This window comes from Oncorhynchus kisutch, linkage group LG4 (genome assembly GCF_002021735.2).
Source record: "Oncorhynchus kisutch isolate 150728-3 linkage group LG4, Okis_V2, whole genome shotgun sequence".
Taxonomy (NCBI): Eukaryota; Metazoa; Chordata; class Actinopteri; order Salmoniformes; family Salmonidae; genus Oncorhynchus; species Oncorhynchus kisutch.
Window position 1 is genome coordinate 42,543,952 of NC_034177.2, and position 144,179 is coordinate 42,688,130.

General features: G+C 42.4%; 2 protein-coding genes across 11 annotated transcripts; one reads left to right on the forward strand and one right to left on the reverse strand.

Moving 5' to 3' along the window:
- Positions 1-48,434: 48,434 nt before the first annotated feature.
- On the forward strand, positions 48,435-88,174 carry LOC109888697 (protein arginine N-methyltransferase 8-B). The gene is made up of 10 exons (XM_031822988.1): positions 48,435-49,415; positions 51,212-51,445; positions 54,466-54,621; positions 60,474-60,537; positions 66,897-67,039; positions 67,324-67,411; positions 68,881-68,996; positions 77,173-77,323; positions 81,818-81,939; positions 83,455-88,174. The coding sequence occupies exons 1-10, from the start codon at positions 49,347-49,349 to the stop codon at positions 83,536-83,538; spliced, it is 1,227 nt and encodes a 408-aa protein (XP_031678848.1). The 5' UTR covers positions 48,435-49,346; the 3' UTR covers positions 83,539-88,174.
- cracr2aa (calcium release activated channel regulator 2Aa) lies at positions 87,143-110,864 on the reverse strand. 10 transcript variants are annotated; one of them, XM_020481050.2, is made up of 19 exons: positions 110,760-110,864; positions 110,262-110,401; positions 105,442-105,727; positions 101,468-101,579; positions 101,034-101,235; positions 99,675-99,821; positions 98,404-98,494; positions 98,188-98,283; positions 96,985-97,172; positions 96,796-96,867; positions 96,487-96,535; positions 96,237-96,325; positions 95,447-95,804; positions 92,014-92,143; positions 90,914-90,995; positions 90,490-90,604; positions 89,985-90,086; positions 89,403-89,479; positions 87,143-88,844 (listed from the first exon to the last, which is right to left on the reverse strand). In XM_020481050.2, exons 3-19 carry the CDS (start codon positions 105,655-105,657, stop codon positions 88,757-88,759), a joined length of 2,214 nt encoding a protein of 737 aa, XP_020336639.1. In that variant the 5' UTR covers positions 105,658-105,727; positions 110,262-110,401; positions 110,760-110,864; the 3' UTR covers positions 87,143-88,756. The 10 variants fall into 10 exon arrangements, with proteins under 10 accessions (XP_020336639.1, XP_031678845.1, XP_020336633.1 ...); XM_031822985.1 differs by having other exon boundaries at positions 105,442-105,862; positions 110,760-110,821; XM_020481044.2 differs by having other exon boundaries at positions 98,188-98,494; positions 110,760-110,822.
- Positions 110,865-144,179: the final 33,315 nt, after the last annotated feature.

Genomic DNA, 144,179 nt, shown 5'->3' on the forward strand with positions numbered 1-144,179 from the left:
AATTCTGGTAAATTAGTTCGCAACGAGCCAGGCGGCCCAAACTGTTGCATATACCCTGACACTGCGTGCAATGAACGCAAGAGAAGTGGCACAATTTCCCCAGTTTAATATTGCCTGCTAACCTGGATTTCTTTGAACTAAATATGCATGTTTAATAAAATATACTTCTGTGTATTGATTTTAAGAAAGGCATTGATGTTTATGGTTAGGTACATTCGTGCAACGATTGTGCTTTTTTCGCAAATGCGCTTTTGTTAAATCATCCCCCGTTTGGCGAAGTTGGCTGTTTTTGTTAGGAATAAATAGTCTTCACACAGTTCGCAACAAGCCAGATGGCCCAAACTGCTGCATATACTGTGTCACAGAACGCAAGAGAAGTGACACAATGTCCCTAGTTCAAATAAATTCATGTGGCAATATTAACTGAATATGCAGGTTTAAAAATATATACTTGTGTATTGATTTTAAATTAGGACCGATTTCAAGTTTTCATAACAATCGGTAATCGGATTTTTGGGCACCGATCATGGCCGATTACATTGCACTCCACGAGGAGATTGCGTGGCAGGCTGACTGCCTGTTATGCGAGTGCAGCAAGGAGCCACAGTAAGGTGCTACGGTGACGAGCTTCTTCTGTTGGCACTCCAATATGTCCCATAAACATCACAAATGGTCCTTTTGTTCGATTAATTCCGTCCATATATATCCAAAATGTCCATTTATTTGGTGTGTTTGATCCAGAAAAACACTGGTTCCAACTTGCGCAACGTGACTACAAAATATCTCAAAAGTTACCTGTAAACTTTGCCAAAACATTTCAAACTACTTTTGTAATACATTTTTTGATATTTTTTAAAGTAAATAATCGATAAAATTGAAGACGGGATGATCTGTGTTCAATACAGGAAGAAAACAAACTGAAGCATGCTTTCTGGTCATGCGCCTCTATCAAACAGTACACATCAAGTGACCCTCGTTCAAGATGGCCGTACTTCTTCATTACACAAAGGAATAACCTCAACCAATTTCTAAAGAATGGTGAAATCCAGTGGAAGTGGTAGGAACTGCAAGCAAGTCCCTTAGAAATCTGGATTCCCAATGAAAAAACATTGAAAAGAGGGTGACCTCAAAAAAGAATGAGTAGCAAGCAGTTGAATTTGGGCATGCTTTTCATCCAAAATTCCAAAGGCTGCCCCCTATCCTAGATACGTTTTAAATTGAAGAACCAAAACCACCCGGTACCATTCATAAGTCCTACCCAGTCATAAGTTCTACCCAGTCATCTTGGCTGAGTACAGGGGTGGAGGAGCAGAGCAGACCAGAGAAGAGGGTGGTAGATCAGGGAGTGATAGCCAGTCTAGGTGATATGATGCAGGTGACCCAGGCAGTGGCGGTTCTAGCTTGTATGGCTCCCTGGGCGAACCCCCACCCCCAACAAATAAAAAATAACCACTCTGCACGAACTGTAATTTTTATTCAGACATTTGGAACTACATAAATGAATAATCGTAACATTTAAAACTATATACATCTAAATATATATACAAAAATAAGGTATAAATTGGGTATAAGGATGAACTGGCAGACGAGCAGCTTGGTAGTTTCACTTCCTCATCACCGTCACTGACAGGTAGACATTCTCACTGTATGTGTACTGTTGCATTTATTAACATTGTCTAACCAGCTGTGAGATGATAGAGATGACTGAATGGATATTGGATATGTATTGGATATGCCAACAGCAAAACTAAGAAAACAACAGCATATAAATCAACCATGCACATATAGAAACAAGACATTTCACTCTTCTGATATGCAAAGAACATTTAGGCCTGTTATTCATATCCCAGGCAGTCATATTTTATCCATGAAGATTGTGTCACCCTAGTGTCGAGAGAAACAGTTCTAGTTTCACTGCAATGCAAAAAAGGGAGAGGATGAAAGATGATAGTGCCCCCCCGGCCAAACACAGATCATAACAAGGATGATCAGGTGGGATGTTACGGTGAGGCACACAGGTGTCCTATTCTCAGGCCCAATCTGAACACCGCAAAATGATTAATGACTGTATGCACCTGGCCAGATAAGGGCTAGTGTCTGCCTCTGCAAATGATCAAAACTCAGTAATGACAAAAATGGATTTCGGGGACTCGCATAAGAAATCCCTTTCTCTTTCAATAGATAAGACAGTCCCGCTAGACTTTGCTGATAGTTTTCTGAGACACATTAGAAGATTTGCCTGTCTGTTTAGCAGTCAGTACAATCGCTCTAGCCTGTATTCAACTGTGAATAGTCCCAGCTTGTCAGAAGGTTGTCATGGTAGCACCACAAAACATTGCTATTATAAAGACAATTCAACAGAAAACAAACTGAAGCATGCTTTCTGTCGAAAGTGTTTTACAGGTCATATCTTTTCCAAATAGGAGAATGGAACGACAAGAAGTTGCTAGAAGCTGGTATTTGCTTTAAATAAGTGTTTGCTATATAACTCCTATTCTAACCCTGAAGGAGAATATTGGCTAAAGGTACACACAACAAAACTATACATTCATAGAATGTAGCTGAACACAGACAACCAACTTCATCCTCAAGAAGTTTGGTGACATTGACCTGCCTTTGACATTGACCTGCCTTATTTAAAAAGTGTACCAGAAAAATGCTGTACTCTCTGATGCTTTGAGGGGCTGCTCTGTACTCACAGATAATGCCCAACATTGTCATCATATTACCCTCTCAGTAGCGAGCGAAGCACATCCCTTTTCCTAGTTGACCAGGAAGCCCTTAAAATGTCACGAGAGGAAATATTAGAAGTGCTGATATTTAGCCATTGGAGGCCAGGCGGCCTTGATGCTGCTTCAGCCACTGCAGCTGATTGTTGGGGTGTGGGTGAATTTTATTTTATGAGACTGCTAGATGGGGGGAGTCTTAGCTGAGTGAGATGTTTATCATTGGGGCCCAGATTGCACAAGATCAGGTTTATGGGCTCTAACCTTCCGAAGAAGCACCCTAATGCCCCTTGATGGATGATAACGTCAGAGAAAGTTACTGCTGTCTGAGAGAAGTGCTGTCTGAGAGAAGAAAGATGGAGACAGGGAGACAGACAGTATTACTGCAATAGCTGTACGGTATTCTGATAGTGTGCACTTTCTCATTCAATTCATTAACTTTTAACGATATAATGCCTAGTATAGATCATCATCAAATGAACGAAAGGGGGCCAGAATGTTGAAATAGCACACATAAAGCAAACTTAATTCCTTTAAATAATATTTATCCTGGACCTTCTATCAATATTTCAATTGATTGAAACACTAACAGTGAGCTACAGGGTGAAGTTATGCAGATAAGCCAGCCTTTTTTATTGCACAGAGACTGTTTTCCTTTCCATCCCTGGTATAAGTCTTAGACAGCCAGACAGACCCTCTCAATCCCCTCAGTGGCCCTCCTGGGATGGCTCTTAATTTGTTTGATCTGAATTTCAATTCCTAATCCCCCCCCCCCATCATCCCCTGTCATCTCCACCCACCAAACCCCATAGGTTACCTAGCCTAGTTCCTTATCTCTCAGAGCCACCGTTCAGCTTAAGACGTCCCCTTCATCCTGCTCCACAGACACACACACGCCGACAATCCCATCAATATGCACATCAGTGGTGCCGTCTCGCTCCTGAATGTAAAGTCTTAAGCGTTATAGACCTGACTTTCATGTCCTGGAATATGTCCTGGAATATAGCCTAGACAGGACTTGGAGTTTTAGTTTGTTACCTTTACACTACATTCAGAGTCGTTATAGGTGCTGCGTTTGAATAACTAGCATCAATACCCTCTATACTGAATCTCTACTTCGAGTAATTGGGAGAGTGGTATCAGCTTTTATTTTCTGAGGGCTAATGAAACAGCACCCCCTCTGGCTCAGTATTTGTAGCCCATCTGTCTGGTCGAAAAGAGTATGACACTATTGTCGCTCGTAGAATTCAATGCAAGGGAAGTCAGCAAGCGTTTGGCCTCCTATGATAAAACAAGTATAAAATAATAGCCAATCAGCATTGAGTTAAACTAAGTGAGCTTTGGTCCTGTCGCAACAAATAAAAGTGTCTAGATGTTGATGGCTAATTTCAACTAGCTTGCCTGGCACATCGTTGCCCATCAACATGTTTTTGAGTCAATATGTTTTTGAGTCAACATGTTTTTTCTACTTGCACACACACACACACGTACACACACGTACACACACACACACACGTACACACACGTACACACACGTACACACACGTACACACGCACACACACACACACACACACACACACACACACACACACACACACACGCAATGTTGAAATTAAACTGGTACTGGAATAGTGGAGGCAGCGCCTGTTTTCTTTGCGACTTGTGGTAACTTCCATGGATCTAAGTCAATAGTTGTTTATTAGAGCAGAAAAGTCGGCGACATTCATTTTCCTGACCATGCTGGAGGTCATGTAACTATTTGTTACATGCAATATGTTTTGTGGACTTCACCAGACAGATGTTGCTCTCCAGTTCTGTGATGAAACAAAGGTGTGGTTGAATTTATTCTGCTACTATGTCTTCTTCTTGTCTCGGCCTTAAGGCGTCAGCATGCTTCAGTTTGGGTGGCGCCTAGTCGAACTCAGCTAGTCGAACCGAACGATTGTGCTCGCATAATCCCTTAAAATACCTAGTACTGTTTGTTCATTTTGAGACACCGTAACCAGTATACAGTGCCTTGCAAAAGTATTAGGCCCCCTTGAACTTTGCGACCTTTTGCCACATTTCAGGCTTCAAACATAAAGATATAAAACTGTATTTTTTTGTGAAGAATCAACAACAAGTGGGACACAATCATGAAGTGGAACGACATTTATTGGATATTTCAAACTTTTTTAACAAATCAAAAACTGAAAAATTGGGCGTGCAAAATTATTCAGCCCCTTTACTTTCAGTGCAGCAAACTCTCTCCAGAAGTTCAGTGAGGATCTCTGAATGATCCAATGTTGACCTAAATGACTAATGATGATAAATACAATCCACCTGTGTGTAATCAAGTCTCCGTATAAATGCACCTGCACTGTGATAGTCTCAGAGGTCCGTTAAAAGCGCAGAGAGCATCATGAAGAACAAGGAACACACCAGGCAGGTCCGAGATACTGTTGTGAAGAAGTTTAAAGCCGGATTTGGATACAAAAAGATTTCCCAAGCTTTAAACATCCCAAGGAGCACTGTGCAAGCGATAATATTGAAATGGAAGGAGTATCAGACCACTACAAATCTACCAAGACCTGGCCGTCCCTCTAAACTTTCAGCTCATACAAGGAGAGAGAGAGATGCAGCCAAGAGGCCCATGATCACTCTGGATGAACTGCAGAGATCTACAGCTGAGGTGGGAGACTCTGTCCATAGGACAACAATCAGTCGTATATTGCACAAATCTGGCCTTTATGGAAGAGTGGCAAGAAGAAAGCCATTTCTTAAAGATATCCATAAAAAGTGTTGTTTAAAGTTTGCCACAAGCCACCTGGGAGACACACCAAACATGTGGAAGAAGGTGCTCTGGTCAGATGAAACCAAAATTGAACTTTTTGGCAACAATGCAAAACGTTATGTTTGGCGTAAAAGCAACACAACTCATCACCCTGAACACAACATCCCCACTGTCAAACATGGTGGTGGCAGCATCATGGTTTGGGCCTGCTTTTCTTCAGCAGGGACAGGGAAGATGGTTAAAATTGATGGGAAGATGGATGGAGCCAAATACCGGACCATTCTGGAAGAAAACCTGATGGAGTCTGCAAAAGACCTGAGACTGGGACGGAGATTTGTCTTCCAACAAGACAATGATCCAAAACATAAAGCAAAATCTACAATGGAATGGTTCAAAAATAAACATATCCAGGTGTTAGAATGGCCAAGTCAACGTCCAGACCTGAAACCAATCGAGAATCTGTGGAAAGAACTCACTGAACCCGAGCTGTTTTGCAAGGGGAATGGGAAAAAATGGGGAAAAATGGGAAAAAATGTCAGTCTCTCGGTGTGCAAAACTGATAGAGACATACCCCAAGCGACTTACAGCTGTAATCGCAGCAAAAGGTGGCGCTACAAAGAATTAACTTAAGGGGGCTGAATAATTTTGCACGCCCAATTTTTCAGTTTTTGATTTGTTAAAAAAGTTTGAAATATCCAATAAATGTCGTTCCACTTCATGATTGTGTCCCACTTGTTGTTGATTCTTCACAAAAATATACAGTTTTATATCTTTATGTTTGAAGCCTGAAATGTGGCAAAAGGTCGCAAAGTTCAAGGGGGCCGAATACTTTCGCAAGGCACTGTACACTTCCTCAAAATAGTTAGAATTAATCTCAGATAACTCATACATTTTTTGTTTTTTTCCCTTGGAGATCTTAGTCGCACAATTTTACATCTAACTAAGATGTTTGGTGCAGTATTTCTCAATGGAAAAAAAATGCATGATAACGAGTCGTTTTTCATTGAATGACAACAAAGACTTTATTGAAGAATCCTTACTTTTGACCAATTCCCTACGAAGAGGCATAGACTTCGGCTACCGACTTCGGCTTTCGGCTACCGACTTCGACTACCGACTTCGGCTTGCCTTGAGAAAAGGCACAAAAAAAAAATTGTTTGCCCGAACAGCCGACAAAACCCTTACGGAAGTCCAAAATGAACAAAAAAGTCACAAAATGTCATCATAATATACAGCATGCACAAACTCTTCCAAACTGTTTTGTCTGGGAAGCATGCGGACGCCTTTAGGCCTATATATCACACATGCACTAACAGGCTACTGATAGTATTTGAAATAACTTCAAGTAGCATTTGAACCCAGGCCTGCTATGGACGAATGTGCTTGCTGACGCCCGTTCTCATCCTCACCCCGTTCTTACTCTGATCCCCAGCAGTTGGTGCTCTGCTCTAGAGATCACATTGAGAATTCATTAATTAAGTCACATAGGAATGCAATCACCCCGATGGGAACTTGACAAATGGCAAAACACGGGTCTGCATGTTTTGTTCGAAATGTAATGGAAATGAATTAAGATTTCAGCTTCATTCCAAGGTGTCTGACTAGAAATGAGCAGTTTTCCAGGCTTTTCATCGCAGCATAGACCCACCTACTGGACCATCATCTCAGGTTGAATGTTCATACTGACCTGGATCTTTTCATTCTACTATGTGTTGACACAGGCAGCCCAATTCTGATATTTTTTTCACTAATTGATATTTTGATCTGCTTGAAAAGATCTGATATGATTGGACAAAATACCAATTAGTGGAAAAAAGATCAGCATTGGTCTGCCTGTGTGTAAAACCCTAAACTTCCGGCAAAATCCAATCAGAATAACTTAGAAATTAATAGTCAAAGCTACACATGGCATGGCCAGTACTGATGACATTCTGACTGTCTAAATTTGTGTTGGTGAATTTAACCTTGAAACAAACATGAAGGGGCCCAGGACATGAATTGGCCTGTTTGAAATAATTATAAATGTTACATGACTCTATAGTGAGTCATAGCAAACACGGGGAGTGCCTGGAGCCCAGTCAAGCTCTGGTGAACATGTGATTTCAGTTTCACTGAGTGGTTTGGATTGTTAAGGGGGTTATACCAACGGAAAGTGCCACCATTCTTCTTATATAATGGCATTACTTCCAAAAAACAAAGCCCCCTTCCCTAATGTTGTGTTAGGACTCATTGGATCCTTCTCCCATGTCTCACGACCAACAATGGTTACTGGCAGGCTAGGAATGTTTTTTCCCCCCACCGGGTAGTTCCAGTACTCTGACTTTCCCAGAGACTTTGTATTAAGATCTTTGTTAGACATCTCAATTGTACATCTCACCTCCAAGATGGCAGCCGGAAAGCTTGGCTTATTGGCAAGCGTTTTTTAAATCTACGCTTTTATATGAACGTTTATAAATACTAGCCCTTTTTGTACATGAAGTCGATGTCCTTTTGACAAAGTATGCGGTTTTAACCAGAAGACCACAGGAAATACACCCTATTTAACATGTTTGTATATTCCAGCAGCCACTGTCCCTCCAAAAGGGCGTTTATGGTCGGGGGAAAAACGCCAAATAGAGGGTGGAAACCTAATATTTACACTATGCCTGTTGCTGTCTGGAGATGTCCATTAGTGCCCCGTTCTGTTTTCTAGCGATAAATCCATTTGCTATAATAGAGGGTCAGAAGGGAAGGAGCAACGACCATCTCTTTCAAATGTCAACGTGAATTCTGTATGGAGCTTCATTGAGGCGATTGGACTGCATGGAGTCAACCATCATCTCAAGTGAACAATTTCAGCTGACAGTTCCAACAGAGACCTTGACTCTAAAAAAGGTTTTCCAAGTCTTACATAAACACAAACACAAAAGGCGGGGAGTTTGTGTTTATGAAAGATCAGATATTGGATTCAACTATAGATCAGATTTAAACCATGACGCAATTAAAGCTGTGTGGTTGGACATTTTTAAAATGTAAACCTACTATAGTTGGAACCTGTTATAGACCACCAGATCAGTACAAGTTTTATGAGTTGTTGGGAGGAGACTTGTTCCAACTGTACAGACTTTGGTAAATCAGAGGTTATTGTTATTGGCCATGTTATTTTTTAAAGCTCTTTAGAATTGAACAAATATTTTTTGTTAATAGCAGCTGATTAATGAACCCACCAGGGTCTGTCCTTCTACCCAAACCATCACTGACCTTGTGTTGGTGTCGGATAGATCAAGGATATCAAACAGTGGGGTTGTAAACTATGGGCCCAGTGATCATTCCATCATGTTCTGTAGTAGGAAGGTTCAGAAAACAGTTTTTAATTGTCATAACTTGCTAAAAAATTAGGGCTATGAAGAATTATAGTGCAGATATTTTTGTTAATTGTTTGAGCAAATTGGCTGGTCTGCTGTACTGAAATGCAATGAGGTGGAGAATGCCTGGGGCCATTTTAAGTCATTGTTTTTACATGCTGTAGAAAAGCAGGCTCCAGTAAAATTTTAAAGGCAATTAAGTGTAGAAATAAATGCTTTCTGGAGTTTACGAAATACAGGGCAGATAATATATTTATAGACTATAAGAAATTAAGAAATGAGGTCAACAGGATGATACAGAAGGCAAAGAAATAATATTTTAATGACTAAATAAACTCAAAAAGAAATGTCCCTTTTTCGGGACCCTGTTTTAAGATAATTCGTAAAAATTCAAATAACTTCATAGATCTTTATTGTAAAGGGTTTAAACACTGTTTCCCATGCTTGTTCAATGAACCATAAACAATTAATGAACATGCACCTGTGGAACGGTCGCTAAGACACTAACAGCTTACAGACGGTAGGCAATTAAGGTCACAGTTATAAAAACGTAGGACACTTAAGAGGCATTTCTACTGACTCTGAAAAAAACTAAACAAAGATGCCCAGGGTTCCTGCTCATCTGCGTGAACATGCCTTAGGCATGCTGCAAGGAGGCATGAGGACTGCAGGTGTGGCCAGGGCAATAAATTGCAATGTCCGTACTTTGAGACGCCTAAGAAAGAGCTACAGGGAGACATGACGGACAGCTGATCGTCCTCGCAGTGGCAGACCACGTATAACAACACCTGCACAGGAACGGTACATCAGATTATCACACCTGCGGGACAGGTACAGGATGGCAACAACTGCCAAAGTTACACCAGGAATATAAAATCCCTCCATTAGTGCTCAGACTGTCCACAATAGGCTGAGAGAGGCTGGACTGAGGGCTTGTAGGCCTGTTGTAAGGCAGGTCCTCACCAGAAATCACCGGCAACAACTTTGCCTATGGGCACAAACCCACTGTTGCAGGACCAGACAGGACTGGCAAAAAGTGTTCTTCACTGATGAGTCGCAGTTTTGTCTCACCAGGGGTGATGGTCTGATTCGCATTTATCGTCGAAGGAATGAGCGTTACACCGAGGCCTGTACTCTGGAGCAGGATCGATTTCGAGGTGGAGGGTCCGTCATGGTATGGGGCGGTGTGTCACAGCATCATCGGACTGAGCTTGTTGTCATTGCAGGCAATCTCAATGCTGTGCGCTATAGGGAAGACATCCTCCTCCCTCATGTGGTACCCTTCCTGTAGGCTCATCCTGACATGGCCCTCCATCATGTCAATGCCACCAGCCATACTGCTGGTACTGTGCGGGATTTACTGCAAGACAGGAATGTCAGTGTTCTGCCATGGCCAGCGAAGAGCCCTTATCTCAATCCCATTGAGCACATCTGGGACCTGTTGGATCAGAGGGTGAGGGCCATTCTCCCCAGAAATGTCAGGGAACTTGCAGGTGCCTTGGTGGAAGAATGGGGTAACATTTCACAGCAAGAACTGGCACATCTGGTGCAGTCCATTAGGAGGAGATGCACTGCAGTACTTAATGCAGCTGGTGGCCACACCAGATACTGACGGTTGATTTTGACCCCACATTTGTTCAGGTACACATTATTCAATTTCTGTTAGTCACATGTCTGTGGAACTTGTTCAGTTTATGTCTCAGTTGTTGAATCTTCTTATGTTCATACAAATATTTACACATGTTAAGTTTGATGAAAATAAATGCAGTTGACAGTGAGAGGACATTTATTTTTTTGCTGAGTTTAGTTGAAAAATAGGAACAATCCGAGTCAATTATGGAAGTGTCTGAAGCTGTTAGGTTACAGTAACAGATTAAAGACCAAAGCTCTCAAGCTCAGCTTGGATATTGGAGGAAAGGTTACATCAGACAAGACCATGGTTGCAGATAGTCTGAGTAGCTATTTTACAACTATAGCTAATACATTAGTTAGCAAGTTACCTTATCAATCAGTTTGCTATGGGGAGAGTCATTTCCAGCAGTTTTACTCACAGCAGGGTATTCAAGTAGATGATTTTTCATTTGAAAGAGTCAACTATGCGAGAGAGGCTGAAAGAACTTGATCATTCCAAAGCAACTGGTCTTGACAACATTCCTGACAGATCTCTAAAGGATGCTGCGGTAATAATCACCCCCTGTGTAACTCACATTGTGAATCTGTCTATTGAACTAGTGAATTAACTAGTTCAATTAATTAACTAGTTTTACCAGTGAATTAAAACTTGCAAGGGTCATTCCTTTATATAAAAAAGGGAATAAGTTAGGTCATGGAAACTTTCGACCTGTGTCAATCCTGTGTGCTTTATCGAAGGTCACGGAATAGATTATATTCAAGCAGATTGACAGTTCTATTTCCTTACATAACCTATTATATGAGCTCCAATCTGGCTTCACGAAATACCATTCCACTAACACCTGCCTACTGTATATGACTGATCACATAAGGAAGGAAGTAGACGGAGGGAAATTTTGTGGTATGGTTATGTTAGATCTCCAAAAGGCGTTTAATACAGTGGATCTGTCACGACTTCTGCTGATTTCGGCTCCTCTCCTTGTTCGGGCGGTGTTCGGCGATCGACGTCACCGGCTTTCTAGCCATCGCCGCTCCATTTGTCATGTCCATTTGTTTTGTCTTGTCCCATACACACCTGGTTTTGATTCCCCAATCAATCTACATGTATTTAGCCCTCTGTTCCCCATCATGTCTTTGTGTGTAATTGTTTAACGTTATGTGGTTGGTCTGGCACATTACTTTAGTTATTTCCTTGGTTTTGGCACTTGTATGTCTTTATTGTGTTGTCATTTGGAACGGAATTAAAGTGCACCTGTTTGCTACACTCTGCTCTCCTGAACCTGACTTTGCCTCCGCTACACACGCTTAACAGAATTACACACCAAACCATGGAGTCAGTATGAGCAGGTACCCCGGTTAGAGGAGTCGAGGAGCGCATCCAAGAACATTCGGCAATGTTAAATCAACTTGGTGCCATGATGTATTGCGTTGTTCAAACCATGGACCGCTGGGAGAGACGTCTCTCCAGCGCCTCGACCAGCACAACCGGGGTTACCTCCACCCGTCCCGTCCGGAGAGAATTCCAGTGGGATGCATCTCTCCCTTCCCAGGGAGTATGATGGGATGGCAGCACAGTGCCAGGGATTCCTGTTACAACTGGACCTCTACCTGGCCACTGTGCACCCAGCTCCCTCGGGAAGGGAGAGAGTGGCCGCCCTTGTCTCCTGTCTCACAGGAAGAGCGCTGGAGTGGGCAAACGTCATGTGGAGAGAGGGAGACACGGCGTTGGACCACTTCGAGGAGTTCACCCGTCGCTTCCGGGCCGTCTTCGACCATCCACCCAAAGGTAGAGCGGCGGGGGACGAGGAGCGTCCAGGAATTCGTCCTGGAATTCAGGACCTTGGCCTCCGGAGCAGGCTGGAACGACAGGGCCCTCATCGACCATTTTTTATTTATTTTACCTTTATTTAACCAGGCAAGTCAGTTAAGAACATATTCTTATTTTCAATGACGGCCTGGGAACAGTGGGTTAACTGCCTGTTCAGGGGCAGAACGACAGATTTGTACCTTGTCAGCTCGGGGGTTTGAACTCGCAACCTTCCGGTTACTAGTCCAACGCTCTAACCACTAGGCTACGCTGCCGCAGCCTACGAGAGGACGTCCGACGTGAGCTGGCCTGCAGGGATGCCACCATCTCCTTTGACCAACTGGTGGATTTGTCCATTGGATAACCTGCTTGTCACCCGAGGATGTCCAAAGGGGGCTCTGTCGGTGCCATCTTCTAGCACCCCTGCTCCGGTGCCCATGGAGTTAGGAGGGGCTGCTCATAGGGAGACTGGAGGAGGAGCCATCACGTGTACCATCTGTGGCCGCAGAGGACACACTGCCGGTCGGTGTTGGTTCCTCTGGGAGTCGAGGCAACAGGCAGGGCACTCTGGCGTAACCCCAGGTGAGTTCGCACCACACTCATCCAGAGTCCTCTGTTGATCAGCTGTTTGTGCCTGTTTGTTTCAACGGTTTGTGCCTGGGTCTGCTCCTCATTCCCAGCATAAGGCGCTCGTCGATTCAGGCGTAGCTGGGAATTTTAGTCTACCACTAGGGTCCGGGCTAATCAGGGAGGCCACCATCTCCTTGGCCATGGTTTTGCAGGGGGATCATGAGGAGAGAATCAGCCTCTTCCTCATTGACTGTCCTGCTTTTCCTGTGGTACTAGGCCTTCCCTGGTTGGCTCTGCATAACCCCACTATTTCCTGGCAACAGAGGCCTCTCACGGAGTGCTCAGGGAGGTGTGTAGGGTTTGCCGTTGGTAGGTCTCCACCGTGCACATCCCCCCAGAATATGCTGATTTGGCTCTTGCCTTCTGTAAAAAGAAGGTGACTCAACTACCACCTCATCGACGGGTGGATTGTGCGATAAATCTCCTTGCAGATGCTGCACTTCCCAGGAGTCACGTGTATCCCCTGTCGCAAGCGGAGACGGTGGCTATGGATACATATGTCTCTGAATCCCTGCGTCATGGGTACATTTGGGCCTCTACTTCACTTGCCTCCTCGAGTTTCTTTTTTGTGAAGAAGAAGGATGGAGGTTTACACCCGTACATTGACTATAGAGGTCTCAATCAAATTACGGTGAGGTACAGTTACCCGCTACCTCTTATCGCCACGGCGATTGAGTCAATGCATGGGGCGCGCTTCTCCATGAAACTGGATCTCAGGAGTGCATATAACCTGGTGCGTATCTGGGAAGGAGATGAGTGGAAGACAGCATTTAGTACCACCACAGGGCATTATAAGTACCTCATCATGCCGTACGGGTTGATGAATGCACCATCAGTTTTCCAATCCTTTGTAGACAAGATTTTTTTGCATGGGCAGGGTGTAGTGGTGTATATTGATGATATTCTGATATACTCCACTACACGTGCCGAGCATGTGTCCTTGGTGCGCAAGGTACTTGGGCGACTGTTGGAGCATGACCTGTGTGTCAAGGCTGAGAAATGCCTGTTCTTTTCAGCAGGCCGTCTCCTTCCTAGGGTATCGCATTTCCACATCAGGGGTGGAGATGGAGAGTGACAGCATTGCAACCATGCGTAATTGGCCGACTCCCACCACGGTAAAGGAGGTGCAGCGCTTTTTAGGGTTTACCAATTACTACCGGAAATTTATCCAGGGTTTTGGCCAGGTTGCTGCTCCCATTACCTCACTGCTGAAGGGGGGTCCTGTACGGTTGCAGTGGTCGGCTCAGGCGGACAGTGCTTTTGGGCAGCTAAGAGCTCTGTTTACTTTGGCTCCCGTGCTGGCCCATCCGGATCCCTCTTTGGCATTCATAGTGGAGGTGGACGTGTCCGAGGCTGGGATAGGAGCCATGCTCTCTCAGCGCTCGGGTACGCCACTGAAACTACGACCCTGTGCTGGTAACTATGATATGGGGGACCGGGAGTTGTTGGCTGTGGTTAAAGTGTTGAAGGCGTGTAGACATTGGCAGTTAAACCACTGTTCCTAGGCCGTCATTGAAAATAAGAATTTGTTCTTAACTGACTTGCCTAGTAAAATAAAGGTAAAAAAAATAAAATGGGCTTGAGGGGGCTAAACACCCTTTCCTCATCTGGACTGATCATCGCAACCTGGAGACGAAGACACTGAATCCTCGTCAGGCAAGGTGGGCCATGTTCTTTACCCGTTTTGTATTTACCTTATCCTGCTGCGACTCTAGGGGCAGTATTTTCATTTTTGGATAAAAAACATTCCCGTTTTAAACAAGATATTTTGTCACGAAAAGATGCTCGACTATGCATATAATTGACAGGTTTGGATAGAAAACACTGACGTTTCCAAAACTGCAAAGATATTGTCTGTGAGTGCAACAGAACTGATGTTACAGGCGAAACCCAGATAAAAATCCAATCAGGAAGTGCCGCATTTTTTGAAACCGCCTCATGCCAATGACTCCTTATATGGCTGTGAATGAGCTATGAATGAGCTTATGTTTTCTACGTATTCCCCAAGGTGTCTACAGCATTGTGACGTCTTTTTACGCATTTATGTTGAAGAATAGCCGTAAGGGACCACATTTGGCAAGTGGTCAGATGATGGCTCCCGCAGAAAATCTTGCGTAAAGTACACAAGTAGCCATTTTTCCAATCGCTTCTTATGAGAAACCAATTGTCCCGACGGATATATTATCGAATAGATATGTGAAAAACACCTTGAGGATTGATTCTAAACAACGTTTGCCATGTTTCTGTCGATATTATGGAGTTAATTTGGAAAGAAGTTTGCCGTTGTAGTGACTGCACTTTCTGGTCGATTTCTCAGCCAAATGTGAAGAACAAACGGAGCTATTTCGCCTACAAAAATAATATTTTTGGAAAAAAGGAACATTTGCTATCTAACTGGGAGTCTCCTGAGTGAAAACATCCAAAGTTGTTCAAAGGTAAATGATTTAATTTGATTGCTTTTCTTATTATCGCGAAAATGTTGCCTGCTGGTAGCAGAGCCTAGCCATAGCATTATGCCACGATACATTTACACAAATGCTTGTCTAGCGTTGGCTGTTAAGCATATTTTGAAAATCTGAGATGACAGTGTGATTAACAAAAGGCTTATCTGTGACTCAATATATTTAATTTGTGATTTTCATGACTAGGAAGATTTTCTAGGAAGATTTATGTCCGCTGCGTTATGCTAATTAGTTTGAGGCTATGGTTACGCTCCCGCATGCGGGTTTGAGAGTCATGAGAAGTTATCCTACAGACCAGGTTCCCAGAATAAGAAGGCAGACTTAAAAACAAATTCAGCAAGCTTTGACACAGAGATGCTGCCAGATGCTGGGTCTGCGGTTTGTGGGGCGCATTACTTTTGTTATTTCTGTGGTTTTGGCAATTGTATGTTTTTATTGTGCTGTCATTTGGAACGGAATTAAAGTGCGCCTGTTAGCTACACTCTGCTCTCCTGCACCTGACTTCGCATCTGCTACACACGCTTAACAGGATCATGAGATTATGTTAATCAAACTAAGAGCCATGGTCATTAACAATTTAGCAGTAAAATGGGTAAGCTCTTACCTGCAAGGAAGAAAACAGATGTTGGATGTGGATGGAACCCTGTCTAAACCCAAAATCTTGAACTGTGGGATACCCCAAGGGAGTGTGCTGGGTCCACTTTTATTTATATTGTATATAAATGATCTGAAATCTGCCTGTACATGTGACATTTTCCTATATACAGATGATTCTGCACTGTTGGTTTCCCACAAAGACAAAAATGTGTTTGAGAAATCCGTCAGTGATGAACTAAGCTGTCGCTTCACCTTGGAAAAATAGAGTCCATCTTGTTAGGGTCCAAAGTGAAACTGAGGAAATACCCAGATTTTAAGGTGGTGTAGGTGACATAGTAGTCGCAGCAAAACAAGTATCTTAAGTATCTTGGATGTGTGCTAGATAATCATCTGACAGGGGAGAGCATAGCACAAAATGTTATTGCCAAAGTGAACCATAAAATTAGGTTCCTGGCTAAAACCTCCAAATATTTGGATAAGAATGCAATGGGGAGATTGACAGGGGCTCCTGTTCAGTGCCACTTCAACTATGCATGCTCTTCCTGGTACAATAGTGCCCCCAAGATATAAAAAATTAATTGCAGACATCTCAGAACAAATTAGTCAGGATTATTCTTAAACTTCCTGCACTTACGCATCTTGACTACTCCCACTTTGAAAGCCTTAGATGGCTAAAAGTGGAGGAGAGAGTTGCTCAGATAAAATTGTGTTTTGTACATAAGATTGTCCACAGTATGGTCCCCAGGTACTTAGGTAACTACTTTAACTTAGTAAGGGATAACCATAACTATTCAACTGGAAGGAGTGAAACTGACATTGTTCTTTTTAGATATAAAAGTGATATAGGGAAAAAAATGTATACTCGGCTGCCATTCTTTGGAATAATCTTCCAAAGAATTTGAAACTTAAAACCTCCATAGGTAGTTTCAAGTTCTCACTGAAAAAAATGCTTAATAATAGTATGTCTCAAAAGTGAGTGGTAAGATTAAAGTAGGTGGCAGAGAGGGACATGCCCAGGATAGCCTTTTGGTTGCCTGTTGTTTATTATCTTGTGACTGTCTTGCGTGTGTGTGTGTGTGTGTGTGTGTGTGTGTGTGTGTGTGTGTGTGTGTGTGTGTGTGTGTGTGTGTGTGTGTGTGTGTGTGTGTGTGTGTGTGTGTGTGTGTGTGTGTGTGTGTGTGTGTGTATATATATATATATAGACAGTTGAAGTTTACATACACCTTAGCCAAATACATTTAAACTCAAGTTCTGACATTTATTCCCAGTAAAAATGCCTCGTCTTAGGTCAGTTAGGATCACCACTTTATTTTATGAATGTGAAATGTCAGAATAATAGTAGAGAGAATTATTTATTTCAGCTTTTATTTCAGCTTTTCACATTCCCATTGGGTCAGAAGTTTACATATACTCAATTAGTATTTGGCAGCATTGCCTTTAAAATGTTTAACTTGGGTGAAACGTTTCGGGTAGCCTTCCACAAGCTTCCCACCATAAGTTGGGTGAATTTTGACCCAATCCTCCTGACAGAGCTAGTGTAACTGAGTCAGGTTTGTAGGCCTCCTTGCTAGCACACGCTTTTTCAGTTCTGCCCACAAATGTTTTATAGGATTGAGGTCAAGGCTTTGTGATGGCCACTCCAATACCTTGACTTTGTTGTCGTTAAGCCATTTTGCCACAACTTTGGAAGTATGCTTGGGGTCATTGTCCATTTGGAAGGCCTATTTGCGACCAAGTTTTAACCTCCTGGCTGATGTCTTGAGGTGTTGCTTCAATATATCCACATAATGTTACATCCTCCTGATGCCATCTATTTTGTGAAGTGTACAAGTCCCTCCTGCAGAAATGCACCCCCACAACATGATGCTGCCACCCCCGTGCTTCACGGTTGGGATGGTGTTCTTCGGCTTGCAAGCCTCCCCCTTTTTCCTCCAAACATAACGATGGTCATTATGGCCAAACAGTTCTATTTTTTTTTCATCAGACCAGAGGATATTTCTCCAAAGAGAAAGATATTTGTCCACATGTGCAGTTGCAAACTCTAGTCTGGCTTTGTTATGGCGGTGGCTTCTTCCTTGCTGAGCGGCCTTTCAGGTTATGTCGATATAGGACTCGTTTAACTGTGGATATAGATACTTTTGTACCTGTTTCCTCCAGCATCTTCACAAAGTCCTTTGCTGTTGTTCTGGGATTTGTTTGCACTTTTCGCACCAAAGTATGTTCATCTTGTCACACCCTGACCATAGTTTGCTTTGTATATTCTATGTTTTGTTTGATCAGGGTGTGATCTGAGTGGGCATTCTATGTGGGATGTCTGTCTGTTTCTGTGTTTGGGCCTGATATGGTTCTCAATCAGAGGCAGGTGTTAGTCATTGTCTCTGATTGGGAACCATATTTAGGTAGCCTGTTTTGTGTTGGGTTTTGTGGGTGATTGTCTATGTTGATTGCTTGTGTCATCACAGTTCTCATTTAGCTTCACGGTCGTTATTTGTTTATTGTTTTTGTATTCAGTGTTCAGTACTTTCTTTAATTAAATATCAAGATGAACACAAACCACGCCGCGTTTTGGTCCGCCTCTCCTTCATCGAAAGAAACCGTGACACATCTCTAGCAGAGAACGCGTCTCCTTCCTGAGCGGTATGACGGCTGCATGGTCCCATGGTGTTTATACTTGCGTACTATTGTTTGTACAGATAAACATTGTACCTTCGGGTGTTTGGAAATTGCTCCCAAGGATGAACCAGACTTATGGAGGTCCACAATTTTTTCTCTGAGGTCTTGGCTGATTTATTTTGATATTCCCATGATGTCAAGCAAAGAGGCACTGAATTTGAAGATAGGCCTTGAAATACATCCACAGGTACACCTCCAATTGACTCAAATGATGTCAATTAGCCTATCAGAAGCTTCTAAATCCATGACATCATTTTTTGGAATTTTCCAAGCTGTTTACAGGCACAGTCAACTTAGTGTATGTAAACTTCTGACCCACTGGAATTGTGCTATAAGTGAATTATAAGTTAAATAATCTGTCTGTAAACAATTGTTGGAAAAATTACTTGTGTCATGCACAAAGTAGATGTCCTAACCGACTTGCCAAAACTATAGTTTGTTAACAAGAAATGTGTGGAGTGGTTGAAAAACGAGTTTTAATGACTCCAACCTAAGTGTATGTAAACTTCTGACTTCAACTGTATTAGCGATTGATTGTTTATATATTAAGAGTATGTGGAGAAGGAAGATGTACCTGTCCATAGTTGTTTATTAGGAACAGAAATTGTATTAATTATCGGATGTTGTGAATCAAACAACAATTGTCTGTTGTCATTACAATCGCCGACTAACCTTGTTTTATTCCACCTTTCCCTCTTCAAAAGGATCACAGTGGAAATAAGCTGTTAAGCTTTATTGTGTTATCCTTGATGATTTTCTTAAATTGTATGTGGAGGCGTCAACAGCTGGAGGGGCCTTATGTATGGATTTCCAAATTGTCAGATAAATTCAAACAAACCTTCTCACTATTTATATTTAGTAGCCGTGGCTCTTAAAAACTTGTGTATATCTAAAGACCACTCTATAGAAATATAGAGCAGCCAAAGTGCCTTGTTAGATGCTTTTTATGCCATTCCGCGCCACTTTATTCAAATAAGATCTTTGCTGTACACATATAATCAAAATGTTTAGGCTATCTTTCTGACTGTGGCCGCCGAGAACTTCAGAATGAAGTTGACTACAAATACAAAGTTGCCAAAGTATTTGCAATTGTTACAAACAAGTGAAGGATAAAATGATGCTTCAGATGAAAACCGAGATGACTGCAATTAAAAGATACATAGGCAATTTCAATCATATTGCAATCAATTATATGTTCAATCTATTGAGTTCGATTTTGCACATACGATACTATCTGTAATTTTTTGCCTCATATGTGTTTCATGATGTGTGACATGATGTAATGCATTATTATTGTGTAAGTATGATAAGCCGCCTCAAAAGACTATTTGCTGCCATAGGTGGTAATATCGCTCTAGGCGCTGATCCGCAACTGGGAAACAAGGCCCTGGTCAGTTTAGGATAGATTGACTTCATTCATTGGGGCATCCTGTTTATGAGTTCACCTCCCAAACTGTCTGTGTCTGAACTCAATCCACACTGTGGGCCTGCTGATACCGGTAACACTGTACTTGAAGAGGGTATACAACAGTAATTAATATGAAACCATTCATAACGCTTTTATGAGTGTTGCAATCATTCATTCAGTATTATTTGTATTTTTACAGCCACAGTACCCAATGTAGTTACCCTAAGAACACAAGAACACATGTACACTGAGTTTACAAAATATTAGTAACCTTTTTTGATGTCACTTGTTAAATCCACTTCAATTAGTGTAGATGAAGAGGAGGAGACCGGTTAAAGAAGGGAGACCGGTTAAAGAAGGATTTTCAAGCCTGGATGAGAATTGAGACATGGATTGTGCATTTGTACCATTCAGAGGGTGAATGGGCAAGACAAACTATTTAAGTGCCTTTGAACGAGGTATGGTTATAGGTGTCAGGCGCACCCGTTTTGTTTGTCAAGAATTGCAACGCTGTTGGGTTTTTCAAGCTCAACATTTTCCCATGTGTATCAAAAATGGTCCACCACCCAAACGACATCCAGCCAACTTGACACAATTGTGGGAAGCATTGGAGTCAACATGGACCAGCATCCCTGTGGAACGCTTGACACCTTGTAACGTCCATTCCCCAATTTATTGAGGCTGCTCTGAGGGCAAAAAGGGGTGCAACTCAATATCACACTCAGTGTAAGAGTTCAGAATTGAATAAGATTGTCTAAGTCATGATCTTTCCTAAGACTGTTCAACCAGTGGCTTCCCCGACACATTGAAAGATCACAAGAGGGAACAGAACACTCAATGTTCTTTGACACAAAAAATGTAAGTGTCTGTTCAAAATGTTAGTTTTGCACATTCTGCTTCTATGAGCCGTCTTATTCCCTGGTTGAAGTGACAAATACACGATATATATACAAAAGTATGTGGACAACCCTTCAAATTAGTAGATTTGGCTATTTCAGCCACACCCGTTGCTGACAGGTGTATAAAATCGAGCACACAGCCATGCAATCTCCATAGACAAACATTGGCAGTAGAAGTCAGTTCGTCAAATTTCTGCTCAGCCACGAGGTGGTAGGCCACACAAGCTCACAGAACGGGATCGCAGAGTGCTGAAGAGAGTAGCGTGTAAAAATCAAATTTGTCATAATTCTCAGTTATTTGATTGAATGGGATAAATACTCTCGCCGCCCTTCAAAACAACAGGTTTGTGATCTGCGTGTCTATGGGACCAATGCAGCATACGGTAAGAGAGCACTGTTGACAAATGTTGACATTTTCAGTGGGTGCTGCACTATTTTCTTATCATGAGCTCTCTCTCTGACACAGATTCGGCTGGTGGTTTCAGTGTAGGTACAAATAGGTCACGTGACGACTGCAAAAGTTAATTTTTTTAATAAAAGCATTGGTTTGTATGTTTAAGGTAGATCTGTATCCCAATTCAGAGGGACTGAAGCACAATGCACCTCAGAAACTATAATTGTAGTGGGAGTGTGTAAATGTGGCTGTGAACACCTTCAGACAAACTGATGAGCCTGGCTATGGGACTCTCATACAAAATAATCCAAAGGTCAACAACAACAAAAAGTTCAGTCTTCAGCTAAGCTAGAGAAGGGAGCTGATGGGTGACTGTCAAACGGAAGGTAAGTCAGACTGTTCAGACGTGGTAGGAAACATTGTTCTCCATTTTGCACTCGAGGACTCTACCTTTAAAAAAAAGTTATGCTATCTAGCTCCCCTCCTTTGTGTCCCTGTGGAAATAGAGCTGCATTATTAATACAACTCAGCATAGCTCCTCTGTAAGTTGTAGCATTAAAGGAACCAGTGGTGGGTTTATGCCCAGATTTGTTCTACTACAGCGGCCCATTTCCACGCATGCAGCTGGTTCATGAAATATGGATAGGGAGATAGGGAGGGCTAAAGAACTGCAAGGGAAGCACTAACTGGGAGGGCTAAAGAACTGCAAGGGAAACACTAACTGGGAGGGCTAAAGAACTGCAAGGGAAGTACTAACTGGGAGGGCTACATAACTGCAAGGGAAACACTAACTGGGAGGGCTAAAGAACTGCAAGGGAAACACTAACTGGGAGGGCTAAAGAACTGCAAGGGAAACACTAACTGGGAGGGCTAAAGAACTGCAAGGGAAACACTAACTGGGAGGGCTAAAGAACTGCAAGGGAAACACTAACTGGGAGGGCTAAAGAACTGCAAGGGAAACACTAACTGGGAGGGCTAAAGAACTGCAAGGGAAACACTAACTGGGAGGGCTACAGAACTGCAAGGGAAACACTAACTGGGAGGGATAAAGAACTGCAAGGGAAGTACTAACTGTTAAGGGAATTTTTATCAATGATGACTAATTATGTATACATTTCAATCAGGACTGACTAGTCCAAATGCTATTATGTACTGTACATATATGAATTTTCTCTCTTGCTCCCATTCCCAATTGTATATAATATAGTCAGGAGTTTAGAACAGTGCCTTGGTACAAATGAATGAACTATCTCCAGATGGCAGGGACGGACTATCTCTAGACTGTCTAGAATGCTATCTACACTGATGAATTGACCTTGGCTACAGGCGAGGAGGGAAGGCTCGAGAACTATAGGGCCTCTCTACCGGTGTCATGAAGAGATAGATCATTTAGAAAATGCTGATGTCATTTTCAGTTTATAACCTGTGGAAAAAATGTGTATATACCAGTACTCTCTTGAATTAAACGCTGTTACCTGACTTTTAAGACCGGGTCTCTGTCCATTTCTTATAAAAATATTGGGTCTTACAATCCCATAGAATGCATTGACAGAGTATTTAATTCTGATTGGGAAAAATACAGAGGAATTTAGAATTCCTCTAACACTAACTGGGAGCGCTAAAGAACTGCAAGGGAAACACTAACTGGGAGGGCTAAAGAACTGCAAGGGAAAAACTAACTGGGAGGGCTAAAGAACTGCAAGGGAAACACTATTTGGGAGGGCTACAGAACTGCAAGGGAAACACTAACTGGGAGGGCTAAAGAACTGCAAGGGAAACACTAACTGGGAGGGCTAAAGAACTGCAAGGGAAACACTAACTGGGAGGGCTAAAGAACTGCAAGGGAAACACTAACTGGGAGCGCTAAAGAACTGCAAGGGAAACACTAACTGGGAGGGCTAAAGAACTGCAAGGGAAACACTAACTGGGAGGGCTAAAGAACTGCAAGGGAAACACTAACTGGGAGGGCTAAAGAACTGCAAGGGAAACACTAACTGGGAGGGCTAAAGAACTGCAAGGGAAACACTAACTGGGAGGGCTAAAGAACTGCAAGGGAAGCACTAACTGGGAGGGCTAAAGAACTGCAAGGGAAACACTAACTGGGAGGGCTAAAGAACTGCAAGGGAAGTACTAACTGGGAGGGCTAAAGAACTGCAAGGGAAACACTAACTGGGAGGGCTAAAGAACTGCAAGGGAAACACTAACTGGGAGGGCTAAAGAACTGCAAGGGAAACACTAACTGGGAGGGCGTGTGTGTGTGTGTGTGTGTGTGTGTGTGTGTGTGTGTGTGTGTGTGTATGTGTGTGTGTGTGTGTGTGTGTGTGTGTGTGTGTGTGTGTGTGTGTGTGTGTGTGTGAGTGTGAGTGTGTGAGTGAGCGAGTGAGAGGGCACACTTGTGTGCGTTTCTGTGAATGTCTGTATGCATGCGTTTCCATGACTACTGTATATGGTGTGTGTTTGTGTGTGTCACAGGTGGGATGAATGCCCTAATTACTGTGCCTGCTTTGGCCCAGGTTCCTAATTGAGTGTTTAAAATCAGCGATTCATTGAAATATGTGATTGGCCGTCTGTGTTTTCTTGCCCCTTTATAACCCTTTTTAAAAGAAAATGTTGTTTGAGGTGCAGCCGCCCTGAAGGGTTTGTGTCTGTTCAGCCAGCAGTCATTTGCTGACATGCTTACGTTAGTCGACATAGTGATGACAGGTGTGTGAACAGTGGTGTAGGCTGATTGGTGGTGCTCATGCTTCCTATCACTCAGAAGTGATGTAGCAAGCTAAGATGACACCACTGTCATGGACGTTTCCCAGTTGTTTTATATATTCAAAATCATAGTATCAGAACACCGTTAAAGCCTCAATGGATAACCACAGCAGTCAACTAGCTAGCTGTTCAGCTTTCTAGCACATTCACTCATTTGTTTGTGAAAAACAAGCTATTTAGCTAACACGTGTTCTTGTCAAAACTGTTGACAGAGAAGCTAGCAAGCAACAAGTTATGACAAAAGTCTAAAAACCACTTGAGGGCAAATAAATCAGATTTGACCATTCAGACATGTCACATGGCCAGGAATCAGATTTGAAGGTGGTTTGAAATGTGCCTTAAAATATCTGATTCCATGTTCAGACTGCAGGAAAAATAAGATTTCAATCGGATATGCAATAAAAAAAATACGATTTCAGTCACATTAAACTGACAATGTGAACACTGCTTAAGGTCCCCCAGTCAAGTCTTAATTTTAAGCACTGATTCAACTGCAAAGACCAGGGAGCTTTTAGGAAGCTTCATCAAGGGCAGTGATTGGTAGATTGGTATCAATAATAAATCAGACATTGAATATCTCTTTAAGCATGGTTAATAATTATGTTACGGGTGATGTATTAAACCACCCAAACACATTATGTAGTCCTTTTGAACTGCGCTACAGGACAGGAAGGAAACTGCTCAGGCATGTCACCATTGGTGATTTTAAAACATCTACGGAGTTCAATGGCTAAGATGGGAGAAAACTGAGGATGGCTCAACAACATTCAGTAGTGTAAAAAATACTTTAACGTACTATTTATATTTTTGACAATTCTTACTTTACTACATTCCTAAATAAAATATAGGACTTTTTATTCTATGCATTTTCCCTGACAACCAAAAGTACTCATTACATTTTTGAATGCTTAGCTGGACAGTATATACATATGAGATGAGTAATGTAGGCTATGTAAACATTATATTAAGTGGCATTGTTTAAAGGCTAGTGATACATTTTTTCATTCATTTTTCCATTAGTTAAGTTAAGTTGCCTATGGTACAGTAGAACCTGTGTTGCCTATGGTACAGTAGAACCTGTGTTGCCTATGGTACAGTAGAACCTGTGTTGCCTATGGTACAGTAGAACCTGTGTTGCCTATGGTACAGTAGAAGTGTTATTCAGATCTCCCTATGGTCTAGGGTGTGTGTAGTCAGATCTATGGTACTGAATTAAGTTTAGTCACAGCCCTCTCGGCCAGGGTGTGACATTTGACTTTGTAGGCAGGGTTTGGGTACATACACATGGAATGGATACATCCACTTGGGCTCCCTAGTGTCGCAGCAGTCTAAGGCACTGCATCTCAGTGTCAGAGGTGTCACTACAGTCCCTGTTTCAAATCCAGGCTTTATCACATCCAGCCATGATTGGGAGTCCCATAGGGCAGAGCACAATGGGCCCAGTGTTGTTTGGGTTTGGCTGGGGTAGGCCGTCATTGTAAATACGTTCTTTTTCTTAACTGACTTGCCTAGTTAAATAAAGATTAAATTAACATATGCCTGGTAGATATGCCCAGATTTCACCTATACAGAGCTGATTATTTCCTTGAACTCATTTAATGATGTCACAACTTTTGAAATCATGTTCTTTCGATCTGGAATCCGTTTTCATCAACTGCAAGTCCTTCTATCCACCACAGGAATTTGCCTCCGTCATCCTGGCGAGTGTTTACATCCCGCCCAGCGCATGCGAACACACAGCATGACGGCTACTTGCTGACCAGATCACAGAGGGGGAAGGGAAATACCCGCATTCAGCTCTTACCATCCTGGGCGATTTTAATCGTACCTTTTTGAGAGACAAGCTGCGCAGATACAAACAGCTGGTGAAATGCCACACTTGAGAGCAGAATACCTTGGATAGTGTATACAGCACAATCAATGGAGCATAACATGCTGCCCCCCACGCGCCCCTGGGGATCTCTGACCATGTGATGCTCCAACTCATCCCCACAAAGAGAGGCTGAAAACCGCCATGCCTGTTAAGAAAACAGTGAGGAAATGGACTAGTTAGGCCATAGGGGAGTTAAAGTACTGCCTGTACTCAACTGATTGGGACATACTCTATTTATAAACCCTGGTTCACTGCTGAATTCGGAGCTCTGAGCTCAGCTAAAGAGGTGAAACATATGAGCAACAACAAAGAGGACTATAGAACTATCACAAAGGGCCCTCAGCCATCAAGATTCTCCTCAGCCATCTTGCCCCTCAGCTGGCAACACCCTCAGCCATCAGGTCGCCACCTCCCCTGCTGCCACCCTGCCCCAATCCCATCTACTTCTTATTTCCCCTCTCCCTTCCACCTCCCCTGCTGCCACCCTGCCCCAATCCCATCTACTTCTTATTTCCCCTCCCTCTTCCACCTCCCCTGCTGCCACCCTGCCCCAATCCCATCTACTTCTTATTTCCCCTCTCCCTTCCACCTCCCCTGCTGCCACCCTGCCCCAATCCCATCTACTTCTTATTTCCCCTCCCTCTTCCACCTCTCCTGCTGCCACCCTGCCCCAATCCCATCTACTTCTTATTTCCCCTCTCCCTTCCACCTCCCCTGCTGCCACCCTGCCCCAATCCCATCTACTTCTTATTTCCCCTCTCCCTTCTACCTCCCCTGCTGCCACCCTGCCCCAATCCCATCTACTTCTTATTTCCCCTCTCCCTTCCACCTCCCCTGCTGCCACCCTGCCCCAATCCCATCTACTTCTTATTTCCCCTCTCCCTTCCACCTCCCCTGCTGCCACCCTGCCCCAATCCCATCTACTTCTTATTTCCCCTCTCCCTTCCACCTCCCCTGCTGCCACCCTGCCCCAATCCCATCTACTTCTTATTTCCCCTCCCTCTTCCACCTCCCCTTCCCACGTCATCACAGAACATGAGGTGAACAAGCTCTTCAAGAGGAAAAACTGAAGGAAGGCTGCAGGCCCGGACCGGGTCAACTCACCCACACTAAAGCACTGCACTGTCCAGCCTTCCCCTTTTTCACTGTCATAATCAAGTCTCTGGAACTATAAACTGTACCAGACTGGTTCAAATCCTCCACTGTCATCCCCATCCCGAAGAAACAAAAGGTGACCGTCCTGAACGACTACAGACCTGTAGCACTCACCTGATGAAAACCTTTGCGCACATGGTCATGACCCATCTCAAAACCACCACAGGCACCCTCCTTGACCCCATGCAGTTCACCTATAGAGCCAATAGGTCAGCTGACGATGCTGTCAACATGGGCCTTCATTACATCCTCCAAAACTTTGACAACCCAAGCCTTCAACAAAACCTGCTACAGCACAAACTCCCAACATCTTTCAGACTCCTTATCACTAGAGCTAGACAGGCTACTGCCTGGGAAGGTCTCTCATTCAGAAATACGAGATGGGGAGAGGGGCGGGGTCGGTGGACCTCAGGTCTCCCCACTGGAAGCCCGACGTAGGGGGAGTGGGGTGAATCTATCAAATAGCGCACCTCTAACTTTGTACAGTACTAATGCAATTAGTAATGCAATTAGTTGTGCAATTTAGTTTGTGTGTTTCTTGTTTGAAGTGCTATAGTGTAATAATCAGGTTCTCTTCTTTATAAGTGTGTTATTCTATTTGTGTATTTGTGTGATATAGGATTTGTGCAATTTAGACTTATTTGTGTTTTTTGTTAGCAATAGGGTAATAGTGTAATAATTTGATTCTCTTTTTATTTGTATATATATACGACAATTTGCTTCTATTTGTCTTTGTTACTTCTTTTTGATATTTATGAGTCTTAATTTTGGATATATATTTTGATTTATATAGTTTTAAATGTTATGATTATTTATTTGTGCCCAGGGAGCCATACATGCTAGAACCACCACTGCTCTCCCCCCTCCTCTACTCACTTTACAGCGTTGGAGGAGCAAACATTTTCAAACAACTCAAGTTTGCTGATGACACCACTATGGTCTGTCTCATCTCCGACTGCGACAGGTCCAAGCCATTCAAATTCCTGGGGACCATAAATCTCTTACAACCACAGGTGGGAGAACAACATGACAGCACGTCAATCCCCACCTCTTTTATCACCGTCTGGTTTGGGTCTGCGTCTGCCCACTGCAAGGGCAAACTGCAGCTCATCATCTGGTCTGCGGAGAAGGTCCTCGGCTGTCACCTGCCCTCGATCAAGGACCTGTATGCCTCCAGGACAAGGAAGAGTGCAGGTAAGATCATTGCCGACCCTGTCCACTCCGGACATTTCCGCTCTGGCTGATGGTTCAGGTCAATTATGAACCATAACCACCCGCCAGCTGAACAGTTTCTTTCCCCATGCTGTGACCCTCATAAACAGGCCATCGAGCTACTAGGGTTTAAGTGACTTCGCATTGGACCCGTTACGGCACGTTGTCATCAATGACCTCAAACACTAATCTGCACAACGGGGTATATGCTCTGTATATACAGTATTTACCAAGGCAGAATCCCTCCCTCTGCTTATATAGATACATTCCCTCTGTAGATTGTATATGCCTACTGTAATCAGCCTATACTTCAGAGTTTTATGGTTACTGTTCCGATATTGTATATTCTGTATGTGAACTCCTGTATGTTCAGCGTCGTAACTGACTTCAGTGGGTAAATGCTCACCTTCGATGGCCACTAGGATGCTGGTGAAGTGTGTTCTTCACTGGGTGAATCCCGGTTTCAACTGTACTGGGCACATGGCAGACAGCGTATATGACGTCGTGTGGGCGAGCGGGTTTGCTGGTGTCAACATTGTAAACAGAGTGCCCTATGGTGGCAGTGGGGTTATGGTTTGGGCAGGCATAAGTACGAGCACAATTGCATTTAAGAGATGATCATTTGAATGCACAGAGATACCGTGACGAGATCCTGAGGCCCATTGTCGTACCATTCATCCGCTGCCATCATCTCATGTTTCAGCATGATAATGCATGGCCCCATGTCACAAAGATCTGTACTAAAAATGTTTCAATTTCTTACTTGGCCTGCATACTCACCAGACATGTCAACTATTGATCACGTTTGGGATGCTCTGGATCGACGTGTATGATAGCATGTTCCAGTTGCAGCCAATATCCAGCAACTCAGCACAGTCATTGAAAAGGAGTGGGACAACGTTACACATGCCATAATCAATGTGTCGCGCTGCATGAGGCAAACGGTGGTCACACCAGATACTGACTGATGTTCTGATCCACGGCCCTACTTGGACATTTACTTTAACTTTGTGGATATAATGGGAATGACTTGTGTCAGTGTGAAAATGGAACTGAACGAGGCCTTGGGAATGCATCTCCAACAACTGTGGGCCTGCTGTGTGCATGCAGAATAAAACAATGGACATGGGTTCTGCTGTCACCAAGAGGTTCACCAGACGAATAGACTTAATTTACAAGTAAAGGTAGGCCTAAATGGATTTTCCTTTGTAAGCCTACTGTCGAATCATTCCAATAGACAATATACCTTTGAATGCATTTGATTTATCAAGCTCGAATTTCATTTTGATTGGACTTTTTTGACCTTTTGAACTGCAGTTTTTAGTCATTTAGATTGTTGGTATGGCCTTTTTTTTACTTGATTTATTGTGTGTGTAATATTTCACATATTATTATTTGTGTGTTTGCGAGCGTCGCGCTTTGGAAGAATGCAAGTTATTCAGATTAAATGTGTCCACAATTATTTTTTTTGTGCTACTTATCAGTGTATATGGATGCTACATTGGTCTATGGCTGAGCTGAGTTGAGCAGTGTATCATTTTGTTGGATGAAATATGCCATCATCGGAGGCTTTGCATCTTGGCTACATTGATATTTACATTTGGTGATTTGTTGTTGTTGTCAATTTCAGTTAATAGCCTATTGCTGTTGTATGGTGAAATCGGGCTTCATCAAGATTTATTTGAGTAAATCTGGCTTTGATAATAGCCCGTGCTTACCCAGACACTAACCTCATCACAGGTCACTGCCACCTGCACTGAAACCTGTATTTGTTTGATTTAATTGTTTGTATTGTTTGCTGTATCCTCTCTCCATTTTGTGTTGAGCTAAACATGTGGTTCATGGAAACCGAGACTGGGAGAAAATGATCGGAAGTTGTGAACTATGACCTGTCTACGACCCTCCTTCTATGTTCTTCCACTGTCTTGCCAATGGCAACTGTTACTCAGAGCTACCTATGCTCTTGGTTTGAACCTAAGGTGGTGTAGTCGGAGCTATGGTACTGAATTGAGTTTAGTTACAACCGCTCTCTGGCAGGGTGTGAAGTGTGTGTGTGTGTCTTAGGAAGGGGCTTCTCATGCTAGCTCCATGTCTCTGCTGCTCTTGGGCACCAGGCCATGTAGCCTATGGTTACTGTTACTTTAGCTCAACAAGCAGATGCGGCCCGGGCTTGGGGAGGGTTTGAGTCCCTTCAGCTCTGTGTCCATTCTCAGAGCTGAAACTTGCTATTACTCTACAAGACATACAGGTTCCCACAAAATCTATCAAATAGACAAACTGAACCGTTAGTTTACTGCCTCCCCCAGTGGATAAATAGAAAGCAGTAAACAGACGGACGTTTCATGTCTCTGTGGGCATGACAGGTGTCTGTGTGTGTGTGTGTGTGTGTGTGTGTGTGTGTGTGTGTGTGTGTGTGTGTGTGTGTGTGTGTGTGTGTGTGTGTGTGTGTGTGTGTGTGTGTGTGTGTGTGTGTGTGTGTGTGTGTGTGTGTGTGTGTGTGTCTGTGTGTGGGTTCAAAGTCAAATAACACATTCAAGGAGTCAATTAAAAACACAAGTAGTCTGATCTGGCTCCACAGCGGTGACATGTCCCCTCAGAGTGTACTGCTTACTACACAAACACATAATGAGCTAGGCACATCAAAATGTTACTTTTTAATTGCACGAGGTCAAATTTACAGAACTGACAGGAAATATGACATTGTTTGTAACTTGTTTGTAACTTTAAGCCTCATTAGGAGTGCTGCAATGTCACACCTTTATGAGTGAAATCATACACTTTTTCAACAGAACAAAAGCACTGAAATTCAAGTGTTATGGGACACACTCATTGCAAGTGAAACACCCAATGTGAATTCCTCATGGACTTACTCATGTAATAATTTGAGTGTGGTGCTTTGGGTCAGTGAAATATGCAGTGACTTCAGTCTTTCCATCCTCATCAGTGGCATGGTGACAGAGCAGCATACATTTTGGGCTGGGCTGTAATAATCTACATAGTGCTGTGGATAGTCTGGCCATTCTTTTGGACCGTGCCATTTATCTCAGCAGTGACTCCACAAGGACCTAATTCTGGGAACTTAGGAGGCTACTAATAATTTGCCTTTTCAATTAATGCTCCCAAAGAAACCAGACTAGTTTACATCAACAGGAGATGAAACCCACATTATTTTAAGAGTATGCAATGATATGTGCTTCTAGGGCAACTACAACATCCGTTGCTGTGAAAGCCAACATCACGTTGACACATTTTAATGGCGAAGCACACACACTTTATCATTAATTCTAATCAGAGATATTGGACGGATGCCAGTCCATGCCTGCAGGCAACAACTGTAGCTAAAAACAGACCTGTAATTAAAAATGTCCATGTATCCACAACACACAATGAAATCTCCAGACAACTACTTTGATCTGTCAAGCTCAGCTCTCCTCCAGTGGGACTGAATGACAGCTCAATCCAGTTTTAGCTAGCTACAGTCTACACTGAAGAACACTGTACTCACTTTAACAACAACAAATGACCACAGGGATATACCAGAGTCCCAAAACTCAGAGGAGGATGGGGAGGATCATCCTACTCAGTGAATTTCATAAGAAGTGTATAACATTAATGTTATCCTTTTCAGATAACACTATACTGAATATATTCACATCACCAAATAACTGATTAAAACACACTGTTTTGAAATGGTCTGCAGTAGCATCAACAGTGCCCTTTAGGGTATCGCCATGGTGTACCCGGAGGACAGCTGTGTTCCGTCCTCCTGTGGGTACATTCTTCAATACAAAACCCAGGAGGTTCATGGTTCTCACCCCCTTCCATAGACTTACACAGTAATTGTGATGACTTCCGAAGGATGTCCTCCAACCTATCAGAGCTCTTGCAGTATGAACTAACATCTTGTCCATCCAATCAAAGGATCAGAGAATGAATCTAGTACTGAAAGCATAAACTACCGCTAGCTAGCACTGCAGTGCATAAAGTGTGGACAGTTTTGAACAAATTATTTTCTTCCAAAATTAAGGTTCAGCAGAGAGAGAGCCCAGCTATTTTTCATTGTATTTTTTTCTTAGTTTACCTTTCACTTACTTGTCTAATGCAGCTTATTTAGCCTACTCAACAACCTAATTCAAATAGTGAGAAATACTCTTTATGTTAGCTAACAGGCTAAGGCTATTTAACACTGCATCTGTTCCAAGTGAAGGTAAGTGTTCGGTTTTATTAATTTACTGCAACCGGGGCCCGCTGGTGTAATTGCTAAACTGCACTGCATAATTGTACTCATGGATTGGATTCTAGATTTACTAATGGGTTAGTTCTAGTTTGTTGACCATAGCGTTAATATGATATTAATATGATGTAAGCTGTGTAGCAGTTTGGGCTGTCGTGATGACCGTATTATAGTCCTTGGTTCACTCCAGACCTGTCTGCCCTTGACCAGCACAAAAAACATCCTGTGGCGTTCTGCATTAGCATCGATTAGCCCCCGTGATATGCAACTTTTCAGGGAAGTTAGGAACCAATATACACAGGCAGTTAGGAAAGCTAAGGCTAGCTTTTTCAAAAAAGAAAGTTGCATCCTGTAGTACTAACTCAAAAAAGTTCTGGGACACTGTAAAGTCCATGGAGAATAAGAGCACCTCCTCCCAGCTGCCCACTGCTCTGGAAACTAGGAAACACTGTCACCACCGATAAATCTACTATAATTGAGAATTTCAATAAGTATTTCTCTACGGCTGGCCATGCTTTCCACCTAGCTACCACCTGGACCCCTACAACCCCTTCCACCTGGACCCCTACAAATCAGCCGGGCTAGACAATCTGGATCCTATCTTTCTAAAATGATCTGCCGAAATTGTTGCTACCCCTATTACTAGCCTGTTCAACCTCTCTTTTGTATCGTCTAAGATTCTCAAAGATTGGAAAACTGCCGCGGTCATCCCCCTCTTCAAAGGGGGTGACACTCTAGACCGAAACTGCTACAGACCTATATCTATCCTACCCTGTCTTTCTAAGGTTTTCAAAAGCCAAGTTAACAAACAGATTACCGACCATTTCGAATCCCATCGTACCTTCTCCGCTATGCAATCTGGTTTCAGAGCTGGTCATGGGTGCACCTCAGCCACGCTCAAGGTCCTGAACGATATCATAACCGCCATCGATAAGAGACATTACTGTGCAGCCGTATTCATCGACCTGGCTAAGGCTTTTGACTCTGTCAATCACAACATTCTTATTGGCAGACTCGACAGCCTTGGTTTCTCAAATGATTGCCTCGCCTGGTTTACCAACTACTTCTCTGATAGAGTTCAGTGTGTAAAACCCGAGTGAGTGCCTGTTGTCTGGACATCTGGTAGTCTCTATGGGGGTGCCACATGGTTCCATCCTCGGGCCGACTCTCTTCTTTGTATACATCAATGATGTTTCTCTTGCTGCTGGTGATTCTCTGGTACACCTCTACGCAGACGACACCATTCTGTATACTTCTGGCCCCTCTTTGGACACTGTGTTAACTAACCTCCAGACGAGCTTCAATGCCATACAACTCTACTTCTGTGGCCTCCAACTGCTCTTAAACGCAGGGGAAACTAAATGCAAGCTATTCAACCGATCACTGTTCGCCCGTCCAGCATCACTACTCTGGACGGCTCTGATTTAGAATATGTGGACAACTACAAATACCTAGGTCGTTGGTTAGACTGTAAACTCTCCTTCCAGACTCACATTAAGCATCTCCAATCCAAAATCCAATCTAGAATTGTCTTCCTATATCGCAACAAAGCATCCTTCACTCATGCTGCCAAACATACCCTCGTAAAACTGACCATCCTACCGATCCTCGACTTCGGCGATGTCATCTATAAATAGCCTCCAACACTCTACTCAACAAACTGGATGCAGTCTATCACAGTGCCATCCGTTTTGTCACCAAAGCCCCATATACTACCCACCATTGCGACCTGTACGGTTTAGTTGGTTGGCCCTCGCTTCATACTCATCGCCAAACCCACTGGCTACAGGTTATCTACAAGTCTCTGCTAGGTAAAGCTCTGCCTTATCTTAGCTCACTGGTCACCATAGCAGCACCCACTCGTAGCACGCGCTCCAGCAGGTATATCTCACTGGTCACCCCCAAAGCCAATTCCTCCTTTGGTCATCTTTCCTTCCAGTTATCTGCTGCCAATGACTGGAACAAACTGCAAAAATCACTGAAGCTGGAGACTCATATCTCCCTCACTAGCTTTAAGCACCAGCTGTCAGAGCTGCTCACAGATCACTGCACCTGAACATAGCCCATCTGTAAACAGCCCATCTATCTACCTACCTCATCCCCATACAGTATTTATTTATTTATCTTGCTGCTTTGCACCCCAGTATCTCTACTTGCACATTAATCTTCTGCACATCTACCATTCCGGTGTTTAATTGCTATATTGTAATTACTTCGCCACCATGTCCTATTTATTGCCTTAACTCCCTTATCTTACCTCATTTGCACTCACTGTATATAGACTTTTTGTTTTCTTTTGTTCTACTGTATTATTGACTATGTTTTGTTTATTCCATGTGTAACTCTGCGTTGTTGTATGTGTCGAATTGCTATGCTTTAGCTTGGCCAGGTCGCAGTTGCAAATGAGAACTCGTTCTCAACTAGCCTACCTGGTTAAATAAAGGTGAAATAAAAATAAATAAAATAAGTAAATTATTGCCACACCAGCAGTCATGAGTCTTGACCGCAGTCAAATTCTATGTGACCATTAAGCCACGGTAATATCCTTTTATGCCCTCTGGACATGCGTTGGTAGTACCCAACTAGCTAATGACCAAAATGAAACTAATTCTAGTTATCACCTTTGAGTGTGGACTGTATTATTATGCATACTAGATGGACTGCTTATCTTATGCTCCAAACGTTCTAGTCTGGGAGAGAACGTATAGGCCTAGGCGATGCTGTTGGTTCATTGATTGTGTAAGGCGGCTTACAGAGTTAGCCTACCTTGATAAGGAATTTATATTTGATTTTGAATAGCCTAGTAATAGGGAATTAAAAATATATATATTCATAATTAATAGGCTGACACATTACATTTAGCGACAGAATATCTCACAACCGTGCATTTCCATCTCCTCTTTTTCCTTTCATTCCTTTCTCAAGCATGCAGAGATGAGGGTTGTGAATTAAATATGTTTTGTTGTGAAAACATGTTACTGTCGATGTTCCTGAACAGATTTCACTTGGTTTCCAAAATTAAGCACTAGGTAGGAACATGGTTCGAGAGCCCATTGCATACGGAGTTTGTGCCGAATATCACCTGTCGCACAGCGAGAGTCTGCATGCTCCTCAAACGGTGGTTGATGCATGAAGTGAAATAAGTGTTGTTATAAGCCCAGACATTTCTATATGCATTCCCGAGTGAAAGCAGAGTTTTGATGGTTGCCACTAAAAAGAAGAGGATCCCAGCAGCTACAATAGTTCTCAGCTGCTCTGCTATAGACCAGAGTAGCCTCCCGGCATGATTTAAACTGCATACGGATTACATTTAGTTTTCCCCTGCCCCTGTTCCTACCCATTCTAAATTGAAACAAATTTGACATATTAGTAAAGACAAGACTCAATTGAGAAGAGTCTGATGGGTGAAAATATGATCACTTGATGAGAGAACTGAGTGTGCAGCCTGATGCAAGGAACAGAGCGCCAGCTTTTTTTGCGAAATGATCTAATAGTCAATAGCCTATAGTCTCATCATGCATTCTTGATTTTCTAAGTCATTCTAAGGTTTGTATCATTCACAACTAAATTTGTCAAATAACTCAATCTAGTGTTTCAACTCATCACTTTTACACTCAACATAGCCACTTCATATGCACATTCGCGCCGGGATGGGAATAATATATATTTTCTTTATTTTATTATCTTTATTTTTTTTAAATCCCTTTTTCGTGATATTCAATTGGTAGTTACAGTTTTATCTCATCGTTGCAACTACTGTGCAGACTCGGGAGAGGCGAAGGTCGAGAGCCATGCGTCCTCCGAAACACGACCCTGCCAAGCCGCACTGCTTCTTGACACACTGCTCGCTAAAGCCAGTTGCACCAATGTGTCGGAGGAAACACTGTACAACTGGCGACCGAAGTCAGCGTGCATGCGCCCGGCCCGCTAAAAGGAGTCGCTAGAGCACAATGACATCCCAACCAGCCAAACCCAATTGTGTGCTGCCTCATCAGTCTCCCGGTCACAACCGGCTGTGACACCGCCTGGGATTGAACCCGGGTCTGTGGTGATGCCTCAAGCACTGCGATGCAGTGCTTTAGACTGCTGCACCACTTGGGAGGCCCCCCTTTCTATTTGATTCATTTAACTTAAATTATATTATTGTTAATAAATTCATATCATATAAATTAATGGCACTGGACATATTCTTGTCAGTTAATTGAACTAGCCTAGAGCCTATTAATGGCGCATAGCCAGATAACCTACAGTAGGAAATCAATTTTCTTCATATCATAATATTTCTTTAGACCTGCATAAAATAATTAATGGATTTATTACGATGTTGTATATTGAATGGATTTATTAGCCTTTTTAAATACAGTTGTTTGCATCAGTGGCTTGTATGAGTGGAGGCCTGGAGATGCAAAACATGTTTATATGAATTAACCGTCAATTACTGTGAGACCGGTAGTCGTTTGCATGACAATAACTAGCTGACAAAATGTTATGACCGCCACAGCCCTAGTAGTGGTTAGCGATTATGGTATGAAGGTTTGGCTTGGAGAGATCTTTGCCCCACAGACAGCTGTTGTGTTGTGCACTGAAGTCCACTAGAAAAGGGAAAAGGTGAGAGGAGAGCACGTAGATGCGAGAAGGAATTATTGACTACAATGAGCAAAGTGATGATGCTGTTTGTGGCTGCTACGAAAGTGAACTACGTGTGCGGTTGACACATTCCACCACTTTTGTTGCAAAACGTTTCTTAAATGGAAGCAAACAGAATGAAACTGGGAGGGACCTACCTGCACTCATTTTAGATGCAATATGAAACGTTTAGCAACTGTTTGACTAATGATTACACCTCAGTTGTCACCTTGACAACTCAAATTTGTGCATCTATGTTATAAATTTTAATTTGTATGCTAGGTTGTAGCAACCTCATGATAGGTAAAGGGAAAATGTGAGTATCATGTAATAGCCTAAACCTGTCAATTGTGGAGTTAGGTGAATAGAATATAAATGACAGTCATCCAATATGCTGTAATAGAAATAAGGCCATGCTCATTAAAAAAAATCATCCTTCCTAAATCTTGAACGGCACGAACCGCTACTGGTGTGTGAGCATTTTAAACTAAAGCTAGCTTCATCCTTTTGGGAAGGGTAGCTCTCATTGTAGACTTGTCCATGCAAGATGAGTGAGCCATGTAAGAAAAGCTATAGAAAAAACAATAACTATCTGTTCAACTGTATTCCACTGACAAACAACAACAAGGACCAGTAATGAGCACCATCTGAAGAACCAAACTCTCATGACTCCTGCTCTCTCTCCTTTTTAATATGGAACACCTCTGCAGCTGTCAAACAGTGCAGGGCTCGCTCCCCAGTGATTGACATGGCTGAGTGAGGACACATGGAGAACTAACTCTCACAGAGAGTACTCATGAATAACAACACTGTTGAGGCCCTTTCCGTTTCACCCTTTGACCCGCCACATAATGTCCAAGTTAGCAAACTTGCCCCTCTGTGTAATACACAAGTTAGACCAGTATCGGTTTATCAGGAAGTACCCCAGAGGGCTTGAAGGCCGGTGCTAGCAGGTATTCCAAGGAGGAGCGAAGTTTGCAGGCTTTCTGTACTGTATGTACTGTAGGTCTTCTCATCTGGAGTTGTGGTTATAGTGCTAGAAATTTGAAGATTATAACTGGAGATCATATGTCACCACAAAATACATAACCAGATTACTTTATTACAAGAATGTTCTAAGACAAAATATAAAAATACGTATCCCCCCCCCACCCCCCACTGAGCAACAGATGAAGTGAAGCCTAACCACACTGACGTGACAGCATAGCGTAGCTAGCGTTGCATATCATCGGCGAAGAGCTGCTATTTCAAACCTGACAAACACACAAAAGACTTATCACTTTATGAAGGTCCAATCTTTCATTGGGATTGATACTGACCACCACTTTCTGTCCATTGTAAATGGATGGTTCCTGATTGATGTGTAAAATAACAAGTGGAGCGCAAACCTATGGCAAGAGTGAGTGAGAGAGACATGAGTGACGTAACAATTGGTTCCAAGCCAACCGTTGCTTGGTACCAGATGGCAACGCCTACTGTATCTGTTGGTCAGCAGTGTGTGCGTGTGTTTCTGCGCGAGTGTGTATGTGTACTTGATGCAGGACGGGGGATGGCACCCTTAATCACAATATAAGCTCTCTTTTTGTAAAGGCAGATCATCAAGTGTATTTATTAGCCTTGAAAAAGACAATGGAATAAGTTGGAAAGAAAAGCTTATGTGTGAGACTGGTTTGATAATGATTTGATATGTAGGCAGGAAACAACAAATGTGTATATGATCAGTTGTTCACAAAGAAAAAAAAAGAAAAAAAACCTGCAGTATATGTGCTTCCAGACATCTCCTATGCACCCTGGGATGCCAAGTTTAAAAAACGGTTCGAACTAAACTAGTCTAATGTCTCTAATTTGCTCATATTTTCTGTCTTTGTATGCGGCAGTCACACACCACTCTGTGCTATTGATCTTGAGTCATTTAAACAAACAAGCCATACACCTCAACCTAGAGTTTAGCAGTCATATCTTTGTATCAAGAATGTCATGGTCGAGGTTAGGCATATGTAGGTAAGGTACTGATCACAGATTTGGCACATCATTGTGCACCTGTTGTTAAACCATGACATATTGTTGAGGCAGAAATTACAACCAGTAGCCTACAATTAGCTAAATAAAAACTAAATTGATTGAACGTTACATTTATTTCGAAATTAATGAAATACATATGCCTATGTAGACTATATCCTAAGTTTACATACACCTTAGCCAAATACATTTAAACTCAGTTGTTCACAATTCCGGACATTTAATCCTAGTAAAAATTCCGTTTTAGGTCAGTTCGGATCACCACTTTATTTTAAGAATGTGAAATGTCAGAATAATAGAATAATATTATTTATTTCAGCTTTTATTTCTTTCATCACATTACCAGTGGGTCAGAAGTTTACATACAGTCAATTAGTATTTGGTAGCATTGCCTTTAAATTGTTTAACTTGGGTCAAAAGTTTCAGGTAGCCTTCCACAAGCTGGTGTAACTGAGTCAGGTTTGTAGGCCTCCTTGCTCACACACGCTTTTTCAGTTCTGCCCACAAATGTTCTATAGGATTGAGGTCAGGGCTTTGTGTTGGCCACTCCAATACCTTGAGTTTGTTGTCCTTAAGCCATTTTGCCACAACTTTGGAAGTATGCTTGGAGTCATTGTCCATTTGGAAGACCCATTTGCGACCAAGCTTTAACTTCCTGAGTGATGTCTTGAGATGTTGCTTCAATATATCCACAGAATTTTCCTCCCTTGTGATGCCATCTATATTGTGAAGTTCACCAGTCCCTCCTGCAGCAAAGCACCCCCACAACATGATGCTGCCACCCCCGTGCTTCACAGTTGAGATGGTGTTCTTCGGCTTGCAAGCCTCCCCCTTCTTCCTTCAAACATAGCGATGGTCATTATGGTCAAACAGTTCTATTTTTGTTTCATCAGACCACAGGACATTTCTCCAAAAAGTATGATCTTTGTCCCCCCCATGTGCAGTTGCAAACCATAGTCTGTTTTTTATGGCAGTTTTGGAGCAGTGGCTTCTTCCTTGCTGAGAGTCCTTTCAGGTTATGTCGATATAGGGCTTGTTTTACTGTGGATATAGATCATTTTGTACCTGTTTCCTCCAGCATCTTCACAAGGTCCTTTGCTGTTCTTCTGGGACTGATTTGCACTTAATCGCACCAAAGTACGTTAATCTCTAGGAGACAGAACGCATCTCCTTCCTGAACGGTATGACAGCTGCGTGGTCCCATGCTGCTTATACTTGCGTACTATTGTTTGTCCAGATGAACATGGTACCTCCAGGAGTTTGGAAATGGCTCCCTAGGATGAACTAGACCTTGTAGACCTTGTGGAGGTCTACAATTTTTTCTCTGAGGTCTTGGCTGATGTATTTGGATTTTCCCATGATGCCAAGCAAAAAGGCACTGAGTTTGAAGGTAGGCCTTGAAATACATCCACAGGTACAACTCCAATTGACTCAAATTATGTCAATTAGCCTGTCAATTAGATGTCAATCAGAAGCTTCTAAAGCCATTACATCATTTTCTGGATTTTTCCAAGCTGTTTAAAGGCACAGTCAATTTAGTGTATGCAAACCGCTGACCCACTGGAATTGTGATACAGTGAATTATAAGTGAAATAATCTGTCTGTAAACAGTTGTTGGAAAAATTACTTGTGTCATGTACAAAGTAGATGTCCTAACTGACTTGCCAAAACTATAGTTTGTACACAATAAATTTGTGGAGTGGTTGAAAAACGAGTTTTAATGTCTCCAACCTAAGTGTATGTAAAATCAAATCAAATCAAATGTATCTGTCACATGCACATGGTTAGCAGGTGTTAATGCAAGTGTAGCGAAATGCTTGTGCTTCTAGTTCCGACCATGCAGTAATATCTAACAAGTAATATAACCTAACAATTTCACAACAACTACCTTATGCACACAAGTGTAAAGGAATGAATATGAATATGTACATAAAAATATATAAATGAGTGATGGCCGAATGGCATTGGCAAGATGCAGTAGATGGTATAGAGTACAGTATATATTTATACAGTATATATATGAGATGAGTAATGTAGGGTATGAAAACATATAAAGCGGCATTGTTTAAGTGGCTAGTGATACATTTAATTACATCAAGATGGCAAGATGCAGTAGATGGTATAGCGTACAGTATTAACATAAGAGATGAGTAATGAGGGGTAAGTAAACATTCTATAATATAAAGTGGCTAGTGATAAATTGATTACATGAATTTCCATTATTAAAGTGGCTGGAGTTGAGTCAGTATGTTGGCAGCAACCACTCAATGTTAGTGATGGCTGTTTAACAGTCTGATGGCCTTGAGATAGAAGCTGCTTTTCAGTCTCTTGGTCCCTGCTTTGATATACCTGTACTGACCTCGCCCTCTGAGTGATGGCGGGGTGAACAGGAAGTGGCTCAGGTTGTCCTTGATGATCTTTTTGGCCTTCCTGTGACATCAGGTGGTGTAGGTGTCCTGGAGGGCAGGTAGTTTGCACCCGGTGATGCGTTGTGCAGACCTCACTACACTCTGGAGAGCCTTCCGGTTATGGGTGGAGCAGCTGCCATACCAGGCGGTGATACAGCCAGACAGGATGATCTCGATTGTGCATCTGTAGAAGTTTGTGAGTGTTGTTGGTGACAAGCCAAATTTCTTCAGCCTTCTGAGGTTGAAGAGGCGCTGCTGCGCCTTCTTCACCACGCTGTCTGTGTGGGTGGACCATTTCAGTTTGTCCGTGATGTGTACGCCGAGGAACTTGAAACTCTCCACCCTGTCCACTACGGCCAGGGATGCCTGCAGCCTTGCGAGGGTTAACACGTTTAAATGTTTTACTCACGTTGGCTACAGTGAAGGAGAGCCCGCGGGTTTTGGTGGAGGGCCGTGTCAGTGGCACGGTGGTCGTGTCCTCAAAGCGAGCAAAAAAGTTGTTTAGTCTGTCTGGGAGCAAAGCATCGTGATCCGCGACGGGGCTGGTGTTTCTTTTGTAGTCCGTGATTGACTGATTGACTGATACCTCTAGCGTCTGAGCCGTTGAATTGCGACTCCACTTTGTCTCTGTACTGACACTTAGCTTGTTTGATTGCCTTGCGGAGGGAATAGCTACACTGTTTGTATTCGGTCATGTTTCTGGTCACCTTTCCCTGATTAAAAGCAGTGGTTTGCGCATTCAGTTTTGTGCGAATGCTGCCATCAATCCACGGTTTCTGGTTGGGGAATGTTTAAATAGACGCTGTGGGTACAACATCACCGATGCAATTGTTAATAAACTCGCACACCAAATCAGCGTATTCGGCAATGTTGTTGTTTGCCGTAATGCGGAACATATCCCAGTCCACATGATCAAAGCAATCTTGAAACGTGGAATCCGATTGGTCGGACCAGCGTTGAACAGACCTGAACGCGGGAGCTTCCTGTTTAAGTTTTTGTCTATAGGCTGGGAGCAACAAAATGGAGTCGTGGTCAGCTTTTCCGAAGGGAGGGCGGGGGAGGGCCATATATGCATCGCGGAAGTTAGAATAACAATGGTCTAGGGTTTTGCCAGCCCTGGTAGCACAATCGATATGCTGATAGAATTCGGGGAGCCTTGTTTTCAAATTAGCCTTGTTAAAATCCCTGGCTACAATAAATGCAGCCTCAGGATATGTGGTTTCCAGTTTACATAGTCCAATGAAGTTCTTTCAGGGCCGTCAATGTGTCTGCTTAGGGGGGAATATACACGATTGTGATTATGATCTAAGAGAATTCTCTTGGTAGATAATGCATTTGATTGTGAGGAATTCTAAGTCAGGTGAACAAAAGGACTTAAGTTCCTGTCTGTTGTTATGATCACACCACGTCTCGTTAATCATAAGGCATACACCCCGCCCTTCTTTTTACCAGAGAGATGCTTTTACCTTGCGCGATGCGTGAAGAAACCAGGTGGCTGTTCCGACTCAGTCTTGAGTGAGCCGTGTTTCCGTGAAACAAAGAACATTACAGTCTCGGATGTCTCTCTGGAATGCTACCCTTGCTCGGATTTCGTCTATCTTGATGTCAAGAGAATGGACATTGGACATTGGAGTAGTATACTCGGGAGCGGTGCGCGATGTGCCCGTCTACGGAGCCTGACCAGAAGACCGCTCCGTCTGCCGCTTCTTCTACAGCATCATTGTTTTGGGTCGCCGGCTGGAATCTGATCCATTGTCCTGGGTGGTAGGCCAAGCAGAGGATCCGCTTCGGGAAAGTCGTATTCCTGGTCGTAATGTTGGTGAATTAACGTTTCTCTTATATCCAATAGTTCCTCCCGACTGTATGTAATAAAACCTAAGATTTCCTGGGGTAACAATGTAAGAAATAACACATAAAAAAACCAAAATACTGCATTCTTTCCTAGGAACTCGAAGCGAGGCGGCCATCTCTGTCGGCGCCGGAAGTAACTTCCGACTTCAACTGTATCTTTTAATGCAGTCGTCTCGGTTATCATTTACTTGTTTGTAACAATTTCAATGACATTGGCAATTTTGTTCTGAAGTTATCAATAAATATCTTGATTCTATATTTAGCGGCTATCTTCTGGAAAGGGCAAAAAAAAACATCTAATGCACACACAGCTGTTCTAGAGTGGTCTGAGGCAGTCTAAATCAAATCAAATCAAATACATTTGTATTTGTCACATACACATGGTTAGCAGATGTTAATGTGAGTGTAGCGAAATGCTTGTGCTTCTAGTTCCGACCATGCAGTAATATCTAACAAGTAATCTAACAATTTCACAACAACTACCTTATTCACACAAGTGTAAAGGAAACTTAGGTAACGATGGTTTTGGGAAGCAGCTCTGACATTTAATGATGCTCCTACAAAGGTTCTAACGATGAACATAGCCTTAAGATGCTTTTGGGAAACCGGGCTCAGATAGCTACGTAGCAAGTAAACAGTAATAGTCTTTACACAGGAATCGTATTTCTCTTTCTTTGCCAGAGGTAGCCTACTCAAGGCTTTACCAATCACTAAGAGTTCTATCTGTATCATTAAAGCCAGGTTTCAATCCATTTCAATTGAATTTCCCAATTGAGCCAACATCTGCTGCGTTTTACCGTGAATGCAAACTCCTTGAACATGGTAACATTAAAAGCTGTATTTCTAACAACCCCTGACCGGATTGAATCCTGGCCTTACACTGGCTGCTATAAATGGCTAGGCAATGCTTGACACCGGAACTAGATAAGTGTTTGCTCTCAGTAAAGCTAGCCATCTAGGACATGACAAAACAAAAGCTTGTATGAAAACTTAGCTAGCTACCAAATGAAACTGGATTCTGCGGGCAGGTAAGCATACATGGCTACAATAGCCAGGACAACTGTATACTGTAGACTATATGCACGTTTCTTTTGTGAAACTATTACTGTATGCGAAATGGCCCCTAGCCTCTCTCGGGACTGTTTTCCACTGAGGTATAATAACAACTGGACACTGCGTCCAAGATGTCTGCCCGTTGTTTTCAAGGTCATCTACTCACGTTCACAATGGAGATTGATTCATGGACTGTCTACAGTGCCTTCGGAAAGTTTTCAGACCCTTGACGTTTTCCACAATTTGTGACGTTACAACCGTATTCTAAAACTGCTTAAATTATTTTTCCTCTTCATCAATCTACACACAACACCACATAATGACAAAGGGAAAACATGTTTTTCAATTTGTCTTTTTTTTGCAAATGTATTAAAAATAAACAGAAAAAACGTATTTACATGATATTTCAGACCCTTCGCTATGAGACTCAAAGTCGAGCTCAGGTGCATCATGTTTCCATTGATCATCCTTGAGATGTTTCTACAACTTGATTGAAGTCCACCAGCGGTAAATTCAATTGATTGGACATGATTTGGAAAGGCACACACCTGTCTATATAAGGTCCCACAGTTGACAGTGCATGACAGAGCAAACACCAGGCCATGAGATTGAAGGAATTGTCCGTAGAGCTCCGAGACAGGATTGTGTTGAGGCACAGATCTGGGGAAGGGTACTAAAAATGTCTGCAGCATTGAAGGTCCCCAAGAACCAGGGGCCTCCATTCTTATATGGAAGAAGTTTGAAACCACCAAGACTCTTCCTAGAACTGGCCAAACTGAGCAATTGGGTGAGAAGGGCCTTGGTCAGGAAGGTGACCAAATACCCAATGGTCACTCTGACAGACTTACAGACTTCCTCTGTGGAGATGGGAGAAAGTTCCAGGAAGACAACCATCTCTGCAGCACTCCAGCAATCAGGCCTTTATGGTAGAGTGGCCAGACAGAAGCCACTCCTCAGTAAAAGGGACATGACAGCCCGCTTGGAGTTTGCCAAAAGGCACCTAAAGACTCTTCGGCCTGAATGCCAAGCGTCACGTCTGGAAGAAACCTGGCACCATCCCAACGGTGAACCATGGTGGTGTCAGCATCATGCTGTGGGGATGTTTTTCAGCGGCGGGGACTGGGAGACTAGTCAGGATTGAGGGAAAGATGAATGGAGCAAAGTATGATGAAAACCTGTTCCAGTGCACTCAGGACCTCAGACTGGGGTTCACCTTCCAACAGGACAACGACCCCAAGCACACAGCCAAGACAACGCAGGAGTGGCTTTGGTTCTAGTCTCTGAATGTCCTTGAGTATCCGAACCAAAGGCCAGACTTGAACCAGATCAAACATCTCTGGAGAGAACTGAAAATAGATGTGCAGCGACGCTCCCCATCCAACCTGACAGAGCTTGAGAGGGTTTGTGGAGAAGAATGGGAGAAACTCCCCAAATACAGGTGTGCCAGGCTTGTAGCATCATACCCAAGAAAACTCAAGGCTGTAATTGCTGCCAAAGGTGCTTCAACAAAGTACTCAGTAAAGGGTCTGAATACTAATGTAAATGTGAAATGTATTTTTTTTTTTTTATACATTTCCCAAAATTTCTAAAAACCAGTTTTTGCTTAGTTATTATGGGTTATTGTGTCTAGATTGATGAGGGATTTTTAAAAAAACATTTTTTTTTTAGAATAAGGCTGTAAAAATGTGAAAAAAGTCAAGGGGTCTGAATACTTTCTGAATGCATCCGGTTGCATCCGGTTTATACGGACCAACATCACATGTGCACTAGCACTCAGTATGCACAGGGAGTAGCGCGAGCAGCGACTACGTCATCCAAAAACATGGCAGATATTGGATGAATATAAAATGTTAATATCTTCAGCTATGAGTGATGAAAAAAATGGCCTCAGCAACAATTATTTGGATAATTCAATGGATTTTTTTTGTGCACAAAGGTGATGACTAAAGTGGTTTATTAGGAATTTTCAAATTTGACTTCTCTATGTGGCCATATATGGAAATAAAAAACATGTCACACCCCAGCCCAATCCCTCAAAGCTGATTAGTCTGTTATGGTTTTAGGTAGGTGTCAGATTGATATACAATCTCATTTTTACCACTGGGTTACATCTACATAGAAGAAAGTACATTAGATGTGGGCCATCTACTCTATGGCACATAATCATTCACCTCAAATCACTGCAGACAAACACAACTGTGTTCTATGAGCAACCATTTTGTTTTAGATCATAGCATCTCATAAAAAATGATTTATCACCAAACTCCAAATTAGGTTGCATATTATTATCAGGTCTAAAAAATGGATAGCCTTAGAGCCAGGCCAAAGAAGTGCTGTGTAGGTCAATTCACAGTTCACTGAGCTGGGTTGAACTCGCTCACAATCCTCTCTGTTTAAACAGAGTAGACTAAAGCCAGCCTGGGTCAAGCCAGCTAAACAGAGGAAGAACAGAGCAGGTAAAGAAACAGAGCGAGAGAGTGATAGTGAGATGAGAGAGAGGGACGAGAGAGAGGTGAATGACTACATTTGAATCCTCTTTTCAATATCTGTTCAATAGAATGTATGCTTTACTATAGGCCTGCACCTGTTTTGCTTACTCACAAAATAACAAGAATAATGTATTACACTATACAGAATAATCTCAAAGTGCATCATTTAAAAAAAAAATACAAATATTAATAAAATATACACCTTTTTTTTTTTTAAATGGACACATCTATCTATAGATCTGCAAGGTGCAATCAGTGACTGTATGCCAATTGTTTTTTGGGGGGGTTCCACAATCGTTCGGCGTGCAGCATGTGGATTTGCACAAAATGTCAGTGAGCATTACAGAAATATCCCCCTGCTGTACTCTCCTACACGGGTACTCCCACTCCTTCCTGTGAGAGTGCAATGTTCTGGGACTACCACGCAAATGTGGAATATTTTTGAAATATCTCTAGGGACTAGGGGGAGGTGCTCTAAATTTCAGATTAAAAGTTTAACTGTTAAATGGGAGGGAACACTTCTCCAATCAGAACACCCTGCAGAGGTAACTGTGAGAGCAGGAGTCAATAGACAGCTCTGAGCAGCATCAGTAAAAAAAGAGGCTAATCATTCCAACTCATTGTATTTCATCGTTGTCATTCCTTGTTATTTAGCTTTTTTATCAGACGATAGGATAGGATATTTTCAGTAGCAGTCGTTTGCTAATGAAAAGGCGGGTATATAGATCAGGGGAAAGCAGAAGAGGTAATTGAAGCAATTTCAGCGCATCACTTTTAATGTAGCCTCTTATGGGGAGAATGGAGGACAGCTGACACAATGAGACTGCCTGTTCTCTGCTGAGAACTGTGTTCAGAGAAATAGAGAGTCAGATGGACACAAGACACTGATGTAGCAGCAGATCTGAGGAGCAATAAGACTTAAGCCAACGGAGTGGCCACCATTTGAACACAATCTGTCCCCACCAATCTGTTTCGATAGTCAAACATTCTTCAAGGACCTCAAGTGCGTGGGTGTGCATGCATAGTTGCAGTATCTGGGTGTCAGGGTGTTTGTGCAGGCTTTAGTACACCATTTCTGTGCTCAATGCATGGTGTGTGCAGGGGCCGTGAGTGGTTTTGGTGGCAGAGGTAGGTATTGCCTGAAAAGAAACACAGCTTTTACTCAGTCAAATTGCACACCAAAAAAAACAGGAAAGCTCAGTCTTGAGCAGCACCACAATATATACTTGCAAAGGAATGGAATAGCTGGATAAAAATGAAAGAAGTAGCTGAATAAAAAATCGAAGAGGGCAAGCTAAAATTGTCATCCCTTACTTGTCTGCACAATCATTTTGCCAAGCAGGGGAGGGGGGGTTTAGGGATGCTGTCTCTTTTAATCTCAGTTGTGGGGAGGGAGAGGGAGCAGGAGAACCTCACTGACTAGACACCTATCCTCTCTCTGAGGGGTTTGAACTCATCTCAAAGGACAGGATCAGCTGAGAAGGTGGAAATCCAAACCTGCAAGCAGCATGCACTGATTTCACATGCGCACTGAGGTGGTGGTGCCTTCTGTTTCAAGTAGCAAGGCTTTGAGCATCCTGTCATATCTTCACATTCAAGCTGAGAGTAAAGTTGAACTTTCCATATGAGGCTGCCTAGCAATTCGACAAAGTGGAAATTAGATCAAGCAAAGCGTGAGCCCTTCTATGTTTTGGAGCTGCCTGCGCTGAAATGGACTCTTCTACAGTAGTCATTGCGTTATTCATAGGCTTAAATAGGCAATGCTTGCAGTATAATCTCGTGGAAAATAAAATGGCATGAGCATCTGTAAGGAGTGATCAAGAGTGAGACAACCCAAAGCTTTAAGGAAATAACATGTTGCCTGCTTTTCTCCAAGACATCACAGCAATAGGGACATGGGTCTCTATTTTTAGACACCAATGTTCCGACCATAAATGAACAACTTGCTCCTAAATGTGATCTGATAGTGTGCGTTGCACCTGATCTAGAGTAGCCTACATCGCTGGAGAACATGGAACGCGGTTTACCTTATTCATTTTCCTCAAGGGTTGCAAAGTGATGAGAGGTTTCCGGAAAATCTCCTAAAAAGCGACATGGGAGACATATAACTTTTGCACAATGGAATCCAGAACACTTTTATCTGCTAATAGAGGTCGCTATTCCTGTGACTTTATGTCGTTTTTTGTCTTTGAAATATAATTTCACAGCAATTGTGTCTGTAAATTACAAGTTGAGGAAAAGTGTGGACAAAAATAACTCCGACTAAACCCTTTCAAAAATAATAATTTCATCCTATCGAGACCAAATCTTCTGGGCTTTTATGGGAATTAAACACTCCTCCCGCTGTATGCTGCTCAGGGGGGAAATGGCGGAGTCTGAGAGCACTGAGGTAGGTGTGCAATCTTCGATTAATTCATAGGCAAAGCTACACAACAACGTGAGTGATGAATATTCTACTGCGCTGTTACTGTCAGGTTAATTTCTAATTTCAAGCATGGAAAGCACATCGCGCACAAGTGCATGCTGATACCTTTATGTGTTGGTACTCTTTGGGTCCACTGTATGTGTTGGTACTCTTTGGGTCCACTTTTGTGCAACATAGACTATGCCCTGTAAAATGTATATACCAATTGGCACGCTCCACTCTATTTTCATCCTAAGCATACAGTGACTACAAACTGTTCATTGACCATTAGTTGAGTTCCGTAAACGTAATTGATTCGTGTGACACTCTGTTTAATAGGAGCTACCCTAATGATAGCCTACTCGTGTCTGCCACTAATTATTTTGGCGTGTTGGTAATCCAGAGAAAGGTTGCACTCGGTCAGTCACAGGTCAATATTCAGAGAAACGTGATTTAAGGCGCAAGCCCGCGTTTATAGCTCGTGCGCTGTCCTTGGTCCTGTAGCAACCTCAAACTGGAACGGCTATTTTGGCTTGCTCCCTGAGTGGACCATCCGGCGAAACGCATAGCCGCGGTGTGTAGGGGTGCTGAGGGTGCTGCAGCACCCCCTGATAAATCACAATTAAAAAAAGAATTTATATACATATTAAACATTCCATCCAAATTACTGCACTAGGCCTTTATTACTCCCTGCATGAGCAGAGAGAGGAGAAAAATGATCATCAGCAGAGCAGGGAGTTTACTTTAGATGTAGTTAACATGAGAATTGTAGCATTCTATGCTTGAGAGTAAAAGTTTGAGGAACAGAAGATAGGTGGTGAAAAAAAGATTACTGTGGTACCCATATAGTTTTGATATACTTTTTTTTCTTGTCTCTGTCTGTTTTTGCTCATCCTGTTTGTCCATCAGTGAAAGTAATGTTTGTTGTCATGTATCTTTCTGCTTACCCAGTATGTGACTAGAACAGGATATTCTGTGTGAATGGAGCCAGTGGTTGGAGCTGCCTGTTGCTCCACCCCCTGTTGACAGACTATCCCCATTACTCAGCAAAACAAGGACAAAGACAAAGCTGCACAGTCAGAGTGGCTGCCGAGCACAAGACTGAGGAGAAGGACTGACTATCTTTAACAAGGCCAGATCAATATCACTGATAGCCATGAGAGTGAAATCTAAATCTTAAGATATATGTGCACCAGGGAACAGAAAATGACATGGGTTGAGTTGAATGCTCAAATGAGTTTTTCCCCTTTTTCCTCTCTTGATAATATGTCTGGAAGGGAAGGAAATCCTGGATCCTTTTTCTTCCGCTGAGCTATGGGCTGATCAGACAGGCTTCTGTCTGTACACTCCCAGCAGGCATTACAGGTGACAATCAGAGTTTTACAGGCACACCTTCTGTGTAGAATTCTGCATCTTCTGCTTTCCTCAGACAGACTGACAGACATACATCCTGTCAATACTGTTAGTGTTGTCTCTAGACAAATACGCTTGGTACACTCACCTCTGGTGCTCCATGGGAAAGCCAATGACTGTTGAAAGAACAAATGAGATAGGAAAATAGCAAAGAATATAAACTGCTGCAAGATCTGTTCTTCCCGCAGATTGGGAGGAGAATGCAGAGTGTTGTGCTAACACAAAATCAATTCATTGGGTTTTACAGTTTTATCATCATACAGTATGTCCTTCACCCACTGTTTCTCTGTAGAAGACCTGACTTTTAGAAATCTGCTCCGGCCCCATGATGTCTTTATTGTGTGTTACCATTCTCTAAAAACCCTTAGCAACAGCAGCAGCCACAGCCAATCCGCATCATCCAATCTCAGCGCGTGCAGCCCACCTCACTGCCCAAGCCTGTGCCCTCTGTCCACCATGTCCCGCGGCCGCCCCATACTCCCCACGCTGCCTCCCTGCCTAGCTGCCCTGGCCGGGGGAAGATGGCCAAGTTCCTCAACCCTGAGGAGATGACCTCCAGGGACTACTACTTCGACTCCTACGCCCATTTTGGAATCCATGAGGTAGGGCTGCCCAGGGGCTGTATGCATCATGCTTCTCAAACTTAAAGTAGTAATGCTGATCTAGGATCAGCATAAGATTAGACAGGGGGGTCTTGATTTTAGATGAGCCCTCATACTATTTTTTATTATTATTATTATTATTATTATTAGTATCATTATTATCATTTTTATTATTGTAGGTATTAGTATTCTTAGTATCATTATTATTATTAGTAGTAGTAGTAGTAGCAGTAGTATCATTATTATTATTATTAGGAGTAGTAGTATTATTCGTATCATTGTTATTTTTTTACTTTATTTTATTTTTTAAATTATTATTAGAATTATTAGTATCATTAGTAGTATTATTAGTAGTATTATTATTAGTATCATTATTATTATTAGTATTATCATTCTTATTATTATTAGTAGTATTATTACTATTATTAGTATTATTAGTATATTATTATTAGTAGTATTATTACTATTATTAGTATTATTAGTATATTATTATTAGTAGTATTATTACTATTATTAGTATTATTAGTATATTATTATTAGTAGTAGTACCATCATTATTATTATTAGTATCATTCATTTTTATTATTATTATTATTATTATAGTATCATTATTATTATTAGTAGTAGTATCATTATTATTATTAGTAGTAGTATAATCATTATTATTATTATTATTAGTATAATCATTATTATTATTATTATCATTATTATTATGGTCATTATTATTATCATTATTGCCATTAGTATTATTATTATAATTAGTTGTATTATTACTACCATTATTATTATTATTATTATTATTATTAGTAGTAGTAGTATTAGTATCATTATTATTATTATTATTAGTAGTAGTAGTAGTAGTAGTAGTATCATTATAATTATTAGTAGTAGTATTATTAGTATCATTATTATTATTATTATTAGTAGTAGTAGTATCATTATAATTATTATTATTAGTAGTAGTAGTAATATTATTATTAGTATCATTATTATTATTATTATTATTATTAGTAGTAGTAGTAGTAGTATTTGTATCATTATTATTATTATTTGTAGTAATAGTAGTATCATTATAATAATAATAATAATTAGTAGTAGTAGTAGTATTATTAGTATCATTATTTTAGTATTATTATTATTAGTAGTAGTAGTATCATTATAATTATTATTAGTGTCATTGTTATTATTAGTATAATTCTTCTTCTTCTTATAATTATTATTAGTATAATTATTATTATTATTATCATTATCATTATTAGTATCATTATTCTTATTATTATTATCAGTATCATTATTATTAGTATCATTATTATTATTATTATTCTACTTTAAGATGCTTTGTAAATATATTCTCAGTTCTTACCAACTGTGTTCTTACATGACTCTATGTAAAGTTAGTTCCACTAAAGGCCAGCCCACATTAGACCACTTCACAGAACTGCAGCTCCTCCCTAGAGATGTACTGTGTTCCAGCTAGTTCCACTAAAGACCAGCCAACCAGCCTAACACTACACAGAACTGCAGCTCCTCCCCAGAGATGTACTGTGTTCCAGGTAGTTCCACTAAAGACCAGCCAACCAGCCTAACACTACACAGAACTGCAGCTCCTCCCCAGAGATGTATTGTGTTCCAGCTAGTTCCACTAAAGACCAGCCAACCAGCCTAACACTTCAGAGAACTGCAGCTCCTCCCCAGAGATGTACTGTGTTCCAGCTAGTTCCACTAAAGACCAGCCAACCAGCCTAACACTTCAGAGAACTGCAGCTCCTCCCCAGAGATGTATTGTGTTCCAGCTAGTTCCACTAAAGACCAGCCAACCAGCCTAACACTTCAGAGAACTGCAGCTCCTCCCCAGAGATGTACTGTGTTCCAGCTAGTTCCACTAAAGACCAGCCAACCAGCCTAACACTACACAGAACTGCAGCTCCTCCCCAGAGATGTATTGTGTTCCAGCTAGTTCCACTAAAGACCAGCCAACCAGCCTAACACTACACAGAACTGCAGCTCCTCCCCAGAGATGTATTGTGTTCCAGCTAGTTCCACTAAAGACCAGCCAACCAGCCTAACACTACACAGAACTGCAGCTCCTCCCCAGAGATGTATTGTGTTCCAGCTAGTTCCACTAAAGACCAGCCAACCAGCCTAACACTTCAGAGAACTGCAGCTCCTCCCCAGAGATGTATTGTGTTCCAGCTAGTTCCACTAAAGACCAGCCAACCAGCCTAACACTACACAGAACTGCAGCTCCTCCCCAGAGATGTATTGTGTTCCAGCTAGTTCCACTAAAGACCAGCCAACCAGCCTAACACTTCAGAGAACTGCAGCTCCTCCCCAGAGATGTATTGTGTTCCAGCTAGTTCCACTAAAGACCAGCCAACCAGCCTAACACTACACAGAACTGCAGCTCCTCCCCAGAGATGTATTGTGTTCCAGCTAGTTCCACTAAAGACCAGCCAACCAGCCTAACACTACACAGAACTGCAGCTCCTCCCCAGAGATGTATTGTGTTCCAGCTAGTTCCACTAAAGACCAGCCAACCAGCCTAACACTACACAGAACTGCAGCTCCTCCCCAGAGATGTCCAACTGTTCCAGGGTATATGGGAGGAGGGTGTCAGAAGGGTAAAGAGCATATTTCAAGTAAGACCTGTGAGATGGGGTTTGTTCTGTGCCATTTTTTTTATTCACTGGGTCAGATTGTTTTTTATACTTTCTGCTCTGTGAATGTTCCTGACAGACAGAGAATGGTTGAATTGACTTAAGAGAGATATGCAGTAACCCCCCACTGTTTTTCAATGTGGACCAGTGTGTCTGAAATGGAACGGTGGGATTACAGTGACTGGCAGATTCATGTTTAATATACTGTATTTCATCCACTCACACTACACTCAGTCTACATTCATATTGTCAGGGAAGTTAATATGGCTTTGATTGAAAAACACCTTGTTTTTCACCTGGATACACTGTTAGAAGTGGTTTTGACATCTCCCACCCTGACACCAATCATTTGTCACTGAACAGGAGATGCTGAAAGATGAAGTGAGGACGCTGACCTACAGGAACGCCATGTACCACAACAAGCACGCCTTCAAGGACAAGATCGTCCTTGACGTCGGCAGCGGGACCGGCATCCTGTCCATGTTTGCAGCCAAGGCGGGAGCCAAGCACGTGTACGGGGTACGAGAAGCTGTCTCACTCCTTGCTCCCTGTCTGGCCTCGGACTAGAATGTTATCAGGCAAAACCATCATAACCGACAGCGTCAGAAAATGCTGTGAAGCCTAGCCTGACAAGCCGCTTGCTCTCCCCAGACCGTGTGCGTGTGTGCGTCGCGTGAGTGTGTGTGCGTGCGAGTGTGTGTCTGTGTACTTGTATCTTTACATGTGTACACTATGCAAATGTACATATATTTGTTTATGAATGTATGAGTTTGCCACGGTGCAGACTTGGTTTACCTCAGGTGGTTATTTGCTGTCTGCTTGTCAGGCAGGTTGTCTGGATAAGCTCTCTCTATTTTAGAGCTCTCAGATGCTGAGTTGTGCATTGTGGAGCAGAAGTAATTTCCACTCTAGGCAAATCTGAAAATGCATGCTGGATTTGGGCCAGTAGCTTGTTGACACCCCCGTGGTTCTCATTTAGTACATTGGTCTTGGACAGGATTTTTTGTCAGTTTGTGTAACTGTGTGTGTGCGCGTGCGTGTGCGCATGCGTGTGTGTGCATGTGTGTGTGTGCATGTATATATTTATTGTTCTGGCAATAATCACAAAAAAATGTCATTGGGAGGAAGGGTGTTTGACATGCTTTTCACATTTGTATCACAGGTGATATTTTTTGAAAATAATGACAATTGGCATTTTTAGACCTACAGTGCCTTCGGAAAGTATTCAGACCCCTTGACTTTTTCCACATGTTGTTATGTTACAGCCTTATTCTGAAATGGATTACATTGGGAAAATATCCTCAGCAATATACACGCAACACCACATAATGACAAAACGCAAACAGGTTTTTAGAAATGTTTGCAAATGTCTTAAAAATAGTAACTACAGAAGGTACAGTGCCTTAAGAAAGTATTCACACCATTTGACTTTTTCCACATTTTGTTGTGTAACAGCCAGAATTGACATTTTATTCAATTGAGATTTTGTGTCGCTGGCCTGCACACAATACCCCATAATGTCAAAGTGGAATTATGTTTTTAGACATTTTTGCAAAGAAAATAAGTCAATACCCATTCAATCCCTTTGTTATGGCAAGTCTAAATACATTCAGGAGTAAACATGTGCATAACAAGTCCCATAATAGGTTTTATTGACTCACTCTGTTAACATAATTTTTGAATGACTACCTCATCTCTATACCCCACACATACAATTTTCTGTAAGGTCCTTCAGTCGAGCAGAGCATTTCAAACACAGGTTCCACCACAAAGACCAGGGACGTTTTCCAATCCCTTGCAAAGAAGGGCACCTATTGGTAGATGGGTAAAAAATGTTTAAAAAAGCAGGCATTGAATATCCGTTTGAGTATGGTGAAGTTATTAATTAGACTTTGGATGGTGTATCAATACACCCAGTCACTACAAAGATACAGTCGTCCTTCCTAACTCAGCTGTTGGAGAGGATTTCACCATGAGGCCAATGGTGACTTTAAAGCAGTTAAAGAGTTTAATGGCTGTGATTCAGTTTCAGGTAAATAATTAATAAATAGCATTTAGCAAGAAAATCATTATAATTCATATCTGAAATCTATGAATAAAACATCTGAGAACAGTGATATTTTACACACACATGAAGGTACCAGAAGCAATCATTTCTGATGACAAAGCACAAATGTGAAAATTTGGTCGATATAGTTATCATCCCTTCTCACCTTCACCTTGAATCCACTTCAATCAGTGTAGATGGGGAGAAGACAAGTTAAAGACAATTTTAAACCCCTGAGACAATTGAGACATGCATTGTGTATTTGTGCCATTCAGAGGGTGAATGGGCAAGACAAGAGATTTGAGTACCTCTGAACGGGGTATGGTAATAGGTGCCAGGCGCACTGGTTTGGTGGGTCAAGAACTCCAACTCTGCTGTCAAGAACTGCAATGCCTTGTATGTCAGGAATGGTCCACTTCCCAAAGGACATCCAGCAAACTTGACACCACTGTGGGAAGCATTGGAGTCAATGGAACGCATTGGAACGTTTTTGACACCAGAGTACATGCACCTGATGAATTGAGGCTGTTCTGAGTGTGTGTGTGTGTGTGTGTGTGTGTGTGTGTGTGTGTGTGTGTGTGTGTGTGTGTGTGTGTGTGTGTGTGTGTGTGTGTGTGTGTGTGTGTGTGTGTGTGTGTGTGTGTGTGTGTGTGTGTGTGTGTGTGTGTGTGTGTGTGTGTGTGTGTGTGTGGATCATCTGGTCAAATTACTGTTCTTCAAATACCGATACTGTGCAACACTTAGTTGAACAGTCTGTATGCAGATATGTGCCTGCCTTTAAGCCAACCTTGTGGAATTGATTCCTTAGAGGTAGCTATGTGACAATTGGAGACTGTCTCCAGGGAGGAGGAGCTGTGTGACTGCCTGTGGGTGAGAGACAGTTTGATGCCTTCTGGCATCATTGGGAGCTGGGAGGCAATGTGAGGGACATTCAGATCTCTGTGGGTGAGAGCGCCCACTCAGGCATGGCACTGAAGGTAGGTTCTGGATCTGTCACTGTCTTCGAGCAAAGGGAGAAATCAGTGCCAATTAGTGTGAGCTGACACACACACGCGCACACACACACACTCACAGGCTACACATTATCGATGACATTTTCTCCTCTACATGCCATTTTACAGCAGGCCAGGCCTGGGGGAACAGATGTGTGTGGCCAGTGGTGGCAGGCTGGCAGCTGACTGATTACCATGGGCACTGCTACTAATGGGCTGTAGAGGTCCAGCTGTGCCCAGGTTGACAGCTCCAGAACAGCAATGCAAAGAGAAGGCAGGCCACAGCTGGGTCCTACTACCCCGGCATTACCAAGGGCTCCAGCATTAGCCAGCTTCACCCTGTCCTCTCTGTTTTCCAGAGAATAAATGGGTGGTGTAGAGCATGAATCACCTCGTACAGCTCAGAGATACTTGCAGGGTTGGGGAGTAACTGATTACATGTCTTCGATTACACGTAAACTGGTTACAAAAAAACTGTAATAAATTACATTACCAGCAAAAATATTGTAATCAGATTAGAGATACTTTGAAAAACAAGATGATTACTTCTTGGATCACTTTTAAATTCAGAAAGGATGTTTGCAAAAAGTACATTATGACAACTTTCTGTTTTCTCAATGACATTCAAAAAAGGTAAAGAAAATCAGTGTGTCACAAACAACAACACAGAGTTACACATGGAATAAACAAACATACAGTCAATAATACAATAGAAAAATACTATATACAGTGTGTGCAAATGAGGTAGGATAAGGGAGGTAAGGCAATAAATAGGCCACAGTGGCGAAATAATTACAATATGGAAATTAAACACTGGAGTGATAGATGTGCAATTAGAGATAATGGGGTGCAAAGGAGCAAAATAAATATAATAAGTAACAGTATGGGGATGAGGTAGTTAGATGGGCTATTTACAGATGGGCTATGTACAGCTGCTCTGACAGCTGGCGCTTAAAGTTATCGAGGGAGATATGAGTCTCCAGCTTCAGTGATTTTTGCAGTTCGTTCCAGTCATTGGCAGCAGAGAAATGGAAGGAAAGGCGGCCAAAGGAGGAATTGGCTTTGGGGGTGACCAGTGAAATATACATGCTGGAGTGTGTGCTACGGGTGGGTGAGGCTATGTTGACCAGTGAGCTGTGTCATTTTGTAAATGGATAGTCAGTTTTACGAGGGTATGTTTGGCAGCATGAGTAAAGGATGCTTTGTTGCGAAATAGGAGGCCGATTCTAGATTGAATTTTGGATTGGAGATGCTTAATGTTAGTCTGGAAGGAGAGTTTACAGTCTAACCAGACACCTAGGTATTTGTAGTTGTCCACAAATTCTAAGTCAGAACCGTCCAGAGTAGTGATGCTGGACGGGCGGGCAGGTGTGGGCAGCGATCGGTTGAAGAGCATGCATTTAGTTTTACTTGCATTTAAGAGCAGTTGGAAGCCACGGAAGGAGAGTTGTATGGCATTGAAGCTCGTCTGGAGGTTAGTTAACACAGTGTCCAAAGAGGGGCCAGAAGTATACAGAATGGTGTCATCTGCGTAGAGGTGGATCAGAGAATCACCAGCAGCAAGAGTGACATCCATTGATACAGAGAAAAGAGTCGGCCCGAGAATTGGGTTGGCACCCCCATAGAGACTGCCAGAGGTCCGGACAACAGGCCCTCCGATTTGACTCACTGAACTCTATCTGAGACGTAGTTGGTGAACCATGCGAGGCAATCATTTGAGAAACCAAGGCTATTGAGTCTGCCAATAAAAATGTGGTGATTTTCAGTCTAAATCCTTGGCCAGGTCGATGAATACAGCTGCACAGTATTGTCTCTTATCGATGGCTGTTATGATATCTTTCAGGACCTTGAGCGTGGCTGAGGTGCACCCAAGACCAGCTCGGAAACCAGATTTCATAGCGGAGAATGTACGGTGGGATTCGTTATGGTCGGTGATCTGTTTGTTAACTTAGCTTTCGAAGACTTTAGAAAGGTAGGGTAGGATAGATATAGGTCTGTAGCAGTTTGGGTCTAGAGTGCCTCCCCCTTTGAAGAGGGGGATGACGGCGGCAGCTTTCCAATCTTTGGGGATCTCAGACGATATGAAAGAGAGGTTGAACAGACTAGTAATAGGGGTTGCAACAATTTTGGCGGATCATTTTAGAAAGATAGGGTCCAGATTGTCTAGCCCAGCTGATTTGTAGGTGTCCAGATTTTGCAGCTCTTTCAGAACATCAGCTATCTTGATTTGGGTGAAGGAGAAATGGGGGAGGCTTGGGCAAGTTGCTGTGGGGGGTGCTGGGCTGTTGACCGGGGTAGGGGTAGCCAGGTGGAAAGCTTGGGCAGCCGTAGAAAAATGCTTATTGAAATGTTCAATTATAAAGGATTTATCAGTGGTGACAGTGTTTCCTAGTCTCAGTGCAGTGGCCAGCTGGGAGGAGGTGCTCTTATTCTCCATGGACTTTAGAGTGTCCCAGAACTTTTTAGAGTTAGTGCTACAGGATGCAAATTTCTGTTTGAAAAAGCTAGCCTTTGCTTCCCTAACTGCCTGTGTATATTTGTTCCTAACTTCCCTGAAAAGTTGCATATCTATTTGATGCTAATGCAGTATGCCACAGGATGTTTTTCTGCTGGTCAAGAGAGAGAGAGAGAGAGAGAGAGAGAGAGAGAGAGAGAGAGAGAGAGAGAGAGAGAGAGAGAGAGAGAGAGAGAGAGAGAGAGAGAGAGAGAGAGAGAGAGAGAGAGAGAGAGAGAGAGAGAGAGAGAGAGAGAGAGAGAGAGAGAGAGAGAGAGAGAGAGAGAGAGAGAGAGAGAGAGAGAGAGAGAGAGAGAGAGAGAGAGAGAGAGAGAGAGAGAGAGAGAGAGAGAGAGAGAGAGAGAGAGAGAGAGAAATAAAAGAGAGATAAAAGAGAGAGAGAGAGAGAGAGAGAAATAAAAGAGAGATAAAGGTAAGAGAGAGTGAGTGGGTGAGGTTCTTCAGGTCCTGCTTCCATTGGTAGGACTGCGGGCAGGCGACTTGTGAGTAACCTGTACTTGGCCCATTATCTGAAGTACGCAGCTTTGACAGCTGGACTGGACAGGCTGTTATATTCTTTGTTTCTTTAACTTTACTAAAGAGCACTTCACGTTCTGGTCTCCCAATGCTAACTACCATCTCAGACCCCACCTGGTTGGACATAGTTAGAGAGTGGCATATTCCACCATTATGATCCAAACATTCTCCACGTGTGATGCACAGTGATAACTTAAGCCTTTTTCATTCCCGTAATGAGTTCAAGCATCTCTTTATTTTGGTGATCACTGGTATTACTGGCAAAATGTTTGAAATTCTTTATGTTTTGCTTTTTCCCCAGATTGAATGTTCCAGTATATCGGAATACTCTGAGAAAATCATCAAGTCTAACCACCTGGACAGTGGTAAGAGCTGAAGGTCTTTCTTATTCACTGTGCCTATTCACTATTCTCCTCAGAGATGCAGTACAACAGGGATGTGTGGCAGAGTGTCTGAAAGGGGAGGATACACCAAGAACATGGGAAGTTGTGTGCGATAGGTTAATTTAAAACATAATATGAAGGTAACCTCTATTCTCACTTATCTGTAGTACGGTCATATTTTATAGGGGAACAACAACACATTCATGGTCACTCAGCTATCAAATCAAATCAAATCAAATGTATTTATAAAGCCCTTCTTACGTCAGCTGATGTCACAAAGTGCTGTACAGAAACCCAGCCTAAAACCACCAACAGCAAGCAATGTAGGTGTAGAAGCACGGTGGCTAGGAAAACTCCCTAGAAAGGCCAGAACCTAGGAAGAAACCTAGAGAGGAACTAGGCTATGAGGGGTGGCCAGTCCTCTTCTGGCCGTGCCGAGTGGAGACTATAACAGAACATGGCCAAGATGTTCAAATGTTCATAGATGACCAGCAGGGTCAAATAATAATAATCACTGTGGTTATAGAGGGTGCAACAGGTCAGCGCCTCAGGAGTAAATGTCAGTTGGCTTTTCATAGCCGATCATTCAGAGTATCTCTACCACTCCTGGTGTCTCTAGAGAGTTGAAAACAGCAGGTCTGGGACAGGTAGCACGTCCGGTGAACAGGTCAAGGTTCCATAGCTGCAGGCAGAACAGTTGAAAATGGAGCAGCAGCACAACCAGGTGGACTGGGGACAACAAGGAGTCATCAGGCCAGGCAGTCCTGAGGCATGGTCGTAGGGCTCAGGTCCTCCGAGAGACAGTAAGAGAGAAAGAAAGAAAGAAAGAAAGAAAGAAAGAAAGAAAGAAAGAAAGAAAGAAAGAAAGAAAGAAAGAAAGAAAGAAAGAAAGAAAGAAAGAAAGAAAGAAAGAAAGAAAGAGAGAAAAATAATTAGAGAGAACATACTTAAATTCACACAGGACACCGGATAAGACAGGAGAAATACTCCAGATAACAGACTGACCCTAGCCCAATACTGGAGGCTGAGACAGGAGGGGTTGAGAGACACTTTGGTCCCATCCGACAATACCCCCGGACAGGGCCAAACAGGCAGGATATAACCCCACCCACTTTGCCAAAGCACAGCCCCCACACCACTAGAGGGACATCTTCAACCACCAACTTACCAACCTGAGACAAGGCCGAGTATAGCCCACAAATATCTCCCCCACAGCTCAAACCCAAGGGGGGGAGCCAACAGCTAATAACTTAGTTGAGATTTAAGCCCTAACAAAATAATAGCAGCATAAACAAAGTGGCACCAGCAAAATAGATCTAAATAAATATGGATGGGGTAATTGAGTGGACCAGCTCATTTGTAACCTCCAGTGTGTTTTGGAAAGCTTTTGGCAAGCCATGGACAGAGTGCAAACTGGGACCAAGCCTGGGGGGGCGGGGACTAAGTGTTAATTTCATGCTGACAAATACTTCCTTTCCTGGAGAAACTGTATTCAATAACTTCCATTAGGAGGACAAAAGCGATTGTCGCCAACTCATTTCTGCCAGAGTGAGATTCATTTTCTTTAACCTCCAGCTGAGCTGGTTTACATGAGAACACTAAGGGCTGGCTCTACATAGGGAAATGTGGCACTGGGATACCATAATATGGTATATGACGTAATGAGCGCTCACCACTAAAAGTGTGTCTGAGATCTTTTGTGTTCGTATGTGACAAAATGGCGTCACGGCCCAATGATAGAGTGACACATCGGTAACACTTTACCTAAAGGGGGTATACATAAGACATTCATAACATCTTTATGAAACCAGTCATAACACCTTCGCGTGTGGCAGTATCATTCATTATAATGTGGTGCTTACTGTATGTGTAGACAGGGTGCATAATGACTGGAAAGGGGACTTCAAATGTGAGGAAAAAAAAATCTAATTTCAAGAAGAGGTAAATGTTTGCGGCTAAAACAATATTCCCAGTGCAATATGGTGCAGTACATTTGAACTTCATTTTGTTTGTCTCACAGGATTTTTGCTTCAGAGCCCAGTCTTCAAGTCATCATTGTAGCCAAAAGTCTGATTTGATCTGAATGACAGAAATAGCTTGTTGTGAAAAGAGAATAGAGATGTTTCATCTCTGTGCTGTAGCCAGGGTCACATAGTTTACCGTTATACACTAAACTCCTTGCCATTATTGCGTTACACAATTTTGGTCTCTACCAGACATCAAATACACTGAGAAAGTCAAAGCGTACCCAAAAGCACTTCAGCCCAACTTGAACAAAAAGGGGACTTGATAATCCCGAAAAAGCTTTCCTAACCACAGGGTACTTCAACAGGTGACTATGCCAGCAGCATACCGCCCTGTATCCCACGGATGGCTTGCCTCTGAAACAAAGTAGGGTAGGTCCTGGTCAGTCCCTGGATGGGAGACCAGATGCTGCTGTAAATGGTGTTGAAATTCCAATCCCAATACCCCAAGGCATTGATGGGAACATTGCCCTGTGTTGGGTGCCCTCTTTCGGATGGAATGTTAAACAGGTGTCCTGACTCTCTGTGGTCACAAGAAAATCCCCTGGTGCTTATCGTAAAAGTAAGGGTGTCATCCCCAGTGTCCTGGCTAAATTCCCAACCTGGCCACATTATCATCCCCCTCATTCGTAATTGGCATATATCACTCCTCACCTGATAGATAATGTGTAGTGAGCCTTCTGGTGCAAATTGGTTGCCATGCATCACACAAGTTGGTGCTACACATTGGAGGTGGATGAGGTGTGCTTCCCCCTTAATTTGCAAAGTGTTTGGGTGTCTCAAAATCGCTATACATGTCAAATCAATTAATTATCCCAGAAAAAAGAAAATGAGCTCTGCATAGATCTGTGTGTATTCAAACAGACAGGCTTGCATTTCAGTAAGAGGCTTTCATGAGAGAACAATAGAGTTGTTGCTTTGATCAGAGCTAACAAGGTTGAGTTTATGTCATTTGCAAGGACAAGCACACTTACTGTACGGATTCTTTCAGGTAAACGTGAAAAAAGACAGATGGTTCTTTTGCTGTTTGTCAACTGTTGCGATACATTTTGGACAGTGCGCTAGAGTTGTTTGTCTCGGTGTTAGAATGATTTGGGGTGTAGGGTTAGGGGTAGAGGGTAAGGGTCAGCTGGTATGATTAGAAGGTTTCGGGTAAAGGGTTAGAGCAGAGTTTCCTACACAGCTGATTCAAATGATCAAAGCTTAATGATTAGTTGATTATTTGAATCAGCTGTGTAGTGCTAGGACAACAAAAAAAACGGCACCCCCTGGGGTCCCGAGGACCGAGTTTAGAAAACCCTGGATTAGAGTTATGGTTGGTTCAATTCAGCCAATTCAGGAAGTAAACTGAAATTGCAATATCAATTCTAAATTTCCTCATTGCCAACAATGAGAAAAAAATCAGAATTGGAATTTCAGTGTACTTCCTACATTGAAATGGAGTTGGGTTAGGTTTAGGGTTAAGGTTTAGGGTTAAGGGTTAGGGTTTAGAAGAGACCGGTATAACTCCCCCTGCAGGAGCAATTCACATGGGTGTTCCTGCTGGCCCACTGACCTTCATGTCTTAAAATAGTGATGGACTGCCATTTCTCTTTGCTTATTTGAGCTGTTCTTGCCATAATATGGACTTGGTCTTTTACCAAATAGGGCTATCTTCTGTATACCTCCCTACCTTGTCACAACACAACTGATTGGCTGAAACGCATTAAGAAGGAAAAAAATTCCACAAATGAACTTTTAACAAGGCACACCTGTTAATTGAAATGCATTCCAGGTGACTACCTCATGATGCTGGTTGAGAGAATGTCAAGAGTGTACAAAGCTGTCATCAAGGCAAAGGGTGGCTACTTTGAAAAATCTCAAATATAACACTTTTTTGGTGACTACATGATTCCATATGTGTTATTTCGTTGTTTTGATGTCTTCACTATTATTCTACAATGCAGAAAATCATGAATGTGATGTGTGATAAATGGCACAAAAGGGTCATGACACCAAAAAAGTGTCAGTCAGTCAATCGGTCTTTCATATAGATGAGTTGTTGTGCAGTTTCCCTTACCTTGAACTCAAGCTGCAGCTGTGCTTTTCTGGCCTTGGCCTTCTCTTCCTCCTTTCTGGCTTCCTCCTGAGGCTTCTCCCTTCCCTTACTGGCACCTTCATTAAATAGTACCCACAAAACACAAGTCTCAACGTCAACAGTGAAGGGGCGACTCCGGGATGCTGGACTTCTAGGCAGAGATCCTCTGTCCAGTGTCTGTGTTTTTTTGCCCATCTTAATCTTTTATTTTTATTGGCCAGTCTGAGATATGGCTTTTTCTTTGCAACTCTGCCTAGAAGGCCAGCATCCTGGAGTCACCTCTTCACTGTTAATGTTGAAGCTGCCAGTTGAGGGCTTGTGACGCGTCTGTTTCTCAAACTAGACACTAATGTACTTGTCCTCTTGCTCAGTTGTGCACCGGGGCCTCCCACTCTACTTCTATTCTGGTTAAAGCCAGTTTGCACTGTTCTGTGAAGGGAGTAGTACACAGCGCTGTACGAGATATTCAGTTTCTTGGCAATTTTTCACATGGAATAGCCTTCATTTCTCAGAACAAGTATAGACTGACGAGTTTCAGAAGAAAGGTCTTTGTTTCTGGCCATTTTGAGCGTGTAATCAAACCCAAAAATGCTGATGCTCCAGATATTCAACTAGTCTAAAGAAGGCCAGTTTTATTTCTTCTTTAATCAGAACAACAGTTTTCAGATGTGCTAACATAATTGCAAAAGGGTTTTCTAATGATCAATTAGCCTTTTAAAATTATAAACTTGGATTAGCTAACACAACGTGCCATTGGAACACAGGAGTGATGGTTGCTGATAATGGGCCTCTGTACGCCTATGTAGATATTCCATAAAAAAATCTGCCGTTTCCAGCTATAATAATCATTTACAACATGTCTACACTGTATTTCTGACCAATTTGATGTTATTTTAATGGACCAAAAAATTGCTTTTCTTTCAAAAACAAAGACATTTCAAAGTGACCCCAAACTTTTGAACGGTAGTGTACTTAATGAGTATATACTGCATACTATATACTATTAGTTAACGTTTGTATACTGTAAATGAACGGTATCCTTTCAGTTGAGAGTACTAGCGCATGTCTACTGGAAGTTGATGCTGTTGCTATGCAATTTATGCTAGCTTGTTAGCGTAAGAAATTACCAGCTAGACATCTTACGACTTCATTAGCAATGTCCATTGAGAATGCACCACGACTATACCACTTAGCTAAGCTAAGAATGACGTGAATAATCAAATCAATAAATGTTTTCCTCCATCTGCATTTGACATTTCATTATTTGTGTCCATTCCTATGTTTAACCCCAAATGGCTCATCGGCACGCGATGCACTGTATGTGGCTCGAGACAGACATACCACACACAACTATGTAATAGTTCATATACTCGCAAGTTTGATGCATTAGTATCCACCTAACATTAGGGAGCTAGTTAATATACGTACATACAAGCATCTGCTGTAATGATATGCTATGCAGTTTAAGGCTAGTAGTGTAGCTAACAAATAATCAGCCAACATAACATGTAACATAATATATTTGAAAAGTAATTACTTTTTTATTTAATTGCTCAACATTTTCTTAACATTTGTAATAATTAGTTAAAGCAATTAATATTTACATTTTGTATTTACATTTGGACTTTCTTCAAATCTGCAAATGTTGCGAAGCCATGTCCATTTTCTTGAAGAATTGCATTATGGGCCCTAAAAGCACAGCAATAGTGTCCACTGCTTGTATATTTCGAAATTTGGCGAATTTAGTATGACATCTGGGAACTTTTGGCATGCTAACTATATCCATACTATGACCAATAGTACTCAATACATTTTTATAAGAACAGTCTAACTTTACACGCATAAAAACTGTGGATGGAAACGTGCTTAATGATTAGAATCTTTCTGTATGAATGTATCTTCCCAGCTAGCAAATCATTTTCCGAGAACCGTGTTTCTTACAGCTTGGGTAGAACATGTGGTTCTTTGCTTAGTTTGCATATAACCTTCCCACAACTTTCTGGATTAAAATAAAATAGAAATTGGTAATGTTCTAGGAATGTTCTCCAACTGGTTTGACATTGAGAATGGTCTGAAATTGTTCAGAACACTTTAAGAAAGTAAGTTGAGACCCCGACTGAGTTAGAAGCAGAGCTTAAGTGATTGTGTTCTGTGCTGTGGTGTTGACCTCCTATGTACTCTTCACATAGACCTAATATGATTGGCTCCATGGTAATGGTGTGTTATGGTATGTCTTGCAGTTATTACTATCTTCAGGGGCAAGGTGGAGGAGGTGGAGCTGCCAGTGGAGAAGGTTGACATCATCATCTCAGAGTGGATGGGCTACTGTCTCTTCTACGAGTCCATGCTCAATACTGTCATCTTTGCAAGGGACAAGTGGCTGGTAAGCATGTTTGTGTGTGTGTGTGTGTGTGTGTGTGTGTGTGTGTGTGTGTGTGTGTGTGTGTGTGTGTGTGTGTGTGTGTGTACATATGTGTGCGTGCACATGCATTAACCAGACATGCTAGCAGAACGAGCAACGCTCAAACCTCGTAGACTTAACCAGGGATGAAAACCATAACCTGGCTCGGCGTTTGGTTCTTCTCACATGCAGCACAGCTGATAAATGACATGTCTTGTGTGCAGGATTGATTGCAGGGTGTTTTTCCCTCCCCATATTTTACACAGAAACCTGGCGGTCTGATGTTTCCCGACCGTGCTGCACTGTATGTGGTGGCCATCGAGGACAGGCAGTACAAGGACTTCAAAATCCACTGTGAGTGTGTTTGTGTTGGTGTATGTTTAGTTGGCCCTGGGCCCTCACATAAGTCCTGCTGCCCGTAACTCGCTCTCTATTCCCAGGGCGGATCTTACCTGGCTTATGTTTCTGCTTCGCTAATAGACCGTGAATGTAGAACAACCATAGCAGCACATGCAAAAAAAAGACACATACACACACACACACAAACACACATACACACACACACACACACACATTAGTGTTGGTGCATTTGAACTTTTCAAAGGCATAAGTGGTGATTGATCTGATATTATAGGTCAACAAACCTCTCCATCTCTGTGCTAGCCCACACTAAAGCTCTCCTGGAGGATTTTGGTGGAATTGTTCATTTTCATTTCAGCACAGAGACCAGAGACAAGAGGCAAGAGGCATGGCAGCAGAACAGAGGACAAGAAGCAGAAGCAATACACACACCCACTCCACATACACACCGCCACAACTAGGGAATTACACACCATGAGACAGAGCTCCTTAGGCTTACAGAAACCCAGGCCACATGACTGAGCACTGAAGAGAAGTCCAGCTAGTGCTGTTTCGCTCTCTGCGTGTGCAGAGGGATGTTTTAGGGAAAGGAAAGCTTTGAGAAGAGATAGAAGACGATTGGGGCACATTGTCCATGTTGGTCCCAGTCTGGTTCCAACAAACAGATGCTTATACTGTAGATGCCTTTTGGGAAGGGATGTCATGCTGGATCACTTAGTGCTCTAAAATTATGTTCTGTCTTCATGAGAGAAGGGCTGTATTCATTAGGGCATATAATAGCAAAACATTTTGCAACAGAAAATGGAAATTAGCATTTCTTATTGGAGAAAATCAGATAGTGCCTCCCTGTTTCAGTCCATTTTCTTATGTTTAATGCTTAAGGAATATGACCTAGGACTAGACTACTTCAGTTTTAGGGCATGAGAATGCCCATCAACAGCTGAGGTGCGACCTGCTCATTATTCCTTCCTCCTCCTATCGTTAAACTTAAGTGGTTCCACTTTAATGGGACACAATAGAGATGCTTACACACACTATCCTATCTTAAAGATGCACTTCGGGATCTAAAATTATACAAACATTTGACAGTCCATCTTTAAGTACTGTGGCCATGCATAATATATGATCAGTTAGCCTGAGGATAAAATATATTAGGGAAGAGAAGGAGAATCTCTCTGTTTACTGCCATGCACTGCACTGCAGTGATGGTTAGCCGGCAAAGTGCAACAGAGTCTAAGGAAGCTGTCTACCCGACCCTATAGAAGGGCAATGAAATACTGTAAATCCGACCTAGAGAGGGACGAATACAATGTCTGTTTCTGAAATGGCCCTCAATTCCCTGTTTAGTCCACTACTTTTTTGCCATATCGGATAGACACAATGGATTCCTCCCTCTCTAGGGAGGACTTATGTAATATCCCTTCTTCCACAAAGGTGTTCCATAATGAGCTGTGTTTCCACAGGGTGGGAGAATGTGTATGGCTTTGACATGACCTGCATCCGTAACGTGGCCATGAAGGAGCCCCTGGTGGACATAGTGGACCCCAAACATGTGGTCACCAACTCTTGCCTGATCAAGGTCAGATATGTCTTCACTTCACGCTTCACGTGTGTGTGTGTGTGTGTGTGTGTGTGTGTGTGTGTGTGTGTGTGTGTGTGTGTGTGTGTGTGTGTGTGTGTGTGTGTGTGTGTGTGTGTGTGTGTGTGTGTGTGTGTGTGTGTGTGTGTGTATAGTGGCAAGAAAAAGTATGTGAACCCTTTGGAATTACCTGGATTTCTGCATAAATGAGTCCTAAAATTTCATCTGATCTTCATCTTAGTCACATCGATAGACAAACAAAGTGTGCTTAAACTAATAACACACAAACTATTGTATTTTTCTTGTCTATGTTGAATACATCATTTAAACATTCATAGTGTAGGTTGGAAAAAGTCTCTTCTGCTGTTGCTCTCCTCTGCTGTCACCCGGCATCCGGCGAACTGTTGTGCAGTCCTGAACAGAACTACAGAGCTCACTCTGCTTCCACCCGGCATCCGGCGAACTGTCGTGCAGTCCTGAACAGAACTACAGAGCTCATTCTGCTACCACCCGGCATCTGGCGTACTGTCGTGCAGTCCTGAACAGAACTACAGAGCTCACTCTGCTTCCACCCGGCATCCGGCGTACTGTCGTGCAGTCCTGAACAGAACTACAGAGCTCACACTGCTTCCACCCGGCATCCGGCGTACTGTTGTGCAGTCCTGAACAGAACTACAGAGCTCACACTGCTTCCACCCGGCATCCGGCGTACTGTTGTGCAGTCCTGAACAGAACTACAGAGCTCACACTGCTTCCACTCGCTCTGGAAGATGTTACCTTGAAGATAGGCTATCCAGTGTAGTCGATGGTTCTCAGTTGTGATGAGAGTAGTAGAATACGTTGGTTTGAAGAGTAGTAGAATGGTCCCACTTAAATTCTCTTTTCTAGATACTTTACTTATGACAGCTAATCAGCCATACCAGTGATTGTTCGGGAGTTGACGTTATTGTCTCTACCTCGTGTTGAGATTTCAGAGTTCAAACCATTTTGGACGTGATTTGCAGCTAAAACGTCTCTCTGGTCTGATATGTTCATTCTTAACCCACCGTTTTATGCAGTTAATTCAAAAGTGGCGGTTCGTGAGGCTCAAACGCTCTCTGACCTCACTCAAGGGGTGGTGACTACTCACTTGTACAAAGTTATAGAAACAATTTCCTCTTATAGTTTCTAAGATCACATCCCTCTCTTAAAAAAAAACACTTTAATAATTTTTCAATTTTCATACACAATGTAAAGGATGGAGACTTCGTACATATAGTGTATTTACTTTTCAAGTTACAGTATCTCCTTAATAACATTTTGAATGACATCACAAAATAACAACCGAAATTACATTATTATTATTTTCGTCGCCTCTGAACATTCCCCAGTATTCGCTTTAAAATGTGTTAGTTTCGGCGGGGAAACGTCTGTAGAAAAAAGGCACATTCTTGTGGGAATTTGGAGAGGGAGATAGCTTAAAAGTTCTAATCCTTGATTTACAACAGGGTGTGAACTGTCAACCCCCCACCCTCCCCACGAAGGAGAGGGGTCATCCACTGCAAAGCTGATCCGACCCATCTGGATCCTCACAGGACAGTCATGACACTGTCTATAGACACTATAATATGCATATATATATACAGTAACAGTCAAACGTTTGGACACATCTACAGTTGAAGTCGGAAGTTTACATACAGATTAGCCAAATACATTTAAACTCAGTTTTCACAATTCCTGACATTTAATCCTCGTAAAAATTCCCTGTCATAGGTCAGTTAGGAACACCACTTTATTTTAAGAATGTGAAATGTCAGAATAATAGTAGAGAGAATTATTTATTTCAGCTTTTATTTCTTTCATCACATTCCCAGTGGGTCAGAAGTTTACATACACAATTAGTATTTGGTAGCATTGCCTTTAAATTGTTTAACTTGGGTCAAACATTTCGATAGGCTTCCACAAGCTTCCCACAATAAGTTGGGTGAATTTTGGCCCATTCCTCCTGACAGAGCTGGTGTAACTGAGTCAGGTTTGTAGGCAGCTTCTTGCTCGCACACACTTTTTCAGTTCTGCCTACAAAGTTTCTATAGGATTGAGATCAGGGCTTTGTGGTGGCCACTCCAATACCTTGACTTTGTTGTCCTTAAGCCATTTTGCCACATCTTTGGAAGTATGCTTGGGGTCATTGTCCATTTAAAAGACCCATTTGCGACCAAGCTTTAACTTCCTGACTGATGTCTTGAGATGTTGCTTCAATATATCCACATAATTTTACATCCTCATGATGCTATCTATATTGTGAAGTGCACCAGTCCCTCCTGCAGCAAAGTACCCCCACAACATGATGCTGCCACCCCCGTGCTTCACGGTTGGGATGGTGTTCGTCAGCTTGCAAGCTTCTCCCTTTTTTCTCCAAACATAACAATGGTCATTATGGCCAAAAAGTTACATTTTTGTTTCATCAGACCAGAGGACATTTCTCCAAAAAGTATGATCTTTGTCCCCATGTGCAGTTGCAAACCGTAGTCTGGCTTTTTTATGGCGGTTTTGGAGCAGTGGCTTCTTCCTTGCTGGTTTCAGGTTATGTCGATATAGGACTCATTTTACTGTGTATAAAGATACTTTTGTACCTGTTTCCTCCAGCATCTTCACAAGGTCCTTTGCTGTTGTTCTGGGATTGATTTGCACTTTTCTCACCGAAGTACGTTCATCTCTAGGAGACAGAACGCGTCTCCTTCCTGAGAGGTATGATGGCTGCATGGTCACATGGTGTTTATACTTGCGTGCTATTGTTTGTACAGATGAACGTGGTACCTTCAGGCGTTTAGAAATTGCTCTGAGTTAGAAGGTAAGCCTTGAAATACATTCACAGGTACACCTCCAATTGACTCAAATTATGTCAATTAGCCTATCAGAAGCTTCTATAGCCATGACATCATTTTCTGGAATTTTCCAAGCTGTTTAAAGGTAGAGTCAACTTAGTGTATGTAAACTTCTGACCCACTGAAATTAAAGACACAGTGAATTATATGTTAAATAATCTGTCTATTAACAATAGTTGGAAAAATTACTTGTGTCATGCACAAAGTAGATGTCCTAACTGACTTGCCAAAACTATAGTATGTTAACAAGAAATTTGGTTGAAAAACGAGTTTTAATGACTCCAACCTAAGTGTATGTAAACTTCCGAATTCAACTGTACTCATTCAAGGGTTTTTCTTTATTTTTAATATATTCTACATTGTATAATAATAGTGAAGACATCAAAACTATGAAATAACACATATATAATCATGTAGTAAGCAAAAAAGTGTTTAACTAATCAAAATATATTTAGATTTGAGATTCTTCAAAGTAGCCTTGATGACAGCTTTGCACATTCTTGGCATTCTCTCAACCAGCTTCATGAGGAATGCTTTTCCAACAGTCTTGAAGGAGTTCCCACATATGCTGAGCACATGTTGGCTGCTTTTCCTTCGCTCTGCGGTCCAACTCATCTCAAACTATCTCAATTGGGTTGAGGTCGGGTGGTTGTGGAGGCCAGGTCATCTGATGCAGCACTCCATCTCTCTCTTTCTTGGACAAATAGCCCTTACACAGCCTCGAGTTGTGTGTTGGGTCATTGTCCTGTTGAAAAACAAATGATAGTCCTACTAAGCGCAAATCAGATGGGATGGCGTATCGCTGCAGTAGCCATGCTGGTAAAGTGTGGCTTGAATTCTAAATAAATCACAGACAGTGTCACCAGCAAAGCACCCACACACCATCACGTCTCTTCCTCCATGCTTCATTTTGGGAACCACACATGCGAAGATAATCCGTTCACCTGCTCTGCAGCTCACAAAGACACGGCGGTTGGAACTAAAAATCTCAAATTTGGACTCATTAGACCAAAGAACAGATTTCCAACAGTCTAATGTCCATTGCTTGTATGTTTTGGCCCAAGCAAGTCTCTTCTTCTTATTGGTGTCCTTTAGTAGTGGTTTATTTGCAGCAATTCAACCATGAAGGCCTGATTCATGTAGTCTCCTCTGAACAGTTGATGTTGAGCTGTGTCTATTACTTGAACTCTGTGAAGCATTTATTTGGGCTGCAATCTGAGGTGCAGTTAACTCTAATGAACTTATCTTCTGCAGCAGAAGCCAGTTTCACCATAGAGAGAGAGCCAGTTTCACCATAGCTCTTGATGGTTTTTGTGACTGCATTTGAAGAAACTTTCAAGTTTTTAAAATGTTCTGGATTGAATGACCTTCATGTCTTAAAGTAACATTTCTCTTTACTTATTTGAGCTGTTTTTTGTGACTGCACTTGAAGAAAGATTGACTGACCTTTATGTCTTAAAGTAATGATGCACTGTCGCTTATTTGAGCTGTTCTTGTCATAATATGGACTTAGTCATTTACCAAATAGGGCTATCTTCTGCATACCAACCCTACATTGTCACAACACAACAGATTGGCTGAAACACATTACGAAGGAAAGAAATTCCACAAATGAACTTTTAACAAGACACACCTGTTAATCTGCACATCTGCACATCTACCATTCCAGTGTTTAAATTGCTATATTGTAATTACTTCGCCACCATGGCCTATTTATTGCCTTAACTCCCTTATCTTACCTCATTTGCACTCACTGTATATAGACTTTTTGTTTTCTTTTGTTCTACTGTATTATTGACTATGTTTTGTTTATTCCATGTGTAACTCTGTGTTGTTGTATGTATCGAATTGCTATGCTTTATCTTGGCCAGGTCGCAGTTGCAAATGAGAACTTCTCAACTAGCCTAACTAGTTAAATAAAGGTGAAATAAAAAAATTACATGCATTCCAGGTGACTACCTAATGAAGCAGGTTGAGAGAATGCCAGGTGTGTGCAAAGCTGTCATCAAGGCAAAGGATGGCTACTTAAAGAATCTCAAATATAAAATAATTTGGCTTTGTTTAACACTTTTTTGGTTACTACACGATTCTATATGTGTTTTTTCATAGTTTTGATGTCCTCACTATTATTCTACAATGTAGAAAATAGTAAAAATAAAACCCCCTTGAATGAGTAGGTGTGTTCAAACATTTGACTGGAATTGTATTTATATTCCGGACTGACATGGTTCGTTCTGATATTTTTGTATTTGTGTGTATTGTTAGATATTACTGCACTGTTGGAGCTCGCAACATAAGCATTTTACTGCACCTGCGATAACATCTACAAAATTTGTGTACCCGACAAATGAAATGTGATTTGATTTGTATATGTGGGTAGGATTTGTTGAGGCCCTGCAGTAATTAAAGCCTACAGTTTAATCAGAAAGCACTGACTCAGCGTTGTCTCTGGGCTCATGCAGAGTGGGATTTACATAACCAGTGTTACTGTTATTTTTATTATGGGCCACCAGCCGAGATCTACCCCTCAGAATAAATAAAAGAACATGACTTTAAAAACATAAGCTCATTCAACATTAACCTATTAAAAAACATTCTGTATCAATGAGGTTTGTGCAGTAGGCTACAGGCTGAATACATTATAATTGTATATTGGCTACACTTGAATTGCCCTGACAATGTTATTAACCTCACACCATTTTAAAAGTATATTTCAATACGTGATGTACTGGTAATATATCATGTGTTGTATTACTTCTTGTGAGGCATAAATTGAAATCATTAGCGTATTTTTTTATTTTACTGGTGACTGATGGTGCCTATATGTGATGGTCAGTCTCAGCGGATGGAAAGTGGGAGGGAGATGGAGTGTGTGTGAGAGTGAGAAGCCCCTTAAATTGAAATTGAAAGAGAGCAGCTGATAGGCTGCCTCTCACCGTCCCTCAGCTCTTCATCCCTCCTCTGACTGACCACAAAAGGACACCGTCTTCCATCTGATGGCGAAGTTCGAGGAACACTTTATTTCTGACTCATGCACAAATTCATGTTGTTACTCGTATGACCAGGGAACGTGAAATCCTCCTCGATATTGGAAAGACACATGTCGCTAATAACAACGCAAGTCTATCGATACACTTTGTAACGCGAGTGGATGGGGAGCGCGTTTTATATCTTATAAAAGTGTTGAATAAAGTGACAGTGTTGAATACAATCTTAAACATGAAGTCAATCATAAAAACAGCAGATATTGCTGTACTCGTTGACAGTCTCTAGTTATGGTTTTTAAAGTTTCGAAATCAAATCTCACACGTTAGAGTCGACTATCAACTTCGCTGTGGGCTCGTGGAAGCTGCAGACAAAGTGATTTGATCTCATTGGTCAGCCGTAGACTATTTGCACTTGATTTGCTCTCCGGGCCCGCCGGGTAGGCGGAGTTTGTACCTTCAGACATTAAATGGTTGAAAATGGGAACACTTCGAGTACCTGGCTCGCAGGGCAGCTGAATCAAGTACAAATCAAATAAAAAATGGTTTTTGTTTGGTGATTGACTGACTAGGAAAGCCATGGAGATCGCGATCGAACGGTTGGTGATCACTGGGTTAAAGGGACAGTAAACAATCCACATACCAATCACAATTCAGAGTTGTATGACCTCAGCTGTAACTAGACAATATGTTACCGTAACGTGATCCTTTCACATGCTGGCCATCCTTCACTTCTAGGTACAGGGATTGTTCCATGCATGATGCTATGCATCTATTCCCATGTCTAGACCGCTAATTGTGTAGTTTGTCCGAGGTGCCCTTCTTATCTCGTTTATTGATTGGACTGTTCTGCCCTTTTCTCAGTTCAGATGTTACATAACTAAAATGTGTTTCTACTGTTCTAAAGCCATTAGACTGTAATAAGAGGAAGCAGGGAAATAATATTTGAAACAGTCAGTGTTTTATATTAAAGATTTTGACACTGGTGCCTTATTTGTCCTTCGCGCCTGTAAAATGAAAGCCCTTTGAAAATAACAACCCACTCACAAGCTGTTGCATGTCTTCTAAATGGATTACAGGATGAATCGTGTCATTAATCTTGTACACAGACAGTGTGCAAAAAGGAGTTTAGGCTGTTAAAAAGATGAAATGAGTGCCTCATGTTCAGAACTTTACCTTTACTGTGAGTGAGATAGAAAGAGCTGAATTGAATTGTTGTCCTGCACTATAAAAATATGACTTTCAGGAATTTGTGATGCATGACCAAAATATACCGTTTTTACTCTTATGGAAGCTGGGATTTGTTGGCGAAAAATAGAAGGGGAGCTTGACTTTGTATTGCGCACTTTTGTTGTTTGTTTTTTTACTGCTGATCGCGCGATACATAAAAGTTATTTTTCCACTGCAACTATGTGGGTCTCACCAGAACAGAGAGCTGTGTTCCACTACCATATGCTCTCCTCTCTCCCACTGCAGAATCACGAGGCATCAGATACCCTGTTAAAATGTGGGATATGAACCAGGGGAGGTCTATAAAGGAGCAGGACACCAGTACAACAGTACCCTGACAATAGTTACTGCCTTGGTTCTCCGGCCAAATGACCCCATCTTCTCCTCGTTCTCCCCCCTATAGTGGGGTTTCCTTGGCTGGTCCCTCTGGGGGGAGGGGGTACTGGGGTTTGGTTTCAGCTGCGTGAACCTTGAACCCAAAGGGAGAGGTTGGAGCAGAGTAGCAGAAAGCAGAGGCTTCATCCTTGACAGAGAGAACAAGGGACTCGGGGATAATACAGGACACAGTGCTCAGAGGCACCGCCACATAGATCATATGACACGCATATAAGACCTGCACCTGGACACACTCACACCTCTCATCTCCTTACAATACTTACTGTAAGACTTGACCAGCCTCCCATGGCACACTGCTTAATGGCCACCCACAGAGGAAGAGTTAGGCCTACAGATGTAGAATCTTAATTTGACCTGTATTTTCACAGCAAAACAAATCCTGCAGCAACATGATTTTGCTTGATCAGTGGTTAGGCTATTAGCTGGTCCAAATGAGGGTACATGAAAAGTGGAAGACTGTTAATATAACTGTGTGTTTAGTATGGGTTTTCAGTGAATTTATGTAAGTCACAAAATTCTCAGCAACAAAAGAGTGATAAAAATATAATCCTACATCTGTACATGTACAATGGAGAAACCACTGTGCTGCCAGTGAATGGTGTGAATAGAACCCCAATCACTATGGATTCTGTATGTGATTAGCATTAACAATGCTAGATGTAGATGTAACAGAGCAGTGTGGTTATTCTCTCTCTTCAACAGGAGGTGGACATCTACACAGTGAAGACTGAGGACTTGTCCTTCACTTCAGCCTTCTGCCTTCAGATCCAGAGGAACGACTACATCCATGCCCTGGTCACCTACTTCAACATTGAGTTCACCAAGTGTCACAAGAAAACTGGCTTCTCCACCGGTACGTCCTCAACTCTCTTTCTCTTCTCAGTCTTGTTCTCTCTCTCTCTCTCTCTGATTTTTCACACAGGCTTATATAATATATTATGAACTGGGTGCTTCGATCCCTGAACGCTGATTGGTTGAAAGCCGTGGTATATCAGACCGTATACCATGGGTATGACACATTTTTTTTTAATGCTCTAATTACGTTGGTAACCAGTTTATAATAGCAATAAGGCACCTCAGGGGTTTGTGCTATATGGCCAATATACTACGGCTAAGGGCTGTATCCAGGCACTCCGCGTTGCGTCGTACATAAGAACAGCCATTAGCCGTGGTATATTGGCCATATACCACAACCCCCTGAGGTGCCTTATTGCTTAAGTATACTATGGTATAAATACTATAGTATTTACTGTACTGCTTTTGCTGATTTTACTGTAGTATTCATTGTAGTGTTTTTGCAGACTAGAGTCAGCAAAAACACTACAGTGAATACTGTAGTTTTACTGTAGTATACTTAATTTTTTATTTTTTTTTTACAGTTAACTATAGTAGAAATACTATAGTAAAAGAACTGTAGTAAATACTATAGTAATTAATGTAGTGTTGTTGTGGATTATAGTATACTGTAGTATTTACTGTAGAGTCTTTGTTTAATTATCTTTGACATAGAAGTGGAGTCTTTCTCCTTGAGGAAATGTACTGGAGAAATACTAAAATACAAATTGTTCACAACTTGTAGGTAGGTCATTCTGGGGTCTGAATGGATAGTTCAGCACTCCACTATTTTCTATAACCTATATGGAACACAATATGATCTATACTTGGCATGTATGTTTCTCACTTATGGGTGGCACAAATTGAGAAATGGGGAAGGGCAATGGGCAGGGTACTGTATATGCAAATTAAATACTGGAGTATTTACAATAGTTAAACTGTAGTGTTTTTGCGGACTGTTGTGTTTTTATGGACATTACGGTAGTATTTCCAGTAATGTATTTACAGTGTTTTTACAGTAGTATTTACAGTGTTTTTTTGTGTGAATAATGCTGTAGTTTTTACTATAGTATTCTACAACATTCTATAGTAAATACTATACATGATCAAGGGATACTACAGTGTGTAGTGCATTATTCTACAGTATACAATAGAATTATATAGTAAGTATTGTAGTATTTTTTTCACGAGGGAGGCCAAGCTCCCTGGCATCCAGGACCTATATACTAGGCGGTGCCAGAGGAAAGCCCCAAAAATGGTCAAAGACTCCAGTCGCCCAAGTCATAGACTATTCTCTCTGCTACCGCATGGCACGCGGTACCAGAGTGCCAAACCTAGGACCAAAAGGCTCCTTAACAGCTTTTACCCCACAAATACCCCCTCCCCTAACCCAAATCAAATCAAATCAAATGTATTTATATAGCCCTTCGTACATCAGCTGATATCTCAAAGTGCTGTACAGAAACCCAGCCTAAAACCCCAAACAGCAAGCAATGCAGGTGTAGGAGCACGGTGGCTAGGAAAAACTAGAGAGGAACCAGGCTATGAGGGGTGGCAAGTCCTCTTCTGGCTGTGCCTGGTGAAGATTATAACAGAACATGGCCAAGATGTTCAAATGTTCATAAATGACCAGCATGGTCAAATTATAATAGGTCTGGGACAGGTAGCACGTTCGGTGAACAGGTCAGGATTCCATAGCCGCAGGCAGAACAGTTGAAAGCACGGCCAGGTGGACTGGGGACAGCAAGGAGTCTGCTGACTGCTGAACAAGGACTCATAAGACTGCTGTACAATTAATCAAATGGCCACCCGGACTATTACATTGACACCCCCTTTGTTTTTACACTACTGATACTCACTGTTTATTATCTATCTACCTACATGTACAAATGACCTCGACTAACCTGTACCTCCGGACATTGACTCGGTACCCCGTGTATATAACCTCGTTATTGTTATTTTGTTGTGTTACTTTTTTATAATTTTTTCCTTTAGTTTATTTGGTAAATATTTTCTCAACTCTTTCTTGAACTGCACTGTTGGTTAAGGGCTTGTAAGTAAGCATTTCACAGTAAGGTCTACTACACCTGTTGTATTCGGCGCACGTGACAAATAAAGTTTGATTTGTTTTGATTCATTAGCACTCTTTGTACTGTAGTACTAGCATCTCTCCAGTTCACTGTGTCGTTATCAGACCAGCTCTTGACAGACCCAGGGTTTCATCCTTTTAATTGGCAGCAGCAGCAGCAGATTACAGGCTAGGAGAGTCCTGTTGCTCCCTGCCCACCATCCTCCCATCCTCCCTGTGGGTTCCATCCCGATCTGTATTCACAGACAAAGACCCTCCTTTAATGAGCTCTTTGATGAGTCAGAAAGGCCTGGAGTACAACAGCAAACACTGATACCACTGGAAATTAGAAGACCTTTGAGTCCCCAGTTGATTTGCATGATCCAGAGAAGTTGTGTGATGAGCTGAGTTCATTCGGCAATAATCGTGTTTGGGTTTGTCAGTGAGCGACCTCTAGTGGTGGTATGACATAATCACTCCTCTGTGATTATATGCATAATCACTCCTCTGTAATTATATGCATAATGTCTACTGTAGTTCGCCTTCATCAGAGTTTGTGATGCAAATAGAAGACTTTAAACTGTGATTTTCTGTGGCTTGCATTATGCAGAGGCAGTGGCTAGATGACCATGTGTTGTCACTCTTAAAAGTGGACAATGTCTTACTTTTGACCTCCAATCATATACAGCTCTTCCAGCTCTTCTTATATTGATTTGAGCCTGTCCATCAAACCAAATCCCCTGAGCCAATGCTAAACCTGGCTAGCCTCACTCAACCTCTGATACACATCTAAATGCGCACATGGAGGCCTAAGTCCTCTATGGCCATTGATTTCCTATATTCTCCTGTAGGACAGGTATTTCTAGTTTCAAGTTTATTCGCCACGTGCACAGGATACAGCAGGTGTAAAACAGTACAGTAAAATTCTTACTTGAGAGATCTTTCCCAACATTGCAGTGATTATATAGATAATAGAACAACACAAGAAGTACGATATATATTGAAGAAACACGAGATTGCAAATATATACAGGTATCTTATTCAATGTACAGGGGTACTGGAGTGGTTGAGGTGGGTTTATACTGTACATAAAACGTGACTGGTAGTAGGATATACTATACATGTAAACATGGATGAAACGTGACTGGTAGTAGGAATATACTGTATAAATACTTATGGTAATACACTAATGGTAATATATACAGCACATGGAAAAAGAGCACAAAGAGAAACTCGGACATATGCTGTATGCTGCTGGAAAATATCACCCATTGATCCATCATAACAAACACAGCCTTATCTATTCCGTTCAGGTTCCCACAGAGTACAGCTTTCATAATCTGTGTGTTTATGCAGCATGATCAGCAACTCAATTTATCCATGAGCCCTCAAACGGCATGCCTTTAAAGTCTGAGGTACAAAGTTATCCCAGGACAGCCGGCTGAAATTCGATTAAAGTTGTATTGACCTTTGAGTCTTTAACAGCGCAGGCACAGGTGGGCGCACGTTGTTTTGGGCGGGGGTATTGGCTATCAGCAGTATGCAGCTGGGGTGAATCTGAGACACACAAATACAAAACACACGCATGTGCGCATATCGTTTATAGACCCATACAAACACACATGTCCAGTCAGGTTCAAAATGATTGGCACCGTTGATAAAGTTGAGCAAAAAAATATTACAAATACTTAGCTATATTGTAGGCTCCAACATTTTTTATTAGTATATTATTTTAGAATACAATTGATCAGAGAAAGAGATTTTGTTTAACAAGTCATATTTTATTTTCTCAAAAAGATAGGGGTCAAAATGATTGGCACCCCTGTTTTCAATGCATTCCAATACCTCACCTTGCGAGGATAACAGCACTGAGGCATTTTCTAAAATGTTTTATGAGGAGAACACATTGGGAGGGATCTTAGACCATTCCTCCATACAGAATCTTTCCAGATCCTTGATATCCTTCGTCTGCTCTGATATCCTGATTTGAACCAGAATTTTTGCATGACCGATCCCCAGTGCTGTATCTACGCTTGTAAATAGCATGATGATCATATAGTGAATCACGTATATTCAGTCAGAACCATGGGTAACATTTTTTCAGAACCAAGAGATTTAAAAAAACTAAAATAAAAAAAAACTTTGTCTAATGTTACAAAAGTTGTGTCTTCGTGACTAATAAGTGCATCAGAGGTCCAATGTCAAAGGTGAAAAGTTACATTTGTTCGTTTTTGTTTGGGGGCTAAAACTTTGGCTAATGATTGTTTTGGTTTTAAGGGTCAGGGGTCATGTCCACTCTTAAGAGCCAAATGAACTGCGCATTTCACTTGAGTTTCTGAACAAATCTCCCATTGACAATAATGCATTATTTATGTGAAAGTATGAATTAAACATACAGATCTGAAGTTCAGATTTGGCCCTAACTGCATGCCTGTCTTCCTACAGCCCCTGATGCTCCGTTCACACACTGGAAACAGACAGTCTTCTACCTGGAGGACTACCTGACCGTAAAGAGGGGCGAGGAGATCATTGGCAGTATTAACATGAAGCCCAATGAGAAGAACATAGTGAGTGTTCTGGAATCTATGACCAGTAAAAAGTCATTCAATTTGAGACACTTGTAGGGGCGGTTTCCAGTCTTGGACTAAAAAACAAGGTTCAATGGAGAATCTGCATTGAAAATGCTTTGTAGTGCAGGAATAGTGTTAATAGTGTTCGGGAAACCGCCCCATCTAGGGACCAGAGTCCTGGGGCCTCATTTATCAACCGTGCATACATTTCATACTAAATTCTGGCATATATGAGCATTACATCCCCGACCTAGAAATTGCCCTCTATTTACCTTTTATGGTAGCAGAAACGTCATCATTTACTGTATGATTTGGAAATGTTGGAACTGGGCCATGACTGTTTCTTAAAGAAACACAACGGCGGATTTGATGACATTTCTGTAGAGGTGTGAATAGAACGTTTTAATATTTTGCAGTGACTTTGTCAAACGAAAAATGCATGCTCCCAATAGCAAGTGCCAAACACTGGCCGCACATTCTGCAAGATTGATTGTCTATTCGAACGATTGTAAAGTAAATGCTACAGCCCACACTTCTTTGCAAAATAAAAATTGTTCTTCAATAACTTGTTGATCAATAGATGATTGTATTTCTCCTGCCATGGTATAGGCTTTGAGATGAAATAGGCTATGATTTCACGCTCCTATCGCACACCAATACTGTAGCCTACCCATACTGTCAAATAGTTTAAATAGGGTATCAGTCTATTTACTTTCAAGCATGTTTGGCTGTTGAATGAGTGAAGGATGAATGGTAGCCTAATATGTGTTGTGTAGCGAGAATAAACAAGTCATGTCAGAAAAGGAGATGTCCTGCAATGTAATTATGATTTAGGCCTATTTAATAAAATATGAAGAAACATAAGGCTACCTACATGCTGCTGTGTGATCTCCTTACCAACGGCAAATGCATCATTACGTTTGAATGTTTTTATTAGCCTAGCAGTGTGCGTAAAACACAATTCCCCCCAATACAGTTGTCCAACCATTAGAAGTTGTGTGTACGCATGGTCTGAGCTGTGCGTGGAGATGCACACTTTTCCCATCAAGTTCAAAATGTATAAATACCAACCTTTGTGGGAAGACTGGCGCATGCAAGGTTGAGTTTATTTTGTGCACACGCACCTTTGATAAATGAGGCCCCTGGCCCCTACCTACTGTATGATAACTACAGACACAGGTAGAGGTCATACATACATTTGTACTTGTCTAACAAAATAAAGTCATGAGGTCAAATCAAGTCATTTCAGGCAGGCGAGGCATTTAAACCAACATTATATGGCTAGAAAGAAACCCAATTCCACTACTACCTCTCCACAATAGACTGCTTGTTTGAACTTCAATCATCATCTTTTTGATAGAGGTCAAAGGAGAGAGAGCACTAATCACTCCCAGACCAAACAGCAGATGAGGATAGCAACAGCGTCAGTGCCCCACTCCTGATTGAACACTCACTTAGATTTCTCTCTCTTTTATTCCCCTGGTGAATTACCTCTCTCTCTCTCTCACACAGCGTGACTTGGACTTCACCTTTGAGCTGGATTTCAAAGGACAGATATGCGAGGCAGCCATCTCCCACGACTACAAGATGCGCTAGCTAGGTGTCCAATAGGGAGAAGCCGGCGCGCTATGCCACCTGCAGCCCCACAAATACACAGAGGGAAAGAAGAGGCACTCCTCTCGACAACAGACAATGAGGATGGGATGGAGGGAGGAGAGGGAGTGCATTGGAGGGATCAGAGAGGGTGGGATGGAGGGAGGAGAGGGAGTGCATTGGAGGGATCAGAGAGGGTGGGATGGAGGGAGGAGAGAAGTTCAGATAGAGGTAGGAGATGAAGGGATGAGGGTGGAATGCAGGAATCAGAGAGGAGATTGAGAGAATATATGAAGGGATGAGAGAGGATGGATGGAGAGAAATGGAGGGATAGGCTAGATCAGAGGAGGCAGGTTATGATGAGAGAAGCTCATCAGTGCAGGGCTGACACTCCAAGCAATATCAACATGCTCACATTGACACCTCTAACTGGCACGTTACTGTTAGGCCAACTGTTCAGAGGACAACTTTGAATGTAACACCTTATGAATTCAAGAATGTTCTAGTCATTATGAATGTTATTGATTGATCTATACTGTATGTGAGAGGTGGCAACCAATGTTATCTTCTACAGCAAGTTTGGAGCCCATATGATCAATTACTGTATTTTTCAGGAACTTCACATTTATATTGCATATAATGATAATATATATATATCCTACAGCCAGTAGTTATGATTTTTCTTCAAATAGGCTTTTTAAATGACCCAATTTTGCATGTTTTTTAATAATCTTCATATCTGGTAAAAGTACAGTAATTGAATATATCAGAAATTCAATACTGCATACTGTATTGTGTAAGGATATATATATATATATATACTGCTCAAAAAAATAAAGGGAACACTAAAATAACACATCCTAGATCTGAATGAATTAAATATTATTAAATACTTTTTTCTTTACATAGTTGAATGTGCTGACAATATCACACAAAAATTATCAATGGAAATCAAATGTATCAACCCACGGAGGTCTGGATTTGGAGTCACAAAGAAATGCCACCCCACACCATTACTGACCCACCACCAAACCGGTCATGCTGGAGGATGTTGCAGGCAGCAGAACGTTCTCCACGGCATCTCCAGACTCTGTCACGTGCTCAGTGTGAACCTGCTTTCATCTGTGAAGAGCACAGGGCGCCAGTGGCGAATTTGCCAATCTTGGTGTTCTCTGGCAAATGCCAAACGTCCTGCACGGTGTTGGGCTGTAAGCACAACCCCCACCTGTGGACGTCGGGCCCTCATAGAGTCTGTTTCTGACCGTTTGAGCAGACACATGCACATTTGTGGCCTGCTGGAGGTCATTTTGCAGGGCTCTGGCAGTGCTCCTCCTTGCACAAAGGCGGAGGTAGCGGTCCTGCTGCTGGGTTGTTGCCCTCCTATGGCCTCCTCCACGTCTCCTGATGTACTGGCCTGTCTCCTGGTAGAGCCTCCATGCTCTGGACACTACGCTGACAGACACAGCAAACCTTCTTGCCACAGCTCGCATTGATGTTCCATCCTGGATGAGCTGCACTACCTGAGCCACTTGTGTGGGTTGTAGACTCCGTCTCATGCTACCACTAGAGTGAAAGCACCGCCAGCATTCAAAAGTGACCAAAACATCAGCCAGGAAGCATAGGAACTGAGAAGTGGTCTGTGGTCACCACCTGCAGAACCACTCCATTATTGAGGGTGTCTTGCTAATTGCCTATAATTTCCACCTGTTGTCTATTCCATTTGCACAACAGCATGTGAAATTTGTCAATCAGTGTTGCTTCCTAAGTGGACAGTTTGATTTCACAGAAGTGTGATTGACTTGGAGTTGCTTGTGTTGTTTAAGTGTTCCCTTTATTTTTTTGAGCAGTGTATATAAAATGTGTATTTGCAGTCAGGCGAAGTACTGTAGCTTTTCAGGTGGGTGCAAAATAACAGTATGAGAGCTCACATTTGCACAGCTTGCACTCCAAAGTGGTGGTCTGTGGTTTCTGTTAGAGCTGTGATGTCAACATTGTAATCAGTATAGACCGGGGCCCTTGTCTAGATGCCTGCAAAAGCTCCTGGCTACAAAGCCTACATCTCTATAGTGCTGTAATTTATCATACTATAGATAATTAGGTAATCACAATTTTCAACAATAACCATGATCTCTTAAGTTCTGTAAAATGGTTGATGTGGAGACACTGAAGCCACACCAGGGGAAGATCTTAATTCCATAATTCTCATGTCTTCTTGCCGCCTCCTCAAAACCCATTGGATGAGAAAGCCAGAGGTCCCGTCCCTCTGACCAGCTCCACTGGGTTTTGAGATGCAGACGAGGAGAGAGGACACGAGGATTATGCAATTGAGATCGCTCCCAGCATTCAGTGGGTGGGGCCTCACATCGTTACCATTTTTTCCTCTGGCTCCACTGATCTCAGCTCTGCGACTGGCCTGTCCTCAGAGCCTCACAGCTCTCATCAGTTAGTCCCGTCCTTAGATCAGTAGCAAAGTGTTAATAATTCTGGCCTCTGCTCGGCGCATCAGTTGACAGCAACTCCTTCCCTTAACCTGTGGTCTTACTAAGGTAGTCTCCAAGGCAACAACTGGACGTGTCCTCCAGTCTAACTGTGACCTCTCCTCGCAGTTGTGTAGTACTGTTACACCAGCGGTGTCATACTCTTTCCACGGAGGGCCGAGTGTCTGCAGGTTTTTCCATTCAATTAAGACCTAGACAACCAGGTGAGGAGAGTTCCTCACTAACTAGTTACCTTAATTCATCCCTCAAATAGAAAAGGTGGAGTGAAAACCCGAAGATGTTCGGCCCTCCGTGGAATGAGTTTGACACGCGCGTTTACACCATCCTTTACGCAGCCAAGATCCTCACTCCCAGTCCCCTCGCTCTCCCATGCCTTTCTGTGAAGCTCATCAGCACAGCACTTATGACTGTTCAGAAGATAGGACATACCATGTATGAATAGACCAGTGGCCAGTAATGAGTGAGTCACATTTGATGGATGTACAATCTGTTCAGTAAAGTGTCCGACTATGTTCAGTTTCATGTTGAGCGCTTACTTGTGAGAGCATAGATTTGTATAGTATTCTATTGTAGATGCTGTGCTATACACACAGTAGATTAATAATAAACTAAACCTGTAGATTAACAAGTTGATACTGGATCAAAAGCAAAAGTAGTTAGACTAACTTCAATAGAATCCATTTAATCATTTTCAGTAGCATGCACTGTTGTCTTTGGAATTAAGTCAGTGATTTAAGCGAACTTTAAGGTTTGGCCTTTAGCAGATCTAACACAACTAGTGTTGTTCCAGTTTACCACTCATGGCATTCAGTTGGTTATTTACACCAAGTACTAAAACAACATGGTTTCCCATTTCATGTCAGCTACTGAAATTGTGCTGTGTGTGTTAATTTGGTATGACAATTCTGAGTTGAAAAATAGTTATATTCAAGCTTTGTATTGTATTGTTAATTTCACCTCCCGTCATGTAACAGTTAAATAAAAGTTATCGCTCAAGATCAATTGTCCACTAGGTGGCATCTGAAATTCAAGTTTCACAATTGCATCCACTTTCCTACTTCAAGGAAGTGGTGTTTTAATTTGTTAGATTATTTCATTTAAAAGATCACTGAAATATACAATATCTGTTTATTATTCAGAGAAACCATACAACATTTTTCCTATTTACATTTTCACATACATTATTGTGCAAGAACACAGGCCCAGTAGCGTGGCGCAAATGCAACTGAATTGGTTCATTTAGAGTAGTCATGGCGCTATGGCACACTGTCAAATACATAAGGAATACTCTCTATACCGGAGGGCTCCAAATTACAATCTCAGTATCCTTCAACATCACAGAACATACACATACAGTACAGTACGTATCCAAAGATACCTCCAGTCTCTCATACGTATCTGAGGTACTTTACAGGTACAGTGACGGCATACATTGCAATGTGTTAGATTTAAAATGGAACATTTGTTCAAGGATACTTGGCACAATATACATTCTTATGGAATTATTAGGAGAACTGTTTTAGTGCGCCCACAAACAAATACTTCTAAGAGAAGGCAAATCTCTTGGCAAAACTAAGCAAACAACTACAGTACAACAGAACTCATTCATAGAAATAACACTGTGCCAATTACATAAAAAAGCTAAATAGTTGTGACGGTTTATATGCAAACGCTTTGAGAGAGGTATAGTATGTCAGAGCTTTACTACCTTCCACTGTCAATGCAAAGTGTAAAACAAACATTTGTGTAAAAGGAAAAGCTGCCAATTAGACTTTCTAGACACGTACAGATGTAGGATCTTCACTTGATCACTGCTGTTGCTGAGAATTTCTGTGCCCCAGAATTGACATAGATTCACTAAAAACTCACATTATATTAACAGTATTGCACTTTTCATGTAGCCTAATCATGTAGCCTAATCTAGCAACATTACGTCGGCAGAAAAGTTAATGGACTAAACTTTCAAATCCTGTTGCTGCAGGATTATTTTGCTGCGACAATACTGGTCGAATTAGGATCCCACATCTGTAGTTGACTTCTGGTAAATCGTCCCGACATTACATATACAACACAGTAAACCTTATTACATTTGAGGGATAAGCTAATCTATTCATCAAATTGATCTGAGATGATGTCCAAATCTGACAAATGTTATAACCCTTCTCTACTATTGGAAAATGTTAAATTGGTCCTGAACCAAATTCAGATTTCACGAAACCTAACCCAACTATTAACAAGGTTTACTTTTATTTTTTCAGTACATTTGTCAGACAGTGTAAACTGTACTGAATTAAATATAAAAGTAGTATAGTTACTGGTTTTGACTTAGCTAGTTGAAAATACATTTTCATTAAAAATAAGTTGTCATTAAGGAAAATCTATATTTTATTATTGTAGTGCAAGACTGTCTTTTAAAAAATGTCATTATCCATGTATGGCTGTGTCAGCACCTACCCTGGCCCTTTCATCGTGTGAAATGCTAAGACATGTTTATTTTTATTTTTTTACCCCCTCGAAGATGTGTTTTTGTTTTTAAAAAACCACAGACTCAAGAAACAGGTGTTCACACCGTAGGTGGACTGGGTGACAGTGAGAGGTATAGTGCTGTAGATCTTTGAGTTCTGAAGGAACTCTAGTCAGAATATACTGTATACTTAATTAGGTGAGTTCACCATCACCTTGTGTGTTGAGAAGATAGAAGCTAGCTAGTAGCCTTCTTGTTGCTAGCAGCAGGACCTCTTCTTATGTGAAGAGCCGTTTACCAGTTGGACCGTCTTCTCTTTCTCTCTGTCCTCCTGCTCTTTCAGAATTCTAGGGGACACAGAAGAGATTTTACTCAGAAATGAGCCAAAGTCACATACTGTAGGTTAATTTTTTATTACCGAGTGTGAGAACCCAACATAAATTACAGTGCAATAGACTTGACTAAAGAAATGTCACAACATTAGATTCCGATACTATTATTGAAGTTGGGAGCATTAACTAGGATAAAGTTGTTTATTATGTGTGTTAAGTGTGTATTTAGGAATGATACGATTGGTCATTGTTTTCCTTTCTTTCCCTGTACTTGTTGATATCAACACAGAGTTTTTTGTACCTCCAGACACACCGACACATTTGGCCTAAAGTGAGTGTCAGATTTCACTGCAAACCACATAAAGCCTAGCTTGGATGAAGCCCAAGCAGACAGTTATTACATTTTTGGCCTGACAGTATTAAGCTTGCTTTTCCCTTCGTATAGCCTTGCTAATGGCCAACATTGAAATGACAAACAGTCGTGTTAAGACAATAGTAAGAGGTGGAAGTAGTAAGACTTATGTCCTGTTAAAACGCTGGGCAGAATCCTACACAGCGCTCAACTTAACTCACCTTGCCAAATGTACCAGAGAGTGTACAACGTTTTGTCCAGAGCAAGCACTGCACTCATAGAAAATCAACTGGCAGTCCTGCAAAGGAGATTTCATAACTGTCATTAGCAAATGAAAGACCGGGAAGTCAATGGGATGTACAGTAGAGTGCTCTGATTGGAACTGGCTGTAGTAGGTCGATCATGCTCTCCTCTTCCACACAGCCTCCTACTCAGGCCTGTTTAGTAACATTAAAGGTAATCATTGTCTGGACTAATGGCCATTGGAGCAAAATGAAAAATAAGAGCAGCTCGACTGATCTAAGGCACTTAGCAATTATCTATCACCATAGAAACTACAGACCCAAAGGGGAAAAAAATGGAATATACAAATATACAAAATTATAGAGGGATGATAGAAGTCAAAAAACAACTCCTAGACCTTTAAGGCCAACACACACATCTTGTAAAACAAAAAAAAATTTAAAAACAAATTTTGTTGCTTTTTCTTATTCAGTGAGAAGATGGCCTACTACTTTGTGGCTGTGGGTACTGAGAAGCCTGTGGGTTGAAGACAACGCCCAGGGAATTGCCGATAGACAGACCTTGGCCAATTTTTCGCCTACTCTCGTCTGAACCTCCCGCTCGCTCTCCTTGTCCGTTTTGTTTCCCAGCAGCATGATGGGAATATCCTCGCCGGCCCCCTCCTGTGAAGAGAGATGGAGATGTTGGGCACTGATGCACTCCATTAGGGCTAGAACCTCAGCGGTCTCTTTCAGATACCCTGTGGGTGAGCAGCATTCAGCGTTGCAGGTTTTTAACATCAGTGTTACACTGAGCAAGGTCACGGACAAATAACGGTAGTACATGACACACAATCCGTAACGATAATGAATGGTAACTTGTATCGTGCCGCTTTACAAATATCCAGTAAGAATGACAATAATTAGCGCATTTGAGCTGATATTGTATATAAAATATTCTGTAAGCCTACATTGAATGTGCTATTGAGCAGGAGGAGGCTCTCCGTATGATCTACATTCCTCTGAGCTTATATGTGTAGGCCTGCTATTTCAGAGGTGAGCAGTGAAGTGCTTTGGCTCATCTTACCTGTACACTGGTCAGCCACTGTCTCACAGCAGTGAAGCTCTGCTCATCAGTGATGTCATACATGACTACCACACCGTCAGCCTTGCGGAAGAACTGCTTGGTGATGCTGCGATACCTGTTGGGGTGGAGAAGGAAAACTGAGAACTCCCCCATTTGTACCTTATCCTCAAGCATAACAAAATAATTATGGAATTTGATCTTATACTAAAAATGTTGTCTCATTAGATACTATTTTCAAGTGTGATGTGCAACATGGTCTCATTAGAAAATACTGAAAAAAAAAAAAGGAAAAGCACTGCAGTAATATTTCACTTCACTGACATTAGCAATGTGTCATTCAGCATAACTGCATGTAGCAAAACAAAAGCTGCTGAGGTAAAAAGTTGAATGTGTGTAAATTCACTTAATATGGTCAAGCTCCCACCTCTCCTGTCCTGCTGTATCCCACATCTGCAGCGCCACCTGGCTGTTGTCCACCGTTATCGTTTTCACACTGTAGTCTATGCCTGTTGATGCAGGATGGACAAGATAATAGTCCTCTGATTTAAGTCACCCAAGTAATTTACTAGATTTTTCCTTCCAATTATATTTTTTCTTGTAATTTTCTGTCAGTATTATTTGTAAAAGTGCTGGGTTTGTAGCAAAATAGAAAAGGTTGAACAATGATGAAAGGAACCAACAATTGATTTCCGGGCAAACTCTGGTAGAACAAGGAACTTCAAAAGGATATGTCCTTCTGAGTTTTTGAAATGTTACTCCCGTCGATGGTTGCAATCAACAATATTTGTCCCCTGTGCTCAAATAGAAAAGGAAAAACATGTTTTTTTGTTGTCAATGATTGCATCACAATTGCGTCAATGAGAGTGTAGAGTATATTGCCCATTGTTCTAGAGGGACCATACAATTCAAAATCCATCTGACTCGCTCCTAAAAATGACTATTTTCAGAATCAAATAATTTTTGTGTGCTTCCAAACAGGGTCTAAATAGAGAGGAGATTAGAGTTCTGGAGCTGTTCGTACTAGGATTCTGAATAATTCAGTATGCTCGCAGTCAGTCAAAGAACAAACTAGGTTTGGGTGTGTAAAAATCTACTGTACAACAGAAAGGCCAATTGGAAGTATCCAGTTATGGTCTGTGTGACTGCAAGTCAGTCAATACAACAGTACCACAATATGGTTTATCCGCTTAGGCTGTTGCCTATGTAGTGCAAAATCACTAAACAGTTGGCCTTCCACAGTGTAAACAATCAGCATTTAAAAGAGCTTAATGAGTAAAGCCAGTATGAGGTGTGAGAGGGAGGGTGAGGTCAGCCAGCCACATGTCTGTGGGCTCAGCTCTGCCCTGGGTCATGTTGATTAGAACCACACCGTATCAAAACAGTTTGCAACATAAAACTAGAGATTCTTATTCTTAAGTCCAGGTAGTTCTTCCCGGGTTTCCGTCCACTTTGTTCCATTGGTGCCTAATGAAAATCCTGCTCTGCTGTAAAAAAGGAACCCTGGAGAGGCCAGCCACTACTCACCCACGGTGGCAGAGGTGCCTGGGTAGAAGCAGTCGTCACAGAACCTCATGAGGAGGGATGTCTTCCCCACGCTAGAGTTCCCTACCAGCACGATCTTAAACAGGCGGTCCGGGGGTGGTGCTGCAACCTCCTGGAAACAACACAGAGAGATAAAGCAGAGGGAAGAGGTAATTCTATAAGTTTCATTGCATTTTGCCATACTCCCTTTTGTGCTTAAGTTATCTTGCTTATTACTTGAGGAAAAGTTATTTCAGATTGCGGCTATCCAAGTCGACATATGCTGGGAGAGGGTATACTAAAACGATGACATGGCCCTAGCTGATGCACCAAATATTTGAGCAACATATTTTAGCATATTTTGAATACATCATATACACCCTAATTCTAAGTCCACAACACAACTACTATTCTAGAAAACCATCAAGTTGTAAATTTCTTGAAATACAGTGCATTCGTAAAGTATTCAGACATACAGTGGGGCAAAAAAGTATTTAGTCAGCCACCAATTGTGCAAGTTCTCCCACTTAAAAAGATGAGGCCTGTAATTTATCATAGGTACACTTCAACTATGACAAACAAAATGAAAAAAAAAAAATCCAGAAAATCACATTGTAGGATTTTCAAATGAATTTATTTGCAAATTATGGTGGAAAATAAGTATTTGGTCACCTAAAAACAAGCAAGATTTCTGGCTCTCACAGACCTGTAACAACTTCTTTAAGAGGCTCCTCTGTCCTCCACTCGTTACCTGTATTAATGGCACCTGTTTGAACTTGTTATCAGTATAAAAGACACCTGTCCACAACCCCAAACAGTCACAATCCAAACTCCACTATGGCCAAGACCAAAGAGCTTTCAAAGGACACCAGAAACAAAATTGTAGACCTGCACCAGGCTGGAAGACTGAATCTGCAATAGGTAAGCAGCTTGGTTTGAAGAAATCAACTGTGGGAGCAATTATTAGGAAATGGAAGACATACAAGACCACTGATAATCGCCCTCGATCTGGGGCAAGAACGCAAGAACTCAGCAAAAATCCCAGAACCACACGGGGGGGACCTAGTGAATGACCTGCAGAGAGCTGGGACCAAAGTAACAAAGCCTACCATCAGCAAGGGCATTGAAGATGAAACGTGACTGGGTCTTTCAGCATGACAATGATCCCAAACACACCGCCCGGGCAACGAAGGAGTGGCTTCGTAAGAAGCATTTCAAGGTCCTGGAGTGGCCTAGCCAGTCTCCAGATCTCAACCCCATAGAAAATCTTTGGAGGGAGTTGAAAGTCCGTGTTGCCCAGCAACAGCCCCAAAACATCACTGCTCTAGAGGAGATCTGCATGGAGGAATGGGCCAAAATACCAGCAACAGTGTGTGAAAACCTTGTAAAGACTTACAGAAAACATTTGACCTCTGTCATTGCCAACAAAGGGTATATAACAAAGTATTGAGATAAACTTTTGTTATTGACCAAATACTTATTTCCACCATAATTTGCAAATAAATTCATTAAAAATCCTACAATCTGATTTTTTTTCTTTTTTTTTTCTCTCTCATTTTGTCTGTCATAGTTGAAGTGTACCTATGATGAACATTACAGGCCTCATCTTTTTAAGTGGGAGAACTTGCACAATTGGTGTCTGACTACTTTTTTGCCCCACTGTATACATGTTAGCCTTATTCTAAAATGTATTCAATTAATGGTTTTCCTCAATCTACACATAATACCCTATAACGACAAAGAAAAAACAGGTTATTCAAAATTTTAGCAAATTTATAAAAAAATGGAAAACAGAAATATCTTGTTTACATAGGTATTCAGATCCTTTGCTATGAGACTCAAAATTGAGCTCTGGTGCATCCTGTTTCCATTGATCATCCTTGATATGTATCTACTACTTGATTGGAATCCACCTGTGGTCAATTCAATTGATTGGACATGATTTGGAAAGGCACATACCAGTCTCTATAAGGTCCCATATCAGAGCAAAAACAAAGCCATGAGGTCGAAGGAATTGTCCGTAGAACTCCGAGACAGGAATGTGTCGAGGCACAGATCTGGGGAAGGGTCAAAAAAAAAAAACATCTGCAGCATTGAACACATTCTTAAATGGACGTTTGGAACCACCAAGACTCTTCCTAGAGCTGGCCACCCGGCCAAACTTTGCAATTAGGGGAGAAGGGCCTAGGTCAGTGAGGTGAACAAGAACCCGATGGTCACTGACAGAGCTCCAGAGGTCCTCTGTGGAGATGGGATAACCTTCCAGAAGGACAATCATCTCTGCAGCACTCCACCAATCAGGTCTTTATGGTAGAGTTTCCAGACGGAAGCCATTCCTCAGTAAAAGGCACATGACAGCCCGCTTGGAGTTTGCCAAAAGGAACCTAAAGACTCTCAGACCATGAGAAACTAAATTCTCTGGTCTGATGAAACCACGATTGAACTCTTTGGTCGGAATGCCAAGCGTCACATCTGGAAGAAGCCTGGCATCATCCCTAAAGTGAAGCATGGTGGCAGCGTCATGCTGTGGTAAGGTTTTTCAGCGGAAGGGACTGGGAGACCAGTCAGGATCGAGGGGAAGATGAACGGAGCAAATTATAGAGAACCTTGATGAAAACCTGCTCCAGAGCGATCAGGACCTCAGACTGGGGTGAAGGTTCACCTTCCAACAGGACAATGACTAAGCACACAGCCAAGACAACGCAGGCTTCGGGAGCTTGAGAGGATCTGCGGAGAACGGGAGAAACGTCCCAAATACAGTTGCGCCAAGTTTGTAGCGTCAAGAAGACTCTAGGCTGTAATCGCTGCCAATTGTGCTTCAACAAAGTACTGAGTAAAGGGTCTGAATATTTATGTAAATGTGATTTAAGTTTAGCAGAAATTTCTGAAAACCTGTTTTTGCTTTGTCATTATGGGGTATTGTGTGTTGATTGAGGGGGGGGGGGGAACAATTTAATCAATTTTAGAATAAGGCTAACTTAAAATGTGGAAAAAGTCAAGGGGTCTGAATACGTTCCAAATGCACTGTATATAGAGTAAGTTCCTAGATGACATTAAATCATGAAAACCTCCTGAAACATTCATTCAACACAAGTAGCTAAACCTGTTGCCAGGTTAACTGTGGGGTCAAGTCACTCAAAGTGAAAAACCCAACCCTGTGACCGCTGTTCTCAGGTCTGCTCAGACAGAAAAACAGGACTTTGAAAACACATTGTGCTGTACATCCACCTTCACCCCTCTATACGGGGTCAGGAGAACCAACAAAAACACACTGACCTATAAACAACCCTGAAGGACTGAAGAGGAAGGCAAGGTTCTTTTAAAGGGAAGGTTACTAGGCCAACTGACACCTTCTCATTGTCTATCGATCAGAGACAAAACAAAGCCTGTCCACATTATGACCAATCAACCTCGTCTCTGAGCATAAAAGTCTTACGTTCACCACGGTCTCCTTGCCGACAGGCTGGCCCCTGGGGGAAGTAGGCGTCTCTGACTCTCTGGTGTCAGCTGGCTGCTGCTCCCTAGTCGGAAGAGAACTTGGAGGATATATTGAGTTCATCTGCAGCTCTATGTGTTCTTCCTCCTCCCCGTCTTCCTCCGCCTCCTCGCTCCACTCACAGAGCAGGGCATGGTAGTCATCCTGCAAGAGCTGGGGTAGGTGGTCCTCCTCTATGGAGATGATCCTCTGTAGGGGTATGTGGGGGGGTTTGGAGGCTACCACATCCTCCAGGCTGTAGCCATTCACTCCCCCTGGGCTCTTCTTCTTAGAGTGGGGGAGCCCTACCTCTTCCTCACTGGAGAGACAGGGATGACATGGTAATTGGAGGGACAAATGTGAATTGGCTGACAATTGCTTTTTTTTGGAACATAACGGTATGGCTGTAGAATGTGAAGCGACTCGCATATTTATATAAGCATTTGCATTTTCAGAACAATGTAAATACAGTACGGACATGTTCTGCACAGAGTTACAACTGCAGCCCCATTGAACAGCTTTCTGTCCTACTTTTGCATTCTGTGTCACCTGCTTTGTTCTACTTTGTATAATGCCATCTACTTAGAAAATATGAATCATTCACCATTAATAACTACTCAAGCTACAGTCAGTCATACTGAAGTGTGTATTGTAGGTGAATTGAACATTAGTATAAATTAAGGCCTCCACGACTGAATCAGACAGTATTCACTCAATTTGTATTAAAAGCATTTCAGAGCAAACGGTGTACCATTTAAAGGCCTTTTTGTCAAAGGGATTCAGAGTATTTGATCCAGGCCTCGGGTTCCAAGCAGGATTTTCAACAGTATTCCTCAGTTTCTGCAAAACAAATTTAAATCTACAGCTTGATTGCAATTGGATTTGATTAAAAAAATTAAAAAATCCAGGAATCACATTTTTAGGATTGGATCTATCAAACAGAGCAGACAGACATGGGATTTCACAAAATGGACAATGAAAAAATGCATGCGAATACTTACTTGATACGAGGACATATCTCGTTCATCTCGTAAGTGTTTGTTCATTTCCCTGGAGACAATATAACAAGGAATGGGTTAATTGCAAAAAATAAAGAAAATAAGAACAAGTGAGAAAGCGCTTCGAGGAGTTTGGCTGAGGTCAAGGCTATATGCTTTGCCATCTGCTCGATGGATGCGTGGCCTTGGTTTGTAGTGAAAATGACATTGTACAGTATGCTATTTGCTCATTGATTTGGAGAACAGTGGCCCCTGGACTGATAACCCATTGCCTCTCTCCTAGTGTGCGTGTCTGTCTGTCTCCACTCTTACCTCAGCAGGTCAAGTTGTTTCAGCAGGCTTGCTCGCTCTCTCTGCAATCCCTCTGTGACCTGGTACATTTCCCTGTGTTGGAAAACAAATCAACATATTTGTGTACTGTGGACTCACAAGGAGACCCAATCAGGATCCCAGACAGTCAGCTAGCCGACCAGACAGCCAGCCACAAACAAGCAGACTTACCTCTCCCTCTCCTTGTGCAGGCGTGACGACTGCTCCTGCAGGAGGCCCAGCTGCTCCTGGGCCAGGCTCAGCTCCTGACTGGTGTGCTCCAGCTCTTGGGCCAGATCCTCATTGGTCTGCTTCAGCTTCACATTCTCCACCTTGGTCACGTGCTGCTCGCTGTGAAGCTCCCGACACTGACACTCCAACTGGGGGAGGGGGACACAGGGGAGAGGGGCCACAGTCACACAGAGAATGGCAGAGGGGACAACACACAAAAACACTACGGCCAAAAGCAGACACCCTACAAAATGCACTTTCATCTGATCATATACAGCTTTTAAAACACAATTTCCCAGACACTACTATGCAGTAACAATCATAGCGTGATCGTCCTTAGCAATCAGTCTCTAAATCCAGGGGCTGTGTGAAGACACACATAAGGCTGCTGTCTGACTGTAGCCTCAAACACTACTATCACTGTTCTACATATAAGCCAAAGTGCTCCAACAGGAGATCTAAAACAATAGATTTTTTAAATTGAGCGACACTGTGATGAGGCTAGCCAGCATAGGGTCTGGATGCCTCCTTTACAGACTGTGTTGGCAGCATAGAAATATAATCTCTAGAACAGAAATTCCCATTAAAGTCAATGTTCTGCCATTCTATTTCCATGGTCAGCAGAGAGGAACATGAAATGTGAATTACAGACATAATAATTAGAGGCGCTCAGGTACCTCTGAGAGAAAGCCTTGGTGACTTGGGTACAGTAGGAACTAAGGCCTTATTCCCCTTTGTAAAGCAAATGAAGAAGTACTGGTAAGACTAATTGTTGCCAATTAGTTTACTCCAGTTAGGGGAAAATAATAGTGGAAATGATGCAGACAATTACATTGATGAAAGCCACAATCTGTAATATTAAAGCTATTAAATTAAAAATGAGACTAATTTCCAATGGACAAATTAGTCTTAAAAGCTTCAGTGGTGTTCTGTTTGTGAGAGTGTGATGGTTACACATGATCCTCTCTTAGTTTCCATTAAATAATATGCTGCAGACAGACACTCAGCAACAACTCTTAGAGTCTACTAATAATAACACCTGGTGACAATTCAGTCACCAAAATTAGATTTAATTCTAAAATAATATGTGTTGCACAGTGCAAATCTACCCATCAGTGTGATGCCTCTGATCATCAAGGACTCATCATTCGTGTCCTGACTCACCCGCCTCTGTTTCTGGAAGATCTGCTCCAGCTCCCGCTCCTTACTGGAGAGCTGATGCTCTAGGTCCTGGCTCCTAGACAGGAAGCGCTCAGAGTCCTGCAGGGGGGAGAGAGAGAGAGAGAGAGAGAGAGAGAGAGCGGGAGGGAGAACAAGAGGATCTTCCCCAAAACTGAGGTTACTAACAAGGCGTATGCAGTGGGAGATCTCTTCCTTTACCTGCAGGAGGATCCTGTCCTTCTCATTTTTGATTTGCTGCTCCATTTCTTCATATAAGCGCTGGATCTCGTCGTCATGTGTTGCTGCTTTTCTGTTCGGATGTAGAATTCTTGTTAATGCTAATAAAGCATTTTCCATTAGCTTTGGCAGAACATAAGAAAATGGGCCACTCAAGCGTTATCAAATGTTTAGTTAAGCTTTCAGTCTGCCATTTCAAATCATACAGTAGGTCAACTGTAAGCTGGTATGACACATTCCAAACAGGCATAGCAACAAATAACAGGTTCAGATGAGTACCAGAAAAAAATATTATTATTTGCAGTGTAGTTCACATCTGAAAATCAAAAAGGATAACTATAATTACGTAACCATTCAAGGCCTGACCACTCTGGCCAGCTTAATTTTGTTGTTGTTGTTGAAATCCCTGCGTCTCTACAGCTCTGAATAGAGCAAGAAAGACGTTCACGAGTTTTGAAACAGCTGCAGTTTGAGCCACCTGTCATAAAACCCAACCATAGCAGCCTCATCCAACATTTGCATTCCTTTCACTTAGAAACAGCCTCAAAAACCAGTTGTTCAGCTATGGGTAACTATGTAATGCACCACTATGGTACAAAAGCTAAGCTGTGCTCAGTTGAAACATGGCATAATAAACCAGTAGGTAGAGATTGTCAAGTAGTATTCCTTTGAGTAAAATTGCTATGATCATTGTCTGTCACAATTTGGAGAAAGTGAGAGTTTTGGGAGGCACTTAATATTGCTTTGGAGCTGGGAGGTTAGGCACATCCCAACAGTGGACTAAAAGTTTTCCACCCACACTGTAAAACTTTAACACTTCTCCCTTCCCAAGGCAGCACTAGCTCTTAATGTGTGGAATTTAGCAGGCTTAACTAAGGACTACAAATATGTCAGTCAGAAAAAGTTATACTTTTAGTAATAAACATTTTTTTTTAAAGGGGGAGAAAAACACAGAAAAAACAGATACCTGGGGACGATCATTCTATAGATGCCCTAATGCAAAAAAGGTTTAAATGACATTCATATCGTAGCAAGCATATACATCAAGCTACTTTGCCATTTGTTACTCCTGCAGAGGTTATCTGTAAAGGAACATTGAGCTAGCCTGGTCTCAGATCTGTTCGTATCATGTAGACAATGACTATTTGAGTTGGCAAGACAGCACAAACAGATCTGGAACCAGGCTACAGTGAGCTACTAATTGCTTAAATTCTACATAGGTACCAATACCTGAAGAATGGCGATATTTCTACCTTTTAAGGGCGCTCTCCATCTCCCTCTTCTCCTGGTTGGCCTCTTTGATCTGGAAGGTGACCCTGGCCAGGAACTCCTCAAAGTTGGACAGGAGATGCGGCTCATCTCTTCTCAGCTGGGCCCACAGACTACGCACCTCACCAGGGCTGATGGGAAGGGGGTCAGAACAAAGATTAGTCTGAATGACAAGACCTGGAATACAGTCTGTACTCAGGTTTCTGTGTAGAACAACTGTACTGAGGTACTTCTTGGTGTGGGGGAAAGAAAAAAATATACTTTAAGTCAAATTATACTTTTAGGTCAATGTGAACGATGTAGGCAGGCAGGCAGTGGGCAGCTGTGGGCTGCCTGCAGCAGTGCTGACTTGCAAAATTGACATTTTGTCAAGATGATCTTAGCCTAGAAAATCCCATTTCCTGTTAGTTGAAAATAGTGCTATTTTGATACAACAGTTTAAACACAATCTTTGTCTGTGCCATGGTCTTCACGTCAGTGTTCAGATAATGACTGGAATCATTTATTTACGTAATTTTTTGGCAGGGCAATATGTGGAAAGACCAATTGAGAAAATGATTTCATACAATGCATGTTTGATGGATCTCTGTTCATTGAAATGTGGACTGATTGATAAGACTCCTATACAAATATGGAAACTTTCCAATCCTCACAGTAGAGTTACATGCCGTGTCAACTTCAGGAAAACACACCGGAGGTTGAAGCAAATTGATCTGATGTAAATTGTCAGCATTCCTTTCTGGTTCTAACCCAGGTTTGCAGACTGTCAATAGGATGTACTTATCAAGTTGACATCCTCACCTACTACCGTTTACTTTTATTGAGCCACATTTGTTTGCTAAAGGTGAGTCTAGTCATGCATTAAACGAGGCCCGGCTCTCTCGTTTCTCTCCTCTGAATGCCTGGAGTTCAAATAGCCAAAAACACTGGTGCCAGCACCCACCAATGTCTGGAATACATCCATAGACATGAACGTCAGTGACGATAATGATTTGTTCAAGGTTAAATAACCCAACTCAATTTAGACAAACTTTTCCAATGTGAGGTTTTTTGGGTAGACGACAGTGACCCCAGGTATTTCATCTGTTTTCTACTTAAACATGTCTGTAGACTTTATGCTTGTTTGTTAAGCTTATAGAATTATAGAAATATCAAAGCAAGCATGATTGAAACAGATTGGCTAGCACTACTTTGGAGAGGCAATTTAGCACTTTTTGTTTTGCACAGCTGACTTCAATCAATCTAATCCTTCTAAAGGAATAGACTGGTCATTTGAGAGCATTATTGAGGGTTGGACAAAGATTCACATAGTATGGACGTCACAGACAAAAACAAACACCCACTCCTCAAAGACGTTGCTGGCGCCCAAGCTCTCCATGAGCATGCAGAAGTGCCTCTCTTCCTCGTCCTCGCTGCCCATCAGCCTCTCCTCCCACTGGGTCTGGTAAAGGGAGTCTGGGGGGCCTTGGTTGGCTTCCTTGACAATGGGGCTGGCCTCCCCCATCCCTTCTGTTACAGAGATCCTTCGGCCAAACAGGAATTCACCTGTAGAAATAAAGAGTCCAGGAGATGATTTATAATACCCTTTACTCCCTCTCTTTCTATGTATCTGTACCTACTCAGAGCTGCATAATCTGCTTGCACTAGCACAGTTCATGTTATTATGTAGAAAGGGAAGATGCATCAAATCAAACTACATCACTTTTTCAAAACAAATCACTGAACATCCAACATACATTGGACAGTAGAAAGCGAGAAGAGGACATAGTCAACGTACTGAACCCTGAGGAGAACTCCTGCAGGGTGAGGTATCCGTTGCCGTCAGAATCCAGGGTGTCGAAGACATTCTCCAGCTCCTCTGCACTGAGGGGCAGCTGTCCATGGAGCCGCTGCGGAGCAGGACACGCAACACAAATCAGGTGCCATGGACACAACTGGGGACCTGAAGGACTCAAGAGTCTTTACGTTAAACGGACACCGTAATTGGGGGAGAACATGCTCATAGTAACAGAATAAATGGAATTGTATCAAACTCAAAAAACACACCGCTTCCATGCGTTTCACGCAATTCCATTCACTTAATTCCAGACGTTATTGCGAGCCATTATCCCTCAGAAGCCTCCTGTGCCAACAATACAGTACAACAAGCTGCCAGCCAAGCACAAAAACCTGGGAACACACTCAACAGTATCATCAGCATCAGAAGAGACGGTCATGTACCCAAGTACAGGAGAGCAGATGTTCTTCCTGTTCATAAAGTGTAGGATGGTGTATCATTTGCATTCACACAACCGACATAACGCGAGTTCATGACAAAGGAACCGTTAACAACTAGGACAGGCTGCTCCATAAAACGTTTATATTAATAAACTTGAGAAATTCATTCGTTCAGATTGAACTCAAAACATTATAGAAATGAACATTTCTGGCCAAAGTCAAAAACAAACAGTCAGCATTCGCCCAAACTGCCATTTACACGACAAGGCCAAGCAGTGTGTGAAAGCAAACAGACTATGAAACCCTGAAAATAAGCAGTAAAAGACCACAACGATGCAGAAAAGCCTAAGCCGCTGCCTCACCTCTGTGAGCTGGGCATGTCTATGTTTACACCGAAATCACTTGTGAAATTTGTGGTAGGAACTCCTTGTTAAACTCTTATCTGTGCTGAACACATCCCTTATGTCAGCAGACAGATCACAGCCGGAGACACCACTGCCACCCTAATGGTCACGGTGTGAGAAACATCGTAAGGCTGTTTGTGCAATCAGCAGAAACAGAGTAATACTGGCAGTCGCTAGAAAACATTCATGAAATGTATTTATTTTATTTTTAAAAATGGATGTGTTCATAACTTTTCCAAATGACTTTTTTATCCACTTTGCCCTTATGGATAAACAAGGTAAGCCTAATCAGGCATCGTAAATACCCGACTACATCTAAAACCAACTTGCATATGGCAGAGAAATAAATTTCCACACAGGTCGTATAAGGATAGACCAGCAGAAATGCATTTCAGTTGTATAACACATTCACGCAGACAATTGTAATGCATTATACAGGAGTGCACACAGTTATGCACTGCCGTTATTACAACAAAAAATGTTTGGCTTGAATTCATTACTTTCACAACTCATAAATGAACACGGGGAGTTGGTATAGCGGACATTTTTTGTATATCTCCATTAACATCGGATCAAAGGGATCTATTCTATTGAGACTCTCGTCACGGCGTGGGCTCACAAGTGCTCGATCAAAGGAATACTCTGCCCATCAATGAATATGTAAGAAGCGTTCGGATCTGCACAGTCACGCAAATGAAGTTGCTGTATGACAAAGCATGGCTCTGTGTGGCTCTTTGCTGCCCGTATGTCTCGTGGGTTCCTGTCACTCTTTCACATGCTCTCCTGAATAAGATAGATACAGGCTACGTCCTCAGAATCATCTCTAATGAGCACGCCACAGAGATATAAAAGTGTCCCATTTAATTCTATGGAGCAAACGCAGGCCCTGTCCTCCACATGCAGCCTTGTGAAATGACCAGATTGTTGTCTCCAAATCTAACAAAGGGTCTATGGAGGATTTGTTGCAGTTGTTAGGTTTGGAATTATTTAGCATAATGTACAGTGCCTTCGGAAAGTATTCAGACTCATTCCCTTTTTCCAGATTTTATTACATTACAGCCTTATTCTAATATTGATTTGTATCATTCTACATACAATACCCCATATTAACAAAGCAAAAACAGGTTTAGAAATGTTTGGTAATTTATATATTTTTTTATGAAAAATTCACAAGTATTCAGACCCTTTACTCAGTACTTTGTTGAATCACCTTTGGCAGCGATTACAACCTCGAGTCTTCTTGGGTATGACTCTACAAGCTTGGCACACCTGTATTTGCAGAGTTTCTCGCATTCTTCTCTGCAGATACGCTCAAGCTCTGTCATGTTGGATGGGGAGTTTCACTGCACAGCTATTTTCAGGTCTCTCCAGAGATGTTTGATTGTGGTCAAGTACGGGCTCTGGCTGGCCACTCAAGGACATTCAGAGACTTGTCCCTAAGCCACTCCTGCGTTGTCTTGGCTGTGTGCTTACGGTCATTGTTCTGTTGGAAGGTGAACCTTCGCCCCAGTCTAAGGTACTGAGAGCTCTGGAGCAGGTTTTCAAAGATCTCTGTACTTTGCTGTATTCATCTTTCCCTCGATCATGTCTCCCTGTCCCTGCCACTGAAAAACATCCCCACAGCATGATGCTGCCACCACCATGGTTCACCGTAAGGATGGTGTCAGGTTTCCTCCAGACGTGACGCTTGGCATTCAGGCCAAGGAATTCAATCTTGGTTTCATCAGACCAGAGAATCTTGTTTCTCATGTTCTCAGAGTCTTTAGGTGCCTTTTGGAAAACTCCAAGCGGGCTGTCATGCGCCTTTTACTGAGGATTGGGTTCCGTCTCACCACTCTACCAAAAAGGCCTGATTTGTGGTTGTGCTGCAGAGATGGGAGAACCTTCCAGAAGGACAACCATCTCCACAGACAGACTCTGGAGCTCTGTGTCAGTGACCAATGGGTTCCCAGTCACCTCCCTAACCAAGGCCCTTCTACCCAGATTTGGCCAGGCAGCCAGCTCTAGGAAAAGAGCAGGGGTTCCAAACTTCTTCCATTTAAGAATGATGGAGAGCACTGTATTCTTGAGGACTGTCAATGCTGCAGAAATGTGTTGGTACCCTTCCCAAAAACTGACACAATCAACAATGAGAGCTCTACAGACAATTCCTTCAACCTCATGACTTGGTTTTTGCTGTGACATGCACTGTCAGCTGTGGGACCTTATATAGACAGGTGTGTGCCTTTCCAAATCATGTCCAATCAATTGAATTTACCACAGGTGGCCTCCAATCAAGTTGTAGGAACATCAAGGATGATCAATGGAAACGGGATGCACCTGAGCTCAAATTCATAGCAAAAGGTCTGAATACTTATGTAAATAAGCTATTTCTGTATATTTATTATTTTTATGAATTTGCTAACATTTGCTAAGCTTTGTCATTATGGTGTATTGTGTGTAGATTGCTGAGGATTTGAAAAATAATCAATTTTAGGATAAGGCTGTAAAAGAACAAAATTTGGAGAAAGGTCAAGGGGTTTGAATCCTTTCCGAAGGCACTGTATGCTATTGTCAACAGCAGTCATTCAGATGCCCTGACAAAAGCCTAAATTACAACAATTAGCTATGGGAGCTGGTGCATAGGTTAGGATGCATCCACAGAGTAATCCACAGAGTACCATGTATTCTCTATCAGAGTAGGTCAAAGGAAACAATTATGCTAGAACTAGGCTGGGTCAATTCTTACTGGTTTCTCAGGGTAAAGAGGCTAACAGGAAAGATTATTTATTCTTCTGAATTAAGCATCCAGTCCACAGGTGGGAAAAGCCTCAAATGGTACAGAATGCAACTCCAACAAACCCACCACAACTCATGATTGATTCTTGCTCTGAAGGATCAAAACACAGTTAAAAAAACAACTACAACAACTTGCACTGTCAATCAATATCAAAAGTCAATCAGTTGAAATGTGTTACTCTGAAATAATGACAAAAGTAACATCTAGGGTATACATGACTAGGTAACTAATATATACACAGTACTAAGGATGGGAACATGCATAATGCTGGCGTAGCCTAAAATTGTCAATAACTCCCATGGGACGGTTTGGTCACACTCAGTGAGCCCCATAGACAGTAGGTGATCTCACCTGCATGTCCCGGTGGGTGATGAAGCCTTTGTCCTCGATGTCACAGATCTGGAAGAAGTCCTGGGTCTTCTCCAGCATGGTGCTGTGTCCTGTAGATCTCTCGTCGCCTCCAGCCTCACAGTCCTTCCAGTCACACTCGGCCGGGCTCTGGTCCCAGTCTCTGTGCCGAGGAGCACTCCTGGATCTCACTTTGGGGGTACTGGTGAAAGCTGCCATGGCGTGTGTGGTGTGGCTCCTCTCGCTCCCTCTCCCCCTACTCCTTCACATGGGTCAGGTGTAGTCAGGTCTAGACAGGGGTTGAGAAAAGAGACCCAGAGTAGAGACGCAGGTTCAGGCTGCAGCACAGAGGCTCTCAGCAGCGATGTCACCGCTTGTCATCTCTTAGCAACCGCCTCTTTAATTAGTCGATGAAGCCCAGGCTCTGAGCGAGAGAGAAAAGGTAAAATGGATCCCTTAAAAATAACCCCGTCTCTGAATGATGGAGTGTGACATGTCAGACTATGGTCTTTCTTCACATAGCATTTTATGTTGTTCATTTTGTGGTGATAACCTAGGTCTTAATACAATATAATGACTTGTAGTCTAATAACGCAGCCAACTAAAAAAAAAAAACGTACAGTACAACAAGCCTAGAAGGAGCGATGCAAAATTTATAGCTCACAAGGAGAGAGTTAGCCTGCTTTGAACACAACAAAGAATGGTGCTAAAGAGAAGAGCCCATAAACAGTTTAGACAAACAGATCCAATTTAGGCAGACTACTGGGACAAAGAGGAGCACTGAGTGTGTAACTAGATATTAGGCCCATCTTCGAAAAACCCACAAAGTAAAATTCACAGAGCAGATGGCAGAAGTCCCAAGTTCGAACTTAGTTCCCTCCCCCTATCAGTGGGAAGTAGCATGTTCTCTATCAGAGTAGTTCAAAGGAAACTATGCTAGCACTAGGCGGGGCCGATTCTTACTGGTTTCTCAGGGTAAAGAGGCTAACAAGAAAGAGACATTATTTTGAATTAAGCATCCAGTCCACAGGGGCAAAAGCCTCAAAATGGTACAGAATCCTACAATTCTTACAACACAGTATCATGCAATGCATCAACATAGGAGACTGTTGACCTCTCAATCCAACAAGGTTGACCGTGTTGTGCGTCCACAAAAGACCACAGTACTACTGTTCTCTAGGTACAGCACACATTGTGACCACAGCACGCACGAGTGAATGGATTGATGATCGGCGACAAGTTGAGAGCCGGAGGAGTACTTTGGCCTGTCTGGAAGGGCCGTGCATGGAAATATTGACTGGTAAAGGCACACGACGGTTAGGTCTATATGGGCTCCTGTGTGCACTGGTATGGAAGACTGCCTTAAAGGGGCTGACCCCCTCCTGTAGGCTGCAGGCTGAGTCACTGCAGGGCAGGCAGAGAATAGACAGCGCACCGCCACACATACACACCAATTCAGACACACACACTTCAGACTGTCTGCAGCTGGAATACATGTGCTCACTATTCCTCCTTATGCTCCAACTAGCTTAATGTCTGATGCTCCACATCAACATTTTTGGATGGTTATTTTGTTGACAAAAAAAACCCTGCTCACTCCAAAGTAAGACAAAACTTTGTAGCCTAAACCCTGAAAGCCAAACCAGAAGATTCTGAACACTATTAAATATAGAATATGAAACACTGTGCATTGCTCTGAAGTTGACACTTTTCTTTTGCACAGGACCAGTAATCCTATCCTTTTTAATCGCGTGACAACACGACTATCATGAATAGACATGCTCAGTTTATGATCTCGACCCGAGAATCTCATCATCCTGGATGCATCTCGACCCACAGGGATCAGACAATATTTGACACGGAAGTTGAAAACCTGAGATCTTATGTAGTGGTCTCATAACAATCCACATGGCATGATGACACGTCGCCAACGCAAACACATAGGCTATTTACAATGCAATGAATGACAAATAGTACACCCTCTGTTGAATAGAATAAGAGACCGTGCGTCTTAGCTAGGAGTCTATGACCTACAATGTAGGCTAATGAGAGAAGTAGAACAGAGTAGAATATGCCTTGTGCAGTTTCCATAACAATTGAATTTCAAACAGTCTAAGCTAAATGTTGCTGTAAGCTATTGGCTTGTTTCAATGGTCAACTTAGGAAAATAACCTGCTGTACTACTTTGCATACAGTTAGCTAACTTATCTTCCAAGTTGCTGCATCAAAGCAGAAGTAATTCAGGGAGGCAACATAGGGCCTTCAATGAATTACATTATTTGATTAAGCGAGATACTAAAATAGACAACAATAAATCAATATAGGAAGCAAAAACTGTGTAAAGTCAGACATTCATTAAAGTTCAAAAAAACAACAACAATGCACTAAGTTCAACAGAAAATTGTGGTTGCCTACAAATAGGCTGCCTATGAAAGTGACTCACCCCCGGAGGAGAACTGTTACTGGACTACCTCTGAAGCGCTCAGACTCTGTGCTGCCAGTCTCACTACTCTACATCCTTTATTTGAACTACACTGCTCAAAAAAATAAAGGGAACACTTAAACAACACAATGTAACTCCAAGTCAATCACACTTCTGTGAAATCAAACGGTCTACTTAGGAAGCAACACTGACTGACAATAAATTTCACATGCTGTTGTGCAAATGGAAGTACATCAGGAGACGTGGAGGAGGCTGTAGGAGGGCAACAACCCAGCAGCAGGACCGCTACCTCCACCTTTGTGCAAGGAGGAGCACTGCCAGAGCCCTGCAAAATGACCTCCAGCAGGCCACAAATGTGCATGTGTCTGCTCAAACAGTCAGAAACAGACTACATGAGGGTGGTATGAGGGCCAAACGTCCACAGGTGGGGGTTGTGCTTGCAGCCCAACACCGTGCAGGACGTTTGGCATTTGCCAGAGAACATCAAGATTGGCAAATTCGCCACTGGCGCCCTGTGCTCTTCACAGATGAAAGCAGGTTCACACTGAGCACGTGACAGACGTGACAGAGTCTGGAGACGCCGTGGAGAACGTTCTGCTGCATGCAACATCCTCCAGCATCACCGGTTTGGCGGTGGGTCAGTCATGGTGTGGGGTGGCATTTCTTTGGGGGGCCGCACAGCCCTCCATGTTCTCGCCAGAGGTAGCCTGACTGCCATTAGGAACGAGATGAGATCCTTAGACCCCTTGTGAGACCATATGCTGGTGCGGGTGGCCCTGGGTTCCTCCTAATGCAAGACAATGCTAGACCTCATGTGGCTGGAGTGTGTCAGCAGTTCCTGCAAGAGGAAGGCATTGATGCTATGGACTGGCCCGTTCCCCAGACCTGAATCCAATTGAGCACATCTGGGACATCATGTCTCGCTCCATCCAGCAACGCCACGTGGCACCACAGACTGTCCAGGAGTTGGCGGATGTTTTAGTCCAGGTCTGGGAGGAGATCCCTCAGGAGACCATCCGCCACCTCATCAGGAGCATGCCCAGGCGTTGTAGGGAGGTCATACAGGCACGTGGAGGCCACACACACTGCTGAGCCTCATTTTGACTTGTTTTAAGGACATTACATCAAAGTTGGATCAGCCTGTAGTGTGGTTTTCCACTTTAATTTTGAGTGTGACTCCAAATCCAGACCTCCATGGGTTGATACATTTGATTTCCATTGATCATTTGTGTGATTTTGTCGTCAGCACATTCAACTATGTAAAGAAAAAAGTATTTAATAAGAATATTTCATTCATTCAGATCTAGGATGTGTTATTTTAAGTGTTCCCTTAATTGTTTTGAGCAGTGTATGACAAGAGCCATTTGCCCTAAAAGAATACAACTTATCCTGGGTGTGCTGGTCCACCAGCAGGTCAAAGTCATACTGGAGCTTATGACCACAGGTAAAGTTATTGAAGAGTCCCTAAATGAACAGTCGGCAACCCCTTTTGACCACTTCACTAGGTTAAGCCTAATCAGCAAGTGTTTGGATGTTGAAGTGCAACAAAATAGCAACAGGGAGCCAACCAACCTTTGCAAGGGAAAAAAAGTTACAAGGCAAACTTTTTTGTAAGACAATTACTGGATTGTGGAAACATGTGGAAATATGATGTAGTAACAGAGCATTATTCCACCTACCGCCCCAATTCATCCATCAAAGTTTGAAAAGTGCAGAATGGGTATATTGTCAGATGACAATTACTTTTCACTATGACATAAGTAACTAGGTCAATGTGTGGTAACTAAACCACTTCCTGTCTTTTAAAACAACTGGGAACTCGGAAATCTCGACTTCCTACTTGGATGTCGGAATAAACGAACTCCGACTGTGAAAAATATTTTGAACGGTCATCCAACTCGGAATTGCAAGTCGGGAAACTCTGCCATCTTTCTAGTTACGACTTTCCGAACTGAAGATCACTGACGTAATACATTGGCCTTTTTTGTTGTTGTTTAAGTTATCAGTTGTCTGGAAAGCACCAACAATAAGTCTAATTGTATTGGTGGCATACACATTTATCAGATGTTATCGCAGGTGTAGCGACATGTTTGTAAAATTAAAAAGCATTCTTGTCAGTCTTGTCACTTCAGCCAAAAATAACATATTTAGCACCAAGGTAAAATAGAAATAAAAGAGTTGCCGACAAAGTTAACAAAGAGAGTGACCCTTCTCAAACTGTTAACGTTACCCGCCACTTGAACCAGAATCTATGAGGAGAACGTCTCCCGTAAACCCAGATTCTGGTTCCCCCGTCACTGCAGATAGTTGTCCAGTCCAACTAGCTAGCTAAAGTAGGCTACTTTCTAAAATAGTAAGCGAAAGTAAAGTAATACATTACCATGTGTTACTGGAAGGCACTAAAGACAGTCAAACGTGTATCTGTCACAACTTCAACAAGCTGCATTTCCTCTGTTTACAACATAACTGGAGGAATTTCACAGACCTGCCTGCGGGGAGGGACTCCAAGTCGATTCGCGTCTGTAGATATAGGGCAATTCCATGGCAACAGTGTGACTCAGATTCTTTAAATTGAAATGTTATTTCAAACTAAAAATCAGTAATTGCAGTTAAACGAACCACATCTATGCACAAGGACTACTTTTAACAATTTCCACTGAACATTTGTACAACAAAAACTTTACTTTAAGAACAATGCTGATGCAAAGTAACAGTGAGTGTTCGTGCCATCATTCTGTTACCAAAATGCATCTGCACTGTTATTCAAGTATATGTGTTGTAAACTTTTCAGTGGAAAGTAGGGTTTGTTTTTATGTCCAATAAAGCCTTTTTTTTTTTTATCTCAGTATCAAATCATTTCTGGGTAACAATTACATACCTTCCTGTGATTGTTTTAAATTAAAATGGTCAAAAAGAATCCCCCCCCCAAAAAAAGCTTCTTAGCAAAGAGCAATTTATCAAGCAAGAATTTTGCTAGGACTGTTTGGGAGTGGACAGAGTGGGGAGAGGAAAACTGAAAACTATCTGTAATTGGCAGAGTGGTTTGGAACTCTCTTTCTTATTGGTCTATTCTAATTCACCAGGCTTGCCAAAACTCCATCACACCATAACAGGCTCAAATTTCAGGTGTTCGTTTCAAACAGCTCTTTATTATAATTTTCACAATTTCACTATTATTTCAACCTCATAGTGTAATATATATGTATATATATATATATTAAAGGCCCAGTGCAGTCCAGTTAAACGAAAACCAATGATTGCAAAGTTTGACACATTTTAAAGTGAAAAATCTGAGTCTCAATGTCACCCTCATGGAATTGAACATGGAATTGCCCTATAGTAAAGTGCCATATTTGACTACCTGGTTTTTCAGGTGGGATTATCTGTCTAGAACAGGAATGTCACTCTTTTCCCACATCTGGAGCAAAACAGGTGATTAAACTAATTGCATTCTAAACAGAAGATCATGATTAGTTGATTATTCATGATTAGTTGATTAGTAGAGTCCAGTGTGTTAGCCCGGGCCGGGGAAAAGTGAGACACCAGTGAAGCCCCTAAGGACTGGAGCCGCCCATCCCTGGTCCCAAACAAATCCGGTGCAGCAGCTGGACTTTCTCAAATCATGCATATATATGCAGTGTACACTATCCAGAGAAGAAGAAGAAGAAATGAATGAAAATGTGTTTTTTGACATCATAATCAGACCATGACCTCCATGATCTGTATGCCTCAAATTTGCAGCTGAATCCCATTCACAGCTGGCAACTAATTACAGAGGCTGATTAATTAACAGAGCGCTATGACAACCCTGACACTTTTCCTCTTCAAAGCCATAGATACCTTTGAAATGCTTATTGACATGGGCAATAATTTATGCTCACTTACTCTTCTCCCCAGACGAGACAAGCATTATAAATAAACTGGTCACTATGTTGATGAATAAAACAATAATAAATTGTTGTATAGACATTTAGACCTACTCCATCTCAAAATAAGGAGAACATTAAATAACCCGAACATTCTTGGAAAGAGTTTCCTGGCTTTTGTCCATTCGACAAAAGCTTATGTCCTCTTGGCTTGCAATGATGCTCCATATGGGATGCTGATGCTTATCTTAAGATGCCAACAAGTTGTGCCAAATGAAACAACACCTCAAATTGATGGAACTTAATCAATTTATAGACATTGGTCTAGTAGTGAGAACATGACAGAATAGCTAACTAAGATACTCATAATGAACAAGGTGGGTTGCAATGTCACACTCAATGTATTATTATAATTTTTTTACAGAATGGTACAGTATTTGTATGGTGACTGAACTCAGCAGATCAGAGGTTGTAATGTTGTAATGCCGGCAATGTTCAGATGAGGGCATTAGAGGAGCATGTACAGTACCATACAGCCTGTATAAAATGTATGTACACTAGAGCTTTCGAGAATTAAGTACAGAACAGTATGGTAAAGGCCTTTGTGAATAGGAAACAGAGACGTTATGCATCTTTGATTCGAGGCATTGTTTTTGGAAAACTGAGGTTTGTGCCGAACATCTGGAAACTGCATTAGTTTTTAATGTGGAAGAACATATAATCATCAAAACAGAATTATACCCTCTTAAGTTAACTGGACCTAGTCTTTCATAGCCTTTAGTGAGAATTAATTTGTCTTTGAGAGAATCAAAGACCAATAAATCAGAGTAGATAATGGTTCCATGGTTCATGATGGCTATGAAACTGTATCTATAGACATTTCTAAATAGGTCAAACTTGGCATTCAGTAGCAGTATTACTTGCAGGCAATTAGCCAGGCTTGGTAACTGTATATACTCTGACAAAATAACTCATTTAATTTACAGTAACACTGGCATGTATCCATAAACAACTTTTGATTACATTTGAACCTTTGACGGTTGATCGTTATTTAAAATGTGAATGTTCATCAACTTGCCAAAAGTGCTGTTTTATATGTGGCTGTTTCACAGATATAATCCAATAAATGCTGCATGGATTAGTCTTGTGCCGGTGGGGTCTCCACTTCAGGCAAGCAGCCTGATGCTATAAAAATGTGTCTGCTCCATCTCACAGCAGCCAAGCAGGTGTAAAAATACTCTCTCCAGCCATGTCTGTCACTGGACTAGACTAGGCCTCCAGAATGTTCCACATATGTTGTGATGATTAAGGCCCTAGAGAGCTTTGAACATCTTCTGAAATGTTGTTTTGTGAGTCTGGTGCTGCTGACAGATACAGGTGGGTTTCCAAATTAGATTCTAAAGCCAGATGCATGTAAGGAGTTTGAACAAAAAAGATTGCCATTGCAAGAAAGTACACAGACAACTATTTTAGGATGCACAGCACTGATGAAGGTTGTGATGGTGACTGCACTAGAAGCTAGGCTACAGGCCTCCTCTATATCTTGCTTACACAATTGATGGCTGTGAAGAGCACCAGTTTCCGCTGTCTTCCAAGGGCTCAAGGTTTACAGCTTTGACTCATCCAGCCCTAACACTTCGGGAGGAACTCAGGAGACTGAAGAGAGGAACGGGAAGCTCTAGAAGTCATCTGAAGCTTACCAAAGAAAGGCACTACTAGACCCCTGGGAGCCATCTCACTGAGTGGAGAGGAAAAGCAGACCGCAGGAAGAGAGTGACAACGCTGCCAGTTCAGGGTCACACCGCACGGGTGTAAAGGGCGTGGAAGGACTGACATCACACTTGGAGTCTCCCTCTGTCTCGCTGAGAATGAGAGGGGCAGTGGCCAGGGTCTTAGGACCAACCATGGTATAACTGTTTCCGGAGAGGATACAGGAGAAGAGCCCACTTCTCTTTCAATCTGCTACATCACAAAAGAGAAAGACAACAATATAAACAATGGGTAAAGAGCAACCCATGCCTAATTGTTTTAGTGTACCACTGCAGTCTCTGCACTGCGAATAAATAGTCTGGTCATGAAAGGCTAGTCATGGCTCACATCAACTCCATCATCCGGGAAATCCTAGACACACTTCAATTCGCATACAGCCCCAACTACCTCTACTATGTAGAGCTTACGGTCGGGTGCAGAGCAGTTGCCATACCAGGCGGTGATGAATGCTCTCGATGGTGCAGCTGTAGAACTTTTTGAGGATCTGGAGACTCTTGCCAAATCTTTTCAGTCTCCTGAGGGGGAAAAGGTGTTGTCATGCCCTCTTCACCACTTTCTTGGTGTGTTTGGACCATGATAGTTTGTTGGTAATGTGGACAACAAGGAACTTGAAACTCTCGACCCGCTCCACTACAGCCCTGGTACTGTAGCTACTAACGCACCTACTCATTCAAGGGTTTTTCTTTATTTAGACTTATTTTCTAAATTGTAGAATAATAGTGAAGACATCAAAACTATCAAAACTGTCAATGTGTTTATGAAATATTGGAAATATGAGGAATCATTTGCTTGTTACCACCCCTAGGTGGCAATCTTTAGCAGTGATAATCATGGTCGGTGGCAGAATTTTCCGTTGAGCACCTGACAATGGCTTCCATGCCCTAACTCTGACATTACCCTGCAAGAGTGTAATTTTTATTTTCTTCCATTTATAGTTGAGCAAAATGTTTGACTTAAAGTGAATTAAATAAATATGTTAAGTGAATAAATCTACACTAAACAAAATGCAACAAGTTATAGTTCATATAAGGAAATCAGTCAATTGAAATAAATTCATTACTCCTAAAATATGGATTTCACATGACTGGGAATACAGATATGCATCTGTTGGTCAAATATACCTTCAAAAAATGTCACGCCCTGATCTGTTACTCCTGTTCTTGTGCTTGTCTCCACCCCCCTCCAGGTGTCGCCGATCTTCCCCATTATCCTCAGGGTCATGACTCAACTCCAGCCACTTTAATAATGGGAATTGATGGGAAATGATGTAAAATATATCACTAGCCACTTTAAACAATGCTACCTAATATAATGTCCCCTACATTATTCATCTCATATGTATACGTATATACTGTACTCTATATCATCTACTGCGTCCTTATGTAATACATGTATCACTAGCCACTTTAACTATGCCACTTTGTTTACATACTCATCTCATATGTATATACTCAATACCATCTACTGTATCTTGCCTATGCCGGTCTGTACCATCACTCATTCATATATCTTTATGTACATATTCTTTATCCCCTTACACTTGTGTCTATAAGGTAGTAGTTTTGGAATTGTTAGCTAGATTACTTGTTGGTTATTACTGCATTGTCAGAACTAGAAGCACAAGCATTTCGCTACACTCGCACTAACATCTGCTAACCATGTGTATGTGACAAATAACATTTGATTTGATTTGATTTGATTTATCCCCTGGGTACCTATACCTGTTTTCCATCTGTCTGTTTGTCAAGTCAACCAGTGGTTTGTCTCAGCTCCTGCCTTTCCCCAGTCTCTCTTTTTCCTCGCCCTCCTGGTTTTGACCCTTGCCTGCCCTGTCTCTGAGCCTGCCTGTACCTTTGCCCCACTTCTGAATTACCGATCTCTTCCTGACCTGAGCCTGCCGTCCTGTACTTTTGCCCCACTACTCTGGATTATCGACCCCTGCCTGCCTTGAGCTGTCGTTTGCCTGCCTTGAGCTGTCGTTTGCCTGCCCCTGTTGCTGTAATAAACATTGTTACTTCGACACAGTCTGAATATGGCTCTTATCTTCAAACCTGATTTAAAAAAGGTAGGGGCGTAGATCAGAAAACCAGTCAGTATCTGGTGTGACCACCTTTTGCCTCATGCAGAGTGACACATCTCCTTCACGTAGAGTTGATCATGCTGTTGACTGTGGCCTGTGGAATGTTGTCCCACTCCAGATTTTTATCGCTTTATTTGCTTGTATGATTAACCATGTGACAATGATTTTGACAAAGGAAAATGTTATTGAAATTAAACTGTTCCACAAAAATGCGCATCTAAAATGTTTTTATTAATAATACCTGGCACACAGATTGGTAGAAATGGTAGGATAAATTGTACGCTTCCCCATACTTGAAACTCACAAACCACCTATGGCTTTTAAATATAACACCCATCAAAAAAAATGTGCACGCGCTTGAGATCCCGTGAGAAAACGTGCCTGCCTATGGAAATCAAAGGCCCGTCCCACTGATTAGTTCTGGCGCCTGCCCTGCGTAGACGTTGTAGACCCTCCACAAGCCAGCACCACTTTGGCACTCAACGAACAGGCAGTATTTCTGGTGGGCGGAGACTGTAACGTAGGGAGACTTAAAGCCGTTCTACCTCACTTTTACCAATACGTCACAGGTTCATTATGGGTGCTGAAACTTTGATTCTACCCACAGAAATACATACGAGGCCCTCCCTCGTCCTCACTTTGGCGAATCTGACCATGACTCTATTTTCTCCTGCTTCCTGTTCACTTCAATACGGAAGTGGTCTGATGAAGCAGACACAAGGCTACAAGACTGTTTTGCTAGTACAGACTGGGATATGTTCTGGGTTTCATCCGAATGCATCGAGGAGTTTACCACAGTCACAGGCTTCATCAATAAGTACGTAGACTACGTTGTTCCCATTGTGACTATATGAACGTATCCAAACCATAGATTACAAACACTATCCGCGCTAGGCTAAAGGCTAGAGCTACCATTTACAAGGAGCGGGGAGCGGACATGGACGCATACAAGAAAGCCAGCTACAACCAACAAGACTTCAAACATGCAAAAGGACAATATAGGAGAAAGGTGTAATCCTATTACACCAGCTCCAATGCTTGACATATGTGGCAGGGCTTGCAGACGATAATGGATTACAATGTTAAACCCAGCCGTGAGATGCCCAGTGATTCAGAACTCCCAAACAAGCTAAATGGCTTTTATGCTCTCTTCGAGGAATACAACACTGAGTCTTGCGTGAAAGTCCCTGTTGTATAGCCCTTTACAGGTTGAAAATTGCAGATTTGGACACTAAGCGCCTACATTGGAATGTCGTGGCTGTACAGTAACATGCTATACATGACGCTAGAGCTCTGGTGAGGCCTGTCCCCTCCAAGCTCATTGCCAAGTTTGGGACCCTGGGACTGAATACATCCATCTGCAACTGGATCCTGGACTTCCTGACTGGCCGGCCCCAGGTGGTGATGGTAGGCAACACCTCTGCCACGCTGACCCTCAACACGGGGGCCTCTCAGGGGTGTGTGCTTGGTCCCCTCCTGTACTCCCTGTTCACCCATGACTGCGTTGCCATGCACGACTCCAACACCATCATCAAGTTTGCTGTCGACCCGACGGTGGTAGGCCTGATTACTAACGGTGATGAGACAGCCTACAGGGAGGGGGTCAGAGACTTAGCAGTGTGGTGCCAAGACAACAGCTGATCTTGGACTACAGGAGAAGGAGGGGAGAGCACGCACCCATCTAAATCGACCAGGGATGCAGTGAAGCTGGTCGAGAGCTTCAAGTTCCTTGGCATCCACATCACTAAGGATTTAACATAGTTCACACACACCCGCACAGTCTTGAAAAGGGCATGACAGTTTCTCTTCCGCCTCGGGAGGCTGAAGAGATTTGACATGGGTCCTCAGATCCTCAAAACGTTATTGAACTGCACCATCCAGAGCATATTGACTGGCTGCATTACTGCTGGGTATGGCGAATTCACCACCCTGCACTCCAGAGGGTGGTGTGGACAGCCCAGTACATCATTGGGGCTGAGCTCCCTGCCATCCAGGACCCCTATATCGCAAATTGCTAGACTCCAGCCACCCACGCCATAGACTGTTCACTCTACTACCGTCTGGAGCATCGGCTCTCGGACCAACAGGCTCCAAGACAGCTTCTACTCCCAAGCCATAAAATTGGTAAATAGCCATAAAATTGGTAAATAGCCATAAGACTGCTAAATAGTTAATTAAATGGTTACCCGGACTATCTGCACTGACCCTATCTTGCATTGACTTTACGCACACTCACAAGACTATATACAGTATACACTCTATATACACACACTCACACACACACACATAAAACCCACACACATTCAGATACACCACACACATAACACACACAACGCACATCGACACAACATAAACACACACACACACTTTTACACTCATCATATGCTGCACTCTGTTCTTTATTTTACTCTTATTATTAACTATCCTGATGCCTAGTCACTTTCCCCTGCCTTCATGTACATATCTACCTCAAATACCTTCTACCTCTGCACATTGATCTGGTACTGGTACTCTCTGTATTTAGCTCCACATTGATCTGGTACTGGTACTCCCTGTATTTAGCTCCACATTGATCTGGTACTGGTACTCCCTGTATTTAGCTCCACATTGATCTGTAACTGGTACTCTCTGTATTTAGCTTCACATTGATCTGGTACTCTCTGTATTTAGCTCCACATTGATCTGGTACTGGTACTCTCTGTATTTAGCTCCACATTGATCTGGTACTGGTACTCTCTGTATTTAGCTCCACATTGATCTGGTACTCTCTGTATTTAGCTCCACATTGATCTGGTACTGGTACTCTCTGTATTTAGCTCCACATTGATCTGGTACTGGTACTTCCTGTATTTAGCTCCACATTGATCTGGTACTGGTACTCTCTGTATTTAGCTCCACATTGATCTGGTACTCTCTGTATTTAGCTCCACATTGATCTGGTACTCCCTGTATTTAGCTCCACATTGATCTGGTACTGGTACTTCCTGTATTTAGCTCCACATTGATCTGGTACTGGTACTCTTTGTATTTAGCTCCACATTGATCTGGTACTCTCTGTATTTAGCTCCACATTGATCTGGTACTCTCTGTATTTAGCTCCACATTGATCTGGTACTCTCTGTATTTAGCTCCACATTGATCTGGTACTCTCTGTATTTAGCTCCATTCTTATGTATTTGATTTCTCTTGTGTTACTATTTTTATTTTTATTATAATTGTTTAACTCTGCATTGTTGGGAAGGCTCATAAGCAAGAATTTCATGGTAAGGTCTACACCAGTTGTATTCGGCGCATATATTTGATTATCCCAGGATGCGGTCATGGTTGGCCTGCAGTCATTCGGCAACCTGGCTCGTAACCGTAGCCAAATTAAAGCTTAGGGCTGCATGCAGAGTAAGGTGCTTTCCTCGCTGCTATTGCCTCTTATCGCACAAAGCTTTATTGTGCAAGACAAGCTATTACACGCACCATTTTCAGCTTGGCTGCAGATACGATGTGGAAGGCCAAAGTTGCCAGATAACTTTGTGATAAGGTAGCAAAACTGCCCGTTACAGAGCGTTACCAATCCAGCCACTTAGCCTGGATTCGATCAAGATTAGCGTACTAAAATTACAGCTAATTGATTAGCCAGGCGCCTACTGTAGGGTACGTTGTCCTGTATTTCTGCTCACCCTTACAGTACATGAATGAGCATCAGGGATTTCCATCGCCTCTTGAAACTGGACTACGCCATTAGACATGATTGCATGTAAGCACCAGTCCCCATAGGCCTATCCCTTGAGAACATGTGTTTTCGATTGCTGAGTGAGTTCCACCATACAGTACAGCATTTTGGACTCTCTAGCTTTCCAGTGTCTCATATGCCTCCATAGTGCTCCTCTCTCTCTGTATTTACAGACTAATTTCATCACCTGACTTTAGTAGCACATTGCATGCTTTGTGTATTGAGTATCTAATCTAGCGTGAATCAACCACATTAGCTCTGTTGCGTTACTTTCATTTAGTAGAGTGGCAATTGGTGAGCTGAAAATTTGAGATTTATGTTGGTTTATATAAAAATTCCAGTTTCCAACATATTTCATTCTAATTAAGAGTTGAGGTGATCTGAAGGGGAAAATGGTGGTTAAGGGAATACTGCAAAGTGTTCCTCGTGTCAGAAGAGAACATTTAAGCCATGCACAACTGTTTTTCCAGTTGGTCGCTAAGTGTGCCATACTGCAGTTTCAAACATCTGTCTGAGTTCCTGCAATCCCTTTAATTTCAGCCCCAATGATAACCTAGGCAAGTGAAAACATTATCTTTTTATATTTTATTTGGCTCAGCCTCTCAAAAAACCCTTTAAACAACCCACAGGAGTCAAAACCTCATACTCAAAGGAGGAAAAAAGGCAACTTTTCTGGCCCGCACAGTTTAAAGGTAAATGTTGTATGTAGAAATGAATTGTTATTTCAATCATGTAACGGCCCTGTTTTAAGATGAATATTTTAAGGATTTGGTTCAACCGAACAAAATGTAGCTAATAATTTTGTATGTGCACCAAAAATATGACTAGAGAAAGTGAACTGTAGCTCCCCTCCCTTATAAAGAACAGTTCACGCTCTAACATTGTGAATACATGTCTCCCAGACCAGTGCCTCCCTCACTGTCCTCCTGCGCCTACATTAAAATACAACCAGAAAATCCTCAAGATGAACTAGAACCATTGGAATTTCACATTTAAAATGCCAGTCATTTTTTTGTTAGTTCTGCATTTTTCCCACCTCGGATTTGGATACGTAAACACACTACACTAAAGCATTATAGCATGGTAAGATGTGTGGCTAATTCTTTTCTAAGAGTTTTCTAAGAATTCTTAAGCCTTGTCTCAAGGCGTTATTTGGTACGCCAAATAAAAATGTGATTCACATTTTCAAACAGTCCATTTAGAGTAGCCTCGTTTCACTGCCCAAAATAAAATTAAACCATCTGGTGTTCAGAAAAATAACAACACAATGTCAAATACAGGTAGCCTTGTCAAATAATTCACATCCAATCACATTAACCGTTACTCTCTCGCAGGAATTCCACTATGTAGCCAAACGTAGCTGCTGCTCATTCCGTTTGCTCGAAAAATTATAAATGGTTAAAAAAAAGTAAGGCCCACGTCCTTAGAGACGCATACCAGCTCTACCTCTCTGCTACTACCAGCAGTACTACACCTGTCGATGACACAAGTTGTTCTGCTTCCACGAGCACATCCAATGCTAGCATCAGTAATTCTACATTTGTTGTTAGCCCAGCTAGCATCGACACTGACAGTTATGAATCTGACGCAGCCGAAGAGCTACTGCCCCCTTACCCGGGAAAGCACTAAACAACAGACAGGGACGTTGGACCATCGAAGAGGCGCACATATGATGAGAACTACAGTGATTTGGAGTTCACTTATATTGGGAGTAGTGCCTTGCCTCAGCCACAGTGTGTGATATGTGCAAAAGTACTATCTCACAACTCGATGAAGCCTTCACTCTTGCGCAGACATTTAGAAACAAAACCTGCCAATTTGAAAATAAGCCACGGGACTTTTTTGAGCGAGAATTAAGATGACATTTGAGTAGTATAAAAGTAACAGATACCATTAATAATAAGGGGCTAGAAGCATCTTATATGGTGAGCTATCGAGTGGCTAGGACAGGCCAGCCCCATACAATTGTGGAGGACTTAATTTTTCCTGCTGCGGCAGATATGGCTCGGACAATGCTGGTGGAAAAGGCCCCAAAAAACTATACAGACAATGTCTTCATCAAACAACACTGTTTCATGACGCATCAGTGACATGGCGACCTCGTAGGAGATGTTTTGAAGCAACTACTGCTTCGCATACAAGCCAGTGTTACACTATGCGTTACAGTTGGATGAGTCAACAGACGTGGCGGGCCTTGCACAGCTCCTGGTATTTGTCTGTTATGTTTATGCGGGGTCAATTAAGGAAGACATCCTCTTATGCAAACCCCTGGAAACCAGGACAACAGGAGAGGATATTTATAAAGTACTATAAAGTACATCAAATGGACTTGTGGTCAAGATGTGTTGGTATCTGTACTGATGGAGCTAAAGCCATGACAGGGAATGGAGTGGTAACGCACGTGCAAGCATTTGCTCCTGACGCCACTAGGGTACACTGCAGTATCCACCGTGAGGCTATTGCTGCCAAGGGAATGCCTGACAGCTTGAAAGACGTTTTGGACAATGCAGTGAAAATGGTCAACTTCGTTAAAGCAAGCCCCCTGAACTCTCGTGTATTTTCTGCATTATGCAATGAGATGGGCAGCGACCATGTAATGATTTTACAACATGCCGAAGTGCGCTGGTTATCAAGGGGCAAAGTATTGACACGTTTTTTTTTTATTGAGAGAAGAGCTTAAAGTTTTCTTTACTGACCATAATTTTCACTTGACTGACCGCTTGCATGATGATGAGTTTCTCACACGATTGGCCTATCTGGGTGATGTTTTTTCTCAGCAGAAAGATCTGAATCTAGGATTACAGGGACTCTCTGCAACTATATTCAATGTGCGGGACAAAATTGAGGCTACGATTAAGAAGTTGGAACTCTTGTCTGTCTACATTAACAAGGACAACACACAGGTCTTTCCATCATTGTATGATTTTTGGTGTGCAATTAACTCAAGCGTACGGACAATGTCAAATGTGATATAGCGAAGCACCTGAGTGAGCTGGGTGCGCAATTGTGCAGGTACTTTCCCGAAACGGATGACACAAACAACTGGATTCGTTATCCCTTTCATTCCCTGCCTCCAGTACACTTACTGATATCTGAACAAGACAGCCTCATCGAAAGTGCAACAAGCGGTTCTGTGAAAATTTTATCAGAAGCCACTGCCAGGGCTCCCGAGTGGCGCAGTGGTCTAAGGCACTGCATAGTAGCTCTAGCTGTGCCGCTAGAGATCCTGGTTTGAGTCCAGGCTCTGTCGTAGCCGGCCGCGACTGGGAGACCAATGGGGCGGCGCACAATTGGGCCATGGTCGTCTGGGTTTCTGCCTGGCCGGTTCCCCTCTTTCCACTGGGATTCTCTGCCTCTAACCCTATGACAGGGGCTGAGTCACAGGCCTACTGGGGCTCTCTCATGCCGTCCCTGGAAGGGGTGCGTCACCTGAGTGGGTTGATTCACTGATGTGGTCATCCTGTCTGGGTTGGCGCCCCCCCTTGGGTTGTGCCATGGCGGAGATCTTTGTGGGCTATACTCAGCCTTGTCTCAGGATGGTAAGTTGGTGGTTGAAGATATCCCTCTAGTGGTGTGGGGGCTGTGCTTTGGCAAAGTGGGTGGGGTTATATCCTTCCTGTTTGGCCCTGTCCGGGGGTGTCCTCGGATGGGGCCACAGTGTCTCCTGACCCCTCCTGTCTCAGCCTCCAGTATTTGTGCTGCAGTAGTTTATGTGTCGGGGGGCTAGGGTCAGTTTGTTATATCTGGAGTACTTCTCCTGTCCTATTCGGTGTCCTGTGTGAATCTAAGTGTGCGTTCTCTAATTCTCTCCTTCTCTCTTTCTTTCTCTCTCTCGGAGGTCCTGACCCAGGACTACCTGACATGATGACTCCTTGCTGTCCCCAGTCCACCTGACCGTGCTGCTGCTCCAGTTTCAACTGTTCTGCCTTATTATTATTCGACCATGCTGGTCATTTATGAACATTTGAACATCTTGGCCATGTTCTGTTATAATCTCCACCCGGCACAGCCAGAAGAGGACTGGCCACCCCACATAGCCTGGTTCCTCTCTAGGTTTCTTCCTAGGTTTTGGCCTTTCTAGGGAGTTTTTCCTAGCCACCGTGCTTCTACACCTGCATTGCTTGCTGTTTGGGGTTTTAGGCTGGGTTTCTGTACAGCACTTTGAGATATCAGCTGATGTACGAAGGGCTATATAAATACATTTGATTTGATTTGGGTTAGGGGAGGGTTTGGCCGGCAGGGATGTTCTCACACTAGCAACTCCTGTGGCGGGCCGGGCGCAATGTACGCTGACACGGTTGCCCGGTGTACAGTGTTTCCTCCGACACATTGGTGTGGCTGGCTTCCGGGTTCCAGGCATTGTGTCAAGAAGCAGTGCGGCTTGGCTGTGTGGTGTTTCGGAGGACGCACGGCTCTCGACCTTCGCCTCTCCCGAGTCCGCATGGGAGTTGCAGGACAAGACTAACTACCAATTGGATACCACGAAATTGGGGAGAAAAAGGGGCATAAAAAAATAAAAGAAGCGACTGCCAGATTTCTGTATAGAGCTGCACTCACAGAATCCTGCCTTGTCAAATTGCGCTGTTAATTAAGACACTGATGCCCTTTGCAACCTCGTACCTTTGTGAGAGTGGATTCTTGGCCCTCACTACCATGACAACTAAATACAGGCGCAGACTGTGTGTGGAAAAATGTTAAGACAGACTCTCCAATACAACCCAACATTGCAGAGTTATGTGCATCTTTTCAAGCACACCCTTCTCATTAACCTGTGGTGAGTTATTCACCATTTCTGATGAACAAATTAGGTTTTACATGTAAGATGGCAAAATAATTTACTATTATTATGTTATTATTTGTGCCCTGGTCTTATAATAGCTCTTTGTCACTTCCCACAAGCCGGGTTGTGACAAACTCACACTCATTCTTATATTTAATAAATTAATCGTATAGTGTGTGTGTGTGTGTGTCAGGCTTACAACGATGGCAAAAAACTTGAGTGTGCTGACCCTGGTGCTAGAGGGGGTAGGCAGCTGGAGGTTGAATGTTTGAAGGGGTACAGGACTATAAAAAGTTTGAGGACCACTGAACACTGATTGAAGTGGGCTCTCGAGTGGCGCAGCGGTCTAAGGCACTGAATCTAAGTGTTAAATCAAATCAAGTTTATTTGTCACGTGCGCCGAATACAACAAGGTGTAGACCTTACAGAGAAGTGCTTACTTACAGGTTCTAACCAATAGTGCGAAAAAAAGGTATGTGTGTGTGTGTGTGTGTGTGGGTAAGGAAAGAAAGAAAACAACAGTAAAAATACATTTGAAAATAAGAGTAGCAAGGCTATATACAGACACCTGTTAGTCAGGCTTATTGAGGTAGTATGTACATGTAGGTATCGTTAAAGTGACTATGCATATATGATGAACAGAGAGTAGCAGTAGCGTAAAAGGAGGGGTTGGCAGGAGGTGGGACACAATGCACATAGCCCAGTTAGCCAATGTGTGGGAGCATTGGTTGGTCGGGCCAATTGAGGTAGTATGTACATGTAGGTATGGTTAACTTTTTATGGCTGCAGGGACAGTATTGAGTAGCTTGGATGAAAGGTGCCCATATCAAATGGCCTGCTCCTCAGTCATAGTTGCTAACATTTGCATATTATTAGTAGTATTGGATAGAAAACACTCTGACATTTCTAAAACTGTTCGAATGATGCCTGTGAGTATAACAGAACTCATATTGGCAGGCAAAATCCTGAGTTGAAATCAAAACAGGAAGTCAGAAATCTGAGCTTGTATGTATTCACCAGAGTCCACAATGAAATCCCCTTGAGATATGAATGATGTTGCACTGCCTAGGGGTTCCACTAGATGTCAACCATCAATATAAATTATAATGAGGCTTCTATGTTGTTGTGGGAGTGAATGAGAGCAGAATATATCAGATGTCCATCAAGCAGCCTTTTTGTGATCTCACTTTTTCCTGATGGTAGTTACTTGCGGTGCATGGCTCACGAAGACAAGAAGGAATACTCCGGTTGGAACTTTATTGAAGCTATATGTTAAGAACATCCTAATGATTGATTCTGTACTTAGTTTGAAATGTTTCTTCGACCGGTAATATCACTTTTTGACGTTTTTGTCCGATATAACGGGACCAGAATTAGCGTTTGGATATGTTTACCAAACCCACTAACAAAAGAAGGTATTTGGACATAAATAACTGACATATAACGAACAAAACAAACATTTATTGTGGACCTGGGATTCCTGGAATGCTTTCTGATGTAGATCATCAAAGGTAAGGGAATATTTATCATGTAATTTCTTGTTTATGTTGACGCCATCTTTGCGGCTGTGGTGTTTTTACTTTTGAGTGCCGTCTCAGATTATTGCATGCATTAAAGTTTTTTTGAAATCTGACATAGGAGAGCATTAAGGAGAGGTATATCTATAATTACATGTGTATAACTATATTATCATCTACATTTATGATGAGTATTTCTGTTGAATGATGTGGCTATGCAAAATCACTTGATGTTTTTGGAACTAGTGAATCTAACGTGCCAATGTAAACTCAGATTTTTAAAATTTAAATATGAACTTTATCAAACAAAACATGCATGTATTGTGTAACATGAAGTCCTATGAGTGTCATCTGATGAAGATGGTTCAAGGTTAGTGATTAATTTTATCTTCTGGTTTTTGTGAATGCTATATTTTGCTGGAAAATGGCCGTGCTTAGTGTGATTTGGTGGAGACCTAACATAATCGTTTGTAGTGCTTTTGCTGAAAAGCCTATTTGAATTCGGACACTTTGGTGGGATTAACAACGAGAATAGCTTTAAAATGATATAAGACACATGTATGTTTTAGGAATTGTAATTATGAGATTTTGGCGCCCTCTATTTTCACTGGTAGTTGTCATATTGATCCCGGTATCGGGATTGCAGCCATAACAGGTTAAAGTGACGATGCATATAAGATAAACAGAGAGTAGCAGCAGCGTAAAAGAGGGGTTGGGGGGCACACAATGCATATAGTGAGGGTAACCATCGGTTACCTGTTCAGAAGTCTTATGGCTTGGGGGTAAAAACTGTTGAGAAGCCTTTTGTCCTAGACTTGGCACTCTGGAACCGCTTGCCATGCGGTAGTAGAGAGAACAGTCTATGACTGGGGTGGCTGGGGTCTTTGACAATTTTTAGGGCCTTCCTCTGACACCGCCTGGTGTAGAGGTCCTGGATGGCAGGCGGCTTTGCCCCAGTGATGTATTGGGCCGTACGCACTACCCTCTGAAGTGCCTTGCGGTCAGACGCCAAGCAATTGCCGTACCAGGCAGTGATGCAACCATGCTCTCGATGCTGCAGCTGTAGAACCTTTTGAGGATCTCAGGACCCATGCCAAATCTTTTTATTTTCCCGAAGGGGAATAGGCTTTGTTGTGCCCTCTTAACGACTGTCTTTGTGTGTTTGGACCATTCTAGTTTGTTGTTGATTTGGACACCAAGGAATTTTAAGCTCTCAACCTGCTCCACTACAGCCCCGTCAATGAGAATGGGGATGTGCTCGATGCTCCTTTTCCTGTAGTCCACAATCATCTCCTTAGTCTTGGTTACGTCGAGGGATAGGTTGTTATTCTGGTACCACCCGGCCAGGTCTCTGACCTCCTCCTTATAGGCTGTCTCGTCGTTGTCGGTGATCAGGCCTACCACTGTTGTGTCGTCTGCAAACTTAATGATGATGTTGGACTCGTGCCTGGCCATGCAGTCGTGGGTGAACAGGGAGTACAGGAGGGGACTCAGCACACACCCCAGGGGAGCTCCAGTGTTGAGAATCAGTGTGGCAGATGTGCTGCTACCGACCCTCACCAACTGGGGGCGACCCGTCAGGAAGTCCAGGATCCAGTTGCAGAGGGAGGTGTATAGTCCCAGGTTCCTTAGCTTAGTGATGAGCTTTGAGGGTACTATGGTATTGAATGCTGAGCTGTAGTCAATGAATAGCATTCTCACATAGGTGTTCCTTTTGTCCAGTTGGGAAAGGGCAGTGTGGAGTGCAATAGAGATTGCATCATCTGTGGATCTGTTTGGCCGGTATGCAAATTAGGGTGGGTCTAGGGTTTCTGGGATAATGGTGTTGATGTGAGTCATTACCAGCACCATAGTCAAAGCACTTCATGGCTACAGACGTGAGTGCTACGGGTCTGTAGTCATTTAGGCAGGTTGCCTTTGTGTTCTTGGGCACAGGGACTATGGTGGCCTGCTTGAAGCATGTTGGTATTACAGACTCAATCAGGGACATGTTCACAATGTCAGTGAAGACACCTACTAGTTGGTCAGCACATGCCCGGAGCACACGTCCTGGTTATCCGTCTGGCCCGCAGCCTTGTGTATGTTGACCTGTTCATAAACGTCTTACTCACGTCTGCTACGGAGAGCGTGATCACACAGTCATCCGGAACAGCTGATGCTCTCATGCATGCCTCAGTGTTGCTTGCCTCGAAGCGAGAATATAAGTGATTTAGCTCTTCTGGTAGGCTCGTGTCACTGAGCAAGCTCGCAGCTGTGCTTCCCTTTGTAGTCTGTAATAGTTTGCAAGCCCTGCCACATCTGACGAGCGTCGGAGCCGGTGTAGTATGATTCAATCTTAGCCCTGTATTGACGCTTTGCCTGTTTGATGTTTCGTCGCAGGGCATTGCGGGATTTCTTATAAGCTTCCGGGTTAGAGTCCCACACCTTGAGGGCGGGACTCTATTCTTTAGCTCATTGCGAATGTTGCCTGTAATCCATGGCTTCTGGTTGAGGTATGTTCGTACAGTCACTGTGGGGACGCCGTCCTCAATGCACTTATTGATAAAGCCAGGGACTGATATAGTGTATTCCTCAATGTCATCGGAAGAATCCCGGAACATGTTCCAGTCTGTGATAGCAAAACAGTCCTGTAGTTTAGCATCTGCTTCATCTGACCATTTTTTTTATAGACCCGAGTCACTGGTGCTTCCTGCTTAAATTTTTGCTTGTAAGCAGGAATCAGGAGGATAGAGTTGTGGTCAGATTTACCAAATGGAGGGCGAGGGAGAGCTTTGTACACGTCTCTGTGTGTGGAGTACAGGTGATCTAGATTTGTTTTCCCTCTGGTTGCACATTTAACATGTTGATAGAGTTTAGAGGCATCAATACAAACACCCTGGTTCACAACTGTGATTGAGAGTCCCATAGGGTGGCGCACAATTGGCCCAGGATCGTCCGGGTTTGGCTGGTGTAGGCTGTCATTGTAAATAAGAATTTGTTCTTAACTGACTTGCCAAATTAAATAAATAAAAGTGGATTTTTCAAGTGACATCAATAAGGGATCATAGCTTTCACTTGGATTCACCTGGTCAGTCTATGTCATGGAAAGAGCATGTTTTGTAAAGTCAGTGTATTTCCATAGGTTGTCAGTTTTTATTCTCAACTGGTCCCTTGCCCAGTTTTGTGCGAAAAGGTGAGAGTGTTTGATGAGGTGGAGGGATAGAGGGATAGAGGGAGGGATCATGGAGTAGGGGTGGAGGGATGAGATCACAGGTTTTCCTATGTAAAAAGACATCTGATAGGTCCCCCCTGTAGAGGGCTGTATAAATTGTAGTGACTAATAAATAAAACAGACACTTGGTTTGGAAAGTGTCAAATGTTTATTGGCAGTAAAGCCAGCATTAAATGTGTCATATATATATATATATATATATATATATATATATATATATATATATATATATGTGTGTGTTTTCTGAATAAATTACAGGCATGATATTACGTCCCAAAAAATGATGAGTGTTACTGTATGTGGATGCATGTGAGGATGAGCGGCTATATAATATTGAGTGCTGTATTGTTTTTACTATATTCTCATTGATAATATATTCTTGTCTGGTTGACATGGGTCACCTGTGTACTTTTGTTAGTTTGTCTCTTAATTTTTTTGTCAACGGTTCGAGACAACTGCTTTTATGTCCCTGCTACATTTCAAGATGTACAGTCCAACGTTAAACAAGGAAATGCCAGGCCCACTATATTCTTTACAGGCCCAGCCATAAATAATTGATTGATTTATGAGATTGATAGCGAGCCAGATGAAATAGTCCTGTTCCGTCTCGCAGGTCATACAGACTTTATATGTTATTTTAATTATATTCTGCCTCAGCTCTTTACGCCGTCTGAATGGGTTATATTTCCCATTTGACTGGTTAGAAGGACTTCCTAGGTCAGTGGATTCAAGTCGTTGTTAAATGCATTTTCAACTTCAAAAGGTATCTCAAAGTTTTTTTACTCAGCACATAAAAGTGGTATTTTTTTTCTTCTTCAAATCTTTTCATTGGCACAAGAGGGCACTTGTTCATCTTTTTATCAGACCCGGTTGAATGACTTTACATAGTCAGGTAAAATTCACGGCCTAAACTCACAACTCAACTATTCAGTCTTGTATGTTGTATTTTTGTATAATATTTTTCTTTTCATCTCTTGATCCATATCATGCATTCCTCATGGGCGGCAGGGTAGCTTAGTGGTTAGAGCGTTAGACTAGTAACTGAAAGGTTGCAAGTTCAAATCCCCAAGCTGACAATGTACAAATCTGTCATTCTTCCCCTGCACAGGCAGTTAACCCACTCTTCCTAGGACATCATTGAAAATAAGAATGTGTTCATAACTGACTTGCCTAGTTAAATAATATTATATTATATTATTGGTATAGGCAACTACTATATTGTTTGATAAATTAACAGTGGATTTTCACTATAAACACTGCTGAAAAGCAGGAAAAAAGCTCCACCTAAAGATATGACTGTTTAAAATATATTTAATGTACTGTACTGTAGGCATCTATTGCTTGTTGAATTGACTAGGATTTTGAATATTCTCAGTTTAGTAGGTCTGCAGACAGTATCCGACTCCCACACAGTCCCCTCAATGACATACAGTTTGCCAGGATATAAAGGATGCCAGAGTGGCAAACATAAGAAACTAAGACGGTCCATTCATTGGTGTGTATGTGTGTGGTGTGTGTGTGTGTGTAAAACTCAATATTCTTAAAATCAAGGATAGATGACGAGCCCGAGGCGGAGGATATACGGCTCCCTCAGGAACAGGCCCCAAAACAAGTGATCTGCGTCAAGAGTAGGTGGAGATAGAGAGGGCGGGCTGAGTCAGAGAAAATCAAATAAACTCCCACACCACTCAATTCTGCTAGCAAACATGTAATCTTTGGACAATAAAATGGACGAGTTACTGGGAAGATTAAACTACCAACAGGATATTAAAAACTGTAACATCGTGGCTGAACGACGACAATATCAACATACAGATTGCTGGCTGGTTATACAATGTACCGACAGGATAGAACAGCGCCGTCTGGTAAGACAAGGGGCGGAGGTCTTTGTATTTTTTAAACAACAGCTGGTGCACGATATCTAAGGAAGTCTCAAGTTATTGCTTGCCTGTGTTAGAGTTTCTTATGATAAGCTGCAGACCACATTACCTACCGAGAGAGTTTTCATCTATATTCTTTGTAGTTGTTTACATACCACCACAGTCAGAGGCTAGCACTAAGACAGCATTGAATGAGCTGTATTCCGCCAAGAGCAAACAAGAAAACGCCCACCCAGAGGCGGCGCTCCTAGTAGCCTGGGACTTTAATGCAGGGAAACTTAAATCAGATTGACCAAATTTCTATCAACATGTTAAATGTGCAACCAGAGGGAAAATAACTCTGGACCACCTATACTCCACACACAGAGATGCCTCCAAAGCTCTCCCTCGCCCTCCATTTGGAAAATCTGACCATAATTCCATCCGCCTGATTCCTGCTTACAAGCAAAAAATAAAGCAGGAAGCACCAGTGACTAGATAAAAAAAAAAAGTGGTCAGATGAAGCAGATGCTAAGCAACAGGACTGTTTTCCTATCACAGACTGGAATATGTTCCGGGATTCCTCCAATGGCATTGAGGAGTACACCACTTCTGTCATTGGCTTCGTCAATAAGTGCATCGATGACGTCGTCCCCAAAGTGACCGTACGTACAGTGCCTTGCGAAAGTATTCAGCCCCCTTGAACTTTGCGACCTTTTGCCACATTTCAGGCTTCAAACATAAAGATATAAAACTGTATTTTTTTGTGAAGAATCAACAACAAGTGGGACACAATCATGAAGTGGGACACAATCATGAAGTGGAACGACATTTATTAGATATTTCAAACTTTTTTAACAAATCAAAAACTGAAAAATTGGACGTGCAAAATTATTCAGCCCCTTTACTTTCAGTGCAGCAAACTCTCTCCAGAAGTTCAGTGAGGATCTCTGAATGATCCAATGTTGACCTAAATGACTAATGATGATAAATACAATCCACCTGTGTGTAATCAAGTCTCCGTATAAATGCACCTGCACTGTGATAGTCTCAGAGGTCCGTTAAAAGCACAGAGAGCATGTGCAAGCGATAATATTGAAATGGAAGGAGTATCAGACCACTGCAAATCTACCAAGACCTGGCCGTCCCTCTAAACTTTCAGCTCATACAAGGAGAAGACTGATCAGAGATGCAGCCAAGAGGCCCATGATCACTCTGGATGAACTGCAGAGATCTACAGCTGAGGTGGGAGACTCTGTCCATAGGACAACAATCAGTCGTATATTGCACAAATCTGGCCTTTATGGAAGAGTGGCAAGAAGAAAGCCATTTCTTAAAGATATCCATAAAAAGTGTCGTTTAAAGTTTGCCACAAGCCACCTGGGAGACACACCAAACATGTGGAAGAAGGTGCTCTGGTCAGATGAAACCAAAATTGAACTTTTTGTCAACAATGCAAAACGTTATGTTTGGCGTAAAAGCAACACAGCTCATCACCCTGAACACAACATCCCCACTGTCAAACATGGTGGTGGCAGCATCATGGTTTGGGCCTGCTTTTCTTCAGCAGGGACAGGGAAGATGGTTCAAATTGATGGGAAGATGGATGGAGCCAGATACAGGACCATTCTGGAAGAAAACCTGATGGAGTCTGCAAAAGACCTGAGACTGGGACGGAGATTTGTCTTCCAACAAGACAATGATCCAAAACATAAAGCAAATTCTACAATGGAATGGTTCAAAAATAAACATATCCAGGTGTTAGAATGGCCAAGTCAAAGTCCAGACCTGAATCCAATCGAGAATCTGTGGAAAGAACTGAAAACTGCTGTTCACAAATGCTCTCCATCCAACCTCACTGAGCTCGAGCTGATTTGCAAGGAGAAATGGGAAAAAATGTCAGTCTCTCGATGTGCAAAACTGGTAGAGACATACCCCAAGCGACTTACAGCTGTACTCACAGCAAAAGGTGGCGCTACAAAGTATTAACTTAAGGGGGCTGAATAATTTTGCACGCCCAATTTTTCAATTTTTGATTTGTTAAAAAACTTTTAAATATCCAATAAATGTCGTTCCACTTCATGATTGTGTCCCACTTGTTGTTGATTCTTCACAAAAAATACAGTTTTATATCTTTATGTTTGAAGCCTGAAATGTGGCAAAAGGTCGCAAAGTTCAAGGGGGCCGAATACTTTTGCAAGGCACTGTACATACCCCAACCAGAAACCATGGATTACAGGCAGCATCCACACTGAACTAAAGAGTAGAGCTGCCGCTTTCAAGGAGCGGGACTCTAACCCGGAAGCTTATAAGAAATCCCGCTATGCCGTCCAACGAATCATTAAACAAGTAAAGGGTCAATACTACACCAAGTCGTACTACACCGACTCTGACAGTCGTCAGATGTGGCAGGGCCTGCAAACCATTACAGACTACAAAGGGAAGCACAGCCGAGAGCTGTCTAGTGACTCGAGCCTACAGGACAAGCTGAACTACTTCTATGCTCACCTTGAGCCAAATAACACTGAAACATGCATGAGAGCACCAGCTGTACCGGAAGACTGTGTGATCACGCTCTCCGCAGCCGATGTGAGTAAGATATTTTAGCAGGTCAACATTCACAAGGCCGCAGGGCCAGACGGATTACCAGGATGTGTACTGCGAGCATGCGCTGACCAACTAGCAAGTGTCTTCACTGACATTTTCCACCTCTCCCTGTCCGAGTCTGTAATACCAACATGTTTTAAGCAGACCACCATAGTGCCTGTGCCCAAGAACACTAAGGTAACCTGCCTAAATAACTAGAAAATTGTAGCACTCACATCTGTAGTCATGAAGTGCTTTGAAAGGCTGGTCATGGCTCACATCAACACCATCATCCCAGAAACCCTAGACCTACTCCAATTTGCATACCGCCCCAACGGATCCACAGATGATGCAGTCTCTATTGCACTCCACACTGCCCTTTCCCACCTGGACAAAAGGAGCACCCATGTGAGAATGTTATTCATTGACTACAGCTCAGCGTTCAACACCATATTGCCCTCAAAGCTCATCAATAAGCTAAGGACCCTGGGATTAAACACATCCCTCTGCAACTGGATCCTGGACTTCCTGATGGGCCTCTCCCAGGTGGTAAAGGTAGGTAACAACACATCCGCCATGCTGATCCTCAGCAACGGGAACTCAGGAGTTCGTGCTCAGCCCCCTCCTGTACTCTCTGTTCATTCATGACTGCATGGCTAGGCATGACTCCAACGCCTTCATTAGGTTTGCCAATGACACAACAGTTGTAGGCCTGATCACCGAGAACAATGAGACAGCCTATAGTGAGGAGGTCAGAGATATGGCCGTGTGGTGCCAGGACAACAACCTCTCCCTTAACGTGATCAAGACTAAGGAGGTGATTGTGGACTACAGGAAAAAGAGGACCGAGCATGCCCCATTCTCGTCGCCGGGCTGCAGTGGAGCAGGCTGAGAGCTTCAAATTCCTTGGTGTCCACATCACCAACAAACTAACATGGTCCAAGCACACCATGACAGTCATGAAGCAGACACGACAAAACCTATTCCCCCTCAGGAGACTGAAAAGATTTGGCATGGGTCCTCAGATACTCAAAAGGTTCTACAGCTGCACCATCGAGAGCATACTGACTGGTTGCATCACTGCCTGGTATGGCAACTGCTCGGCCTCCATCCGCAAGGCACTACAGAGGGTAGTGCGAACTGCCCAGTATATCACTGGGGCCAAGCTTCCTGCCATACAGGACCTCTATACCAGGCGGTGTTAGAGGAAAGCCCTAAAGGACACCAGCCACCATAGTCATAGACTGTTTACCCTGCTACTGCATGGCAAGCGGTACAGAAGCGCCAAGTCCAGGTCCAAGAGGCTTCTAAACAGCTTCTACCCCCAAGCCATAAGACTCCTAAACAATCAGAGTACTCGCATTGCCCCCCTCCTAATCTCTTCCCTCTCCACACCACTGCCACTGTCTGTTGTCATCTATGCATAGTCACTTTAATGAACTCTACCTACATGTACATACTACCTCAACTAACCGGTGCCTCCGCACATTGACTCGGCACCCCCCTGTATACAGTTGAAGTTGTAAGTTTACATACACATAGGTTGGAGTCATTAAAACTCATTTTCCATCCACTTTCCAACTATAGTTTTGGCAAGTCAGTTAGGACATATACTTTGCATGACACAAGTCATTTTTCCAACAATTGTTTACAGACAAGTGAAATAATCTATAATTCCCTGTATCACAATTCCAGTGGGTCAGAAGTTTACATACACTAAGTTGACTGTGCCTTAAAATTCCAGAAAATGATGTCATGGATTTAGAAGCTTCTGATAGGCTAATTGACATAATTTGAGTCAATTTGAGGTGTAACTGTGGATGTATTTCAAGGCCTACCTTCAATCTCAGTGCCTCTTCGCTTGACATCATGGGAAAATAAAAAGAAATCAGTCAAGAACTCAGAATTGTTTTTGTAGACCTCCACAAGTCTGGTTCATCCTTGGGAGCAATTTCCAAACACCTGAATCTACCACGTTCATCTGTACAAACAATAGTACGCAAGTATAAACCCCATGGGACACAGCCATCATACTGCTCAGAAAGGAGACACATTCTGTCTCCTAGAGATGAACGTACTTTGGTGCGAAAAGTGCAAATCAAACCCAGAACAACAGCAAAGGACCTTGTGAAGATGCTGGAGGAAACAGGCGCAAAAGTATCTATATCCACAGTAAAACGAGTCCTATATCGACATAACCTGAAAGTCCACTCAGCAAGGAAGTAGTTCCTCCTCTAAAACCACCATAAAAAAAGCCAGACTACGGGTTTGCAACTGCACATGGGGACAAAGATCGTATTTTTGGAGAAATGTCCTCTGATCTGATGAAACAAAAAATTGAACTGTTTGGCCATAATGATCATTGTTATGTTTGGAGGAAAAAGGGGGAGGCTTGCAAGCCGAAGAACACCATCCCAACCGTGAAGCACAGGGGTGGCAGCATCATGTTGTGGGGGTGTTTTGTTGCAGGATGGACTGGTGCACTTCACAAAATAGAGGACATCATAAGGAAGGGAACTTACGTGGATATATTGAAGCAACATCTCAAGATATCAGTCAGGAAGTTAAAGCTTGGTCGCAAATGGGTCTTCCAAATGGACAATGACCCCAAGCATACTTCCAAAGTTGTGGCAAATGGCTTAAGGACAACAAAGTCAAGGTATTGGAGTGGCCATCACAAAGCCTTGACCTCAATCCTATAGAAAAGTTGTGGGCAGAACTGAAAAAGCATGTGTGAGCAGAGAGGCCTACAAACATGACTCAGTTACACCAGCTCTGTCAGGAGGAATGGGTCAAAATTCACCCAACTTATTGTGGGAATCTTGTGGAAGGCTATCGAAACGTTTAACTCAAGTTAAACAATTTAAAGGCTACCAAATACTAATTGAGTGTATGTAAACTTCTTTTTTTACCCCTTTATCTCCTCAATTTCATGGTATCCAATTGGTAGTAGATACAGTCTTGTCTCATCACTGCAACTCCCGTACGGACTCGAGAGAGGCAAAGATCAAGAGCCACGCGTCCCCCAAAACAAAACACAATCCAACCAAGCCACACTGCTTCTTGACACAATGCACATCCAACCCGGAAGCCAGACGCACCAATGTCGGAGGAAACACTGTACACTTGGTCAGCATGCACTGAGCCCAACCCGCCACAGGAGTCACTAGTTCTCGATGAGACAAGGATCTCCCTGCCGGCCAAACCATCCCTAACCCGGACAACGCTGGGCCACTTGTGCACCGCCCCTTGGGCCTCCCAGTCAGGGCCTGCTGTGACAGAGCCTGGGCTCAAACCCAATGCGATGCAGTGCCTTAGACCACTGCGCCACCCGGAAGGCCTGAGTTTATGTAAACTTCTGACCCACTGGGAATGTGATGAAACAATTAAAAGCTGAAAAAAATGATTCTCTCTACTATTATTCTGTCATTTCACATTCTTAAAATAAAGTGTTGATCCTAACTGACCTAAGGGAATATTTAAATATTTAAATATTTAAATGTCAGGAATTGTGAAAAACTGAGTTCACATTTATTTGGCTAAGGTGTATGTAAACTTACGACTTCAACTGTTTATTGTTATTTTTTTACTGCTGCTCTTTAATTACTTGTTACTTTTATCTCTTATTCTTATCCGTATTTTTTGAAACTGCACTGTCGGTTAGGTGCTCGTATGTAAGCATTTCACTGTAAGGTGAATACCTGTTGTATTCGTGTGATGGATAACATTTGATTTGAGATGAAGAAATAAATGTAGCTATGTTTCCTTCCTACACAATCTTGAGGTTATTGTGTTTTTCCTTGTAGTCAGCAGTTTGCCAGCGTCTCTATGTGCACTACAGTTGACCTGTTAAACCAACTAAGATCTGACAACCTCCGTCTTTAGTAGAGTGTGGTTGATTACAGCTTTAAGCTTATCTTTTGGTATTCAACAGATAGAAATTAAAGTGTCAGGCTCCTCTGAAATTCTGCTTCTCTGTCAGTGCTTTTGGATGATTTATTGCAGAACTTTTAGCCCCAAAAAATTGTTTATCAGATCGTCCAGATCTCAGTCTAAAATGTCCTAGGAACATAATGGAGTGAGCAGCGAAGCTTCACTTCAGCGTTCCTATCTGAGTGTAAAGCTGTTTGAGGGTATAGCCAGTCTCCAAAGCACTGATCAAATAGTTTCGCTGGAAATACTGCACATGTAGAATTCTGTATGTGGATTTATGTTCTGTCAAGGTCTCAGGTCTGCTTCGGTCTGCTTGAGAGGCCACAGAACAACATGAACTGATTTGAAATGGAGTTTTATTTCAATACACTTAAATGAAGACTGTGTAAGAATCAACAACACAATAAAAAAAAATGTCTGTCCCATATTCGTACTGGTTATTTTTAGTTATAGCCACATAAACCTCAGATTCAAAGGATAAGTATATTGGAGATCAAACTGCTTTCTCGCTCTGTAAATACTTCCTGCTGTTGCTCTCGAACATCGTAGAACAAGTAACAAATTTTTTATAACCAATTACAAGTCTTTCAGTTTTTGTAACGAACTGGACTCTTTCTTTGCCTCATAATTATTTTCAGAATTGAACAGAGGAATAGTAACTGCTGTTGATGGAATTAATGCAGTGTAAGAGCACAAATGTTATGAAAGCATAATTTGAAACTCTGGACTTACACAGCCTAATTAACTGGGTTCTGAAAGTTCTGATTTATCCTCTGTTTCAATTTTTCTCATTAGGAAATGCAACTGAGAGCGAGATATGGGTTTTGGAGGCGTGCTTTGATGTGGGTGTCTCGTGTGTGTGTGTTCGAATGTGGGAAGCATTTGTACTTTCATTCTGTCAAAAATAGTACACATTTACAGTCACTCTTCTAGATAACTTGAAACAGTCTAACCAGGTTGTGTTTGGAAGTAGCCTAGATGACCTCTTTCACCAACTAGCTTCAGCCAGGCCGGTGTGCGATTGTGGCAAAATTGGTTTGACTTTGAGGCTAGTTAGGGACCGGCAGTACATGACAATCACACAATAGTTATGTAATTAAATGCTTTTAATATTTGTACATTAATATCTACAATTTATAGTTGGTTTTAAGTTTTTAAGCCATTGAAATTTGGAGCTATTGACGTTTAAAAATATTGTCCCATGTACATTGGGTAATTTACTGATGGTAATAAATGAGCTGCATAGGGATATAAAAGGTCAGACCAAATCAAACATGGACATAACGATTGGGTTGCGTGCAGCTTCTCTCTGAATTGTGGGCATGTGGGCAAGATTGAAATAAACCCAACCCAAGGAACACTCTTATGGTATCCTTCATTCCGTGACATAACATTTTTCCCTAGTTATCTCACAAATAGTTGGACGAGATTGACTTTTTCACTCTGTAGTCGATTCTGAAACTAGAATCCACTACAATTCCTCTGACACATTGCCAGTTTTCTACCAGATAAGTTGTTTATTGCCTTCAGTTGCTCTTTAAGTCCTGTGGCTCTTTCTGGTGGAGGGGCCACAGACGACACTTATCCTCCGCACAGGGTTTCAGTCAGCTTGCTCCATGGGGGCCTCTCTGTCTGTCTCCTTCTCGACTCTCTCCACGCCAGGTGTTTTTCTTTCTCAATGGCAGTAGTTTCTTAGTTTAAATCTGACAGTTACTATTGGCAATTGACTATGAGACTTATCGTAATAACAATTGCATTTATCAGTCATACTGTATGTGGGTTGTAGGGAGGGTGAAACACTAAAGAAGTGACACAAGGAGGGGGGATCACGTGACCCTTGAACGAGATGGCCGCATGAACTAAGAGCTCCGCACAAGTAGTTTCCAATTCCTAATCTTACCTCCACTCCAAGTTCAAACTCATTTAGCTTTAGTAAAAAAAGTAATGGCGGCTACAAAAGGCGACACTACAGGTGACATTTTTACCCGGACTCGAGCATTAGCGATGGAAAAAGCCTCCAAGAAGAAGCTAGCTTCAGAAAAAGCCAGCGCCATTAGCCAGAAGCAAGAGGACCCGCTCCCCCCCGAGGCCCAACGAATGCCAACCTCGCACTCTGTTGAAGACATCCTTTCTGAGTTGAGATCCCAACGTACAGAACTAAACACTAAATTAGATGCCATTAACTCTCAATAGGTTGCGATAGGTGGCAAGGTGACAATCCTGGAAAACGCTTTGCCTGACATCAACAACAAGATAGCCTCATCCAGGCGCCCCGCATTTATGGTTGAGGGGCGAATCCTATCCATGGAAAACTTATTGACAGATGCCATGGAAACAATAGCATATGCTAAAATAGAGCATCTGGAAGAGAAAACAGAGGACCTGGAAAACAGGGGGCGAAGGAATAATTGTGTTCTATTCAATCTGGGCGAAAAAGAAGAGGGAAACATGCCACTGATCCGCTACCTGCAAGACAAACTTCCAGAGTGGATCCACCTGTCCACCGACAGGCCCATAGAACTCGAGAGAGCTCACCGAGCACTGAGGCCCCCACCAGCAGCCAGACAACCACCGCGCCCAATCACCATACGTTTCCTGAGATTCACCGACAAGGAACGAGTCCGACAGGTGGCGAAAAACAACACCATCACAGTGGGAAACGCCAAACTCGCTTTACACCAGGACCTGTCAGCTGGAATACGCCGAAAGCGCAGAGAGTTTGACGAAGTGAAGAAATACTCAATTGACCGAGGCATCTTGAGGGGATTCAAATACCCAAACGAGCTCAGGATTCCTCACCAAGGAGTCTTGTGACACTTCAAAACTCCCGAAGAGGCAAAACGTTTTTTGAAAGACAATCCTGGTCAATGAGAAACGGACCAATGACTAAATGCGATTAATGCTATTACTTATGGAGGTAAGACAACATATAGCCGATATCCAAAGACCCACCTGCCCCGCTAAACGTCATTATAGCCGTCCAATTTATATTTATTTTCCTTAGCTGAGAGGGATAGGCTCTATAGCCTAACCTAGGCCTACTAATGTTTCAGCCTACTTCTATTTCCCTGTTTTTTTGTTGCTATTATTATTTGGGGTTCCCTATGTCCCTTGGGGGAGGTATATGTAGGCTGGGCTATTGATTTTATTTTCCGCCTCTTTTAGTGTGTTCTGGGCGTGGGCTACTGTGTCATTTACTCAATGTGGGGTGGAGAGGATGAGGCATTTCTTTGGTGGGGAGAGGGAGACGTTGTGCGTTGCTAACTGTTCACGTTTTTTTTATTTTTTCGGAACACAGAATTGAGACTGAGCGGGAGGGTAATAGATCCAACGAGATCTGTCGAGTTGTTTGGGAACTCGTTCGGGGTGTTCAGAGATTATTATTTTATGTACACCATTTATTTTCCTTTTATGTGAACTCAGCTGTAACTACTATCCACTTTTACCCAGCGATGACTTGCACTAAAGTTCGATTACTGTTCGATGACGATGCTACCTTAAATCTATTGACATGGAACTGCCATGGTCTAGGGCATGCAATAAAACGGAAAAAGATACTATGTGCTCTAAAAAAGGAAAAGGCAGACATCGGGCTATTACAAGAGACACACCTCTGTGATGCTGAACATGCCAAACTCCGCAGGTGGGACAGGTGGGACAGGTGTATTTCTCATCTTTCAAATCAAACAGTAGAGGCACAGCCATACTTATCCATAAAAATGTTCCATTCATAATTGACACAACATATCTGATCCGGAGGGGAGATTTATTTTGATAACTGGGTCACTATATGGTCAACCAATTACTATTTTAAATATATACGTCCCTAACACAGATACTCCTGCCTTCATGTCAAAAATGATAACCCTGTTCAATGAGCATTGTGTTTCCTTTGGCGTGGTGGCCGGAGATTTTAATTGTACCCTTAACCCAACCCTAGACAAATCATCTCAAGTCCCCACCACAAATCCTATATCTGCAAAGATGTTGAACTCTCTTACTAAAGAGATGGGACTGATAGATATCTGGAGAGAGACTAATAGCTCATCTATGGACTATACATACTACTCTAATGTCCATAACACCTACTCCCGTATAGATGACATTTTTATCCCAAAGAGATTCATAAATTCAGCCACATGTCCAATCGGACCCATAGCACTTTCAGATCACGCCTTTGACCTCTGCAAAAACATCCCGAGGTCAAAGAGCTGGAAATTCAACACCTCCATGCTATCAAATGAAGCGTTCCATACATTGGTAACTACATGGATAGACAACTACACACAAGACAACAAAGATTATCCTGTTTCTCCGGCCACAATGTGGGACGCTGCTAAAGCCACACTAAGAGGTCATCTAATTGCATATGCTTCCTCTAAGAAAAAATCTATGGAAGCACACAGGCTAGATCTTGAGGGGGAGCTGGAATGCTGTGAAAAAATACATAAACAATCCCTAGACAGCACCTCCTGGAGTCATCTTAAAGCAGCCAAAGCCAAACTGAATTTGGACTACACTCTGGAGATTTTTTTTTTTTTCTTTACTAAACAGAAATACCATGAGTATAGCAATAGGCCCAGTAGATTGCTTGCTTACCAATTAAAAAAGGAGCAGTCGGAGGTTACAATCATGGCTATCCGAACAGCAGAGGACGAGGTCACATATGACCCAAAAAATATCCATTTAACTTTTCATGATTTTTACTGCAAACAATATACCTCTGAGAGAAAACACACTCTTTCCTAGAGGGAATCTCGCTACCTAAACTATCAGAGACCGACCAAGAATATCTCAACTCCCCCTTCACTCCTGAGGAGATCCTGGAGGCAATTACCTCCATGCCACCTAATAAGTCACCAGGCCCAGATGGATTCCCCAGAGAGTTCTACAAGGCTTTTTGGCCCCAGCTCAGCCCTGTCTTCATGCCAATGCTGGAGGATTTTTGCAAAAACTGAGTTCTCCCAGACTCAATGCACACAGCTCGCAATAGAGTGTTGCTCAAAAAGGACAAGGACCCCCTATCCTGCTCGTCCTTCCGGCCCATAAGCTTGTTGGATTTCGACTATAAAATAATTACCAAATTGCTCGCCAAAAGACTAAACACTCTTCTTCCCAAAATAATAAAAGCGGACCAAACTGGATTTATTAGAGACAGATACTCTTCTGATAACATTCGCCTTTTTTATATTATAGATCAAGTAAACGCACAGAAGACCCCTGTCCTGCTGGCTTCACTGGATGCTACATTTTATTAAATGGATCAAATCACTATACTCTCATCCAAATGCCATGGTGACTACTAATGGATTTTTTTTTTTTTTAATATCTTCAAATTAGACATGTAATTTCATCATTTACCTCCAAGAGGAGGTTTAGAACTCAGTTGAATGAAGTTTAAACCCTTCTTGTCACAGCACAATCCATTAAAGGCAAAATATCTTACATCTATAGACCTATTGGTAGATGGGTAAATAAAAGCAGACATTGAATATCTCTTTGAGCATGGTGAAGTTATTAATTCAACTTTGGATCGTGTATCAATACACCCAGTCACTAGAAAAGATACAGGCATCCTTTTTAAATCAAATCAAATCAAAATCAAATCAAATGTATTTATATAGCCCTTCATACATCAGCTGATATCTCAAAGTGCTGAACAGAAATCCAGCCTAAAACTCCAAACAGCAAGCAATGCAGGTGTAGAAGCACGGTGGCTAGGAAAAACTCCCTAGAAAGGCCAAAACCTAGGAAGAAACCTAGAGAGGAACCAGGCTATGTGGGGTGGCCAGTCCTCTTCTGGCTGTGCCGGGTGGAGATTATAACAGAACATGGCCAAGATGTTCAAATGTTCATAAATGACCAGCATGGTCGTATAATAATAAGGCAGAACAGTTGAAACTGGAGCAGCAGCACGGTCAGGTGGACTGGGGACAGCAAGGAGTCATCATGTCAGGTAGTCCTGGGTCATGGTCCTAGGGCTCAGGTCCTCCGAGAGAGAGAAAGAGAGAATTAGAGAACGCACACTTAGATTCACACAGGACACCGAATAGGACAGGAGAAGTACTCCAGATATAACAAACTGACCCTAGCCCCCCGACACATTAACTACTGCAGCATAAATACTGGAGGCTGAGACAGGAGGGGTCAGGAGACACTGTGGCCCCATCCGAGGACACCCCCAGACAGGGCCAAACAGGAAGGATATAACCCCACCCACTTTGCCAAAGCACAGCCCCCACACCACAAGAGGGATATCTTCAACCACCAACTTACCATCCTGAGACAAGGCTGAGTATAGCCCACAAAGATCTCCGCCATGGCACAACCCAAGGGGGGGCGCCAACCCAGACGGGATGACCACATCAGTGAATCAACCCACTCAGTTTGCGTCTCTGACGTGGGTAGGCAGACCGTTCCATAAAAATGGAGCTCTATAGGAGAAAGCCCTGCCTCCAGCTGTTTGCTTAGACATTCTAGGGACAATTAGGAGGCCTGTGTCTTGTGACAGTAGCGTACGTGTAGGTATGTACGGCAGGACCAAATCAGAGAGATAGGTAGGAGCAAGCCCATGTAATGCTTTGTAGGTTAGCAGTAAAACCTTGAAATCAGCCCTTGCTTTGACAGGAAGCCAGTGTAGAGAGGCTAGCACTGGAGTAATATGATCAAATTTTTTGGTTCTAGTCAGGATTCTAGCAGCCATATTTAGCACCAACTGAAGTTTATTTAGTGCTTTATCCGGGTAGCCGGAAAGTAGAGCATTGCAGTAGTCTAACCTAGAAGTGACAAAAGCATGGATTAATTTTTCTGCATCATTTTTGGACAGAAAGTTTCTGATTTTTGCAATGTTATGTAGATGGAAAAAAGCTGTCCTTGAAATGGTCTTGATATGTTCTTCAAAAGAGAGATCAGGGTCCAGAGTAACGCCGAGGTCCTTCACAGTTTTATTTGAGACGACTGTACAACCATTAA

What these genes read in the sequence shown, in the direction of transcription:
- LOC109888697 (XM_031822988.1), top strand. Translation starts at nt 49,347, where the DNA reads ATGGGAATTAAACACTCCTCCCGCTGTATGCTGCTCAGGGGGGAAATG. An exon ending in GTCTAACCACCTGGACAGTG is followed by an intron (nt 60,538 to 66,896) that starts GTAAGAGCTGAA and finishes TATGTCTTGCAG; the next exon opens with TTATTACTATCTTCAGGGGC. An exon ending in AGCCCAATGAGAAGAACATA is followed by an intron (nt 81,940 to 83,454) that starts GTGAGTGTTCTG and finishes TCTCTCACACAG; the next exon opens with CGTGACTTGGACTTCACCTT.
- cracr2aa (XM_020481044.2), bottom strand. Translation starts at nt 105,657, where the DNA reads ATGGCAGCTTTCACCAGTACCCCCAAAGTGAGATCCAGGAGTGCTCCT. An exon ending in GCCAGCAACGTCTTTGAGGA is followed by an intron (nt 99,822 to 101,033) that starts GTGGGTGTTTGT and finishes CCTTCCCATCAG; the next exon opens with CCCTGGTGAGGTGCGTAGTC. An exon ending in GATACAGCAGGACAGGAGAG is followed by an intron (nt 90,605 to 90,913) that starts GTGGGAGCTTGA and finishes CCACCCCAACAG; the next exon opens with GTATCGCAGCATCACCAAGC.